This window comes from Sus scrofa, chromosome 1 (assembly GCF_000003025.6).
Source record: "Sus scrofa isolate TJ Tabasco breed Duroc chromosome 1, Sscrofa11.1, whole genome shotgun sequence".
NCBI classification, from domain to species: domain Eukaryota; kingdom Metazoa; phylum Chordata; class Mammalia; order Artiodactyla; family Suidae; genus Sus; species Sus scrofa.
The window spans coordinates 120,465,332-120,591,383 of NC_010443.5; the positions used below are offsets into that span (position 1 = coordinate 120,465,332).

The following is a 126,052-nucleotide window of genomic DNA, read 5'->3' on the forward strand; positions in this document are numbered from 1 at the left end:
GTGGGGGCAGGGGTTAGCTGAGACTTGCTAATCTCGAGTTTAATTTGCACAAATTCTACAGTTGAAACTATGGTGTACCAGGCACTGAACCTCTAAGACTTGTTCCCACAACTCAGCAAATCATCTTGGTCCCTTCCCCTATTTTGTCCATTGGTCCCCCGACAGCCAACCTTTCTACCCCAAACCACCACAGCCTGTGGAGCACTCAGTCCCAGCAAACTCTGCCTCCCCTCGACGCAGAGAGCCGTGACCGCTAGAGGGCCCCGTCAAGGAAAAAAGGGCTTCTCTCTCTTTTTCTTTTTTTTTTTTTTTTTTTTTTTTTTTTTGTCTTTTTGCCTTTTCTAGGGCCGCTCCCAAGGCATATGGAGGTTCCCAGGCTAGGGGTCCAATATGAGCTGTAGCCGCCGGCCTACACCACAGCCACAGCAACATGGGATCCCAGCCGCGTCTGCGACCTACAGTACAGCTCATGGCAACGCCGGATCCCCAACCCACTGAGTGAGGCCAGGGATCGAACCCACAACCTCATGGTTCCTAGTTGGATTCGTTAACCACTGCGCCATGACGGGAACTCCAAAAAGGGCTTTTCTTAAGGAGGGAGCTTCTCTTAACCCACACAGAAGGACCTAGCCCTTCTCTCAACATAAATGTATAACCAGCCTCTACTCCTTTGTGCAATTTAGAAAAAGGTGCCCCATCTGGATGGACACAAAACTAGGCAAGGAAACAGGGGCTGGATTTAGCTGCCACTTGGCCCCTGTACCTGTGACCCTGAGTGAAGGGGCCCCTCCCTTTGGCTTTTAACATCATTCCTCTTGGACAACCCTCTTCCCAATTGCCAAGGGACAGATTAAATTTAGAGTTGGATATCACTGGCCTGCTTTGAAAATGCTCAGAGCTTTCTATAGATTTTTAGATTTTGCCTGTCTGAGCCATTCCTGCTGCTGCATGGAGTGGAGAGCTGGGTGAGGTGATCTCCAAGGATTCCAGCATCATATTAGAGAGTCATTACTTTACAGCCAGTAGTGGTTGCAAAATTACTCCCACCAGGAAGTTCGGGTTGGCAGGGAGGCATTGTAAAACTGTTGCTACTAAAGCATAGTAAAATTCTATACTGTCCAGGGTGAATAAATAATCTGGTTGGGGATGATTTCTCTCTTTGAGCTTTGCAGGGATTATGAGTTGAATAAATCTGTGCAATCCTGGTCCAAAGAAGGGTCCTTTGCCCCATCACATCTTTCCCAGTTCTCTCCTCTTTTACTGGCAAATTTCTTGGAAGAAGAGACCACACTTGCTGCTCAACAGCTTTTCTGACTGAACCTGACTGAGGGGAAAGCAGCAATGTGTTCCTAATTGCTGAAGCTGCTGGCTTTTTCTTGTTTTTTTTAACCTATTTGTCAGTATAAAGTGTTCTAAGCTGATGGCTTCTCTTTCCTGTTTTTACACTTTCCTCCCTGGACTCCAGTTAAACGACTCTCTCCTGGTTTTTCTTCTACGGTCGTGACTTCTTTTCTGCTTCTTCATTAGTTCCTAAGCCAAAAGTGTCCCTCCGGGTTCTAGCCTGAGCTTTCTTTCCTGATCTCTATTCCTGTGTTGGAGATTTGATGTACCCTGCAGTTTCCATTATATGTGACTGAGGCCCAGATTTGTATCTTCTGGTTCTGATCTATTTCTAGATCTCCATGCCCACATTTCTGATGACTGGACTGATACCTGTCCTGCCAGCCCCTCAACATGTTCAAAGCCATCATCTTTCCCCTCTAGGGAAACACTCTGCAGTGCAAAGGACAAGGACTTTGGGATCACAACCCTTAGGTTTCAATTCTGTCCTGCCGTTTTGTGTCACCATTGAAGCAAGGTTCCATGCTCATTCTGCAACAGGTACTTGCTAAATGTTGGTCCTCTGGCCCATTTCTTATTAGCGTGACCATTTTCCCCTCTAGAGTGGGTTTGTCTCATTCCCAGATTGGTCCCGGGAAACTGCATGGGAACCTCAAGTAGACAGAAACTCTGAGGAGTTAGGAGAGTGTGGGCTCAAAGGGGCTAAGGCTGGCCAGGGAAGATAGCTTTCAAAAGATGGTTTTGCAATTGTCTAGTTGTTTAAAGTAATAATGTACTTTCCCTTACCCTATACCGCCCCCCCCCCCATGTCCACGTCAATTCTTCTAAACTATCTCTCACACTGGTCTCCTCCTTTTCACCTGGAGGGGAAGTTAATTTGTGTCCATGCGACCAGCCTTTCTGCCTTAAGGCTCTGCCCATCCAATCTACCCTGCCCACCACCACTGCCTTAAGCACAGTTCTGATCATTTAGATTCCTCGATTAAACACCTGAAGTGCTCCACCCTCTATTCCATACCTTCACTTTCTAGGTTTTAAATAATCTGCCTCCAACCTAGTTTTCTGCCAAGCTTACACTGGCACACTGGGACCAAAATGACACAGAATCTGGCATCTGGTGGGAAGGGGAGCCAGGGTTCTACCCAGTGGCAGCCAATTTAGAGCTTGAGGGCAACGCTTTTGGGTCCTGGCAATGCTCAAAATGAAATGAGGGCTTTACTTTCATCTATATTCCGGGGTCTTGTCCTCAGGGCAGGGGAGCAAACCTGTGCCCTAGCTGAGCAGGTTAGAAGTCAAGGCAGCACAAGAGGATGAGCTGGAAACCCAAAGTGTCTCAGGAAATGGAGGCAAAAATCCAGCCTCCATGTGCACAGCAAGGTGACAGAGGAGATGGAGGGAAGAGAACAGTGCTGTGATCCTGGGCTTAAGGTGGCAAGATTAATTATGGACTCTGAAAGCAGAACCTCAGTTATTTATCTTCCTGTTCCTTGGCTTGAGGTGAGAATCTTGCAAACCTTGCTTGCTTATTTGGTTTCACACATCTCACTAGCCTTACATCCTTCTGTAGATGGTGCCAGGTCCTATGAAAATCTATATCACCTGACCAGTGGAAATTCTCATAGGCCAAGAGAGAGACAGATGGGTGGTGTTTTGTCATAAACCTCCATCCTAGGTATTGAGCAGGATGTTCAGCCAGTGTGAGAAAAAACATTTTTCAGCTCTCCTGGAGATTTAGGAGTAATGAGGGACTGTTTGTCACTTGGCCAAAATGCATTCTTGTTCCACTTTAAAAAACTGAAACTCCCTCCAGTTCAGAAGCATTAAATGAATAGTCTACCACATGCTGAGAACTTAGCTGCCCACCACTGTTCTGGTCCCCTGAGTACTCCTAGCAGCTTCTATGTAAGCATTCTATGGATCCCCTTCTGGATTTGTTTTTTATTACTAATAGCTATAATTTACTGAGTGCTTACTATGTGCTAGGCACTGTTCAAGGAGTAATACATTGCCTCATTCCCAGGTGGGTTCTTGGAAACAGCAGAAATGTTCGATAAATAGAAGCTCTGAGGAGTTAGGAAAGTGTGGGTTCATGCAGGCTGGGACCAGCCAGGGATGATGGCCTTCAAAAGATAGGTTTGCAACTCACCCTCTGTTTCACACCTGCTGTCTGTTTTCTGCTCACCCAGTGGTGGGCCTGAAGGTGGGTGGTGGGGCAGGGGCATGGTGGAAGAATACAGGGCAGTTCACGCTTGCCCTCACCAGCATCTGCTGGGTTGTCTGGGAGCAGGAGCACTGTGTGGGATACTGGGGCACTGGAAGAGGGCCTCCCCCCAGCCACTCCAGCTTCCTGGTGGTTAATGATAAATCTCTTCAGTGGGGCCAGGTTTTATCCTTGATTCACTGGGAAAAGGCTTAAAATGCAAACAGTTCTAGAGAAGGTGCCAGCTTTGCCTCCCATTTATAAGAAGAGATGAATGACTCCAGAAAGTTTCCTGGTGGGGGCGAGAAGATGAGGGGTCTTGGCTATCTGAAGGGAGTGGGGAGGAAAGGGGACACAGTGGGAAGCTGAAAGCTTTGTAGCAAACCTACCATCTGAACATGGCAGAAGGTCCCAAAGCACCCACCCAGCTAAAGTTGGAGGGTGGTTTGCAGCCTTACAGGGGCAGGAACCATGAATGATACAATCAGAGTCAAGTTCATGAACCTGTTACATGAGAGCAGGACTTCTGGAATGTGAAGCCTGGGGCAAAAGTCAGGTGCAGGGACCTCTGGGAGAGCTGCTCCATGCCCAGAACTGTGCCAGGGTAGCAGTGGCCCAGAGGCCACTCATCCAGGGGCCCACTTCCCTCAAATTCATTACTTGAAAAGGAATCTTTTGGAAATGGTATAAAGTATACCAAAGCATTTGAAATGTAAGGATTTGTGAACTTAGTAAGGCACAAGGTAACTTTTATGCAAAGGAATAAAGTACAACAGAAGGTGGGACTGTCCCCGGACAATTCAGCATGTCTCATTGTTAGAGACCTGTATCCCCCACTCCTCCTTCCATGAAGAATGTAAGTAACACCAAACCCTACTTCTATAGCAATAAACCCATTTCAGAACAACCCTTCTCCACTTAGTTTACCTTCCATTTCTCTTGATTGTGCAAGATGGAAGCTGGAATCCAGGGTGTGTGTGTACTGGGGGGTGGGGTCACCACTGTACTTCAGGTCCCTTTGTTGTGTTGAAGGGTGCCGAGCTGGGAGACTGATGGTGGGGCCCTCTCACTAACTGTGGCCACTCTCACTAAGTGGAGGGCAATGGAGGTGGGGGTGTCCTATCAGAGGGGCAAAGCAGAGATCAGACCTTAGGGGAGAGAGGCTGCCGTCACCTATGAAAATAATCTGAGCTTAACTGGGAGTACACTGTTGAGCCAGGGGTTCAAATCGGGGCTTCTGTTTACAGGAAGGAGATGGGAGGGAGGGAGAGAGCAGGGAGTGGGGAATGAGAGCAGAGGAACCGGCTAGGGGGAGAAGTGAACGCTGTCTCTGTAGTGGGCCACTGGAGCACACATAGGGCGAGTGAGTAGAGGCGCAGTGCTTCCTAGACAGCTCCCCCAGAACAAGGAAACAACAGAGTCAGGTGAAGCCCATACCCAGTGGTGAAGCCTTAGGTGCAAGAGTCCAGGGTTCAGCAGGGGAATCCCAAGGAGTGTGGGATGGTGGAGAATCTGACTTGAGTAGCAACTGTGGAATGCTAAGGGTCAGCTTCAAGGCACAGGGCCCAAATTACAAGACAAGTGAGGGTGGACAGCCAGGTGATACCACATTTTGGACAGTGGGCTGAGCTGTGGCTGCCTGACTAAGAAGTCCTGTCTCAAGACATGATTGATCTGGGAACGTGGCAGGACCGAGTGCTCGCGAGTAACTTAACTGTCAGGACCTGTGGAGCAGACGGGAAGGTGGGGGCCAGGGACAAGGAGGAGTAAACAGTTTAATTTTCTCAAAATCCACTGCCCAACTACTGAGTGTTACAGGCATCAGCAGCCCAGGGATTAGAAGATGAATAAGACACGGTCCTTACTCTTGAGAGGTTTGTGAATTTTGGAAGAAGATAGGCTGGGGAAAAAACAGACTCTGGTGCCTTGAGATGATCTGTCAAATTCACGGTGCTTTAAATCACTGTGGAAAAGTAGCTCTCCATTACCTACATTTTACTCCAATAATACTCTTTGGCTTAGATATATCGAATCTAGTCATCCATGGACTGAGGCATTGAACTTTTTAACATTCCACCTCCAATTTACATCCCTTCTACTAGTTGCCGGTAAAATCAGCTGGTGATCTGGACCTGCTTTGGGCTGGACGTCCAGAAGGTGGTGCTTTTGTTTCCTTTAGCAGTTTTAGCCCTGAATCATTGATGAGACTCTGGAGGCAGTTTAATAATTACTTTGGGGGTTTTAACTGAACTATCAGAGGAGGGGGTGCCATTTGACATTAGAGTGGAGATCTGCCAGGGCAGAGTCAGGGCCCAGGTGTTTCTGCCCAGAAGAGGAGGAGGGGCCTGGGGAGCCTTCTGCAAGGGCTGCGGTGCCAAAGTCTGAGCTGCAGCTGCTTGAAAACCCGAGGAGGCTCACAACATCCTCAAGGAAGCAGCACTGTGAAAAGTTCGGGTGGGCTCGGTTTCCTGAGCTCATCAAAACAGACCTTCCTTGATTTGCATCAAGCTTAACATTGCTGCAGCCGTGCCTCTTGGAAACAATCATGCTAACCTGTGGCAGTCGTTAGCCACCTTCTCTCTTGGTTGAAAAGTCTATTTGTGTTTCCTTTCCTTAAAAGTTATATTTTCGATTATTTTGATTCGGGTTGGTCTGGGGCACTGGGAAGGTCAGGCCAGGCAAGGAAGGAAAGACTGATAACTTTTCTAGCTCATTCCAGAAAGTCACTTTTTCATTTGGAGTGGGTGTCATCTGGATGAGTTATGTGGAAGAGGAACACGTATTGGCAAAACCCTGCTCTTGTCAACCCTACCCTCTATCGATGCCGCCTCATGGATGGGATTGGGGGGCAGGAGGAATTGAAAGCTTTTCCTTCTGGAATCATCCTCAGCAAGACTGCAGCAGCACCATCTGTCCCCTCTAGAGGCCTGGGCTTCTAGAGGTGTATTCTGAATCCACCACTGCTTATCTCTCTCAAGATGTCATGGGTATAAGGTACCAATTTCTTGCTCATATGTATGCCAGTATATCTTCTGTGCATGGATTCCTGCCTTTTATTTCCTTCTAGATGATTTTCATCAGCCTTCCACTGGATGCATGCTTCATGCTTACACATTGACAAACCTGCAGGATGAAAACTGTTGGGTATCCCTGAGTGGGTAGAAGGTGATGGTGTTGAGAACACATGTGCAGCAGGAGAACACTGGGTCTTTAGAGGAGGATTCCCTTGAAGCTATTGAAGGACTGATATTCTTACACAGGGGGCTTTGAACATGCCTGGTGGTTACGACACACTTGGCTTTGAAATGCAGTGTGCAGAGCAAAATAAGAAGCACTCTTGTACCCTGCTGGTTGAAGACTGCAGTTCAGACAGGAATCAACATTCCAGGTGGGGCATGGGTAAAAAACCCAACAAAACAGGTGCCTGAAGACAGAGCAGTTTAGTGCTTTTTGACCTTTATCTTAGCCCCCCCTCATTTCGAGACATGTGCCTGCCCCAGGCTTGAGTAGTGGGCGGGTGGGAGGAGGGTGCTTACCTGCAGGCATGGAGAGGAGGGAGACAGGGATAGATGGACTCAGAGGTGGGTCAGAGAAGAGAAAGAGAAGAATGGAAATTGGTTTTGATTTATGAGAATTTTGCTGAGTTTAGTTGTACTTTGCTAAAACAACACTGTTGGCTTATAACTGTGTGGCAGTTAGTAATTATCCCTCATTTTTTTCTCCTGGGGATTAGAAGATTCTAGGGTGAGGTCACTGCAGAATTTGTTCAGTGTGGATATGAAGGTATGCACCTTGCGAGGGCACACAGCTTCGTAAGTTCAAGAGGACAGGGTTCTTGGCTTCCATTTGCTTCCACATTTCCCCACCATGGCATATTCTTCTCTTGTTTCCCATCCCTTCCCCCGGCCTGTTCTCACTCAGTACACTACTCAAAGGAATTAATACCTGAACATTGTCTGAAGCATTGACTAGAGATAAATTACCAGTTGTGAAGAGGGTCAGCTAGGACCAGGCAATCTATGAGAAGAACATCATGGTTCTTTCTCCAAGAAAAGCAGTGAAATTGGACTGTACGGTGGTATTTATTAGGTTACTCTCTTTTGTTATATTAATATTGCACAAATTGCAGTCCAAGAGCTCCCTGCCTTGAGTGTCTGCTGACAAGATGAATTGCTCTGGAGCCCCAGGGTGGCTGGTGGGCTCTTCACTGTGGTCTTCAACATGTGGGTCAGAGCAAGGTGCCTCAGAGGTCTTCCTGGAAGGGCATTGCTGTAGCTCCCCCAGGGGCAGGCTGGCTGCCAGAGTGTTGGTATGACCAGAGCACTGGGAATGTGGTGTGGGTAGAAACTGTATTTTCCATGACGGGGTGGAGAGGAGAGAAGGGGCGTTTTCACAGGAGAAAAGGGGCAGCGGGCTGTTACAGGTACATTATCTGGATAGTTGGATCATTGTTGGTGACCGGTTCAAGGGCAAATCTTTCCTGAGCACCCACGTGATGCACTGTGTCTGGCCTTGCTCTTTAGATGATTATTGGAGAACTGCTGGGTGTGCCTGTAGTGAGATGTATACCCCACAAAACTGGGATACAATCTGGATGGGGAGCAAGGTGTTTGTAGGAATTTTTGCTGAGTAAGGCTGTGATGACGTGCCCACAGGGAAGGATGACCTGTGATGTCTTAGGCCTTCATCACTGCAAGAAGGTGAGACCAGGAGAAGCTGCAATCAGGGAAGACAGCTATAACCATGAGTACTGAGGATTGCTCACTGTTGACTCAGGTTGCTGTGTCTCAAGTCTTAGCATACCAGAAGTCCCTGTGGCTTGTGACAAGATTTTTGAGTCCAGAGAGGCAATCAGCACAAGGGCAAGCTTGGTTGCAGTACCAAGACGGCCAGGATGGCAGCCATCTCTGGGAGGACAGACCCTTTGCCCCTTTACCTCACACCTTCCAAAGCTGCCTTGAAGTTCACCTTGAGGTGGTTGTGCTTTGCTGCCCTCCACTGCTCAAACCCTACTCTTAACAGCAGCCACTGGGCTGATAGCCGGAGGCCCTCCTCTGCTGCCCTCTGGTGCTCTGGCTTCTAAGAGTAGACTTCTGCCCAGCGCATGGCATCTGGCAAGGTAAAATTGCTTGGAAAAAGCAAACTTGTTTGGTACTGGTTAAGCTTTTACTAGCTGCTTTATGTTGCAGGCAGAGGTCCTTCCAGAGTGGGCCTCAAGTAGTTGAAGCACCTCCATTTGCTCTGGCAGGTCATGCTCCTCTTCTAGGCATGTGACCTCTTCTGGGAACAGTTTCCTGGAGAAATAGGAACAGAACTGCAGGCCGCTATACTAGAACTTTCCCAGGATAGGAATAGATCCTTCCTACCTCCTAGCTAAGAACATGCGTCTGTGAATCTTTTAGAAATGGCGTCTTGGGTGTTCAGCCAAGAGAGACAAGTCCTGGGGGAATTACTGGTAGCTGGGCAGTAGGCAACTGACAGATCTTTGGGTGCTTAGTCAGGAGTGGCATCAAATGACACTGCTTTTGTACCCCAAGAAAGGCCCCCAAAAACCACTTCTGCAGAGGATGCCGTGGGGCTTGATGTCTCTCAGTGTACCATCTCCTAATCTGGAAGCAAGAGCCCACTGTTCTGGGTTCCCAGCTGCTCTCCCATTTCTGAGATTGGGAGATGGAGCTTATGTGGGCTGGGCAGATTCCAGACAATGATAGGATCAGCTTGTGGTGGCTCTGTGGTCTGGGCACTCATTTGCAAGTGATCTTCTGCACTGCAAGACCCAGAATGACACCAGACCACTTTCCTTGGTGCAAAAAGTTGCATTCATGTGAAAAATTTCCTTCCAAAGCTTCAATTTGGAACACTTGTAGGCAGAACCTGCATGGGTCCAAGGCTGTTTCCTTCAGCCATGCAGTGTTGACAACTGAGTGAGTCCTGCATAGACCATAGTATTTCCATACCTCCACCCAGGCAGGTGAAAGCCTGGAACCTGCCAACCACTGGTGACTGAGTAATCTCCTGATAAGCAAGAGGTGGCCAAAAAGCAGGTATGGGGTGTTATATTCCAGAGGTAGAAGCTAAGAATCCTAAGCAAATTGCCACAAGGGTGGTTGGAGCTGAATTAGAGCCAAAGGAGTAGAGAGACCAGGATGGACAGATAAGAAGAAGGGTAGGTTTCATTTTTAGGTCGAGGTCTAAAATGCAAATATCTGTAGAGTCTGCTCCTTTGGAGGGAACCAGGCCCATCGGGTACAGGACCAAGGAATACTTCAACCCCTTCAGGCCCATCCCTTCTTTTTTGTCTCCTTTGATTTGGAATTTAACCAAAACATTTGATTGTATTCTAAATGCAAAAGCCTTGTGTGAAGTACTTGGAATTGGGGAAAGAAAAATATGAGGTGGTTTCTGCCTCAAGGAACATAATACAGTCAAGTTCATGACCTCTTCCCTCTTAGCTTCCTCTTCATTCCTCTCATTCCTTCAGCTAGCATTTTCTAAGTACCAAGCTCGTACTCAGAAATTTAAATTTCTCCTGCCCTTTTCTATTATCTCATAATTCCACTATGTCAGATCTTTTCCTTTATGCTTCCATTTCTTTCTTAAAAAAAAATAGGCAATAAATCAAAATTGGGGAGTTCCTGTCATGGCGCAGCAGAAACGAATCCAACCAGGAACCATGAGGTTGGGGGTTCAATCCCTGGCCTCACTCAGTGGGTTAAAGATCTGGTGTTGCTGTGAGCTGTGGTATAGGTCACAGACACAGCTCAGATCTGATGTTGCTGTGGCTGTGGTGTAGGCTGACAGCTGTAGTTCCAATTCGACTCCTAGACTGGGAACCTCCATATGCCATGGGTGTGGCCCTAAAAAAAGCAAAAAAGAAAGAAAGAAAAATTGGGGGGGATCAGAAAGGAGGAAGAGATTTTAAGGGAAAATATTTGCTTGGTGACAAACCTGAATTTACTCTGTGACACTCAAATGCCCTGTGTCCATCTGACTTGTAGCTTGGGTTGGGGAAGGTCAGTGTTTCATTTCCTCTTGTAATGAATTTTTGCTGAGCATTAGCCCCATGCCATTCACACAGGCTGTAATTTTTTGTAAACGATCAAGTATCTCTAAATAAGTTCAAACTGGTTGTGAGTCTCTCACCCCCCTTTGTAAACGAGTGATGAGGTGATGCTACTGTGACAGTGACCAGAGTAAAGAATGAACGAGAGCCAGATCTCTTCATTGCCTACCTGGACTTCCACCCCAGCTCCTAGACCTGGCTCACGTTCCTCCCGCACAGTGTGTGCATCACAGGATCCTTTACAAATCAAGCCAAATGCAAGCATGTTGGAGGCAAGTAAAAAAAGAAATCTCTAAGATCCTTGGTACTCTTTTTACCTCTTACCTTCATTTTTAACTCTAAGTCTTTGATCCCTTATTTGCTTGCTTGCTTCTCACCTAAGATGGGACCAAAGAGACCTGTGAAGGATGGAGGAGGTAGGGAAAGAGATGGAGGGCACAGTTGTGTTAGGGAGTTATACCGAGAAATGTGTGCCTAGCTTTATTTTGCTCCCACACATCACCTACCCTACCTGCTAAAAAGCTTGGAATGCTACCATTCCTTTGACTCTTAAGGAAATTTGAGCCATTTAAAAATATATTCCTAGAATGCAAATGTCCCTGGGAGGGGTAATACTTGGCTAACAGTTAATTTGAGGAGAGAGTCTCGATGATTAAAGTCACCACAAAGCAGGAGAGAAGGAATCCCAAGACCAAAGTTTACCTACTTAATTGTTTTTACTTCTGTCTCCTGGCTAATGCTCTATCTGAATACAGGAGAGAAGATAAAAGGCAGATTTGTATGCAAGCCTCCTCCTCCCAGCACATACACACCTGAATCTGAAGCAGTGGCAATTGTTTGTACACAGAAATATCTGATTTCCAACGTAACATTTTCTTAAGTGTAGGATTTTTCTCTTAATTTTCCTTTGGAAGAGATCAAAGTAGCTTCAAAATTCCCACTCGAGTTTGCCTGGGACAGGTGTATGTATATGTACATAAATCTCCCTTTTCAGCACTTGTCTCGGACCCCATGAGGAGTCAAAGTTTCAGAGAGCCCTGGGAGGGATCGGCGGCATTACTCCCTGTCATGGGAACGTACACACAGATCTTTTCTCCTCCTCATGGTCCTTTTTCTATTTGTGATTTGTAATTGGCTTCTCTTGGTACGTTACGATCTATTACAAAAGCCAAACCATTCAGAGGGCAGGCTGAAATGACAAAATTTAGTTATAATTTATGTTGGCCCCTGACATATATGTTTTTTTAATGATTTGGTCTCTAAGCAACTGATCTCTTAGCAACAAGAAGCACCTTTATAAAAGATGGCACACAAAGCGTGATTGCCAGAAAAGCCACCGGTTCTTAAACAGCCGCGCATCATTAGCAAAACTCACCATCTTCAAGAGTCCAAACTAGAGGTGACCAGCAGACACAGGTAACCTTGATATTTGCACATTTTCTGAAAACAACTCATGCAACTATCGAAGAGAATGAAATTCTTTGAAATATGTTCATGTTCTGAGATCTTATGACTTGATTTTTGGCTAACTTTTAATAGGATATATTCAATTAAATAACTGCATCTTGATTTTTGAAAACAATTTGGATAAGAATTTTGTGATCAGAAAATAGTTTACTTAAAATATTTCATAGATATGAGGATGGAAGGGGGGAACAATCTATCCTTTTCAAGAGTTTATTTCTATAGATTTTCATTTGAAGGGGAAAAAATCCACAGTGTGGCAAATTAAGAGGGTACAAATGTCATCCGGGTGGAGTGCACTGCTCAGGGAATATGTGTATTTTTTTTCTTAGTGTATTTTTAAGCTGCTAAAATATTTAGAGTGTAGCAAAATTATTTTACTTCCAAACCTCAGCTTTTTAATTCAGTGTCAATTCCAGTAGCAAGCGATGGTCATTTGTTGCAGATATTCATAGACTGGTTTTTCTTTTCTCTCTTTTACAGCACAAAAGCAAGCACTATTTGCTTTCATTGCCATAAGAAAAGAGTCATTCTAAAGATAAAAATAGGAGAAATTCCAGCCCTCTGTTTGCTTTTTTAAGGTACCCAACCCAGAAGTTGAAGCCGTAAATGTCTTTCTAGAAAATTAGAGCTAGAAATGAAGAACAATTGTTTTTCATATGAATCCCTTCAATTAAGACCTGTAATTATAAACTCACTTGGGGTACTCAAAGTGCACAAAAAGGAGATGTTTTACGAGAGGGAAATAAAAACCTCCTTAATTGAACTTGGAAACAACATTATATAGAGATATCACAGATCTAAGCAAACAGACTTTAGAACACTGCAGTTTCAATAAAGAAAATCTGGGATGGTGATACCTTTGTTTTTTTATATGAGTAGTGTGTGCCACTTTAGGTTGAACTCCAAGTATGCTAACATCTTAGTACCAGAAAATGGGATACTTACTCTAAATACAGAGTTGGCAATGGGTTGGGACATTTGAAATCAGACAGTCCCAGAAAATCTGGGACCTAAAAAAATGCTCCTTATAAGCACAGTATGATTACATTTGATTTAAAAAGCTGCTTATGACTTTTTTTTTAACCATTTCCAGTACTCTATTACTTTAAAAATTTTTTTGTTATTACTCAATGAATTTTATTACATTTGTAGTTGTGCAATGATCATCACAAAAAAATTTTATAGCATTTCCATCCCAAACTCTCGGTGTATCCCCCCACCCCCTAAGTTTTTTCAAAGTCTTGAATGAGTTGTATTTCTGTTACTGCTACAAATTTCAGACAGAAGGAATTAATTCCTTCTTGTGATGGCTTTGCTGGGAAGTCAGAAAATGAGTATTTGAGAATTTTAATTTGAATTGCAGAAACTTTTTTTTTTTTTACGGTAATGTACTATGAAAGCACAGAGAAACATAGCTTTGTCCTTTAGCACTAAAAATTTATTGTACTTATATGTGCAGTTGGGTCATTATTATGGAAACTTGTTTGTGGCTTTAAATTAAGGAATTTGGATAAATAACTATAATATACAACTTATGTTGGCTGTGTCTGGATGTAATTGCACTTTGATGTGTACCATAGCTTCCTAAATATTATGGGGAATTAAAGTAAGCAAAGATATGGTAACATTTATATTGCAAATGGTAGCTGAGTTTTTTTGCAGTGGTTCTTTAGGTTTTTCAAATCCAGCCACTGTGTCCTTTGAGGGTCATGCCTTATACATTTGGTCTATGCATAAGGAACAAAGAGGGCCCAGGACACTGTAGAGCTTGTCATTTTGGCTGTCTTAATGAGCCAGCTGACCAAGATGGACGGACAAACAGTTAAAAGATTTGAGACATACAATGAAATACTTGGAACAGACTGGCCACTATAAACTAAGCCAACTTATTCTGCTGTGTTTGAATTAGTTACTTCTGAAATGTACACACATATGTAAAATGGTCTCAAGATAAATCATAAACTAGGAAATTGAAATGAACTTCTCCATTAGTGAGGGCTTCCCAGGAAAAAAGGATCATTTCAGTTTCTTAAATGAGACATTTCCATCATAATCCTTATATGATTTGGTGTCTAAAAATCCTAGACAAAACCTGATGGCTCTTTTCCTTCAAACCTTAGGCTGGGATTGAGCTGCTGAGGAGGGGGCGTGAGGGGAGCATAACAGCTGGCAGACCTACCCCCAAAGAATCCTGCTTTTTGGGAGGTCCACACTGCAAACAAATCTGTTTACTCTGCACACCTTAATACTGGAATTAAAGTGTTTGGGTAGGAACCTAATCAGTAGTGACATGATTGACCTTTCGACAGAAAAAATTTAACCCTCTTAAGTCATGCTTGAGATAATTTGAGATAATTTGGTTTTGATGAGAGGGAAGCAAGCAAAAACAAACAAAAAAACCAAAACGCACACACACACACACACACACACACATACACACACACACACACACACACACACACACACACAAACAAAAAAAACAACCCAGAGCAGCCCCCAAGGTCTAGGTGCTTTACAATGTACAGCTCTGTACAATCCTCTCAACAGCAGTGCAAAGGTATCAGCACCTCCACTTTACACATGTATAAACTGGGTTTAGCAGTTGGCTAAGATGTTACCTAAGCGGTGAATGGCAAAGTTGGGGTTTATACCTATGGCCACTTTGACTCCCAGCCTACCTGCTTTCCTTGTGCCACAATGGCACAAGCAACTATTTTAAACTGATCTTCAAATAGTCCCTCTTGTCTGAGTAAAGCAAAAGCTCTGAGTCGGTGGGCTGGTGGTGAAGATGTAGGCATCTTTTCACAGAAAGAGACTCCTTAGCCCCTGGTTCTGTTGGCTGGGCAACTCAGATATCCCACATTTTCAATGGTTGTCACAGGCTATGAAATGCAGGGAGGGGGGCACTTGGCTGGCTGTGGCAGCAGCAGCCCTAGGGCATGTCGCCATTCCTTGCCATGATGCACACCCCAAGTGAAGTGGGGTAGGACTCATTGAGGTCCTCTTTCTGCAAGGATGGAGCCTGAGGCAGGGCTGCCTGAGGAGCACCCTCAGATCACAACAGTGGAAAAGAAGTAGGTCAGGTGACCTGCCATCAAGCTTAAAGTGGCTGGGAAGAGAACCCAGGTGTGGCTGGGGGCGGGGGGGTGAGATGACGCTGCCAAAAGCAGAACTTTCTTCCAGGGACATCGCTTTCAAGTTGTAAGTGGTTCTATAGCCTCTGGCTTATGTTGTGGCCCTCTCTCCAAATATCCCTGACAAAGAGATTAGTCTTAGAGAGTTAATTTAACAAAACTTTCTTGAAACAGTATTTGGGGAGGAGATCTGTAGAGGAGTTGGGACCAGGGCAGCTGTGGAACAAAGCACTTACACAGCCCCATCTCTTTTGATCCTTATGTCAATCAGCTCAGAGACCTGAAGAGACCTGCCCAAGGCCGAACAGTTCCATGCAGGTGGGACTCAAACTCAAGTCTTTTGACTGGAGACCCTGTGGCTCTTTTCCTACAACTGGGAAATATGATGGTATATGAAGGCACATACAGATTCTAAGGTGTGATATGGATCCAGAAGGGTTTGGGGTTGGAGCTGATGTGCCTTGAACTTGGCATGATCAAATGAATACCAGGGGCAGCTCTTCATCTGCTACACTTGAATCCATCCCTGGAAGTGGGACTAACACTCTGACAGGTGTAATAGGCAACCTCCCATTTCTGTGGGGGTATACCCATGGGTAAACCCTCCAACCATAAATCAGAGGGCTGGCAGGCAGCTTAGGAAATCTGAAAAGAAGGCATGGTAATAGGTTCTAATTTGTACAAAACATAGTATCTTTGTGCAAGAGTATCCAAGTAATCCGCATACCTCTGCTTTCCTAGGGTTCTTGTCTCCAACGAGATATGCCCACCCTCTTTGAGTTCCTGCCTGGTGTGTGGTGCTATGACACACATGGTCAGCGCATAGATATCACATACCTATGGTAGACAGCACAGGCCAAATCCTTCTCTCTGCAGTGTGTAGAAAGTCACCTCTCATCTGGCAGCCCTGGGTAGAAGAAGGTCACATTTCATTTCTTAAAAAGCCTATCATTCACAATTTAGGAGCTGACTTAGAGTTTGCTTAATTTATACTTCTCATTTGGGATGTAAGGGAACTGAGCTGAAGTGATTTGCCCAAGGTCTATGCAGCTAGTCAAAACAAGGGACTGAGCTCAGCTTTCTTGATTCCCAGTCCAGTGCTCTTTCCTCTGTATCATAATCATTAATCCTAAGAAGAGGGTGAGAGTACAAATTATTACCCCTATTTTACAGATAGAAAAAGTGAGGTCATAGTTCAGTTTAGGGAAAACAGATATTCCAAAAGTATGACAATTATTAAATCTATGAAAGTGATTTAACAGTCTCTCAGGATTAATAATTTTCATTCTCCCTGCTGGATACAAATATGCAGATTTCATTGTTGCAGTGAACATACTAAAGTGTCCAAAGGCTAGTCAACCGGTTCATCATATTTCTCTTCTATATGGAAAGTAAGGAAGAGGATGGAAAAACAGTCCCTGCCTTTATGAAGTCTAGTGTCCAAACCAATTACGCATTTATGGAATCCTTTAAAAAGATAAACCAGCATGTGTCTGCATGTCAGAAGTGTCACATCTAGGCCCCACACCAAAACTGTAAGCAGTAGTTGTTGTGGGATTTTCATTCTGTTGGACCCACATTTGAATGTGGTACTATCCTGGAAGAGGCTCTAACAGAAATACCCTGATGTGCAGTAGCAATTGTGGGAACTCTATGATTCTGATGACAACACTAAAAACAGGTAGGTGTGAACTCACGTGGATTGAGCTCTCTGTGCCAAGTTCTGTGCTAGGAACTTTACATAGGTTTTCTTATTTAATGTTCATAATCTATGATGTCAGTATTCAGGGTACTGTTTTCCAGATGAAGACACTGAAATTTCTGCATTTAAGGAACTTGCTGAAGAGGCAATGGTATAAAGTGGTGGTTGTTTATCCAACATATATCTATTCACTTAAATTATAAGCCTGGCACTGGACTGGATGCTAGTGATATAAAGTTAAGTAAGACATGGTTCTTGTCTTTAAGAAGCTCACAGCCTAATGATACTCATTTCCAGTTAATGTGGGAACCTCTGCTTGTCAGAGCTAGTTTAATAGCAAATAAGATGTGTGCTGAGTAAATTCTAAAAGATTTACTCTAGATCATACATTTTGGAGGTTGGAAAGGGTCAGAGAAGAAATCCTAGGACAGGAAAATCATAGGGCTAGGGTTTACAATAAGAAGGAAAGTTGAAGATAAATAGAAAGTTGGCATTCACAACATGTAGAATAAAATGGCAAAAGGCATGGAGGAGAGAATGATCAGTTCACATAAAAGGGCCAAGGTGTTCCATGCTAAGGAGTAATATAAACAATGAAGTTGGTGATACTGAACACTGGCAGAAAACCTTAAAGATCAGACAAAGGAGTTTGGATTAAGTGAAAAGAAAATGGGGAGCCAATAAAAATCCGCTGATACAGGCTCCTGGATTTTGATTATCACTAGATTGTGTACACCTGTGCCAGAGGAAAAGCATTTTTGTCCATGTGTCATTGACCCTGATTGAGGGATACTACCGACTAGAAAAACAGTCTTTTGAAACCCTCGAACTAATCAGGAGTGAAATGATGAGGTCCTGGCTTGGACAATAGCTGCAGAGGATGAAGCCTAACCAGAGACTAGTTCAGAGCAAACAACGGCCTAGGCTTGGTAATTAAATGAAATAAGGGAAGGAGGAAATAAAACCAAGAGAATGGTGATATTCCCAGAAGTAAGAGAAATTTAGGAATTAGCTACCTGGTGAACTTATTTTTCCAAAAAGATTTAGATATTGTAAATGTCCCCAAGTTGGGACATTCCTTGGAAATGTTAAACATATCCCTGAAACTACAACTCAAGACATACTGGGCATAAGAATTTGTGCTCTTCTGAGAGTAGAGAAAAGTGGGAGGTGGGAGCAACCTGAAAAACATCATTGTGATGCTAAACCATTAGAATTTCCAAGATATTTTAATAGCTTTATGGGGAAAGCAGGAGTATTCTGGAATGTTCAGGAGGGCCTGGGTACCATACCTTTAGGCAAATGGCCTACCTGATGAGAGTGATCTTGCTCCTACAAGTCACAGTGTCTCTAAGAATGAGTGTGGAAAGGGACAAAACAGATGACTTCAGTATGCAGACTGGGTGGCCCTGGATGATTGAGAAGAGGTCCCAACAAGGGATCAGGACAGAAGACTGATAAAAAGTGACCAGAGACTTTAGAAGAGAACCAGAATCAAAGTGTTCCAAGATACTCTCTGAAAAGGCAGCAAAGAAGAGAAAATTTCTTAGGCTGGCAAACAGACTGGTAAGGGAGAAATCAGTGGTACCCTCAAAAGGCAGTGTGGGTGGAACAGGAAGCTAGTCAACCAGATGGGTGGCAGGAGCCCTGGGGGTAGAATACAAGAGCACAGTCAGGCCTCCTGACCTGCAAGCCCATGTGCTAGATGGATGCAGAATTAGTCAATCCAAAGACTTAGCTGTCAGCAGAAACCCATCTTAAAATCTAGCTGTTGGCATGAGTCAGTAAGGCTGGGAAGAAAAGAGCATGAACTTTGGAGTCAGACTGATGGACCTTAATCCTTACTTGAACAGAAACCAACTCTGAGACAGTATCAAAGAGATTTAACCCCTATTTCTTCATATTTAAAATGGAACTGCTTCTACTTAATTCACAAAGGTTAGCTTTGTGGCTTTTTAAAGACTAAGGTGAGATAAAATGCCCATAAAATATTGCAGGAAAGGTGCTCAATAAATACTAATTCCCCTAGGACAGTGGGTTGTTCGTTTAGCTGTGTTACTTGGAATCTTGGAGTTCTTCAGAAATTTTCATAAGCTGTTTTTCAAGGTGTCAGGGGCAGGGAGATTCTGGGGAAACAAAGGCTGAAGCTTCAGCTACCCATATCCTACTCTTATTAGAGCCCTGGAGTCCTATGAAACCTTTTGTTTAAAAAGGTGAGGCAAGCAGAGACAAAGCTACTGGGACTAGCCGTGAATTTAGCAAGGTTTCAGGATACAAATTTTAATTGGATTCTTATACACTAGCAGCAATCAATTGGAAAATAAAAATTTTAAAACAATTCCAATACAATAGTTCCAAAAGCCATAAAATACTTACTTATAAATCCAACAAAAAATATTTAAGATCTCTATATTGGAAAGTACAGAACACTGCTGAGAGAAAATTTAAAAGACCTATACATATCAGAGATATATCAAATTTGTGATATAAGACAATATTGTTAAAGTTCAATTCTGCCTAAATTGTTGGTGTAAGTCAGTGAAATGTCAAAATTCCAGCTGTGGAATTTGATAAGCTGATTTCTAAAATTTAAATTTTTATGTAGTTCTCTGTGCTATACAGCAGAACCTCATTGCTTATCCACTCTAAATGTAATAGTTTGCATCTAACTCAACTCCCAGTCCATTTGACTCCCTTCCCCTTCCCCCTTGGCAACCACATGTCTGTTCTCTATGTCTGTGAGTCTGCTTCTGTTTTGTAGATAGGTCCACTTGTGCCATATTTTAGATTCTACATATTAGTGATATCATACAGTATTTGTTTTTTTCTGACTTACTTCACTTAGTATGAGAATCTCTAGTTGCATCCATGTTGCTAAGAATGGTGTTATTTAGTTCATTTTTTACGGCTGAGTAGTATTTATACAGAAATGTAAAAGACCTAAAATAACAAAGTATGCGCAGTTAGAGACATTTGAAAAGCAGGCAGCAAGACTGGATTTAGATTTGTGAGAGATTTATAGAGGAAATGACTGGGGAGGGTAAAAGGGGAGGGAGCAGGAATAGATAAGGAAGCAGCCAGACTCCAATCCTTGTCATCTCCTTTCTATCCATACCCATGAAAGGAGAGAGAGAAGGAAGAATTGTGTGGAAAGGGCTTCAGACTACAGTGTAGTTCTAAGAGTTTTAGTCAGGAAAGGGGAGTCCCCAAGCAAAGATTGCCTATTAGAAGAATCCTGTATTGGATGGAATCACTAGTACCTCTGCCATACTTACTTTGGAGCTACCAAGGGAAAGACAATCTTTTTGTCAACTTGGTGGCAAATCCATAGGGTGGGGCTATCAAATATGCTCCCAATAGTAGGTTCTTTTGAAAGAGATCTGAGCAACACATCTCCATGCCAAAGTAATTTTTCAACAAATTGGTGAGCTTACCCTCCAATTTGTTAACCTTACCTTTGTATTTCAGTACTTTCTGTAGTAATCAAAACTGTTTGGTATTGGTAAAAAAATAAACATACAGATGAAAAGAACAGAATAGAGAGTCGAGAAACAGTCTCACACATACAATGCCAATTTTTTTTTTTTTTTTTTTTTTTTTTTGTCTTTTTGCCTTTTCTAGGGCTGCCCCCTCAGCATATGGAGGTTCCCACGTTAGGGGTCTAATTGGAGCTGTAGCCACCAGCCTACACCAGAGCCACAGCAACGTGGGATCCGAGCTGTGTCTTCGACCTACACCACAGCTTATGGCAACGCTGGATCCTTAACCCACTGAGCAAGGCCAGGGATCGAATCCACAACCTCATGGTTCTTAGTTGGATTCATTAACCACTGTGTCATGACGGCAACTCCTATAATGCCAATTTTAAACAAAGGTACCAAGGCAATTCAATGCGGAAAGAAAAGTCTTTTCAACAAATGGTGCTAGATCAATTGGGTATGGATAGAAGGGTGGGGGTGGGAGAGGCATCAACCACTACCTCACCGCATACACAAAAATTAACTCAAAGTGAATCATATACCTAAATGCAAAACCTTAAAGCTCTTAAACTTTCAGGAAAAAACAAAAAAAATCTTTGTGACCTTGAAGTGGCAAAGCTTCATTAAAGCACACAAAAAACCCATGAACTGTAGAAGAAAAATTGATAATTGGATCTCGTTAAAAATTAAAAACTTTTGATCTTCAGTCAACATTAAGAAAATCAAACCACAGACTAGGAGAAAATATTTGGAACACATATATTAGAGAAAAAAAAAAAAAAAAAAAAAAACAAAACCTTGAATCCAGAATATATTTTTTAAAAAACTCTTAAAATTCAATAAGACAAACCAGTTTTAAAAAACAGGGGAAATATTTGACCAGACACTTCACAAAAGAAGATATATGAATGGCCAGTAAGCTCACTAAATATAGTTCAAAATTATCGTTAGGGAAATGCAAATTAAGACCTCACTCAGATTCTTCTGGAATGGCTAAAATTAAAAGATTGACACATACCAAGTGTTGGTGAGAATATGGAGCAACTGGAATTTTCATATACTTCTGGTAATTTGGAAGGTGATTTGGCAGTTTCTTAAAAAGTTAAACATATAGCTACCATACAACCATTCTAGTACTCTAGTGTCACAGTACCTTAAATAGCCAAAAAAAAAAAAAAAAAAAAAAAACAAAACAAAACCCACTGGGCAACAACAGTGTTCATTAACAATAAGTGGATAAACTGTAGTTTAACTGTACAATAGAATACTACTCAGCAATACTAAGGAGCAAACTTTTGATAAGAAAGACATGAATGAGTCTGAGGATCAATATCCTGGGTGAAAGAAGCCAGACAGCTGAGTACAGGCTGTATGATTACACTGGGACAAGATTCTAGAAAATGTAAACTAATCAATCAGTAGCAACAGGATGCAGATTAGTAGTTGTCTGGGGATGGGGTAGAAGAAGAGATGGACTGCAACATGAGGGTGATAAAAATGTTATCTAGGTATTGATGATAGTCTCATTTCACATATACAGATATATGCTTAAAATGCATAAAATTGTACACTTCAAACATTTGAGGTTTATTATATGTCAGTTATGCCTCAATAAATTGGTTTTACAGGGACAGAAGGAGGTGAGAACTGGTGTAAGTAATGCAATCCCATCTAGACAAGATATGAACAGTGTCCAAAATGTAGGGAGGAATAAGTCTGGTATATTGTTTGCTTATTTGTCTATTTAGTACCTGCCTTTCCCCTAGGCTGGGAGAGGGAGTGGAAGAAGGAGGAATGCTTAGTGCCAGCCAGCTGTCATGTTAAAGCCCCCTTGACCACTCCTGCCTGCTAGGCTGGAATCTTCACAAGGAAGACCCTCCTCTCTGACAGAGGAGCAGGCAGGCTGGCTGCCCAGGCAGTTGGCCACAGGAGTCACATAGGGCTTGGTGCTCAGAAGGGGGCTGTGCTTGCTCTTTAATGGTCTGCAATCACTATACTGAGTCAATAATTTTATCTCTGAATTTGTGTTTTGTAAGTCAAGTCCAATGGGACAGTGGATGTGCCAGAAACTTGGACCCTTGGCTCATGCAGGATCACACTTCCTGCTGCTTTGAGTTCTGGGCTGCCAGCTCCTCCTTCGTCCTGCCCAGTGGATGCTGCTAGGCACAGACATAGAGAAGGCCAGGACTACTACAAAGCCATGGGGGCTGAGTCAACAGGGTGCCCCCTTCCAGGTATCTGTGAGGATCTGCATTTGCCCCATGAATATCCCTGTGCCCAAGACAGTGCAACACCAAATGACAAATTTAAAATACCAAGGCTGGTGGAAAGATCGTGGAAGAAAGGAAACAGCTTTTTTCCACCTGCTTTTTAAAACAAGGGGCTCTGCCTTTTCAATTTTGCACTGGGTTGGGCAAATTCCATTGGCACTCACTGTGGGACTGCCTGCTCTAGATCACTGTGCTCCTCCCATAGTCCCTTCAGATATAATTGCTACCTGTATATAAGCTGGGCTGATTTTGCTCCCAAGAGCTTCCCACCACACTCAGGGGAAAGATGTGGCTCAACTCACCTCACCTAGGGGTGACAGAGATGCCTGAATTGTAATGCAAAGTCTGGAATATAGGGCAGATTTGTTCTCCAGAGCAGGAAGTATATCAGGGTAGAAGCAAGGAAAGTCCTGCTCTCGCAAGATTACTCTGGATGCAGACCTCCCTGTTCTTTTATATCCTCTCCAGTGTGGAATAAGGGTGAAAGTTCCAATTTTGAAAAAAGTAACCATGACAACAGCCAAGTCCATAGAGTAGTGAAATGCATCAAGCTCACTTTCAATACCCTCCCTTTCCTTCCAGGATGAAAGCTCCTAGTCAGACAATGATCCAGCTTCAACAAAAGAGCCAAAGGAAAGAGCAGACCCAGAAAACTTTGGTGTGTCCAGGTGTGTCAGGGATTAGTGCTATCTCTTTGATTTGTCAGTTCTTTGCTTCCAGCTTTCTCCACAAAGTCCAGGCCAGCTTTAGAAAGTTTGTTTTGAAAGGGCATGAGCAGCTATGAGCTCTTTAGGAAACATGCTCGACAAATCTGTTAAATTCATGGGTTTAAAAGTAAAAATAAACTTGAAGAGTTTAACTAAATGAGTCAGGGTGTGATCAAAATTATGGCCTAATCCTAGACTCCATGATTGGACAATGAAATGGCAGAAGTGCTTTTCCTTCTGTCCTGGGGGAAGGCCTCCCTCAGCCCTTCTCCAGGGCAGAATGAAGCAGAATGAATCTTGAAGGGCACTGTCTGGAAAGAGAGAAGGCCTGGGTTCTAACTCTGTCACTAATTAGCTGTGAGATCTTGGGTACATAGTTTAACCTCTTAGGCTGAGCCAACTTTTGCCCTGCTCTGGCAGCGGATGTGTAATTGCCTCTTAACAAGAGGAAATCATTGTGTCCGTGTTGTGACTGGTGAGAACATTATCACATACTCTTCTCTGCTTTTCTCCTAGTCTGGCAGAGAAGGGTCAGTTCTGGAAGTTTTTTGCAAGGTGAAAGATAAATCTTTCCTCCCCTCTGAGTCTGGGCAGACTTGGAGAGAAAGCAGAGAGTTATTGAAGCTTTTCCCAAGGAAAGTAACTATTTTCCCAAGTGTTGAGGGAAGGTAGATTTGCTCTGTCTCTGAGGTTATAACTACATTTATCAAGACTAGTCATACACGCTGGCCTGTAGTCACCTCACTGGGCACTGGGAATTTGAGGCTTTAGACTATAAAACCAGGCAGGCATCAATCAGAGAATAATAATCAAGAAGAATGGGGTGGGTGGGAGCACCCGCCCTGTTGAAAGGGACACCAGATTGTTGCCACAGGGAATGTGGGCCCACATTCCAGTGTGGGCATATCTGAGTTTTCCTCAAGAGAGCCTTGACATCTGGGCTTTTAAAATTTAAGAGATCTAAGACTTTAAATAATGCCAGTGAAAGCAAATTTAAAGCACAGTGCAAGACGAAACGAGATAGGTTAGCAGGCTGGGTAGGTTAATGACAGAAGCTCCAGTTCGGAGAGGGGAATAGAAGGGCAAAGCAGTGATGCCCTGCCTCCTGCAGCGAGCCCAGAGAGGAAGGAAGCAAGTCCTAGTGGCTTCTTTATTCAAGCAACTCTCCTACTGTCTTTCAACTCCACTCTTCTGTCTCTCCTCCTCTTTCCAGCCTGAGGAGACTTCATCTCCCTGTGGGAGGGGAGGTTAAAAAGCCATGCCCCTATCACCCATTCCTTTTCCCAGTTATGGCCAGTCCTGCCTATTCCTACAGGGCCTGGATTTTGAAACTCAAAAGCCAGGAAACTATTTTTTCCCTCTGCATTCTGCTTCCCTGATTGAAAAATGATCAACCAACTGAATGAACAAGAGAGGATAAAGGTAAACCAGGTAACACCGGCTAACCTGACCGCAGCCCAGGGGTTATAATGGATGGAGGATCACCACACACACACACACACACACACACACACACACACACACACACACACAATCTCAGAGGCCCTAAGCATGGGGAGAGTGTGCTTAGGAAGTTAGGACTAGTTTGGTACAGCTGGGTGAGTGTAGGGTAAATGGCAAGGAAAGGGACTGGAAAGCCCGATGAAACCCAACTTACTAGAAAACAAATCCAATTTTCTCAGATGTCTGATTAACTTATGTGTTACTTTTGTAAGGCTGGTGGCCCAATCCCATAGTATTTTGTGTAATTTATTGTCTCTGCTCTTCAAAGTGACATAAAGTGCTTGAGAAACCATGACCTGGAAACCATGCTCATCATAATTTGAGTGGCCTTTCCTCCTACAAAGTATCCAAAACTAAGTTGAACTCATTTGAGGGTATTAAGTATCCCCAGACTTCCCTGAAGGGTGTGCCCTAGGTGTCACCAAGCCATTTTCCTATTTTAGGAGCTGCTACTGCTTTCTGCCTGCCCTTCCCCCCCACATCAGTTCCCATTCCCTACTTCTCTAGGCTCTAATAAACCCTTCTTCTTCCACAATGATCCTTCTAGCTCCATCTCTTCACTAAAACTTAGGCTGACTCCTGAGAATCTTGTTTTTCTATCTTTTCAAGCAAAAGGTGTTTTTTCAGTCATACATCCCCAATTTCAGAGTTGGGAGCTGGGGTTTGTGTCTTCCAGGGTGCTGCCTCTAGACCATTACTCCCCTTTTCTTTCTAAAATACTGGAACCTCCTTGAGGTTCACACTCTCCAACCCCTTATCCTGACCCTCCTAGTCACAAAAGGTTTTAGCCTCTTTCTCCGTGTCTTCCTCTCCACTCCATCATCCTAAGAAGCTAAATGTCCTTATGGCTGATCTAAGCAACACCCTGGGTGCAGAGGTCCTTGATGATTGCACCCTCAGTGACCTTCTCCCTCCACCTCAGCATACTTTCGGGGGCACAGCTGGGACTTTGTCATCATCAGAAACTACACCTCCTCTAAAATCTCATTCTCTCACCACTGCTTCCAGTTCATTTGCTCAAGTCCCCTCACTAAAATATTCTTTAGCCTGAAGCTTAGTGGTCCTACCACTTTCTCCCTGTCCGTGAACCTCCTCCTATCTCTACAAAGTTCCATCTGTATCTAGCTTAGAGGCCGTGAGTCTTCCCACAGTGTCCTAAAAATATTACTAAATCTGTTGTGCCCCTCTTGATTGTCCTTGCCTGGCAAGGCCCCACAGACTTATCTAGGCCTGTGCCTGAGTAGATCAGTATTACTGGAAAATACGGCACAACTGGGTATTTGGGCATGGCTCTAACTTCCTGTTCTCCAACTTTAAGTCCTCAATGCTGCTCAGCAGTTTCATGATGCTTTTCTAGAAGCCTCTGCCACTTTTACAATCAAATTTCATTTCCTCTTCTCAGAGCTTTAAACTCCTTTATTCCCAGACAAGCAGCTTGGCAGAGAAAACTGATGGCTTGCATTTGCACCTGTCCTCTCCTCCCAAGTGCAGTACAATGGAGCGCATGTCCCTCTTCCAACGTAGGCCAGTCCCTACACATGTGCTCCAGATCTTGTCCCCTCCTACCTAAGCAGGGATGCTGTTCTGTTTGGTGTACCTTCTCCTTCCCAAATCTTAGCTCTTCTTCACACCTGGATTCTTCCCTTTAGCATTCAAATATATGCTAGAATCCTCCATTAGAAATAAAGCCAAGCAAACAAAACTTCTCTTCCTTCCACACATCACTCACTGCCAAGCTTCTAATTTGAGAGTTATGCATTGGCACCACCTCCGCTCTATCTCTTCTCCTTTCCATCCTGCCTTCCTACTTCACCTCCTTGCGGAAAATTCTCTTGCTGGGGCCAACGATAGCTTTTCTGCTTTATCCAATGTGAATTTTCTGCCTTCATCAGTTTTGACCTCTCAACAGCATTCAATACAGTTAACCACATATTCCTTCCTGCAACACTCTCTCCTCTTGATTTTGGTGACAAAAATACTTCTGTGGTCTTCTTCTGTTCTTGCTTAGGATCTTTTGCCTGTTCTTCCTCCTCCCAAATTCTAAATTCCGGAATTCTTTAGGGATTCTCATATCTCATTCTCCCTTGGCAATTTCACCTTTTCCCAAGGCCTTAAATCCATCTCTAGCCTGGTTTAATCTTTCCTGAATTCTTATCTTTTCTATCACAGAACTGTAATTAAGTACTTATTGGGGAAGTCTGTATATCATTTCCTCTGCTAGAACCATAAGCTCTATGAGGGTGGGCAATGTCTTCTTTATCCACCGCTCCCATAATCCACTGGGTCAGCCTACAAAAAAGTGACTGAGCTTCAGTGCAAAATTCTATTCAATGGATCCATGCTCTGCCAGCCAAAAAAGGAAGCAAACATCTGCCTTCATAGGACTGTCTAATAGCTAGAACTTGTTAACTGCAGTCTTTTCTCCTGGATTTAAGTTAAAACTGTCCTTTCTTTAGTGCAAATAAGAAACCCAGGTATTTTCTTTTGCTGAAATAGGGGAATACTGTATTAATGAAAGTAAAACTAACATTGAGGGGTGAGGGAGTCTTTTAAGTTTTTTAAGCAGAAGAGTGACATGATGAGCACATAATTTTGGAAAGCTAGATGTCAGCAGTAAGGAAGAGCTGGTGGAAGGAGAGAATAGGGGCAGGGGCATTCATTTGATTCTGTTTGAAGGGAGAGCTGATGAAAGCCCCGGCTAACACATGGCATTGAGAATAGGAAGAAAGAGGGAGAGGCGAGACTTTAGAGATAAAATGACAACTGAATATGAGGGTGGGATGGTGCGCAGTGAGAGACTGCCCAGAATCTGAAGACTCCAGCACTTTGCCCAGAAACCCCCGCAGTCAGCCCTCACAAATGTGCTGTTCTCTCTCCCTGGAAGGACCGGCCCCTGCACCTAATTTCTTAGAATCTGATTCCTCCCTTATGATGTTTATAAAGATCTTCTTGCTTACTCCAGAGAGAATGACTCTCTCCATCCTCTTTACTCCCACAGCACTTTGTTCAAATGATCAATATCATTGCCAGTTGCATACAAGATGATGCTCGTGCAGTTGACCATTATCAAGGCATTGCACCATCTGTGAGGAAATTGCTACTTCAAACAAAAAGACCAGGGGAAAAAAGTCCTAAATTGAAAGAAGCATACATACTATCTTCATATTTTTGACTTACAATTAACTGAAAACATCTTCTCATCTTTCTTTTAAACAAAGTTCTGATGGGTCATTATAATGCTTATAATAATTCTTGTATTATTTATCTGATAAGATGTATATAAGATGTATCTAATGGATGAGCCTGGCCTATTCTTTCCTGTGATTTTGGAGTAAACAATCTGTTAGTTCCAGAAGAGCTTGAGATGCCACCTCTGAACTTCTAATTGACTCTTGTATCCTGAAAACCCATGGTAAGCTCATTCCAGCTCAGCTTTGTAAGCCATTCAAGTGTGCATGCTTTAGCTTTTTGAAAGAGGCTAGACATTTAAAAGAGGCTAGTCACAATGGATGCAGATAACATAGTTTAACCCATATAGGATCTGAATAGGCTTACACAGACTTCTTCATGTTTAATGCTTTTCCTAAAAATTCCCAACATTCATCAGGGCTTCAGCAGCCCTTTAGGACCAATGCCTTCTATGAAAACACTCAATATATATCTGAATACATATCCTATGCCATCACCAAGAGCACTTGGCCATCTAATTCCAGCAGAATCCTAATGGTACTGCAAGACTTTCAGAAAGCCTGCCTCCTTGGGAGACAGCTCCAGATTCCCATCTCCCTCCTCTGACCAGAATAATCTCTTGGCTATTCCACCTTTGTAAATTTTTTTTTTTTTTTTTTTTTGTCTTTTTGCCTTTTCTAGGGCCACTCCCGCGGCATATGGAGCTTCTCAGGCTAGGGGTTGAATCGGAGCTGTAGCCACCAACCTATGCCAGAGCCACAGCAACGTGGGATCCGAGCCACATCTGCAACCTACACCACAGCTCACAGCAACGCCTGATCCTTAACCCACTGAGCGAGGCCAGGGATCGAACCTGCAACCTCATGGTTCCTAGTCGGATTCGTTAACCACTGCGCCACAGTGGGAACTCCACCACCTTTGTAAGTTGCATACTCCATTCCTATGGAGCTTATCACATAAGGCCTGGCTATTTTTACTTGTAGTCATGTCTTTTTTTCTAGCTCTATTGGCAACTTCTTAAAGGCAGAGGTAATATTCTCCTAGTGTCCTTCCTACCTGCCCCCACATCTTCCACCCACCCATACTAGAATCCTAACACCATGTTTGGCATTTATTTGAAGTTCAAGGTTCTAGAAAAGTTAATGGATGAAAGAATCATAAATGTAATTTGGGTCATTTTCCCACACAATGCCTCACCTATCTTTGCCCACATTGAAAGCCCTCAGCCTCTTCTCTGCCCACTCCGCCTGACTTCCCCTGGTTTCTCCCCATCTGTCTGGCATTTATTTCCACCTTCTCACGAGCTTTCCAATCTGCTGAAACTCTGGTACCTGTGCTATTAATCCCTCCTTTGACTCATTTTTAAAGCCATTTAGTAAGACCAATGCCAAGGCTTAGCACTGAAGAACTGTCCTACCACTCCTATTTTCTCCAGTCCTGATAACACAGTTCCCCATTCCCAACCTATGGCAATTCTACGAGACACCCTTATGAAGTCTCTCTCATCAAAGGGGCTCTTTTGACTTAGAACCACAAAAAGCTTTGTGCACATCCAATTCACTCCCTAAAATACCCCTTAACATGAGTGACGGAACAGAATGTGGTCACTCTTTGGGTTCTTGCCTTAAGCCATCTTTTCTTGTCCATAGCTAAAATTCTGGAGCACTATCCAATTTTTCCTAAACCTAAGTGTTTGCCAGAAACTGATGCTTTGTGTAAAGCATGCACTATTATTTTTCATGCAAAATTTTTTTTTTTTTTTGCTTTAGTGATTACTTGACAGATGTTTCTGGTGATAGTGATCCTAAATCCTAACTCTGACCACCATGATTCCCTAGGTGTTTTTCAATACCCAGTTTCTCTTCTAATAGTCATATCATCCTTTGAAAGGTGGGAGGGCAGGCATAATTAGCCCCATTTTACAGATGCACAATCTGGGGCTGGGAGAGAGATTTTGTGATTTTTCCTAAATTGCCATGGTTTGTAAGTGGTGGTGGTGCGTGTGGAGGTGAGGGTACTTAACCTGCAGCTTCCTAAGTCTTTCCCACTTTCTCAAGCTTTTGTCAAATTTGTCGTGAGCAGCATTCACTGCAGCTGACTTTGGTTCCTTGGATATTTAGTCATCCACTAAGCTCGCCTAGTTTTTGTTTTTTTTTTTTCCTAATTTAAACTCTACTAATTGAATAGGTCAGATTAGCATTTTGAAGGGAAAAGCACTCTTATACTCCTCTTAGTTTTTTTTACGTCTTTGTAACAACTTCAACAGGCTCTGCCTTAGAATTGCAAGTGGCCAATAGATGTGTATGGAGTACCTCCTTGTTAGCCTTTCTGCCAGACATAGGGACCTTAGGTGCGGGGTGAGAGATGGTGAGGTGTTGGGTGGGGAAGGAGTATGGGGGCAGGAGGGCCTGTGATCCAGTCTAAGCTCCACAGAAGGGGCACATTTTCCAAAGTTTATCCTCCAGAAATGGAAGCTTTTTCTAAGTCACACAAATGTGCTGCTAGACTAATAAAGGTCCAGCAGAGAAAGGGCTGAGGAAGAGAGGCAGGATCATTTACAATCTTAACTGGAAAGTTAAGCCGCATGCCACAAGCCACATGCACAAAGAAACCTGCCCCTGGGTTACACCGGGATAAAGACATGCTAGACCTGTCACCGAGCTGACTGTGGTCCTGGGCAATAAAGGAAGACAAAGGCGGGACATGTGACTGTAGGCTGGGGAGATCTGTAAAGCTTTTTAGAGAAGAGACAGTGATTTGGAAAACGTGCAATCCTAGCTAACATAAGGGAAACATTGTCCCAGCCCTACCTAGTGCCTACTTAAGGGGACTCTATTCATTTGGAAGTAGGTAGGATATAAAATGTTAAATATGCAGTACAAAGGAGAGGAGAGAGAAAAAAGCAAGGGGGAGCAGAGAGGATAAGAGCATGATTCCGAGCCACATTTCCTGGGTCTTGGTCCTGTTGTACCACTCAGTAGCTAAGTGAACTTTGGGCAAACTGCTGGTAGATTCTGGACTTCAGTATTGGTAGTACCTATCTCCCAGAGCTGGTATATAGATTAAATGAGAATATTACCTACAAAGAGCTGGGAACAGTGCCTGGCACATGGTAAGCGCTCAATAAGTGTTAGCTATTACTTTGATTACATATGCATGTGTACATTTACTGGTATGTACACATATGCACAAATAAAATGCTTCTTATGATCCATAAGTTGTATTAGGATCCATAGACTGAGAGTTATTCTAAAAGATACCAGGGAAGGTCAGAGAAAGAGTACTTGACCTTCATGTGTTGCTGCTGTTTTTACATGGTTTAGCACTTTGGAATAACACTTGGAAGAAAATATGGCAATAAAATGGTGATATTTGGGACTGATCTTATGCCCTGGGCTCAGGCACTGGAGCACGGGGTCCAAGAGGTTAAGGTCTGTTTGGATTCTTCACACCACAGCCTGGAAGCAAAGCTGCTACTGGCTACAAACTCCAGATCCAACAGTCCTTTGAACTGCACCCTTCCCAGAGTATTCTGTGCTCCAGGGCCTGGAGGTCACAGAGATCAGCGTCAATCGCTAAGGGAAATTCCCAGAGTGGCTCTGATCACTCTTACACAGTCACCACCAGCTCTGCCCTGCTCCAGACTGAAGGGAACACAGAGGCCTGCCCCAAGGTGTAGTAAGTTGGGGTCATCACCCACTTCCCCCCATGATAGAATACATACGCTTGGGAAAGTTACTTAATCTCTTCAAGCCCCATATGGATGGATATAAAAATAAAATCTTTATGGGACTGGTTGTGAGGTTTAGATATAATAAGGTAAAGTTTAGCATTCTATAAAAAGTAGCCATTATAATTATTAATAGTTACAACCACTGTAGTTCTGATGTTGTAAGCAGAGAGGAAGTGGTGGCCACTGCTGAGAGCACACTTGAGACTCCCATATATAAGGTGAACATATAAAATTTATTGATCAAACAGGGGAACTCGTAAGAGTGAAAGAAGTGCTATTAATGATGGTACTTGGACAACAAGCAAAAGTTGGGACTGTCTTAGGTAAACCAGTCCATGTCTCTACCCACCGCCTAGCTCTCATCTTCAAGGCCAAGCTATCTGACTGTATCTCTTTCTTCAAAACACATTTCTTAGTGTGATATTTTTCTCCTTGACATCTTTGTCCCTTGGAGGGCATTTATTTTACTGCTGAAGTTAGCTATCACTGATTGGAAAACAAGTATGTCTTAGCCCTTGTAGGCAGCACTATAAGGACCTAAGCTCTGAGATCCTCACATGACCAGACCCCCCTTGCACAGCTATAGAGCCTGAGGCTCAGGGAGGTTAAATAACTTGCCCAACCAAGGTTACATGTCCATTTAATGGTACTTTGGGGACTTACCACATGGGCCAAAGCTTATGACCTTTATTGAATTAGAATGTTTAAAGGTGAGTCCAGAATGATTCTGGGGGTCCTCCACTCCCACCCCTCATCTGCTGGACTTATGAAGTGGATTGCCAAGGTCTATATCTTCCTCCTGTGTATACACCAATTCCCAAACCCTCGGGTCAGGGATCTGGCCTGAATAACCAACCATTGGCTGCCCTCTCATTTTCATAGAAGTTGGATCTTTATAAGTTATTGGATCTGCTCCTGGTTTCTTTGTAAATGGAATCTTGCATAGTTTTCATAAGACCTAAAGATTAGCTAAGCTGGCAGGAGATTTTATCTTTATTCTTTTTGCATTTTGATATTCCCAGGGTGGGGTGGGGGGTGGGGAGCAGTATCTCTAGATCTGAGGCTCTTCGTTGATAAACTGTGCAGAAACCCTTCTTTTAGGAATGCCCACTTCCAACTCTTCCCTGGTGATACAGATGCACTGCCTTACCCAGTCAGCAGCTATTGGTGGAAAATATTAACCTCTGAATGCCTGGTTCCATGGGAGCAAAGCTAGGTCTCCATACAACTGAGGAATGATACTCACAATTCAGCTGAACTATTTGGACAAATTTATAATTTCTGGGGCCCTAATTTTCAGGAGGATAGTTCCCACAGTGTAAGAAAAGGACTGCTTCCTATGGCACCAGAGTGGGTGTGAAAAGAACTCTGGCAAACACATTACTCATTTGTCATTACAGAGCCTGTCACCTCCAGCGTGCTTGTCCAGAAGCAATCTCTTTACCAACATCCTGTCCTAGCAAGTGTAAATTTTTCTCTGCACCCCTTGGGGCTGATTTTGTAAGACCACTGATAACAGCTTCCATGTAGAACTTGGCATCTCTAGCAGGCAAGTCACAACATTTGCCTCTATTAAACTTGGGCCTCAAGTTTTCATCCAGGGGGTTAAGGGCTTCCAAACTTTCAGCAGAGGTACTGACCCCGTCCTGAGAAGTGGAAACATCAGAATGCCTTCCTCCCCACCCACTTGCAAGCATACAAACTGAAAATGAAATCTATTCTCAAATATCCTGTTGAGTAAAGATTCCCTTGAGTTACTTTAACTGGGTTTTTATGGAATCAGGGATTCCTTTTTGTGTCCCATCACATGAGTATCTTTAATGAGAAATGGTGGAAGTCAGTTCATGGAGCCCACCTGCACATGGGTCTAGTCTCCCCCACTTTACTCCCTTGGCGGGTCAAGAAACCATGTGAGAAATAACAGCCCAGCTCTTTCAGAGACCTTCAGGAGAAATAATGTCTGCTCCCAATAACTGGAATAATGCCTGCATAATTTGGAAAGAGGGAGATTTTCCACTTTTGGTAAGAACATTGCCTTAACCATTAAGATCTTTGTACTCACTCTCTCTCCCTGGAATAGGTCACCCCTTTGCCACTCTTTCTCCCAGTAGACACCTATTATCTTTAAGACTCAGCTTAAGGGAGTACCCATCTGTGGGTTCTGGAAGAAGTTTTCTGTTACACAGCACCACAGGACCCACCACGCACCCTTTGATAAACTTCATCTCATTGTTATACTTGAAGTCCTGCCTTCACTACTGGGTCACAAGCACTAGGGCAGGACCTGTTAGCCATGTTCCTCACGTGCCCAACACCTGGCAGAGTACCCAGCACAGAAGGCCATCAGTGAAGGGGTGGAGTATTTGGGATAATGTATCTGGTGCCCTGGTGGTGGCAGATCAAGACTTTGCAGGGACCCCTGGAATATTTACCTGAGGCTGGAGAGGCTTTCGCTCTCCCTTTCCAGAATCGCTAGGTGGCGCATTTCTGCTTTGTTCCTAAAATCCAGGAGAGGTAGAAGGACCCTCCTGCAAAATCATGTCTGCTATTTGTATTTTATCACTTTATGGTTTATACAGATATTTTATCTATGTTATCTCAAGGCAAGAAAGGTTCTTTTTTCTCCATTTTACCGGCTAGGAAACTGAAGTTGCAGAGTGGTGTAGTAACTTGACCCAAGTCACACCGAATGGGACAGAATTGTGAAGTGGAGTTTTTCGTGCTATGATACTATTACATTAATAATATAGTATCATAAAAAAACTATAAAAATGCTGATTATGTATTACTTCCAAGTTCCAGCTGGTCACAGATGATTTGAAGCCTTTTTCAAACTGTCTTTATCACTTACTAAGGATCCACCCATTGCCTCTCTGCCTCGTAGAAACTTCAATTATTTTATTGGAAATCTCATGCCTGGCCAAAATCTCCCATGTTCTCTGTTCCACCCATTCTCTGTGAAACCATTTTTATGTGTTCGCATTTCTGCTTGCTTCTGTTTCCTCCAACTGGGTCACTGACCTCCATGTCTAGCCTCTATTTGTTCTTCTGGGACTCCAGGTACATCTCTATTCATTGTTTATCTCCTGTTGCTTCCTATGTTACCAAAACCAACTCTGAACTCTTTAGCTGAGGTCAAGACAACTTCTGACATCAATGATGCTGCTTTACTGTCACAGGGTCAGGCCTTAGAGCCATGTGACTAATGAGTTAACTGCTACGTCAGACATCTCATGACCAGAAAGGCAATTCTTCTGTGAGTCTAACTGCTCATTTCAATGATATCACCAGAGCATCACTGAAGCCCCTTCTTTGCAATTGCTTTCTATATCTGTAGCACCTTATTTTTAATATCCTCAGTAAACTTCTGTTTCATGATAGTGGATGAAGTACATGCTACAGGCTTTCCTTGTTCCCTCAAATCTCTGGAATTGATAGAAAAGATATTGTTAAAATTCACAACTGAACTGAAAAACAAGAGGAGCCCTCCTTGGGCCAGAAATTTGGGAAGGTTAAAAAAACTGATGGGATCAACTTAATAAAGGAAACAAATCAAAAATACACACTGGAGAGAAGAGTATCCTTACAAAAGCAGGGAAAACCCAATAGGGTTCCACACCTGGCGACAGAGGTTAATGAGAGTAGAAGAAAATCAGGGGCAACCAGCAGACTGTGGAACTGGCCTCAGGAGTTCCTATACATCTTCTTTGCTGAAGTAGGACTCTTCCCAAAGGAGCTACTGATAATGGAGTGTTGGAGCTGGAGACGCAGAATACACCCAAGCCCAGAAGTCTCACTACTAAGGTATTCTGACTGGTATTGTGTTCCATTCCTTCCCCACTCTTCCTGAAAACAGATTACAGTCTGCAACAGAACATCCTGTTTCTGTCCATCCTTCCTGCAAAGGTAGGTAAACAGAAGCAGCCAGCTGATTAACAAGGAACTTTCAGCCACAAAAATGAGCACATGATTACGACCAACCAGACGCTTGATGAATGCCAATGCCATGGAAGGCAGTTTGTTACACAAACTGTACACAGAGTTTATAACCAAGGAAAGAGACTTAATGGTCAATCAAAACAGGGCTCTAGAACGTGCTGAATTAATAGCCTCAGCAATACCAGCAGATATTGCAGCCATAAAAAAAGTAACAGATAATGGACATCAATACTTGGATTTTTGAGATAAAAATCTGAATGAATGGACTGAAAAGCCAAAACATAATAGTTGAAGTGATAGCTGGGAGATTCAGAGAAGGAATTATCTTAGAATGTGGCACAAAATGATAAAAGATATGGGAAATATGAAAAAGCAGGTAAAAAACATGAAGTGTGGCTCTGTAAGACCCAATATTTGTCTAATCGCTGATCTACTAAGCAAAAATAGGGAGAATGGAGAGAAGGCAATATTCAAAGAAATACTAGTTAAGAATATCCCAGAATGGAAGAGGACCTCCTAAATTCCCAGCAGTATAAATAAATCATATACAGATACCTCAGTGGAGCCAATTCTTCATCCACTGAAGATAGACTTGATTTGGGAAGCAGTAAAAGGCCATTTGAAAAATGCCAAGCGTGATGGAAAAGATGATCAAACTGAGTTCCTGTTGAAAATGAGATGCCAGCTAAGTTAGATGTAAACTTAAAATATTTTTACAGGGTTCATAAATTAGTTCTGAAGTGTCTGCCTGCCTCTAATATAAGCACCCACACAGATAATTTAGCTAGCAGAATTTTCTGTTCTCTCAAAACTTGTTCTAGTTTCCTTGTATAGGGGTACACTATGTTAGCTTCTTAGCATAAGAGTATGTAAACAAATTAGAAACCAGGGAGTCCAGTAAGAGAGGAACTGCCTCTCCTGTATCCTCCCTCATCATCCCACTCCTGCTTACAGTTCCATCAGTGGATACAAATGCTTCCCAGCAGGAATCTACCTCCTTAGTTGTTATTATCCCTGAACACCTGTCTCATTCCTACCTCTAAGCATTGCCAAAACCCTCTCCTTGGCTCACCATCAAAATTCCAACCACACTTCCAGGCTCAGAACACGTTCCACCTTTCACACAAAGGTTTCTTAGGCCACATCTCTATGCTACTATCTCTTTGTGCTTGTGATGATGTCATGCTTGTTAGTTTTCTCCTCCCAGGCTGCAGGCTCCCACAGAGCAGAGGGAGGGTCACATGGGTCTTTGGTGCCCTCCACAGAACTATTCCAGGTGCCTGTTAAAATGAGAATACTCCCAGGAGAGAGAAGAAGGTGAAGGATTAGCCCCGGGAGACTAATTCTTTTGGTGAGATGATTTCCTCTGACTGGAGAGAAGGATGTGAGTGGATAGGAAATGTGGGGAAATAACACAGAAAAGGAAGTGTGGGTGAAGAGGGGCCCTGGAGCCAAGCACTGACTACTCCACAGTTGTGCTCAGGCCGCCTCAGCATCTCTCATCCATGACACTAAGGTCACAGAACCGCTGACCTCCAGACCACCAAGGGAGCTCAGAGACTACCCCATTTCCCGGCCCCTCAGAGTGCCCTAGCGAGATGCAGTGACCTGTCCCTTATGGCCTATGTTCTTGTTGGAGACGGAAGACTAGTAAACAATAACAGCGTTTATTGAACTCTTACTATGTCGTCCATACTCTGGTAAGGCCCAACATGCTCTCATGTTCTCATGGTTACCATATCAAGAAACACTCTAATGTCCCCCTTTTTCTGATGAAGTAACTGAGGCAGAGCTGTAGCAATAAATGCACACAGTGATAAGGAGTCCATCTGAACCCAGGAAAGCAAAATGGCACAGGCAGGGTGGTGGGCAGGAGCAGCTTTGAGTTTCCCCTGTCAGCCCTCTTCCCATTCTCTCAAACTGTGGTGTCTTTCCCTCAGCGTGATGTCTTATAAAATAATATTCCTTCTTGAGGCCTGCTAATTAGGCAACACCCACCCTTCCCAGGATATTCTCCTCTATCCCATGGTTGTTTATGCCTCTGGTTGAACCCTCATAATTTGACTTATATTAATAGTAATGTGGGTGACTCTGTCTCATCCAAATTAACTCCTCAAGGGCACAGGCTGAATTTTCATTGCTTTATTCTTAGAACCTAGAACACTGGCTGGAACCTTGTAGATTGGTTGAATGAATGAATCCGGTAGTCTGCACATGCACGTGCTCTCCATAACATGGGCTCCTTGTGGCAGAAGCCCAGAGATCCCATGAGCCTCGATGCCCACTGAGGCTAAGTGCAGCCATGGACAGCACCAATGTGAAGTGAGCCACGGATGAGATTTCTGGGATCAGACATGTCCCTTATTTTCCCCTTAAATATTTCTCACTGGTTCCACTGGCTGCACCATCTACCACCATATCATCAAGCCTTCACTATAGATTTGGGGTCCAGGTGAAAACTTAAATTCCCAAAGGTAATTTCATTCACTTACAACCTGGAAACCACACTCTACTACTGGTCAGTGAAGGTGGTTTTCATCTGTAAAGAGCCCCTGGGACATTGGGAACCTGATCTGGAAGGTAGATGAAGGAAACCCAGGAGTTGTGAATTTAAAGTCTGAGGATGGGCTGCAGTGAGTCAAGTACCCAGTATCATAGTCAAAGCATATTGGTTACTGAGTGTGTTTCTCCACAGATTTCATGGGATTCTCAGAATGGGTCTGGGGCACCAAAGAGGAGAAGAGCTAGAGAAGACGGCCAAACTTGGCCATTTGCACCCCAGGTTCCCTGACATCTCAGATAAGCTCAGGGTACCTGGGCCTGCAGGTGCCACTGGTCAGCCTAAGACCATGATGCAGAAGGAAAGAACCAAGAAAGGTGAAGAGGGCAATAGCATTGGGGAGGGTTGGGAAGGGACGCTAAGATAAAGGGTAAGAATGTTGGTTGTCAGATACACAGCTAGAAGAGGTCATGTGACCCAATCCCCCTGTTGTATAGATAAGGAGGTCCAGAGAGGTTAAGTAACCCCAGCATTTGGGGTCAGTCAGTGGCTCCCTTGCCAGAGATTGGCCTTGCTCTAGGCTATCTCTGTGGCCTCACAGTTTGTTCATTAAACAGCAGATAAAGTCACAAGAAAAGGCAAGTATTGCTGCCGTTATCTTGACTATTTGGGTGGTGGCTGTGGCTGGAATTTGGCATTTGGAATCAGAGATAGGATAGGGAAAACATTCCTCTGGGTAGATTGAATGCCTCATTCTTTGATGACCTCAGGACTAAGAAGCTGAACTTGCCAGCGTTCATTCATTTACTTCACCAATATTTACTGAGCACTTGCTAGGTTCAGGCACTCATGGTGGCCTCCTTGGGGGGCTCAGAGAGGAGTGAGACAGGAGGCTTTACCTTGGAGAAACTTGCACTATGGTAATGATAAAGAGTATCACAGTGCAGAGGCAGCTGGAGCTTCCTGTGAAGGAGGTGGGTTTGTTGCTGCCCTTAGAAGGACTTATCACATACAGGCCGGTGAGCCAAAGCAAGGCTACGTGGTAAATCTTGGACACCAAGGCTCAGGTAGGGTTGTGAATCTTGCCACAAGAAAAGAGGTTCAGCAGCCTCTCTGGCTAGAGGCACCAGAGATGCCCTAAGTAGCTGCATGTGGGAGCCTTTCACTGTTGCTCCAGCAGCCATGGAGTCACACAGCTTCAGGTGCCAGTACCAGAGGTCTCTGGCTCAGAGGTTTCACTTTCCCCATCACTTTGGTGTCCTGGGGTAGAAAGGATTCACTTTCTCAACCAGAGCCCAGGAAGGCTTGGGAAAGTGGACAAGGTCACGGGGCTGGTTAGCCAAGGAGCTGAGACTTGAACTCAGGCCCTGACCCCAAATCCGTCTGCCTTTTTTCACCTCAGATTAAGAGCCAACATTGGGCTGAAATACCCCACTCCCAATACTCTCTGAGGCCAGACAACATGTTAGACCTTGAACAACTGACTTGAAAAGTGATGTGGTGTGAGACCTCTTAGAGAAATGACTGCTGCTGTGGGAACAATCCACAGCCTGGCCCTTTCTGCCTCTCCATGAGCCAGGATCAGCCTGTTTGTGAGAAAAAGTAGGGTTTGGGGGTCAGGCAGCCCCTAAATGATAGGCTCCAGGCGCCCCGTGGTGGGCCTCAGATTTCTCAATATACTTTCTCTTGTCTCATGGCCTGAAAAGGCCACGATCTAGAAGGCTTTCCACGTGGCCACTGCTGACTATACTTTAAAACAAAGTCTTCTGAGAGAGGATCTCAGGTACAGCCCACTGGGAAGACAATGGATTAGGTATCTGAGGGACAAAGAGGTCACCCTTGGTTGAAGACAAAAGCTGAGGTAAAAGGGCCTGCTGGCAGCTGGCTGGTGAGCTACTGCGAAGAAAGGAGTGTTTCTACAAGCATGCGTTGAAGTCATGGAACCTCAAAGATGAGTAAGAAAGCCCCAGCCCTGCCTGCTGCCCAGGAACTTTGGGTCTGTGAAACGTGGACTTTGGCAGCCTGTGCAATTGCCAAGAGAGGAAAACCTGCCTTTCACGCACTGTCTACAGTCTTCTCTGCGTGTTTGGATTGCTAGTGACTGAGGTCCCCCAGTGGCACCCTAAAGAGGAGTCCAGGCCAAGCAATGTTGTTCCCTCCAGGTTTCCCTCATTTGTTTCTACACTTTCTCCTGTTCCAGAACAAATTTCCAGAGACTTGTGTGGAAACGTGCTGGGAAAAATGACTAAACCACCAGTGGCATGACTCCAGCTCCAGGGCATGGAAATTAGATTGTAGAATGTGCACATGGTAAAACTTTCCCACTTTTAAGTGACCACTGATACAAGTGACCTTACTTCCCTGGTCTTATGTAGTTGGTTCAGTTTTCAAGGGAGAGAAATGTACTATTGGACAATCTCAAGAGTTTTTTTTCCCAGCTCTAATACCCTGTGTTTCCTCGATGGAGAAGTTCATGGGCAGTCCTGCCTATTGACCTAGATCATGTCCTGGCTTCACCTTCCTGAGAACTTTCCCTATGCCTCTTGTGTCTGAATGTAGCATTTGCTCGGGGTACCTAATAAATGTTTAATGAAAGCCTCCACAACTCTGGAGTTACAGAGTGATTTGCTGTCAAAAGCAAGAAAATCTCAGGACCCATGTCAAAGGGAAAGGAGGATGAGTATTAACACCAGGTAAGAGAATGCTCAAGGAAGGGGAGGAGGAAGCAGACCTCTCCAGGGAGACTTGTGGGGCAGAACCAGCCGAGCTGGGGTGACACGGGAGGGAGCAGAGACAGACATGAGAACTCCCAGGTAGGATATCAGTGGTTCAGTGTGGAGTCATAGAGTGGGTAAAGAGAGTCAAGAAATAAGACTGGAAACAGATAAACTTGGAAGTCTTGCAAGTAACTGGGAGCAAAAACATTTTTAAACGGGATAGACATAATGAAAACGGAGTTGGAAAACAATAACAAGAGGAACTGAAAGGGAAGGTCTGAGAGGAAGGACCTCAGAGGGGTTACAATGGGGAATAAAATCTGGACAGAGGTGAAAACAGTGCAACCTCAGGCAACAGGTTTGTAGTGAGCATATGCAAAGGCCTGGACACTGTTCCAGGAGTGGGATATAGTTGTGAAGGAGATAGACCCAGATCCCCAGGCTTGGGGAACTCATCTTCTAGGAGGGAAAAGTGGGGGAGGGAGATGACTTTGAAGAGTTAATACCCTATTTTATTCAGTAAGGGATTTGAGGAAACTTCTATACATCCAGCTCTGAAGGATAAATGCAAATGCTTTGATCTATTGTCCTTATCATCCCTAAAAGGATGTTAGGATCGTCCAGTAGTACATTTCTCTCCATTGAAAACTGAACCAACCCCATGAAATGAAGCAATGAATTGTGTAGGGCTGATCTTAAAAAGTCACTGATAGTCATCTTATAAGGCCTGACACCAGAGCATTACCAGGTGGAGGCAGCTGCAGAAAGGGTTCACTCACCAGATCCTGGTGTGCAGCTCCTTGAAGGTTGCAGCACTTGATTCAGACACTTGGCAAAGGGAGAAAATGGGCTGGGGCCTGGATTGGGCCCATGGAGAGATGTTTTGTTTGGCATCACACCAGATACTTTGAGAGGAGTTCTGGGCTCTATTGTCTCCCTATCTCCACAATTGTGTCATTTATGTAGCCCTCGAAGGCATTAAATCTTGGGAATGCCAAGAATGGAATGAGGGTCTCCTAGAAATCCTCAACTTCTAGAGATTTTTCTCAACAGAGGCTTTTGAAAACTACTGGATATTTAGAGATTTTGAGGTAATTTTTGGCATAAGTCTAAAAGGCAGATATGAACTTGCCTTCAAGTGACCACTGAGAATATGCTTTGATCATTAACAGAGCAGAAGGTAGGGTTAAGGTCCTTTGCAAAAATTAAGATAGGAGCCTGGAGGTAAAGGAAATTCAGAGAAGTATGCTTGTGTAAAGGGACAAGATAATTTTAGGGAATGTCCCTAGAAATTTGTGATGACATGTTTAGGCTGGAATGGTGGCAAATATAGGTAGGAAAGTAAAGGGAGGGAATAAGGTAAAAAAACAGATTTCGAAGTTGAATGACTGGGAAATGATATATGAGAAGGCTGGAGTGGCAGGAGGAGGTTGGGGGAAGTCAGTGGATTTGGTTTTAGACCTACATGTGGAGTGATGGTGAGACATCTAAGTGCTGATGTTCACTAGGCACTTTAGGCTTCAGACAGGGTCAAGAAGGGAATTAGGGGTAGGGGCACTGACACAGCAGCAAGAGCTGAAGCCAGGAAAATAAATGGCTTCTCAAAAGAAGTATGGAAAAGAGGCCTAATCTCTTAGGCTAGGAAATGCTCAGGGTTCAGGGACCACAGGAGAACTAGTAATAAGTAGAGAGGAATAAGAAGGAGCAATGGAAGAAAAGGAAAAAACCTGTCACAACAGCCATAAGCAAACAGATACAGGAAGAAGAAATGGCCAAGTGGATCCAAAGCCACAGAGTGAGGTCAGAAAAAAGATGGAGGGGAAAAGGCACGGATTACAGGGTAGGAAGGTCATATGTAATCTCTGAGGGACTGGTATCATGAGTGCAGTGAAAGCAGATGCCAGGAATTTTAAAGGAAATGGGTATAAAGGAAATGCTACCAGTAGGCATGGATTATTTGGAAGAAAAAGAAGCTAACCTGCAAAGAGAGGAAGAGGCCAGAGATATAGAAGGAAAAGTAAGAGAGGCCTGTTATGTGAAAGGAAGCAGGCATGTAGTGAGTGAGAAGAAGCAGAAAAGGTAGTTTGTGTTAAAAGAATGGACTTTCAGCTCCCACTGATTGGTGCTTGCCTCACGCTGGTGCTCTGACATGTGGAGGCTCAGTTTCCTCATCTGTAAAATGGAGGTAGACTGAGCTTATTCCAGAAGGTCGTGGTGATGATTCACATAGAGCACTTGGTGAAACAGTCCAGATGAGAGTGAAACTGGTGCTGCAGCTGTCAGGTCCTGTACACACTCTTCAAGGGACTATTGACACTACATTCAAGTTGTTTGTTCCTCTTGTAAAACAGCAATAACAATAGTTATCATCTTTCTAAAATTTCTTTTTGTAGATTCATGCCTTTTGGAGATTCTTCAGCTACCACCATCCTGTCTCCATTATTATAGCATCTCAGTCATGCCTCCTTGTTTACCAAAGAGGCTGGCATGTAGACACTATCAGCCTCTTCTGGTTTCCTGCTAGCCCTTGGGCCAGTCCTCCTTTGTTTTCATTGTAAACTCATCTTCTTCTTAAAAGATTTATCCTCCTTTATTCTGCCATCAAATTTTGGTGGTCCTTAAGACACCCTTCTCAGTCTCTATAGTCTCTGTAGCTCATACGTCAGCTCAGACCTCTCCCCAGAGTTACAGACTGTGTATCAATGCTTGGATTTTCCAACAATCTCACAAACTCAAACTTTCTAAAATCTGAAAGAACTCTTCACACCTCAAACTGGTCCTAGCTCACAGAATGGCACATCACTGCTCTAGGTACATAGTCTGGAAACTTAGGAGACGTACTTAAAACTTCTCTCTCTTCTTGTATCATTGGATTTAAATCATGATACTCATACCAATTTAACCAACAAATATCTCATGAACCTGTCCACTTGTCTCTATTTCAACCTCCCAAGACCAGAGTTACCTCCCTCTCTTACCTGAAACACTATGGAAACCTCCCATCTGTTCTCTTCACCCACTCTGACACCTCTCCCCACATCATATTCTTTCCACTGCAGCCAGAGTGATTTAGATTTTTAAAACACAGATATGACTTTGTTGATCCCTTGCTTAAGGCATTTCAGTGGCTCCTCGTTTTCCTTAAGGCAAAACTCTAACCTTTTTAATGCACCTACAGCCCTTTGCACAGGTATCCCCTACTGCCATCTCCAGCCCCAGTGCACCCCCCATTGCCTCCCCACCCCCCTGCTCTCTGGGTCCCAGGTCACCAGCCTTGTTCCTGTTCCATTCTGATCCTTCTTTCTGCTTTGCCTCACACTCAACCTCCCCCTGCTCCCATCTCCTGCAGGCCACCAGTCTCATTCAACAGCCTTCCCTGAGACAGGACACTCTGTAGCCACAGGTCTCCCTGCCCCCCAACTGGATGTTCTCATTCACTTGTAACTCCTTCCCAAGACCCTGTCTGTCAACCCTTGCACAAGCCCCAACAGGCAGCCCCCTATCTGTAGGGACACAAATCAGAAGGTATAGCAGGGAGGAGCAAGGTGGCTGGGTTACGTTTTTCTGGGAGTCGGGGTATGAAAGAGAGATGGACTGGGTATATGAGAATGAGAAGGAGAGCAGGCTTGGCACCCCGTTCTCAGACCATGGGTGGCTGGGTCTTCTCACTGCTGGACAGGCCAACCCATGCTGCAAGGTGGGGTTTGGCAGGGTCTAGCCAAGCTGGGCAGCACTTCTGCAAAGCTAGAGCCTGCCTCCCAACCCTGGAAGAACGTGAGGGCTGTACCAGCACATCTGGAAGCTCCCTCTGGTACTGTGAGGCCCAGAGTACATCCTGACCCCAAAGCACTGGGATACTCAGGCTGTGCTGTGTCCCCATTGGCCTTTGCCCTGGCTCAGACCAGGTACTCCGGAAGAGCATTCCCTTACCCTGAGGTTATGGGACATTTAGGTATTAGGCTGCCTGTGGCTCCACCCAGCACAGGAGCATAGGGTTCATCAGGAGGCCGAAGCCCCTGCTTGGTGCCAGGCCCAGTGTGTGTTGCCCCACTCTGCAAACAAATGCTTTGAGACCAAGTTTTTGAGGTGGATTTTGAAGGCCCATGGCACTTTAGGGCCACAAGTGTGTATGTGTACAGTTAAAGGTGAGGGGATGGTACTCCTGGCACAGAGGACATATAAGTAACCCCTATGAAGTTCTAAGACCTTCCTACATTCCTGAACCACAACTCAAAGGCCTATGTTCAGGGAGTTCCTTTTGTGGCTCAACGGTTAACAAAACTGATTAGGATCCATGAGGATGTGGGTTCTATCCCTGGCCTCACTCAGTGGGCTAAGGATCCAGCATTGCCGTGAGCTGTGGTGTAGGTCATAGATGCAACACGTATCCCACGTTGCTGTGGCTGTGGTATAGGCCCACAGTCATAGCTCCACTTTGACTCTTAACCTGGGAATTTCCATATGCTGTGGGTTTTTTTGTTTTGTTTTGTTTTTAAAAAGCGCGGGGAGGTGGGGGGGCTATGTTCAACCTGCCTGAAGAGGAAAACCAATGTGTGAGGAGAAGAAAATCTTTAGGGATTTTTCTAGCTGTGGCATTCAGAGATCTGATAAGCTTACTCCTTTAAAGAGGGTCACTCTGAATAGCCTGGGTATGAATATGAATGATTGAAAGATCCCTGAATATAGAGACCAAATGAATCCCATAATAGGAAGCAAATGGCATGATTCAGAGCATGGCTTTGGAGACAGACTATGTGAACTCCAGTGCCAGCTCTACAACAGATAAGCTGGGTGCTTGAAGGCAAAATATTTACCCACACTTCAGTTTCCTCATTTGTAAAGTGGGTACCATCATATTTAACTCACAGGGTTGTTGTGAGGATGAATTGCTTAATATTTGTAAGGTGCTGGGAACAATGTCTAACACACATCAAGTGTTAAAAAAATTCTCATCCTTTGAGTCTTTAAACAGTGCTCTCTGGGGTGTCTTATGACATACTTTTGAGGCAGATGAGGAACCAGGCTTCTTTGCCCACCAAACCTTTAGACATACAACAGTGCTAATTTTGCACAATAGTGCAGGACAGTAAAAATGACCATGCAAACTGAAAATGACGCAAGGTAAGGTAATCTTAAAAATCAAGAGAAAATAACACAATTTACTGCGACCTTTAGAAATTTTGTTGAAATATTAAAAACTCTCTTACTATAGGTTTTTAAGTGTATGTGGAAATGAAAAAAAAAAACCAACATTTTAATACACTGTAATTGAAAACATTAGAAACAGTTCAATTCTTCTTACTAAAGTATAATTGATTTACAGTGTGCCAATTTCTGCTGTATAGCAAAGTGACCCAGTCATTCATATATATATATGAATATACATATTCATATATGAATACATATATATTCCCTTTCTTATATTATCTTCCCTCATGGTCTATCCCAAGAGACTGGTATAGTTCCCTGCACCATATAGTAGGACCTCATTGCTTATCCATTCTAAGTTTAATAGTTTGCATCTACTAACCCCAAATTCCCAGTCTATCCCACTCCCCCACCCTTTCCCCTTGGCAACCACAAGTCTGTTCTCTGTTTGTGAGTCTGTTTTGTAAATAGGTTCATTTGTACCATATTTTAGAGTCTACATATTAGTGATATCATATGGTATTTCTCTATTTTCTGACTTCACTTAGTAAGAGAATCTCTAGTTGCATCCATGTTGTTGCCAGTGGCATTATTTAATTTCTCTTTATGTCTGAGTAATATTCCATTGTATTTATGTACCATATCTTCTTAATCTGCTCATCTGCTGATGGAAATTTAGGCTGTTTCCATGTCTTAGCTATTGTGAATAGTGCTGCTGTGAATATATACGTGCATGTATATTTTTGAATTGTAATTTTGTCTGGATATATACCCAGGAGTGGGACTGCTGGATCATATGGTAGTTTATATTCAGTTTTCTGAGATGCCTCCATACTGTTTTCCATAGTGGTTATACCAATTTACCTTCCTACCAACAGATTAGGAGGGTTCCCTGTTCTCTACATCCTCTCCAGCATTTGTTATTTGTAGACTTATTAATGATAGCCATTCTGACTGGTATGAGGTGGTACCTCACTGCAGCTTTGATTTGCATTTTTCTAATAATTAGTGATGTTGATCATTTTTTTCATGTGCATACTGCCCATCTGTACCTCTTTTTTTTTGAAAAATGTCTATGTCTTCTGTCCACTTTTCAGTTGGGTCATTTGGTTTTTTGTTGTTGAGTTGCAGGAGTTGTTTGTATATTTTGATGACTAAATCCTTACTGGTTGCATCATTTGCAACTATTTTCTCCTATTCCAGAAAATAGGTTGAATTTATTGCTTATGGCTTCCTTTGCTGGACAAAAGCTTATAAGTTTGATTAGTCCTATTGGTTTATTTTTGTTTTTATTTCTATTGCTTTGGGAGACCTAGGAAAACATTTGAATGGTTTATGTCAGAGAATGTTTTCCCTACGTTCTCTTCTAGGAGTTTTATGGTGTCTTATGTTTAAGCCTTCAAGGCTTTTTTTTTTTTTTGGTCTTTTTAGGGCCACCCCCACAGCATATGGAGGTTCCCAGCCTACATACCACAGCTCATGGCAACACCAGATCCTTAACCCACTGAGCGAGGCCAGGAATCGAACCTGCCTCCTCATTGATACTAGTCAGGTTCATTACTGCTGAACCACAACAGGAATTCTCTTTAGGTCATTTTGAGTTTATTTTTGTGCATGGTGTGTGGGTGTGTTCTAGTTTCACTGATTTACATGCAGCTGTCCAGTTTTCCCAGCACCACTTGAAGAGACTGTCTTTGTCCCATTTTATATTCTTGCCTCCTTTGCCAAAGATTAACTGACAGAGGTGTCTGGGTTTATTTCTGGGCTCTCTATTGACAGTAGGTGTCTGGGTTTATTTCTGGTCTGCATGTCTGTTTTTGTACCAGTACCACACTCTCTTGATTACTGTAGATTTGTAATATTATCTGAAGTCTGAGAGAGTTATGCCTCCTGCCTTTTTTGTTTTCCCCTGAGTATTGCTTTGGCAATTCTGGGTCTTTTATGGTTCCATATAAATTTTTAGATGTTTTGTTGTAGTTCTGTGAAAAATGTCATGAGTAATTTGATAGGGATCACAATAAATCTGCAGATTGCTTTGGGTAGTATGGCTTTTTTTTTTTTTTTAAAAGAGAGCTTTTCTCCCACTCTTTTTTTGTTGTTGTTGTTGTTTGCTTTTTAGGGTCACACCCTCAGCATATGGAAGTCCCCAGGCTGGGGGTCGAATTGGAACTACAGCTGCCGGCCTATACCACAGCCACAGCAACTCAGGATACAAGTTGCATCTGCCACCTACACCATAGCTCACGGCAGTGCCAGATCCCCAACCCACTGAGTGAGGCCAGGGATTGAACCCACATCCTTGTGGATGCTAGTTGGATTCATTTCCACTGTGCCACAATGGGAATTCCTAGTATACCCATTTTAACAATATTGAGGGAGTTTCCGTCGTGGCTCAGTGGTTAATGAATTTGACTAGGAACCATGAGGTTTCGTGTTCCATCCCTGGCCTTGCTCAATGGGTTAATGATCTGGCATTGCTGTGAGCTGTACTGTAGGTTGCAGACTCAGCTCAGATCCCACGTTGCTGTGGCTCTGGTGTAGGCTGGTGGCTACATCTCTGGTTAGACCCCTAGCCTGGGAATGTTCATATGCCGCAGGTTCAGCCCTAGAAAAAGGCAAAAAGACAAAAAGGAACAAAAAACAAACAAAAAACAATATTGATTCTTCCAAGAACATGGGATTTTTTTTGACTAATCATTAACTTTTATTTTTTTTAATTACTCAAATGAATTTATCACATCTGCAGTTGTATAATGATCATAACAACTGATTTCACAAGATTTCCACCCCACAACCCAAGCACATCCCCCCACCTCCCAAACTGTCTCCTCCACGGAGACCATAAGTTTTTCAATGCCTGTGAGTCAGCATCTGTTCTGCAAAGAAGTTCACTCTGTCTTTTGTTCAGATTCCACATGTCAGCGAAAGCATTTGATGTTGGTGTCTCACAACCAATCATTTGATGTTGGCTGACTTCACTTAGCATGATAATTTCTAGGTCCATCCATGTTGCTAAAAATGCCAGTATTTTGTTCTTTTTAATGACTGAGTAATATTCCATTGTGTATATGTACCACCTCTTCTTGAACCATTCCTCTGCAGATGGACATTTAGGTTGTTTCCATGTCTTGGCTATTGAAAATAGTGCTGCAATGAACATTGGAATATATGTGTCTTTGCGAGTCATGGTTTTCTCTGGATAGTTGCCCAGGAGTGGGATTGCTGGATCAAATGGTAGTTCTATGTTTAGTTTTACGAGGAATCTCCATGCTGTTTTCCACAGTGGTTGCACAAATTTATATTCCCACCAACAGTGTACTAGGGTTCCTTTTTCTCCATACCCTTTCCAGCACTTATTGTCTGTAGACTTTTTGATGATGGCCATTCTGGCTGGTGGTACCTCATAGTGGTTTTGATTTGCATTTCCCTAATAATGAGTGATGTTGCACATCTTTTCATGTGTGTTTTGGCCATCTGTATGTCTTCTTTGGAGAACTGTCTGTTTAGATCTTCTGCCCATTTTTAGATGGGGTTGTTTGTTTTTTTGGTATGGAGCTGCAGAGGTATTTATAAGTTTTGGAGATTAATCCCTTGTCAGTTGCTTCACTTGCAAAGATTTTCTCCCATTCTGTGGGTTGTCTTTTCATTTTGTTTATGGTTTCCTTTGCTGTGCAGAAACTTTTAAGTTTGATTAAGTCTCATTTGTTAAGAGCATGGGATGTTTTTCCATTTCTTTGAATCCTCTTTAATTTCCTTGATTAATGTTATAGTTCTCAGCATATAAGTCTTTCACATCCTTGGTCATGTTTATTCTTAGGTATTTAATTCTGGGGGGGGGCAATTCTAAAAGGTACTTTTTAATATTCCTTTTCTAATATTTCATCGTTAGCAGACAGCAATGCAACAATTTCTGAATGTCAATCTTGTATCCTACTTTGCTGAATTTGTTGATCAATCTGACTTGTTTTTGTGTGGAATCCTTAGAGTTTTCTTTTGTGTGTGTGTGTCTGGCTATTTTAAGACAACACCTATAGCATATGGAGGTTCCCAGGCCAGGGGTCAAATCAGAGCTGTAGCCACTGGCCTGCACCACAGCCACAGCAACACAGGATCTGAGCTGTGTCTGTGACCTATACTATAGCTCATGGCAATGCCAGATCCTTAACCCACTGAGCAAGGCCATCAAACCCACATCCTCATGGATCCTAGTCAGTTTTGTTAATTGATGAACCATGAAGGGAACTCCAGGGTTTTCTACATATAGTATCCTGTCATCTGCATATGGTGACAATTTTACCTCTTCTCTTCCAATTTGTATACCTTTATTTCTTTGATTTCTGTGGCTAGGACTTCCAATAACATGTTGAATAAAAGTGGCAAGAGTGGGCATCCTTGTCTTGTTCCAGATTTTAGTGGGAGAGCTTTCAGCTTTTTGCCATTGACTATTGTATTGTCTGTGTGTTTGTCATAAATGGCTTTTATTATGTTATGTTCCCTTTATATCTACCTTGGTAAGAGTTTTTATCACAAAGTAATGGATGTTGGATTTGTCAAATGCTTTTTTGGCATCTACTGAGATGATCATGTGGTTTTGGACTTTTCTTTTGTTAATGTGGAATATGATATTTATTGATTTGCTTATGTTGAACCATCCTTGTGAACTTGGGGTGAATTGCACTTAGTCATCATATATGGTCTTTTTTATGTGTTGTTGGATTTAGTTGGTTAAAATTTTGTTGAGAATTTTTGTGTCTATATTCATCAAAGATATTGGCCTATAAGTTTATTTTTTTGGAAGTATCTTTGTCTGATTTTGGTATTGGAGTGATTGTGGCTTCACAGAATGTCTTTGGGAGTGTTCCTTCTTCAATCATTTGGAAAGGCTTGAGAAGGATGGATATAAGTTCTTCTTTGAATATTTGGTAGAATTCTCCAGTGAAGCCACCTAGTCCTGGACTTTTATTTGTAGGGAGTGTTTTTATTACATGTTCAATTTAATTTCTAGTGATCTGTCTAAATTATCTATTTCTTCTTGATTTATATTTGGTGGGCTGTATGTTTCTAGAAAGCTGCCTATTTCTTTGAGGTTGTCAAATTTGTTGACATGCAATTGTTCACAGTATTCTTTTATGGTTTTGTGTCCATTGAGATTTCTCCTTTTTCATTTCTCATTTTGTCTATTGGGTTCTCTCTCTCTTCTTGATTAATCTGGACAGAGGTTCGTCAATTTTGTTTACTCTTTCAAAGAAGCTGCTCTTGCTTTTATTGGACTTTATTATTTTTTTTTTTGAATCTCTGTTTTTTTTGATTTCCTCTCTTCCCCTTATGATTTCCTTGCTAACTTTAGGTTTTGTTTGTTCTTCTTTTTGTAATTATTTTCAGTGGAAGGTTAAGTTGTTGATTTGAGATTTTTCTTTTTTCTTTTTTTTTCTTTTTGTCTTTTGTCTTTTTAGGGCCGTACCCATGCCATATGGGGTTCCCAGGCTAGGAGTCCAATTGGAGCTGTAGCCGCTGGCCCATACCACAGCCACAGCAACTTGGGATCTGAGCCACATCTGCAACCTATATCACAGCTCACAGCAATGCTGGATCCTTAACCCACTGAGCAAGGCCAAGGACTGAACCCTTGTCCTCATGGATACTAGTTGGGTATGTTAACCACTGAGCCATGGTGGGAAGTTCCTGAGGTTTTTTTCTTTCTTTCTTTCTTTTCTTTTCTTTTCTTTTCTTCTTTCTTTTCTTTTCTTTCTTTCTTTCTTTCTCTTTCTTTCTTTCTTTCTTTCTTTCTTTCTTTCTTTCTTTCTTTCTTTCTTTCAACATTTGGCTATTTAACTTTTATTTCCTGGTGCTTTCTATAATTGACTAAATAGTTAGTCCAGTGGGGGTATTCATGAAAAAAGTTACCATGTCCTTTTGCTTTGGTGTCAGTGAAGGACATATTTTAAAAAATTTTAATGATTTTTATTTTTTCCATTATATTTGGTTTACAGTGTTCTGTCAATTTCTACTGTACAGCACAGTGACACAGTCACACATGCACACACACACACATATATATACACATTCTTTTTCTCACATTATCCTCCATCATGTGACTAGATATAGTTCCCTGTGCAATATAGCAGGATCTCATGAGATTTTCCTTTTTTAAGGAAGGTCTATATCATTATGAACCTCCCTCTAAGAATCACTTCTGTGGCATCCCATCAATTTTGTATGGTTGTGTTTTCATCATCCTTTATCTCAAGGTATTTTTTTAATTTCCTTTTTGATATTCTCGTTGACCCACTGGTTTTTTAGTAGCATGTTGTTTAGCCTACATGTAGTCTGTTTCTTCTTCTCATTTCTTTTCCTGTGGTTAATTTCTAGTTTCATGCCATTGTGGTCAGAGAAGATGCTTGAAATAATTTTTTTTTTTTTCCTCCATAGGCTGTATCGGCAGCATATGGAATTTCCCAGGCTAGGGGTCAAATTGGAGCTACAGGTGGTGGCCTATATCACAGCCACAGCAACATGGGATCCAAGTTGCATCTGCAACCTACATCACAGCTCACAGCAATGCCGGATCTCCAACCTACTAAGCAAGGCCAGGGATTGAATATGCATCCTCATGTACACTAGCCAGATTTGTTTCTGCTATGCCACAACAGGAACTTCTGAAATAATTTCTATACTCTTAAATTAGTTGAGGTTAGTTTTGCCCCTGGATGTGATCAATCCTAGACTGCACTTGAAAAGAATGTATATTCTGTTTTTTTCTTGGATGTAATTAAGTTTAAGTTTTACTGTTCTATTGTGTCACTTAGGATCTCTGTTGTCTTATTGACCTTCTGTCTAGAGGATCAATTCTTAGTTTTTTCTTTATCAAAAAAACTTGTTCTTACTGTCGTCTTCTCTTTTTATAACTTCCAACATTGAGGGAACATCTTTTATGTGCCTTAGTGAATTGTTATATTCCTTTATAAACTTGCATAAGCTTCTAACATTTTATACTTTGTACTTTCATTATTCTCTCTGAAAATCTCCCTAAGACCTTCCTGAATGTGAAGTTTTGCCCATATCACTTCCTCTGGGACATCTTCCCTTCTTTTGTCACAACTATTTTCTTCACTTACATGTTTTTGATTGAGTGTCTTTTGGGACATTGTTTTATTTTTATTTATTTATTTATTTATTTTTAAATTTAATTTTATTTGTACATAGTTGATTAACAATGCTTTATTAGTTTTAGGTGTACAGCAAAGTGAATCAGTCATACATATAAATGTATCCATTCTTTTTTCCCATATAACACTGATTTCAGGTTTTATCAATATAAACAGAAACCTTGAGGGTCCTGGCTGTCAGAAAGTCACAAGGAGTTTACTCAGAATTATGTACAATCCCACTCCTGATATTAAAAACTCTAAAAACTCAATCTGTTCAAAGAAGCTACTCATTAATGATCCAGCCGATAAGTGACACATTGCTGACTTTTCAATCTTAATTTATACATATTAAAAAAAGAAAGAATCTCCCAACATATGTGCAGGCAGTTTTATTGTCTTGCACTTAACTGTTAATGATTATTTAAAAGGGAGAATAATAGGAAGAATCAATATAATGAATCAAGCAACTGAATGAATTCAACTATGTCATGAAATTTCTGTACTTGCCAGGAATGGGTCTTTGGCTGGATATTTAAGGTCTCATATAGATCAGGGGATAAAATATATTATTCAGAAATCTGATGAAAGCCGTGGTTTCTTTCCTGCATAAAACTGCAGCTGAACAGATACAACATTTTATACAGCATTTTAGGGACTTCACAGAGCTCTTAAAATCCAATTAGAGGTCCTGATTAAGTATTTAGAACTTTATTACTACGTATAACCCAGTCAAAGTCTGTTTCAGAGACATTAGAAGTCCTGAGAAGTTAAATCAATTTCTGAGGGAAGGTAATCCTTGGGGTGGCCATCTGGCACCAGGAACTGAATGGAATGGTTGCTCATTACTTGCTATATGAGCTTATTCAATCTAGGTCTCTTCTTCAACAAACCACCATCCCTGAAACCCTCTCCTAAATGTATAGGTAGTGTAAAACCTATTGAAAAGAAAGACTCAACATTACATTGGTGAACAATACAGCAGAGGGGAGCAGCCAAGATAGAGTAGGGAGACCCTGAGCTCGCTTTGTCCTATGGGTGTTTCAAGATTCCAATTATTTACAGAGCAACTATCCATGAAAGTGATCTGAAGGCTGGTAGAAAAGATCACTACAACTAAAGATACAATGGAGGAACCATAATAGGAGGGGCATATATGCAGTAGAGTCAAGACCCATACTACCAGATAGGTGACCCACCAACCAGGAGGAGGACTATAATTGCAGAGGTGCCCCCCAATAAACAAAGGGTCCAGATCCCACACTGGATTCCCTACCCTTGGGATCCTACACTAGGAAGACAAACTTCCAGAATATTTAGCTTTGAAGGCTAGTATACCTGCTTTCAGGAGACCCAGAGAACTGTGGGAAAGAGAAATTCCACTACTAAATTCCACTCAATTATACACTTTGAGACCCAGGGTAGAAACAGTAATTTGAAAAAAGCTTGGGTCAGATTCACTGGCTAATCTTAGAGAGCCTCCTCAGGAGGCAATTGTCCTCTAGGTAGGGACACAGCCCCATCTACCAGCAGGCCAGCTATCCTAGGAACCTCTGAGCCTCAACCACCCTGGGACCTAGCCCTGCCCACCAATTGGCCAACACTAGCTCTGGACCTAACTTCATTTATCAGCGAGGCACCAGCACTGACGTCCCTTAGGCCCTGGCCCTAACTTCACTCATCAGCGAGGCACCAGCACTGACATCCCTTAGGCCCTGGCCCTGCCCACCTAGGCCAATATCAACTCTGGGATCCAAGATCCCTGCAGCCAAAGACCCCAGGGCCCCTCTCTGCTCACTAGTGGGCCAATACTAGCCCCGCGATGCCCTGGGTCATGGCACCAACCAACAACAAACTGACAGCAGCTCTAGAACTTCCAGGCCCCACAGTCAGATACTTTGGAACCCAATTCTGCCCATCACTGAGCTGGCCTCACCTACCAGTGGGTGGACACCAGCCCTAGGACCCTCTGGGATATGGATTTACCCATCAGTGGATGGACATAGCCCAGGGACCACCAAGGCCCTTCAGCCAGCTGTGTCAAGATCCAATGTACTCATGAGCAGGCCAATACCAGTTATGGGATCCCTGGGCCTGTAGCCAGAGAATTTAGGACCTGGCCCCACCCATCAGTGGGCCAGCAGTATCACAAGGATCTGGCCGCAGTAGTGGGTGGGCACAGTCCTAGAAAACCTTGTGCCTTGTGCCTGAGCCCTGCCCACCAGCAGACAAGACAACAGTCCCAGGACCATAGCAGCCCCTAAGCCAGCCCTGAGAAGACCCAGGCTACCCATCAACAGGCCAACACCACAAGGGGATGCCCTGGGCTCTGGCCCTGGCCAATGGCAGGCCTACACCACCTCTACTAAAACTCGGGCTCCTCAACCAGCCATGTCAGTGTTCAGCTATAAAATATATCAAAAACAATAAGGGGGGGGGAGAAACTGCAGAGTTAAAATACATTCAAATTTTAAAAATCAGCAATTTAAAATAACAATATATATGTGTGTGTGTGTGTGTGTGTGTGTGTGTGTGTATTCCAAACTTTTCAGAGGAAGGAACACTGACAAACTCCTTCTACAAGGCCCACATCACTCTGATACCAAAACCAGATAACACACCAAAAAGAATATTACAGGCCAATATCACTGATGAACATAGATACAAAAATCCTTAACAAAATATTAGCAAGCCAAATTCAACAATGCATTAAAAGGATCATACATCATGATCAAGTAGAATTTATTCTAGGGATGCAAAGATTGGTTCCATGTTTGCAAATAAATCCATGTGATATACCACATTACCAAACTGAAGAACAACAATCATATGATCATCTCAGTAAGATGCATAAAGTATTTTGACAAAATTCAGGATCTTTTTATGATAAAAACTTTCAGCAGAATGATATTAGAGGGAACATAACAACAAAATAAAGGCCATATATGATAAGCCTTCAGCTAACATCATACTCAGTGTTGAAAAGCTAAAATATTCTACAAGATCAGGAACAAGACAAGGATACCAGCTTTTATTCAACATAGTATTGGAATTCCTAGCCATAGCTATCAGAGAAGAAAAAGAAATAAAAGGAATGCACATTAGAATGGAAGAAATATAAAACTGTCATTATTTGCTGTTGAAATGACACTATACATAGAAAATTCTAAAGACACCACCAAAAAAACTATTAGAGCTCATCAGTTAATTCAATAAAGTTATAGGAGACAAAATTATATACAGAAATCTGTTGCATTTCCATATACTAAAATAACAGAAAGAGAAATTTAAAAAACAATCCCACTTGCAATCAAATCAAAAAGAATAGAATACCTGGGAATAAATCTAAGGAGGTAAAAGACCCACACTCAAAAACTAGTAGACACTGATGAAAGAAATTGAAGCTGATACAAACAGATGTAAAGATATATTCTACTCATGAATTGGGAGAATTAGTATTGTTAAAATGATCATACTACTCAAGGCAATCTACAGATTCAATGCAACCCCTATCAAAGTGCCAATAACATTCTTTAAAGAACCAGAGCAAGTAATTCTAAAATTTGTATAGGAACAAAAAAGACACTGAATAACTAAGAATATCATAAGAAAGAAGAACAAAACAGGAGGTATCAAACTCCCTGATTTGAAACTATACTACAAAACTGTAGTCATCAAAATAGTATTGTACTGGCACAAAAGCAGACATATAGATCAATGAACAGAATGGAAAGTGCAGAAACAGACTCACACTCATATGGGCAAGAAATCTACAAAAAAGGAAGCAAGAATAATGGGGGAAAGATGGCCTCTTGATAAATGGTGTTGAGAAAACTGGACAGCTGAAAGCAAAATAATTAAACTGGACTATTTTCTTACACTATATACAAAAACAAATTCAAAATGGATTAAAGATTTAAAACACCTAAAACTATAAAACTTTGAGAAGAAAACATAGACAATATGCTCTTTGACATCAGTGTTAGCAGTATTTTTTGGGATATATCTCTTCAGGCAAGGAAAACAAAAGCAAGCATTAAAAAAAAATGGGACTATAACCAAAACAAACAAAAAAACAAACAAAACTTGCACAGAGAATAAAACTATCAACAAAGCAAAATGACCACCTACTGAATGGGAGAAAATATTTCCAAATTATATATTCAGTTAGGGGTTAATATCCACAATTAAAAGAAAATTCATCCAATTCAACATCAAAAAGACAGCCAAATTAAAAAATGGGCAGAGGACCTGAATGGACACTCTCCCAAAGAAGGCATACAGACAGACAAGAGGCACTTGAAAAGATGTTCAACATCACAAATCGTCAGGCAAAGGCAAATCAAAGCCACAATGAGATAATACCTCATATCAATCAGAATGGCTATTATCAAAAGAGAACAAATAACAATTGCTGGTGAGGATGTGAAGAAAAGGGAACCCCTGTGCACTGTTCGTGGTCATGTATAGTGCAGCCACTATGGAGAATAACATGGAGGATCCTCAAAAAATCATAACTAGAACTACCTATGATTGAGCAATTCCACCTCTGGGTATTCATGGAAAAAAATTAAAACACGAATTCAAAAAGATATATGCACCCCTATGTTTACTGTGAATTATTTACAATAGTCAAGATATGGAAGCAAACTAAGGGCTCATCAACAAATGAATGGATAAAGAAGATGCAGTATATACGTATATGTAATGGAATATTACTTAGTGATAAAAAAAGAAATATTACCAGAGTTCCCATTGTGGTGCAGTGGAAATGAATCTGACTAGGAACCATGAGGCTGCCAGTTTGATCCCTGGCCTTGCTCAGTGGGTTAAGGATCCAGTGTTGCTGTGAGCTGTGGTATAGGTTGTAGACACAGCTCAGATCCAATGCTGCTGTGACTGTGGTGTAGGCCAGCAGCTGTAGTTCTGATTGCCTAAAAAAGAAAAAAAAAGAAAAAATATTGCCATTTGTGGCAACATGGATGGACCTAGAAGGTATTATGCTAAATGAAATGTCTGACAGAGAAAGACAAATGATGTATGATTTCACTTACATGTAAAACCTAAAAACCAAAACAAATGAACAAACATAAGTAAACAGAGAGTCACAGATGCAGACAATGAACAGGTGATTGCCAGAAGGGAGGGGTCTGGGCAGAGGGAAGAATTTGGTGAAGGAGATTAAGAGGTACAAACTTTCAGTTACATAATACAAGTCATGGGTATGAAATGTAGTAAAGTGCAGGGAATATAGTCAATACTTACATAATAGATGACAGCTAGTTTTATCATGGTGATCATTTCTAAATGTATAAAAATACTGAATCACTATGCTGTCTAGACACTAACATAGTGTTGTAGGTCAATTACGCTTTAAACACAAAGAAACAGACTCATAGATCAGATTTATGGCTACCAGAGGTAGTGGGGTTGGGAGAGGGTGAATTAGATGAAGGTCGTCAACAGGTACAAACTTCTAGCTATAAGATGAATAAGGACTGGGGATGTGATGTACAATATGATAAAGATTGTTAACACTGTCATGTGTTATATGTGGAATTTGTTAAGAGAGTAAATCCTAAGAGTTCTCATCAAAAGGGAAATTTTTCCCCTATTTCTTTAGTGTTGTATCTGTAGGAGATGATGGATATTCACTAAACTTATTGTGGTAATTATTTCAGAATTATGTAAGTCAAATCATCATGCTATACACCTTAAACTTCTATATAGCTATGTGTTAATTACATCTCAGTAAAGTAGAAAAAAATGGTCTCTGAGAGAAAAAGGAAAAAAATAAACACAGGACAAAACCAGCAAATCAAAGTGAAAATTGTCCTTCAAAGGAGATTAGCTGCTGGGGGGAGCTTGGTTGCTGGTGACAACTGAACCTACTTTTGGTGGCATCAACTATGTCTGTCCTCTCTTTTCTTCCTGCCCCCATTACTTCTCTTTCTCCTTGTCTTTTATGTTTCCTCTCCTATTTTTTCTTCTGTCATAGGCTCGCATACACTACTTCCCTAGCATATGGTTCAAGAGATTTTAAACCTCATCACAGGAAATAGGATAAGATTGTCCTGAGTGAGTCACATTGAATTCAATAGACAACCTCATGGGAGCTCTGAAATACCTCAATGATGGCCATGAAACATCTTCTTACTACAGAAGCTTACCTTTTGGGGGGAGGTAATTTTGAGCAGGGAAGGGAGTTGGGGATTGTTGTTGTTGTTTTTAATTGGCTTCAAGGGGAAAAGATTGCCTAAAAAAATTCTGCTGATGAAGTCATTTAATGGCTCCATCTCTGGATTGAGTTTCATTTTCATGTATTTTGGTAAGAAATTTGGCCCTCAATTGGGAATTCAGTCATTCTACCCACTCAAGGGCAAGATGATAAGTTCTATCAGACCAAGCGTCTAAACGAACCTGAGACTCTGCCAAGGTCAGAAATGCTGCATTTCAAGCCAGAGATTTCTCTTGGGCTTACTTGTTTTGACTTGTAACTACAAATATGTCTTGTCTAAGTGTCCAATCACATTGTAAAACAAAATGCCCATCTCTAGAGTACCAGCATCATCTGAGGCAACAGGAGTCCTAAATGTATATTTTGGGGCATTGTCTAACTTTTCTGCCCCTCTGATTTCCACAGGATTTTATATTGCTTCCCCTGAGATCAAGCAAAGCAAGATGGTTTTGGAAATGCTGAACCCAATGAACATCAGCAGCATGGTGTCTGAAGCTGTCCTTTTTGGCAGCATTGCAATCCTGCTGCTCATTGGCTTACTTCTCTGGGTTTGGAATTATGAGGACACATCCTCAATACCAGGTAAGTCAGCCATTTATTTCTATATCTAAGGAGATTGTTTTCTTGGGCTTTTGATCCATAAGGGTAAAGGAAATTCGTCAAAAGGAAAAAGAGCAAATCTGGGGAGATGGTTAAAGGGCACGGCATATTAGAAAATGAAGACTCAGGCAAACAATTTTAGCCAACTGTCAGCACATGTCTAATGAAAACATTAAAACTATCCTAAATAATCCCTGCCAGCCTATACTATGCTTTGGTAAAATAGACTTGGCATATGTATCCTTTAAAGTAAGTTTAAGATGCAGTATAGCAAGGTAAAATTCCAGGTTTGTTTACATTTGTTTTTTGTTTTGTTGATTCGATTTTCTCTGAAGGGGAAAATGTTGCTGGAAATCCTTCTGCCCCTTTTCTATCTCCCTTCCACTTTGCTTTATCCATGTACTCTGGACTCTTCCTTTCTTGAACTTATTCCTTCTCCCAACACACTCTTCATTTTTCTTTTATATTGGGCATGATGGTGATATTGGTTCCACCATAAGGGGTGGATGGGTCTTGGACAGTGGAAGAAGAATTGGGACCACTATGGTTCCCTTGAAAATTTGAAAAAATCTTCGATGAGCTCTTTAGGTCAAGCAAAAGTAGTATATAATTACCCAGATAATTGCAGTAGAAACAGTTCCCTTGGAAATCTGAAAAAAATCTTCAACAAGCGCTGTAGATCAAGCAAAAGTACTATATAATTACCCAGATAATTCCAGTAGAAACTCCACCATGACACAGTATCAGATTAACTCAGAATTCTCTGAAATATCAGACTGCTTTTTAGTCTTGAGGGAAAATCCCTCATGGCAGGCATCTGTCCCCAGTCCCATAAGATATCCGGTAAGGCTCTAGTTCAAGAGCCAAGCCATCACACGCTTCCAAGTGTGGTGGGCCTCGCACAGAGTGATGAAGAGTGGGAGTGTGGGGCTGCTGCAGAGCGCCCTGGGTCTGGGTTCTTTATCACTTTCCACAGAACGGCCTGCCTCTCTGTCTGATTCAGCCTGGTATTTGAGGTTACTTTTTCAAGCCCAGTGTAAAGGAATGTTTAGTAGTTTTGATCTCTACTCCCTGATGGGGGGAGTTGGAAGAAAGCCTGTTCCATGGTCTGTAACTGAACCCCTTCCCCTTCCTCACTAGATTTCTCCTCCTCCGGTGGGTACCCAAGTCAGGATCCATGAATGATGAAGGGCAGAGGGAGGCTAGATATTTATGTTGCAGGTGGAGGGAGAACTCCCCTGGACCTTTGTAGGGCGGGGTGGGTGGGGACAAGCATAGGAAATGGAATCCTTGCAGCTTTGGCAGCTCACTCTGTCCACCCCACCCTGGGCTGGAACATCAGACCATGACAGGTAGAGGACCATGACAGGTAGAGGACTCACAGGTGATTCTCAGCCCTATCTGAAGAGGTGCCACCATGTGGATTTTTTTTTTTTTTTTGTCTTTTCTCAGGCCGCTCCCGCAGCATATGGAGGTTCCCAGGCTAGGGGTCTAATTGGAGCTGTAGCCACCAGCCTACGCCAGAGCCACAGCAACATGGGACCCGAGCACATCTGCAACCTACACCACAGCTCATGGCAATGCTGGATCCTTAACCCACTGAGCAAGGCCAGGGATCGAACCCACAACCCCATGGTTCCTAGTCGGATTCATTAACCACTGAGCCATGAAGGGAACTCCCATGTGGATTTCTTTTAGAAAAAATCTCCCCAGATGATTTTCCTGAGCAGTCAGGGTTGAGCACCAGGCAATGGAGCCTAGCCCCTTTGTTTGACGGAAGGGGAAACTGAGCCCCAGAGACAGGATCTGCCTTGACAGGCAAACCATTGAGACAAGTATGAGAAACTGTGGCATTCAAACTTGTCTTTTCACAGGTGTGGGGATCAAGCCTAGAAAAGGGAAAAGGCTTTCCAGCACCTCAGCTGGAAGGAAAGTAGGAATAGGGGACCAGGGGGCCCACCAGGAAGTCCTGCATCTCAGGTGGACAACCACTGTGCTACCAGGAGCTTCTAGTTCCATGCTTTCCCTGAGAAAATGTGAGGTCTGGTCAGAGCCCTCCAGTGGCCCAGGCTGAGATGCCATGACTCCTGGTTGGGGAAGGGCAGGTAAGGACACTGGCCTTGCAGGGTGGTTCTTGCTGACCAGTACTTCTGAGCACCTTTGACCAGATCCCACCTTTGACCTCCGGGCTCTCTGGGTTCTTGGTTTTATAGGTGTGGGGAATATCAGGGTCAGTGAAAGCCAAAGCATTAAGAAGGCTCAATGAGCCAAAGCTCTCAAGCAACTTACAATTTTCAAAGCAGTTTCATGCTCATTTTCTCTTGTGAACCTCATGGCACTCTGTTGAGGTGGGCGTGGTGATGCCTATTTTGCAGATGAAGACTTCGAGACTTAAAGCGGGTAAGTGTCCACAGCTAGTAAGGGATGAGACTGAGACCCAGATCTCAGCTTTGTCAACCTCCATTTACTTAAAAGGGCCTGCATATCAGTGCTGGGGGGAGTGGGGGGCAGGAATATGCAAAGATGACACACACAGGCAGAGGACTTAGTGCCAGGGAGGGCCATGAGGGCTGGGGGAGGAAGGAGTCACTTCTATGTGAGGGCTTTGTAAACTTCAATTTGGGGAAACTGGCCCAGTTCACTGATCTCTGCCCAGGACTCACAGTTACCTGACACCTGGCAGTTCTCCCTTCCCCAAGGACACAGGAACCTTGCACACAGATCCTCTCCTCAAAGCCTCCCTCTGCCCTGGGCACCACATTAGTTATAGACATGGCAATACAGTCTCATTGTCTGTAAACAATCTGTTTGACCAAAAAAAAAAAAAGCACGGATAAGCAGATCATCACAGTCTAGGACAAGAAGTGGGATGTTAGAAACTCCTCCTGTGCCTTTTAATCATACCCTCTCTCGCCCCCAGAAGTAGAGAATCTTCTATTTTTGTGACAATCGCTCCCCTGCTATTTTATAAAATTTTCACCTATTTTCATATTGCAAACAATATACTTTAAGTTTGCCTGGTTTTACAGGTTTTAAAAACGGAATCCTACATTGCTTATTCTTTTGTCTTGCTTTGTAGTTCATTTTTATGCCTGTAAGATTCATCTAGGTTGTAGCATGCAGCTGCAGTTCATCTGATACGAAGTTACAGAAACACCTCATGGTTAATCCACCCATTCTATTCCAGACATTAGGGGACAATTGGGATATCTCTAGTTTGGGGCTATTGTGAGCAGTGCTGCTATGAACATTCATGTGCACAGGTTTCTCCAGGGTTTACACCGAGCATGGAATGAAACAGCTTCTTGATTAGGACAGGGGGCAAGAGGTCTCAGGTGCCAGCCTGATGGAGGCTGTCTCTGCACAAAAATGCAGGGAAGCATTTCCTGCTCCTCTTTGGGTGTGAAGAGACTCCCACAGTCTTTGAATGTATAGATCGGCATTCCCAAATCTGAGAGCAGAGAGCCGTTTAATGAGGATACGACCAGAGCTTCCCTAATATCCTACCAAAACTTCTCCCCTTCTAGACAGAGCATTATTCTTTCCAACTTTACGCTACAAGATACGCACGCAAAGGAAAGGATCACATTGTGGGATAATTATTTGATTTTGTGGGGTTTTTTCACATTTTTTTCCTGCCCAGCACCTGATGGGACTGAATTATACTTATCATACCCTTTCGGGTCCTTAATTTGGAGCTAGTGCCTGTAAGTAGCAGTGTCTCAGTGTTTGCTGGCTGAATTAAGCTGGCATAAGAGGGATCAAAAATTCTGCTTCTCTTACGGTTAGAACACTCAGGTTCTCAACCTTAGCAGAATTCATCACAATCTCTCTTTTTCAGGAGCTATGGCTCTTCACTGTCATATGTTAAATTTGAATGGTGGTTGCCAAATAGTAAGACTTTCTACATGGCACGAAATATTTAGTTAAAACATGAAAAGTAAAGCTGTTACTTGTATGTCTTTGTTCCTCATGGGCCTTGCATATTCGTTGAGTAAGTTTATTCCCTAAAAGACAGATGTTTGACTTCACAGGGACTAAGTGTAGGAGATATTTTATCTTTTCCATGTTTATCAATGTAAATACACCTAAAATATTCTAAATCATGATGACATTTAAAACTTCATCATTTACACATCTAATCACTTAAAAAATCATCCAGGAAACATTTATAGAGGATTTATAATGTTTCAAGCTAAAATATTTAGCAAAATATTATGTTATTACGCATATTTCATCTGACGAGAGGTCAGCATATCTGGTGAAATTTTAAGAAAATATGTATATAATCAAATCAGCTTGTTTAACTTAATTCTTTTTGAGAGCTCAATGAAATTATTTTAATGTTAAGTCATCTAGTTATAATATAGTGTTATTAGAACAATCCTAAGATTAAGAACCCTTAACTCAAAAGAACCCAAATCCTTGTATTGGTTCTATAGACATTAACAATGAAGTATAAAGACGAAAAAAAAAAAAAAAAAAAACCTGATCATCTTGTCCAGATTAATCCCGCCACTGCAAAATTAAGGAGTAACCTGGTTTGCCAGATTTGGAACTAAACTTTCAATTTAGATGATTCATGCAAAAACTCAGATTATCTAAATTATTACAGCACTGTACTGTCTCAGCCAACTGTGTGAGTTTTGGCTCACATTTCTGTCACGATCTACATCAGCAAGGGTGTCAGGGCCACTGCTCTTCATTAGTCTCAGACTCTGGGCTGGACACTGATCAGCCAGTGCCTCCTTCCTCAATGCTTAACTTTCTTTGATTCTAACGAGATTTAGTTTAAGATTCTCTTCTTAAACTGAATCATTTTTGAATGGAAAAAAAAAAAAAGGAATGGATGCCCTTTGTTGGACACTGTCTTTGCAGACCATGTTTCTCACAGCTAAAAAGACAACACCAAAACCACAAACGAATTCAAACCCACCCCATGCATTAGCTTGCACTTTCAAACGCAATGTTTTCAGACAAAACTAGGGAGCCAGACAGATCTGTCAGCTCATCACTTGTCCTGGTTTTCATCCTTGTTACCAGAAGACCTGATTGACTTGCATTTGAAAATTATGGACACCATTTACATGGCAAGGATAGAGTAGACCCTACTCCAGTTCATTGTGACTGAAATGATTGAGACCATATGGAACTGCTGTGGTGTAGACTCTGAAGTACTCGTTACTCATGGAGCTGTGAAGAGCCCCATGTTAACTTGTGTGGTTCTTTTAATCACTGTGAATGTGTGTGATTCACCTATATACATCAGAAGATATAAGTGGACAATCAGATTTTAAAAAAATAAGAACAGCAATAACTTAAAGCAATTGCTTTTCTTGATGTTGCTGAAATACTGACTGTGATCTAATGACTTCCCTAGGTCCTGGCTATTTTCTGGGAATTGGGCCCCTCATTTCCCACTTCAGGTTCCTCTGGATGGGGATTGGCAGTGCCTGCAACTACTACAACAAAATGTATGGAGAATTCATGAGGGTCTGGATAGGTGGAGAGGAAACACTCATTATTAGCAAGTAAGTCTGTTAATAATTGGAGACACGTTTTTAAAATCAAGGCTGGGAAATTGCCTAATAAAAAACAAACTTATTTTGATAGCTTGCCATCTTTGTTTCCAAAGCTATGTGTTTACTACTTGAATAAAGATGAGTGATTCCCAGGTAAAAAACTAAGACAAATAGAAGAACTGGGTTTTGCTTGAAGCCATAGGTACATATAAAGAACTCTGCAAAGACGAGAAATCATTCAAGATCTCACTGAGCAGTGAATGTGGAAACTTAGAATACGGATGATTTGGTTTTGACAAAATGTACTTGAAGGACAGGTATCATCTTTTATGTTTCCCGAAAATTTTGGTCTTAGCGGTATACGTAAGCATTGAAACAAGCAAACAAAACAAAAACAAACACCTGAGGAAAAAAATTCTGACTCAGTTGGCTGATATTTTTCTAATGACAGGCTACTGAGAAACTCGAGGAGGGTAGGCAGTGGAAGAAGGTGCCACTCATATGCTGCTGTCCTACTGGTGACTGTGTGCCCATGTCCTTGCTGAGGGACTTTAGGTAAACCAGGAACAATACTGCCCATTAAAAGAAAAGGTATTCTCCTGCCACCCTTACACTTACATTTTCTGGATAACTTTGGCAAACTGAATTCACTCCGGGGTTCACCAAATAGTCATTGACTGTGAATAACTAACTTTGTGAAATACTAGTTTTCTTACTGAATGACCATAGAAAATGGGGAGTTTAAAAGGGCTCATATATCATAGACGTTCAGCTATCTTTACCAGACTTTTAGCAAAGTTATGTGCCGAAGTGTCTCATTAACATGTTTTTATATGTATAATCCCTGACAAGGATTTACCTACAAACTACCTATAAACTAAGAAAGGTAGGGATATACTACTGATTTTAGAATTTTTTTTTCTTCCGATAACACAGACCATTGCCCAGAAGTAAGTGAAGCATTTGGAAACTACCTAGTAGTTTTTCAGGCCATGATAATATACGTCGTTTCTGAAAAAAACATGGTGAACCCAAAGCCCAATTCTTTGAATGAAATCCATGAAAGGATGGAGCAGGGCAGGACAATGTGTTATCCTTCCAAATGTTTCTATCCATCCAAGTATGTTATTTTTGAACCGAACTCACACTTCAGCTTTTGCCTGGGTTCTTCGCTATTTCTTTCAGTTTGGTATTGTAAAATTTGAAGAGTAGCTAAGACAGACCATGTTTCTACAACTAAGCAGAAATAGCTCCAGTGGAAGTGCCATGTCACTGGCATTCATAGTAAAACGCGCCAGTACAGGGCTTCTCAGAGTGTGGTCCCCTGACCAGCCGCATCCACATACCTGGGACCTTGTGAGAAACGCCCTTCCTCAGGTCGCACTCTGACCCCCTAAAGAAGAAGTTCTGGCCCAGAGATCTGTCTCCACGAGCCCTCCAGGTGATTGCGGCTCACTCCACTTTGAGATTCTCTGCTCTAATGAGGAGACCAGAGTTACTCTTGGTCTACTGAGCTCGGCTCAGCCAAATTTAAGTGCATTTGATACATTCTTATTTTCAATATCAATACGTCACTCACTTTTTTTTTTTTTTTTTTTGGTCTTTGTTTTTTCTAGGGCTGCACCCACGGCATATGGAGGTTCCTAGGCTAGGGGTCCAATCGGAGCTGTAGCCGCTGGCCTACTCCAGAGCCACAGCAGCTCGGGATCCGAGCCGTGCCTGCAACCTACACCATAGCTCATGACAACACCGGATCCTTAACCCACTGAGCGAGGCCAGGGATCAAACCCGCAACTGCAACCTCATGGTTCCTAGTCAGATTCATTAACCACTGAGCCACGACAGGAACTACTTCCCTCACTTTTACAACTGCCTAGACTCTTAAAATGTCGTGGAACCAATGATAACTGGGCTTGGGGAGTGAGACCTGCTCTTTCATCACCAGCACAGCTAGTTGCCCTCCAGACCCTCAGGTCAGGGTCTGCCTCCTCTGTCACCTCCTTCCCTCAGACACAGGTGAAGGGGACCAACAGGATATTTATCCAAAAGATTAATGCCTGAAGCTCAGGATCTAGAGCAGTGCTTTTCACCCTGGCTGCACATTAAAGTCACCCAGGGAGCTGTTCAAAATTCCCCTGCCCAGGCCACACCCCACCTTTTAAAAGGTCATGGCGGAACCCAGGAATTAGCCGTGTTTAGAGCCCCCCAGGTGAATCCCACATGCTGAGGAGCTTGAGGGAGGAGAGAAGGGAAGAAGCTTCCAGGGCAGGGGGCCTTTCCCAGGGGTTGGGGAAAACAGCTGAGCAGGTTGGGGTGGTTTTGTCTTATTTTCATACCCTAAATCCAGCTCAGGTGGTAGGAGCACAAGCCTAGACCTGGAGGGAAGAATGAAGCACGTGACAAAGGACCAGAGGACAGAACAGAAACTGCTATTAGATACCAGATACTTAGATCACCAGATAAATTCCCAGGAACCCCAAAGGCAATTCCTGAAGTAGGGTCCGCATTACAGCGCAGGTGGCATCTGGCCACACTGCTACTGTAGTCAGGAGAGCAACCTTAGCGACCCTGACAGAGTCCGGCACTGATTCACACTGAGGACGTGGACAACAACCCACTGTGCCCTCTCCCAGCTCCCCCAGCTCTTCCCTGCCCTGTCCTCCCAGCTGGCTTTCTCTGGTTGGAGTCTCTGTGTTCCCTTTAATTGCCTCTGAGCTGCTCACTTTTGTTGTTAAGGGCTGCACTCCCCCAGGCATAGGAGGTGTTTGTCCCCATCTCCTTCCCCTGCCTGCTCTTCAGTCCTTCCAGAACTACCCGTACCTCTTGAGAAGACCCCACTGGACCCCAGAGAGCTCTTTCTTTTTCTTTGAATACTTTGCCAGGTTGTTTCTCTTTTGAAAAGTTTGGCATCGGTAGCCATTACAACTGCACTGAGATTATGGCCCAACTTTTCAAATCAGCTTAGTCCTGGAGGGGTGGAGGCTGCAGAACTTCAGCAGGGAGGTCAGGCAGGAGGGCTGCTGGGACTCTGCCTGAGCAACTGGGGGCTTTGGAGGAAGGTCCGCCTGTCATCTGTAGATGAAGTTGGCATGATCCCCCAGGGAGGGATGCTCCAAAGTAATGAGGGTCTATAGACGTTATGCATGACACTATAGGTCATGTGTATACCGTAGTGTTTGGCATGACTATCAAGAAAAGAATGTGGGTAGCATCCATGAAGGGGAATTAGCACTTAACACACTAATTAGGGTCATATTGGTGCACCTGTTAGCAGTTTACCTACAAATAAGGGATATAGTATTTGTACATGTTTTAATCAGGTATAAATTTATAGGAAACTCATTCATTTATTTTTGAAGCATGTATTAATTAAGAATTGACTATCTACTGAGTACCGGATGATCCTAACCTACATAGTCAGTCATTATTGGCTCTTCATTCCATAAGTAAGCAAATACTTACTGACAACTTACGTACACCAGGTATCATAACAACTCAATCCTAAATCCCTACCCTTATAGAGAAATACATTGTTACAGTGTTAACATACCAACAATAAAAGTGTAAAACATATGGTATCGGTAGAGAGAACAACAGTCTTGGTTTACTTGGGACTAGAGGGTTTCCCACATTGTGGATTTTTACATTAAACCTGAGACAGTCCCAGGCAAACTAGGGTGGTTGTCCACACTATTATCAGGTAAATATGTGCTGTGCACAGAAGAGGAGATGGGTGGAGCAACTTTAGGATAGGGAGAAACCAGGATCTCATGTCAGATATTTTGACTTGACTTGCGTACTACCACTGAATGGGATGTGGAGAAGGAAGGTCTGACCCTTCAGAACTTCCACTACAGTCAGAAACTAGCACAGGAGGCTGAGAAGGATGCTCATGCAGAAAAGGGAAAACCAGGAGAGTGTGGTGGTCTGAAAGCCAGGGAGGAATGCATGTCAGGGAGGATGGAACTGTCAACCACCCAGATAGTGCCACCTGCTGGACAGAGATGTGAACACTGCATTTAGCAGTGTCAGTGGAGTGGTGGGAGCAAAGTCTGACCACTGCAGAGAAAAAGGGAGAAGAATCAGAGGCAACAGGTATAGACAACTCTTCCAGGGAGTTTGCTATAAAGGATGCAGAGAAATGGAACAGAGCTGAAAGGGATGTTTGGTCCAAGGAGTTTTGTTTTTTAAGTTAGGAGATATTACAACATGTGTGATGGGAAATGATGAATTACAGATGAAAACGGTTGATGCAGGAGAAAGAAGTGGTAAGCCAGGTGAGATGTGCAGGGGCCCAGGTGACAAGTGGAGTTGGCCTTGAATAGGGACAGAGAAGTTCATCCACAGGAGCGGGGGGGTTGGAGGTTGAAAGATGGGCACAGATCCTGGTGGTTGGACTTGCAGAGGTTCTAGTTGCTTTTGTTTTCTCAGTAAAGCAGGAAAAAAAAGTTTTCGGTTGAGATTAAAGGTGAGGAATTGGAACAGTGGCAGAGAGAATAGGCAGGATATAACAGTACCCAGAAAAGTGAGAGTGAGTAGGCTCAAGAAATGCTGAAGAATTGCCAGCTACAATGAGAGCCCACGTAATTTAACTGAGACCTGCCAGTGAGTGTATGTGTGTGTGTGTGTGTGTGTGTGAGAGAGAGAGAGAGTGTGTGTGTGTGTGTGTATACGTGTGCATGTATGGATTTTTGCCCTTCCCCATTCAGCTACCAGGTGCAAAGACAGAGTAAGAGTTAGACTGAGCAACGGTTGAGGTTTTACCAGCCAACTAGGACTAAGTAAGGGAGTTGAAGATACACTGAAGGGAGTGATTTTAATGTTTCACAATAAAATATCTTGCCAGCTTTCTAGTAAGAAAAGATCAAATGAACAAGAAAGTTAGAAGAGGAGTCATCCCAATTTTGCTCTCATGAACTTGACCTTCTGAAAAGACCAGGTCAGGTGTCTTATAGCATGTCCCACATTCCAAATTTCTCGCATTGTCTCATTACAGTGTCTTTGAACATACTCTTCTATTCCCAGTATTGCTTATACACTGAACAACAGGTTTGATTCCATTCATTTTAACATTATGTCATTTTAACATTATGTAATAATACTTTCCTCCTAGATGTAGGACCTTCATATTCCATCACAGCAGGAGACCAGGAAAGGCAGTCCCACATTAGTGATGATAAATTTGATCAGGTTAGGTTGTTTACAGTCAGAACTCTGTTACCAAGTTTCTTACTCTCTTTCGGTGACCCCAGTATAGAAGCTGGTTAAGAGAGGACACTAGAGGGCAATGGACAGGGAAAAGTGGTAGGACCAATGGAGTATAAATCACAGGCACAGGATAAGTCTACACAAAGCAAGTGTTTTTAAATGTTTGGTACCAATTACTCCATTGATTCTCTCCCCCATATTTCTAGTATTCATCACTCTTGAACCTGACCTCAGGTGTGGAGTTCTTTAAACTCAGAATGGGAGGATGGCATCTTACTAACCACCTAAGAACTTATTTCCTGACTCCTTTTCATTCTGAAGAGACAAGAACTTTGATATGTGTGGAGATATCTTTTTTTTTTTTTTTCTTTTTTTAGGCATATAGAAGTTCCCAGGCTAGGGGTCAAATCGGAGCCATAGCTGCCAGCCTACACCACAGCCACAGCAATGCCAGATCTGAGCCTCGTCTGCGACCGACACCGCAGCTCATGGCAATACCAGATCCTTAACCCACCAAGCGAGGCCAGGGCTGAACCCACATCCTCATGGATTCTAGTCAGGTTTATAACCTGCTGAGCCACAGTGGGAACTTCAATGTGGAGATATCTTTTTTTTTTTTTTTGTCTTTTTGCCTTTTCTTAGCCCGCTCCCGCGGCATATGGAGGTTCCCAGGCTAGGGGTTGAATCGGAGCTGTAGCCACCGGCCTACGCCAGAGCCACAGCAATGCAGAATCCGAGCCACATCTGCAACCTACACCACAGCTCACGGCAACGCCGGATCGTTAACCCACTGAGCAAGGGCAGGGATCGAACCCGCAACCTCATGGTGCCTAGTCGGATTCGTTAACCACTGCGCCATGACGGGAACTCCCTGGAGATATCTTTTGACTTGAGTCACATTTAAGAAGAATACTGTTGCCAGGGACCAGACACTGTTCTTTCTGAGTTTAGGGACTTACTTGGTCTCTCCTCAATGGTGCAAAATCCTCTCCCAGTCAGTCAATCAGTATAACTTCTCTCTCACCTGGTGCTATAGGCCCACCTTGCTGTGGGAAGGAGGTCTCTGCTGCTCTGCGTATCAGGAGAGCTCTGGGCTGGTGTCCCTGGTTCTTCAGCAACCTTCCCTTCTTCACATTCCTGTTTACTTTGGTTAGATACAGCCAGTCTACTTTTGATAAATAATGTCATTTTAAACTGCTTGTCCTCAGTCACATTTTGCTTGCTGTGTGTATCACTTCAGTCTTGGCTACTTTGTGTTTTGCCAAGGCAGAGCCCTTGATTCAGCATAACTGGGATGTTGGTGCCCCCTAACGGACACATTGGTTTTAAGTGTTAGCTCTTTTTTTAATGAATATAGTTGATTTACAGTGTTGGGTCAATTTTTGCTGAACAGCACAATGACCAAGTCATACACACACACACACACACACACACACACACACACACACACACACATTCTTTTTCTCATACTATCTTCCATCATGTTCTACCCCAAGAGATTGGAGATGATTCCCTGTGCTGTACAGTAGGACCCCATTGCTTATCCACTCTAAATGTAACAGTTTGCATCCACCAACCCAAAATTCTACGTCCATCCCACTTCTTCCCCCCGGCAACCATCATTAGCTCTTTATCAACTAACATTTAATTGGGTTGTAGTTTGACTTTAAGTTTTTAAATTTAAAGGAATTCTTCAAAAAAATGGACAGGCCAATATGTTTCATGAAATATGAAAAACTTCTAAAATTCAGAACAGAAAATAGTATTCTGTTTGTCCTCTATCCACTTAAATTGGTAGATATTAGTTTCTGAATAAGTAGTATACATTTACTTTCTGCTTTGATTCCAGAGTAAGGTGTGGGATGGTAATAGTTATGAAGTCTACTAATAAGAATTTCAGTCAATTCTATATGATGTTTCCATAAAGGACAAAATTTTTATATTTGTCAGCCAAATTAATTCCCAGGAATATAGAAAGAAACATCCGGATTTTTGTTCTTTTTTTTTTTTTTTTAAACAGTTGCTAGGAAGAGGAAAACTTGTCCAAAACTCAGGATCATTTGATAAGTATTGTCGAGAATCAAATCAAGAGTATATTTCACCTAGTAGAGAGTACTTTGATTTGAAAATAAGATTTTTCTTCCTGAAACAGATATCAAGTAAATAATTCATTCTTATGATAATTCTATTTTCATTTCTCAGCACTGAAATGGGGCTTTCTTTCAAACTTTAAATAGGACTTTGGAATTCATCACAAATGTGAGGGTTTGGCTAATTCTTAGCCCAGAGCCTAATCTACGCAGCCAGAGCTGAACTCCTTGGCTCACTGTCTTATAGGAATGTATTCTCACAGGCAATGCTGAACAACCTCCTTAAGGCAAAGTCATCCTTTTAGGAGCCAACTGTCAACTTGGAGAGAAAATCAAGTGAGAAGATCGTCACTCTAGGCCAGTGTAGGAATCAGTCATATAGACTGTACTAGCCACTTCCCATCTTGAGGGTTATGTGTTCAGAAAGCCCCCTTAGTAGGAGAATTTGCAAATGAGAAATAAAAGTTCAGTGGAGAGAGGGGAAGAAGAACCAACACTGCAGTGAACACCTGTTCACTTGTGTTGAACTTGAAATTTTAAAACAATATTAAGTTCGTCAAAATAAGAAAAAGTAACATCTAAAATAAAGTTAAAACCAGAAATATGTTACGCATCTTGAATTGCACAATGAGCACTGTGCAATTCTTTCCATCTTCTACCCCCTGCACCACAGAAAATGTCCAGCTTCTTTCTCCTTTGCAGAATCAAAGACATATTTATTAAAAAAGTTTTTTTTTTTTTCTCTTTTTGGCTTTTTAGGGCTGCACCCACGGCATGCGGAGGTTCCCAGGCTAGGGGTCCAATCAGAGCTGTAGCCACCGGCCTACACCAGAGCCACAGCAACATGGGATCCAAGTGGCATCTGCGGGCTACACCACAGCTCACAGCAATGCTGGATCCATAACCCACTAATCAAGGCCAGGGATCAAACCCACATACTCGGAGTTGCTAGTTGTGTTCATTAACCACTGAGCCACAGCGGGAACTCCAGTATTTATTAAACTATTTTCCTTTCCTGCAAGAATGAGCATGTTGTCTTCCTATTCCTCTGCTCAAATGTTTGGTCCCTTTGGATTGTCATGATCTGTGTCTCTGAACTCCACTCTGGTCTTGGAGACATGGCATAATCAACAAGCCTCAGGTGGGAAGGTTCTAGAATACCTATTTTAACTTCCCTAGCAGACCTGACTGGCTTGGCTCTCGAGCCCCAAGTCAAGGCTTATATCACTTCAGCCATGCCTATGGCAGCTCCTCACCAGACCACACAGGATGGGCAACTTTTATCCACGTTCTGGGGCCTGCCCTGTTCACGTGGCCGGAACACAGACTCATGAGAGGTCACCCTGCGGTGGCTTTCTCCAGTCCCACAGATGCACTGCAGAAAACCTCTATTCCTCCTCTGCCAACCCCTCGGCCCCTCTTTTTATTCCCAAACTCTGCTTCCTTTTGCTGATTATCGCCAAGAAAAATGGCTCTCAATTTGAATATACTCGAGTGGAAATTCTTGGGAGTTGCAGATACACATACGGGAGGAAGTCACTCTGCCATGCCTATGTGTCTTCAAGGGGAATTGGCACTTGGCCATATGGAGCCCATAGAAATCTGTGACATAAACGCTGTGATCTGAAGAGCCTGTTATCCTGCCCCACAGAGGAGGTCTGGTAACGTGCTTGGAACAGCTTTGTTAGCACAGGAAGGGGGAAGAGGACACATGAGACCTTGTCTGTGCCTGAGCAAAAACTCTGTGGTCCTACTGTCTACTCAGCAGCACAGGGACAGGTCAGGGCTCCATGTCCCAGACCTGACGTTGCCAGGTTATGGATAAAAAGCCTGCGCCTCAGAGGGAGGTGTCAGAGACGTGACCCTTCTTCCCTCCCTCACTCACCATAACCGGACAACACTGTGGGTAAGGAATTCGAGGTGACCTCCTCCTTCTGCCCTCGTCTGTCTGCCTTGTTTCCTCGCTGCACTGACTTTCCTCTGTATCATTTACATAATCTGGTTTGACTTCTGCAAGTGGGGTTTGTGACAATCTCCCTCTGCAGTATAAATATTGGCACTTATGAAAACAATGGACCTACAAACACCACACATCCTGCTTATTATCTTCTCTATGTTCTGATAAACCCCAGCCCATATGTGTTCACGTGCCCCCTCCCCCCCCCTTTCTGACTCCCACACAGAGTTAACCACATGGCTTTTTTTTTTTTTTTTGTCTTTTTTGTTGTTGTTGTTGCTATTTCTTGGGCCGCTCCCGCGGCATATGGAGGTTCCCAGGCTAGGGGTTGAATCGGAGCTGTAGCCACCAGCCTATGCCAGAGCCATAGCAACACGGGATCCGAGCCGCGTCTGCAACCTACACCACAGCTCACGGCAACGCCGGATCGTTAACCCACTGAGCAAGTGCAGGGGTCGAACCCGCAACCTCATGGTTCCTAGTCGGATTCGTTAACCACTGCGCCACGACGGGAACTCCCTCATGGCTTATTAACTCAGGACATTCTGGACATTCTGAAAGCAAGTCCTAGAGGGGGAGATGGGTGGGGAGAGGCTGTCTCCTCTTTCCTAGCTGCTCTCAAGGCCCATCCCAGCCCTTAAAAGCTGGGCCTGGGGGTGGGGAGAGAGGGCACAGCAGTGGAAGAGGAACAGAGGAGTTCAAGGAAGCCTGGGTTTTGCCAGACTCCCAGGGTTGCCAAGTCAAGGCCTATCGAAAGGCTCTGCACATCCTATGTCCTTGGAGAATTCTGTGAACCTGCAGACTCTGATGAATCATGTTGGATGCAGAGCCCAAGGGAGCCACTGCTGCCATCACAGAGACCCTTCCAGGCCCAGCCTTGCCACCAAGCCCAGGGCCACAGGTGTCCAGGAGATGTCCTTCAGTCCCTGAATGGTACCCCACTCGAGGGGCCAGGGCCAATTAGAGACTCGGGGGCATGGAAGGTGCAGGGTAGAACTGCTGCTTCCAAGTAAAGAGGTAAGACTTCGGTTAACCAGCATCTTCCAATTCTGAGGGTGATGTGCAGGGAGGCACTATCTGGAGCAGGGCTGCTTGGGGAATAGAGGCTCTTAGAACTAAGATGGTGTGGAGGGTTCAGTTTTGTGAAACCTTGCAGCTCTGACCACCTTGGTAGGTAACGTATTAGAGACTTGGAATTACAGAAGAGGAAGCAACAAAATGTGTGTTTGTGTGTATGTGTTTCTGTGTGTGTGTGTGTGTCCGTGTCTGTGTGTGTTGTACAATAAGGGATGATAAGCCAGAGAGCTAGTAAGTAGAAATATTTGAACCAGTAAGGAGTTCTTGTGCTAACGCAAGTGCTTATTTAATCTGTAAACTAGAAATTAGGCGGTGTATTTGGATCAAGATGCAGTTGCTATGAGAGCCACTTGATAGTCATACTCATCACGTTGATTTCTCCTGACCTTTAACAATTAACCCAAAGGTGTGCTTTCTCTGAAGGTCTTCAAGTATGTTCCACATAATGAAGCACAATCATTACACGTGCCGATTTGGCAGCAAACTTGGGTTGGAATGCATTGGCATGCATGAAAAAGGCATCATGTTTAACAATAATCCAGCCCTCTGGAAAGCTGTTCGACCTTTCTTTACAAAAGGTATTCAGTAGCTGGGTGGATTCTGTTCTTTTGCCTGTGAATATGACTACTTTGAAACAGTTTTTAAATTCTGCTACTTCTTGGTGTGAAATAGAAAGAGTTAACATTCATTATCCATATACGATATAATAGGCAGTATTTCAAGCATTTGATACCTTAATCTCACAGCAAACCCATATGGTAGATAGTCATAACACCTATGTTTTACAAATGACAAAACTGAGGCATAAACAGATAAGTAACTTGCCCAAGTTTCTACAATAGTAAATGACAGCAGAGTAGACAACCCCAGATCATACACATTTTGCTGCCACAAATCTGTTCTTGCTGCACAATTACATGAATGTAAAGAATTGGCACCCTATATACTTGATGTCACTTCAGTTAAGAATTTAGCATATCAGCAATATGGTTGATTTAACATAGCCAGTATGTTTGATGAATCTTTGGCTGACATTTGAGATGTTTTAGCAGAAAACAATTTGCAAATAAGTTAAATTAGAGCATTTTATTACCGAGAAGAGCTGTATCTTGTCCCACCTCTGAGCTTTATACCTATCGAAATACATTTGTAGTGAGCTTGTGATTTTCCCCCAGGCAACATAGCAAGGAATGGATGAGTAAAGACAAGACCCCAAGCACCTTATATAGTGACTTCCCCCTTTCCTATATGCTGCTGGAATTGAATATGGTCATGCCCTGAATCTGGTGCCAGATGGGTTGCTGGTCTGCCCACAAGCCACAGACAGTCTCCCTCCAGCCAGCCTCTATACTGAACCTAGATGCTGCTGTGTGGCTGATGAGAAGGGAACACCTATGCCTGTCCCAGCCAAGAGGTGAGGCCCCTCCACAGAGCTGCCCATCACCAGGACTCAGCACAACTCTATCACAGCTTCCTCTGTCCTAGTTTCCTACTGCTGTCTCACAAACTGACACAGACTTAGGAACCTCAAACCACACATTGAGGATCTTATACGCTTGTGGGTCAAAAGTCTGACATGCGTCTCAAGGGGCCAAAATCAAGGCACTGGCAATGCTGTGTTCCTTTCTGGAGGCTCTAGGGGAGAAGGTGTTTCCTTGCTTTTTCCAGCTTCTACAGGCCACCCACACCTTGGCCTGTGGCCCTTTCAATGATACTGCATTCTGCACATATGTTTAAGATGTGGCTTCAAGCTCTTGGACATAGAGACAAATCATACATCAGCTGGTAAGCAAAGCCAACCCTTCCATGCAAAGGGCTGAGTCATCAGGAGACATCTGTCCCAGTTGTGGATGTAATAGTTACCCAGGAAACAGCATCCTGGCCTTTCCTATATGCCAAGTTCCTCCTAGAGTCTCAAAGTATGCTACCAACCCAACCTCTGTTTTACACATGTATGGAAATGGTTAGAGTCTAGGACCACTCACCACACCTCCTTTCTTATTGGCAAAGTCTTCTTTCAGGCCTGCCACAGTACAGCTGATCTGTGTTGTTTAAAGACTCTTGACTTTAGATAATTGGAGTTAAAGAAGGGCTCTGACTTTAGCAGCAAGTCTGAATGAGAAAGACCTAAAAAAGAGATTACTCCTTTTAAAAGCTTGAAGAAACTTAGAACAAGGAAAGAAAGGACTTAAAGAGAGTTAAACTCTCATGTCAGACCACATACCAGAGGGACCCATTGCTGCTCAATGGTCAATATTCAAGCAAAAGGAGAGCTCAGAGCCAGTTCACTCTACCTAGTTTCAGTCATTATTCATCTATTCATTCACTCTTTCATTCATTCCTCTATTTAACAAATATATATCAAAGACCACCATGTACTATGGATTTGAAACACAAAGCTAATAGGTTATCACAGCCCTAACGAGTTCACAGTTCTGTGAGAAAGACTGCTGAGCCAACAACAGCAAAAAAATGTTTCACTATTATAACATTAAGTACAATAAACCTAGAAGTAGTTTGAAGAGAAAAGGAAATTAAGAGAAGGGTATGTCTGGTAATTTTTAAGATTATCATTTCATACATATGATGTACAATTAAACAGAAAACACTCTGGATCAGGAAAGAAAGATCTAGTTGAACAGTTCTGTAGCAACATTCTGCTACCCACTGCAACATTGAATAAATTTCACCCTGGCCAAATCCAGTCCTTCTTTAGAGTGAAATGTAAACAAATCAATGTTTCATGATTTATGGCCACAAGTACTAAATGTCTCATTTGTACTCTCACAAATGATTTGTCACAGCAAGAATAAAATTTAATGTTGAATAGCTCATTTTTAAATATTTATTTATTCATTCATTTTTAATCATAAAGGTGATACCTGCTAATAGAAAATTAGATTATAAAAATAAAGTATATGAACATTTCTACTCATGTGTTGAATCAAAGTGTGTGGCCAATTAAGCTCCAAACAGAAAGAGCCAAAGTCCTCTGATGGTGCTTGTGTGCCCTGGAGCTGGAGGAAGCTCACTCTCTGATTGATGTGCACCCTTCAGCTCTGTCCGGCCCTGGCCTGGTGCGCATGGTGACCATCTGTGCCGATTCCATCACCAAGCACCTGGACAAGCTGGAGGAGGTCCGCAATGACTTGGGCTACGTGGACGTGTTGACCCTCATGCGGCGCATCATGCTGGACACCTCTAACAACCTCTTCCTGGGGATCCCACTGGACGGTATGGAAACTTTCATCTCCTGACTTGACGTTCTGCCCTTCCTTGAGCAGGACACAAGAAGGGTAATGGACTCAAGTAAAGATAGGCTCTTTTGCACACTGCTCTTCTTTAAACATTTCTAAGGAGCCCTAAAATGTCTTCCTAAAATGTCTTCCAGGTAGGTCTGCCTTGTTCACGAACAGGATCTTGTATATCCATTGCAGGGGCCCTCTTCTATTTCTTGTGTTTCTCCTTATTGCTCTAGCAAATAGGATACTGTCCACAGTGGAAACCTAACAAATGTGATCATTGTATTTGTTCATAAATACATCCTACCACCAAACCTATATATTTAATCATTTCCAATCCTTATTTTAGGCATTATCTATGCCTATCTAAACATACACATACAATATATTATACATACAATAACACTCCTCTCTCTCAAACCCACATAAGTATGAAAACTTTGATTCTGTAATATCATTGGGAGCTGATGCTGCAGAAATGATGCTGATAACTACCACGGATTTAGTATCTATTCTGTGCCAAGCACTTTATTTATTTGTTTATTTATTTGCCTTTTTTTGCCTTTTCTAGGGCCACTACCCACAGCATATGGAGGTTCCCAGGCTAGGGGTCCAATCGGAGCTGTAGCCACCGGCCTACGCCAGAGCCGCAGCAACGCGGGATCCGAGCCACGTCTGCAACCTACACCATAGCTCATGACAACGCCGGATCCTTAACCCACTGAGCATGGCCAGGGATCAAACTCGCAACCTCATGGTTCCTAGTTGGATTCGTTAACTACTGCGCCATCAAAGGAACTCCTGTGCCAAGCACTTTAGAAAGTTGTTTCCTACAGTTTGTCACATAGCATTTATAACAACCCTGGCAAGACATCCCATTCAAAAAGCTGCTTTCCTCACTATTTTACAGCACTAAGTATTAAAACACATACATGCAACTCTACCATCTACAAAGAAGAAACATTAATCAGGGGAGTTCGTTCCATCTGGCTGTTATCAGCCTAATGTAATTTCTCCTCACTTGATTTCTAGCAGTGTCCATCCATTCATACATTCATTCAGCTGATATGTATCCATTGCCTACTATATGCCTATTTATGCCCATTTTGGGGGATGGAGCAGTGGACAAGACAAAGTACTTGCCTTCAAAAAGTAGGGAGACAGACAGGAAACTAGTAATATATTAGGCAATAATAAGTGTCTGGGATAAAAAAAAAACACACCACCACAGAGAAAAGAGCCAGAAAGTGAAGGGGGGGGGTCAGTGGGAGGCCAAGGCTGTTGTGGAGAGGGTGGTCAGGAAGGCCTCTGTGGAGAGGACATCTGAACATAGCCCCAAACAAACAAGCCACGAGCCAGATGCAGTCCTGCGGGAAGAACACCACAGGCATGAGAACAACGCATGGGTTTCACACTTGCCCAAACCACCTGAGCTAGCACGCCTGCTCCCTGTTTGACCCCATTTGGTCAAGCAGACAAGCGGGAAGCCCTCCTTCCTCTTCTCCACTCTCCCTGCCTCATCCCCCTGCTCCTTCGTGATTCCTTACAAGAGTCATAGCACCCGCATCTGATTGACATTAGGAGGGGAGCCCCATTCACTCTGAGCACTTCAGTCACTGCCTCTTGCCTGATCCCCTTCGGACAGGCACTCCCAAAGTCCTGACTGCCTGCTCGACACACATCGCTCCTGAGGTTTACAGGCTTATAAGCCCCTGCTCCTTGGTTCCCCGCTAGCCTTGACTCCTAGGAGGGATCCAGGGACTTCGACAGCTGTTAACTCACAGATGCAGCCTGTGGTGCTAAGGACCTGCACGACCCACATGCAGTTATGTGTATTCTCCTTCTGCTCACCAGGCACTTGCTGAACTCTCAGTTTGCCTCAGGGACCCAGGGCGACTATGATGAAAGGACTGGACTCTGGGGTCAGAAAGAACTGGGCTCCAGCCTAGGGCCTGCCTGGCACCCTGGCTGGTTGGGGTTGGGTGAGCTTCTTCATCTCTATCAAGTTCAGGTTCTGCATCTGCGCAATGGTGACACTCACTCCCACAGAAAGACTGTAAACATTAAATGAATCTCTTGTGACAAGCACCTTGCCCTGTGCCTGGTATTTAGCATATTGAAAATGAATGTCTATTCCCTTCCCTTCTGTAGAAATTCAAAAAAATCAGGGGTTTTCTTTTCTCTAGTATTCAATTTAATTCATGAACATCCATTAAAAACTGACTGTGCACAGGATTCAGGATAAGGCACTGAAGAATTGAAGATTAATTCCACATTCTGGACATAAATATAAACAGGAGAATAGTGAGGCTTTTTGCCTTTCGACATAAATATAAACAGGAGAATAGTGAGGCTTTTTGCCTTTCCATGTGCTAGAACTGAGACCATAACAGCCATAGTTATTAGTACCTTCTGCCCCATGAACAGGACAATATGAAGGAGTTGGAGGCTCAGCCAATGGGAAACATGTTAGATTCTAGGCTGTGTTTTTAACACAAACTTGAAAACTGGCAAATCTCCGGTTAACTTGGCCAATTTAGATTCAAGCAGAATAAATTAGTACTGGTTTGTTTAGTGGCATCACATGGCTGAAACACCCATTAAAGCTGGAACCTTACCCTGCTTAGAATCCCAGGTGGTAGGAGAATTTACAGGGGATCTTTTCTGATCAATGTATCCTTTTTGGGCTCAACTGCTCTGCTCTGTTTGTTTGTTTTTTATAGAAAGTGCCCTCGTGCATAAAGTCCAGGGTTATTTTGATGCATGGCAAGCTCTCCTTCTCAAACCAGACATCTTCTTTAAGATTTCTTGGCTGTACAGAAAGTATGAAAAGTCTGTGTAAGTAACACATTTTAGAAAATATATTGGTGAGACTGGATTGATTTGCACTATGTCTTAGATATTGTTGGCTTTTCCAACAAGGTTTCTCCTTCTCAGAACCACAAAGGAGCTGTTGATTAAGTTGCAGAGGAAACACTTTTTTTTTCTTTTTTCTTTTTAGGGCCCCACCCAGGGCATATGGAGGTTCCCAGGCTGGGGGTGGAACTGGAGCTACAGTGGCAGGCCTACACCACAGCCACGGCAATGCAGGATCCAAGTGGAGTCTATGACCTACACCAAAGCTCATGGCAACCCTGGGTTCCCAACCCACTGAGCAAGGCCAGGGATCAAACCCACATCTTCATGGATACTAGTCAGATTCGTTTCTGCTGCACCACAGTGGGAATTCCCTGATGAAACACTTCTTACAGTAGTTTGGGTGCATGTGCCCAGACCACAGAGTAAAGCAAGTCCTTGGCCTGGGGCAGCTTTTCACTAGGAGGCTGAGATTTCCACTTCTAGAACTAGGACAGCATTTTATATTTTGTGTTGAAAAGAAGAATTGGCTGAGCCTGTCATTACTATTTGTCAAAGTTCCCTTTGGATGTCCGCAAAAATGGAAACATAAAATCATTTTATTGTGTTGCTTCTAATGGATTTAACTTAATTCAACTTGGATAAATTGACAGTAGTCACAAAATAATTTTTCATAATGAAATTCAATAAAAGGTGTTATTTTTTTCTTTTTAGTTATGTATCTGTATCTTACATCTAAAATCCTTATTAAATGACTTTGCTTTGGTCTCAGACTATTCCAACCAAAGCCTGAATGAGTGTCTAGCGGCCTATAGGCTAACCAGTGGGTGTTTAGTGTGTACATAGCCAGCCACTTCACATGCCACCTCTAACCACCAGTGGAAAGTCCAGGGCATCTAGAGGTAGTCATACCTGGTTTGCATCCTGTCTCTACCACTTAGTAACCAACTGGCCTTGGGATGTTATTTGAAGTAAAGTATAACCTACCTTCCAGGGTGGAGATATGGGTTAATGAGATCCCATATGTAGAGCAATTAGCACAGAGCATGACATGTAGCAGGCACTAAATATGATAGTTTTCTCCATGTCTTTGTTAATATCTTCCCCAGATGTCAGTGACTATCTTAAATTCTCCATTTGTAAAACTCCAAACTTGTTTGAAGATCGAACTTCATTCTGTTTGCATGTTTCAAAACTCAGTATATTCATCTCCAGGGAGGAAGTCAACTGATGTTGCTTTTTCTAGTCTCAAGTCATTGATGAGTATCAGGTGGATGATTTGGACACTTGGTTCCCTAAACATTTCTCTTTGTTTCTACCAGAGCTTATCATGACTTGAATCAATAAGATAAAGGATTTGTCTCTTCACTGCAGTCAGATTTTTGTGGTAATCTGAAGAGTCTTATGGTCAGCAGCTAAACTTCATCATTAGTTTAGCTGTGTTATGGTCAGCAGGTCCACAGAAATTTGCTGCATGAGACTGCATAGCAACTTCTCTTTGGTTTCCTTAAATCAGCACAGCAAGATTCCCTCTGTATACAACATTGTCAATGGTTAGTGCACCAAGTAATATCTCCTAGGACCTAGAGTAGTAAAGAGTCAGAGAAGTTTTTTAGTCTCCTTCCTCTCATACCCTTGCAATTGGCTAATATTGCTTTTTTATTAAGGTATGGATGACATGTAACATTACGTTCATTTCAGCTGTACAATATATGATTCTATATTTGTATATATTGCAAAACAATCATCATAATAAGTCTAGTTAACATTTGTTACCACACACAGTTAAAAATGTTCCCTTGTGATGAGAACTTTTAATATTTCTTTTAGCAACAAATATGCAATGTAGTATTATCAACAAATCACCATACTGTATATTACATCCACATGACTTACTATTATAAATTGGAAGTTCGTACCTTTTGATGATCTCCTCCACCCGTTTTGCCCACCCCCCACCCCCATATCTTGGTAAACAACAATCCATTCCATGTATTTGTGAACTCACATATTTTTTTCTTTTTTGGCCACACCTATGGCATATGGAAGTTCCCAGGCCGGGGACTGACTCTGAGCAGCAGCTACAATGATGCCAGATCCTTAACCCACTGCGCTGGGCCAGGGATCAAACTTGTACTGCCTCAGAGACAATATTGGATCCTTAACCTGCTGCACCATAGAGGAACTCCTGAGCTTACATTTTTTTTTTTTAAGATTCCACATATAAGTGAGATCATATAATACTTGTCCTTCTCTATCACACCAACACTTTAAAAAATGTTGGATTTAGCCTTTTGGTTCCAGTTTTTACCACTTAACTAGAGGTTACAGCCTTGATTTTGCTACCAGTGTGTGGTTACCTTAGCTAACTCTGGTTCCTTAGCATGAATTGTAATATATGTATAATTTAAAGATATTTGAGGAAAATTAAGTGTAAATTCAGTTATCCAAGAGGACTAATGGCTTCAAAAAAAAAAGGCCATTTTATGTCAACCAATGGCAAATGAGTTCATATTTTTAGATGTTTGAACTGAGTGCAAATAGATGATATTTTCATTTCCAGCAAGGATTTGAAAGACGCCATGGAAATTCTAGTAGAAGAAAAAAGACACAGGATTTCAACAGCAGAGAAACTGGAAGACTCTATGGATTTCACCACTCAGTTGATTTTTGCTGAGGTACGGACCTGGACTATCCATAATTCCCACGCAACATATGTGTATGACTGCTTGTCTTTGGGTGTCAAAAAATTTCCTGTTAATTCTGTCATGTTTCTGCTTTTAAGCATTTTCTCTAGTATTTCTCCCATCCAAGTACTAACCAGGCCTGACCCTGCTTAGCTTCCAAGATTAGACAAGATTGGGTGCATTCTGGGTGATGTGGCTACAGACTGCTCTAGTGTTTATAATGCCTCACTCAATAGCCCAATATTAGACACCCTGGTAGAAGCTCTTTAACACTGAAACTGCCCTGAGTCTGCATAATACAAAATATGAAAACCAGAGAGTCCAACACACTAAATACATAAACGGCTAAATGAGTCAAGTTTCAGCTGAAGATTGTCACAAAAAATGTCCATCATCAATCCTAGGGACACATAATTTCTGTGACTTCATTTTGTTGAAGTTTTTAATCCTTGAGTCCCACCTCCCCTCCTGTTCTGGAATTTTAATTCACTTTTCCAATATCTCTTCCCCTCTTTCAATTGTTCAGAAACGTGGCGAATTAACAAAGGAGAATGTGAACCAGTGCGTACTGGAAATGATGATTGCAGCGCCAGACACCATGTCTATCACTGTGTTCTTCATGCTGTTTCTCATTGCAAATCACCCCCAGGTTGAAGAGGAACTAATGAAGGAAATCTACACTGTTGTTGGTAAGAATTTATCAAACAAGTAATAGAGCTTAGAAAATAATTTCTTCTGAATATCAGCTTCTGTGTCCTAAAAATCCTATGTCAAAATCTTCATTACAATCCACCCAGAGAACAATAAAACAGGTTGTTGTATCAAAATTTCATTATGCCAGACAGGCTAAAAAGATAATTCTTTCTGGGTTTTTCTAAAATAAATAATACATATTTACTGGGAAAAAAATGCAAATAATAGAAAGATGTATAAAGCAGAAAGTCATACCCCCGATCCATCACACTCTCCTTCCCAGCCTCATCCCATTCCCCAGGGGGAATCACCATTAATACTCTGCCATGTATTTAAGACCTTTAACATGTATATATGGTTTTATTTGTGTGTGTTTTAAAAACATGGGATCTTTCACAAGACTTTGCTACTTGATCAGTGACAAAAGGTTTTGAGGGTCCACCCAGGGAAATGTTTATCCTTTACTGCAGGGTTTCTGGGTTTCAAGCCGCCCATTCTAAGTGAACTTCCAGCTGGCAGCAGAGGGAGGGAAAGAGGGTGAGAGCAAAGGCAGGGGAGCAGGGTTTCCCTCTCCCACCACCCAGTCCAGGGGTGCTAGCCCCTGCTCAGCTCTTCCCAGCTCCTCCTCTTCCCTGCTCTGCCTCTGCTTCAGCATCATTCTGCCCTCTGCTTCTGAGATCTCCACCCTTCCAGGGACACACTGCCACATTCCAAAGTCAGAACTGCCTCCTGGGAGTAAACAGAATGCCTTATTTGCACTGTGCTTCACATAAGTCATCTTTTTAGGGTCACATTTCAGACACCTGTGAAGAGATATCGGTAATGATACAGACTTTCATTTCTTGACTTTACAGAATCCCTGTGAAACAACCTATTTTGCTGTAGAAAGGCACCATCTTTTAAAAACCATTTGAGTGCTGCTTGAAAAAGTCAACAATAAGGGAAAATTTCATTTAAGGGTTAAATATGTGAAAGAAGGGGTATGGAGACAATGGCTGCAGGAGGAAAACTGCCTGTGAAGGTAGATAGCAAGGAGCCAGAACATCCAGGTTCCAAATTCCAGAATGTTTTCCCAAGTACCCTTATCATTATTTTGCTGTGCTTTTCTCAAGGTACTTATTTTTATTACCACACAAACAAATATATGTGGTTTTATTTGTGTGTGCTTCAAAACCATGGGATCATGCACAATGTATCACTCACTACCTTATCAGTGACAAAAGTATTTTGCATGTCCATACAGGGAAATGACTATTATTTACGACAGTGTTTCTGGGTTTCAAGCAGCTGCCAAGACTGCACAGGAAGTTTTCTGTTCTGGGGCAGGGCACTGCAGTGCATAAGCCAGTGCCATCCCTGAACTCCTGGGGCTCTCAGGCTGGTGGGAGAAAGAGACCTCAACAAACAAGCTCAGTACAGTGAGAGAGAGCCACTGAATGATGGGGTTCAGGAAAAAGCTGGAGTGGTGGTAGGGGAGCTATTTTTGAGACCATAAGATTTTAATACAATTTCCTTGAGAGATCGAAAGTACTTGTGCCCATGATGTCCCCTTGACACTTCAACAGGCCTCTCCAAAGATAAAACTGGGACAACCACTAGTACATGCGTACCTGTTCCCTCTAGATCCACATGCCTGGTAATTCCTTCCTGGGGAATGCCTTTGGTTACCTTTTCTGTCACCCTCCCCCCACCTCCCCACCCCAGATAAACTTACCCACTAGACTCTTAAGTGCACAGAGAGCAGTATGTAAAGGGCTGGGTTCTAAGAGTTGTGGCCAAGTGGGACCTCTCCTGAAGAGCATAGTTGTACAGGACGCAGAGCTGCCTCAGGACCCTGGGCTGGTTTGGATTCTGCAAAGGGGTTGCCCATTTGAGGATGCCCTGAAGCTTTGTCAATTCTGAGAGTAATCCAAGCCTCTGACCAGTATCCCTGGGAGTGTCAGTCAATCCCCAGCTCACTCTAAACTGATCTGAGGTACCTGTTTTGTTGTGGTGGAGAGAGGGGTTCTTGCCATTCCACCACATCAGGCTGTTCTTGATGAGATGGGGAGGAGGGACCATCAGTGATAATTTCTTTCTTCTTGGTTTTTTTTGTTTGTTTGTTTGTTTTTGTTTTTTGTTTGTTTTTATTTTTTTGTTTTTTTTGTATTTTTAGGGCCTCACTTGTAGCATATGGATGTTCCCAGGCTGGGAGTCAAATCGGAGCATTAGCCACTGGCCACAGCTACAGCAACTCAGGAACCAAGCTGCTCCACAGCTCACAGCAACGCCAGATCCTTAACCCACTGAGCAAGGCCAGGGATCGAACCTGGGTCCTCATGGATACTAGTCAGATTCACTTCCACTGAGACATGAGGGGAACTCCCATCAGGGATATTTTCTGACAGATGACTACACAGGCTACCAGAAGAGAAGGATTCTTTGAACTTGGTTAAACTCACCATCTCACCCTGACTAAAGAAGGAATGAATGTCTTCTAGAATGTAGAGCAGGGGACAAAACTCAAGCAGCACAGAGGCCAGGCAGATCAATGTGTGAAGCAGGTTGGGATGCTGCAGAGATGTCCCTCTAAAGGGCTCATCAGCCACTCAACTTCAGTCCACTGTTGCCACGTGGGGATGTGGGTCCAATGCTACCTGGTTTTTTATTTTTCTAGAAATTTAGACTTTTCCATAAAAACCCCTAGTCTTAATATAATTGACTTCAAATCTGAATATTTATAAGACACTCTGTGCATTGAACATAGCATATTTGGCCCAGGTTACTGGTTAACATGAGAATTATACAAATAAGTTTTTTTTCAACCATGAGAAAACTGTTCTGTGGAAAGTATAGGAATTATAATGCTCATCACATATTGAAATTAATATGATGCTTCTTTGTCTTTTTATCTGCTCTGACAGGTGAAAGAGACATAAGGAATGATGACATGCAAAAACTCAAAGTGGTGGAAAACTTTATTTATGAGAGCATGAGGTACCAGCCTGTCGTGGACTTCGTCATGCGAAAAGCCTTAGAGGATGATGTCATCGATGGCTACCCGGTGAAAAAGGGAACCAACATTATCCTGAATATTGGAAGAATGCATAGACTCGAGTTTTTCCCCAAGCCCAATGAATTTACTCTTGAGAACTTTGCCAAGAATGTAAGAGCCCTTCCTTAAAACCATGTGCCACTCTTGAAAATGTCAACTGTTAGATCCTTTCTGTTTCTGTGTCTGCCCCATGCACATTTCATTCTGTTTACTCCTTCCCTTCCCACCTCACCAGGAGAACACAGATCCCCTAGACTGGAACGTGGCCACCATGGCTGTCCTCAAGCCAAGGAGGCTGGATCCCCAGCTCTGGGAAATGTCCTCATGGAGACCACACAATAGGTCAAAATGTGAAAAATCCAGGCCCTTAATTTGTCTAAAATGAGGCAAATTTTGTTTAACCAACCAACCAACCCCCTTTTTCCATTTCAACTTAGGAGTCTGTCACATGCAGATTCACTTGCAGCATCATCTAGGCCAAGGAAATCCACTTCTGCTTCAGACAGAAATCAAATGAGGCAAAAAGCTTTGGTTGTTGACGTCTGCCTTTGGTTCCCCAAGTGGCCCCACAAGCACTGAGCCTCAGTCTAACAGGACTCGGTTACTGGAAGAGGCTCAGCTTATTCTTTTTCTTAACTGAACTGTACTGGAGATTGTCTCCATTATGTCAAATTTTAAACAATGATCTTTTTCACCTGAATTATCTGGATGATACTCTCTGTGCCCTCTTTTTCCATCTGCATATGGGGAAGAGACATGATCTGAATTAAACCAACCCTCTAATACATTCTTTTTCTTTATAAGAAACCCATGCCATGTTTGCAATTAGTCAAAAAGCCTTGCTGAGAATCTATTAAGTGCCAGGTACTATGTAAGTCCAAATGGGGACAAGACAGGCAGGGGTGCCCAATTAAATATTTGTTTAAATAAAAATACTTAGATGCTGGGCACTAAAAGGCAAGGAATCCACACTTTTGCCTAAATCTGTCCTTATCAGCATGTTATATGGCCTGGTAAAAAACAATCTTTGCCTCTGTGACTGGCAGAAGAGTAGTAAAGCCATGGCCATCCCACAGAGCTAGCTGAGTACTTTACATGCAAACAAAACTGGAGACTGTTCAAGATTGGGTATGTATTACAAGGGGTGAATGAAATTGGATGGAGAAAGAGACTTATCTGAGTTACAGTCATTTCTCTCTGTGAAAGGAATTATGGCTGAGATCCTGAAACCAAGCATTCTGACTAATTGTTTTCAGGGTGAGTCAAACACCCTTTACTACTCTTGATAATTGTCTGACTATTTTTCTAGGTTCCTTATAGGTACTTCCAGCCATTTGGCTTTGGGCCCCGGGCCTGTGCGGGAAAGTATATCGCCATGGTCATGATGAAGGTCATCTTGGTCACACTTCTGAGACGCTTCCAAGTGCAAACACAGCAAGGCCAGTGTGTTGAAAAGATGCAGAAGAAAAATGACTTATCCCTACACCCACATGAGACCAGCGGCCTGCTGGAAATGATTTTCATCCCAAGAAATTCAGACAAGTGCCTCGAGCACTAAAGAAAGTTGGTCAGTCCCTGTCCATCCACATGGAAGCCACCTGTCTTTGCCAGATAGTCCTTCTCATATGAACATTCTATGATCTGTAGCATTTTATAGGCTTACCTCCTAAAGGTTGTCAGCAAATCAAGTGACATTGGTTGTCTGAGCTTATTCACACCAGAAATCAGACTGCCAAAGAAAATATAGAGACCAAGATTTTTTGTGGGAATTGGTCAGTGAGGAAACTCCAGCCCTAAGGGCCCAATTCCACAAAACGTGCTTTGAGAAAAAAAGGCTATCAGCAAAGCTTACACCCAGCTCTCCATGGGATCTCCACTGCCCTGCCCTGAGATGGGAGCTTTTTAATGTCTGAGGCAGAGGCTCTGAAATGGATTACAAAGGATAGGGCAACATCTGGGAAACCGGGAGTAAATACATCTGCTAATGTGGTTTTGATTTGGTTTTTGGTAGGACTGGGGACTGCAACATCCATATCCTTCCTTGGAGAAATGTTAATCAGCATTTGATTTTTCCCATGAACTACATTCAGTTAATTCTTGTTTATCCACATGTGATTTGTCTGTGGCAGTCTATCCTGTGGAAGTCTGTCCTTTCCTAATCTCTCAATTTATGCCTCAGCCACTTAACTCTGATACAATAGATGTAGATTCAGGTATTACAAGGTAACTTAGTAATAACCTGAGTAAAATAAAATTAGGACTATGTATCTGCTGTGGAAAAAAAATTGCACAATGTATTTAAAATTCAATTAAAATTCCTTTTTTCATGTCTGCAATTGTTGCTTTGTTCCAGGAGTGCCCTAACCAAGAGAATACTTCAGGTAAAAGCATTTATGAACTTATACCACAGCTCCAATGATTTAGAGGAAGGGAATCTCAGAATCTTTATCTAATTCTACAACCCAGTGGTCTCAAACTTCTAAGGAGTGCTCCACATACACCATTATCCTTCTCCCTCAACACTCCCCCCTTCACTTTCCATGACCCCAAGAACAACAGATCAGTAGAGAACACAGTCAGGGTGGACCCTTGCAATCACTTTTTATCCTAACTCAGATTTAGCAGTTACCTGAGAGATTTAACAATTATCCAGTTTATTGATTCACTATATACAGCTTTGGAAAAATGTACACCTTGGAATTAGATCTCTAAGGCGAATCAAACAGATGAGTTTATTTTCCAAATACTATTTTCCTTGTGTTATCTCAATATCTCCATAAGAATGTATCTGCTAAAGCCCATTTAAAAACTAAAAAAACTGGAGTTCCCATTGTGGCACAGCAGAAATGAATATGACTAGGAACTATGAGGTTGCAGGTTCGATCCCTGGCCTCGCTCAGTGGGTTAAGGATCCGGTGTTGCCATGAGCTGTGGTGTGGGTCGCAGATGTGGCCTGGATCCCTTGTTGCTGTGGCTGTAGTGTAGGCTGGCAGCTGTAGCTCTGATTTGACTCCTAGCTGGGGAACATCTGTATGCCACAGATGCGACCCTAAGAAAACAAACAAAAAACTAAAAAACGACTTATTTACAAACATGTAAATGTTTGCTGTTGAGTCAACCTGAATATTCTCATCCTGTTGCTTGGCAAGAGGGCAACAGCTCAGTGTAAAATGACAGTGTAAGCTCCTGAGAGTAGGAGCTCTTTTCTCTCTTTTGAAATCCACACTTGTCTCCCATTCTTACTCCCCATATTTACTTTCAAGATCACTATTGAATTGACGCTCTTGCTCAGAGAGTCTTGTTGACCAATAAACAAAGTAAAGGGAAGGCAGGTATCCTAAGAACTCAAGGATGGGTATCAGTAAAGAAGCAAATACTCAAAATTGGAATTATCTGGGTAATTTATAGGACCTTAAACATATGAGGAAATATATCTGTGTATCTAGATATGTCTGCAGTCAGGTCTAGTCAAGCCAAATAATAATCAATATTCCCCCCAAAAAGGCCATGATTTTATTTTATTATATTGTATTTTATTTTTTGACTTTTTAGGGCTGCAACCACAGCATATGGAAGTTCCCAGGCTAGGGGTCGAATCAGAGCTGCAGCACTGGCCTACATCACAGCCACAGCAACTCTATTCAAAGTAAGGAGTTGAATAGAATTTGCAGTACTTTCAGTTGGACTTGGCTCAAAAAGCAAAGTCAAAAGTTGAACCCTCCAAGGCTCAACTTACACAAGACGTCGCTCATTCTCTTAGTGCAACTTTTAGCAGGTGTTGGCTTACGTCTAGGGAACCACTGCTATGTCCTGTTTCACCAGGTCAACAAGACAAAAGGAATGCATTTGGGTAAGGCAACTTGGTCATCAGGCCCAGCCCATTAGGTATATGTGGCTTTTTCTCATCTATCAAGAAAAATTTCAAAGTAAAAGACAAATGAAAATCATGATAAGAATATAATCATAAGAATTACAACAAGAATAACCTTGAATTTACTCTAATTGTAACCAAAATGCAAATGTTTCACAAACTTTACTAGTTTAATTCATTAATAAAACATTTCTTGCAATGTAGTCCTTAAGTTATGAGACAGGTGAGTTGAGACTGTGGCCAGGTGATTTTTAAAGTTCCTTTGAGCTCAAAGACTCTCAAATTGGGGCACGGCATTTTCTTAAGTGTATGCTCTAGTCAAGCTGTTTAAACTTTCCATACCTCAGTTTTCTCATCAATCCAATGTGCATGATAATTACCTCATAAGGTTGCTGTGAAGATTACAAGGGATAATTTTTGAGAGGCTCTCAGCACCATGTCTGGTATAAGGAACCTCTCAATAAGCCTTGGGTCTAGCAGTGATGATGCTCCAAAATTAGGCTGATCATGACACTCTGAAACCCCTTTCCATGCAGTGGAGGGGGCAGAAGATGTGCCAGATGCTGCAACATCCGTGACCTCATTTGAAGCTTCAAGGCAAGTCCCACATTAGTATGATTGCCCCAGGAAGCCCCATATTGTATTGATGACAAGACAGAGGCCCAGGAATTTGGGGGGACTTGCCCTCAAGGCGTCAGCCACTAGAGAAACAGGATTTAGTCCATTCCTCATCCCAAAGCCTTGGCCCCTCCATCATGCAACCTCTCTGTATGTAGCAGGACTCACTGCTGGAAGGCTGAGCAGTCTAGTCCCACGTTCCCAGCTCTCCTCCATGTGATGTGTGGGGTAAACCCCTTTCACTGCTTGCTCATTCCCGCCTCATTACCTGAGGAATCAGTCAGGAAATACCTTAGTTTCTCCATCCATAAAATCTGCATGAATCTACCTGCCTTACTCACTTCCCAGGTATGTTTGGAGGCTCTTTCTCAGGAGAAGTAGTGCATGGGCAAGTCCTTCACTTGGCATAGATGGTACTATTAATGTGTGGAGTCCATCAGCTGCTTCGACAGGAAATCATCAGATTCCATTAAGCTATTTATTACCTAATCACTAGGGACATACCTAGTTTTGCACAATTTCAGTTCACTTCTGATATGGTACTGCATTTAAAAAAACACAAAGTGAAGGGGGAAAAAAAAGACTGATTTACTATAAACACACAGAAGGCAAACCAGACCTCACGATGGCCATAAAATCCTCCCCATTTTGGCCAAATTGACAAATGCTAAGAAGCCCGTTAGGATGGACAGCTGGTAGGCAATTTCTTTTTTGGCATGGATGTCAGATATGGATGAAATGGTCAGCCCCTCATCTCGTGATTTCCAAATAAGCAGGTGTTTGGCTGGAGGAGACCCAGCCAGACACAGGCACTGACACTTCCTCCTCTAGCCTAGTTCATCTTGGATGGATGAGGAGCTGAGAGTCCTTCATAGGGAACTATATATTGTGAGGTGTGTTCCTTCTTTCAGATCAAGAAAACAGTAGTAACTGTACGTACTATAAGTACTTTCTTATTGTATTAATCCATTTACGAAGTCATTTCATTTAATTCTCCCAACAACACTGTGCTACAGGCATTATCCTCATTTTACAGACAAATTCTACCTTTCCATCTATTTGTTTTCCTTTGCTACCAGCTTGGAAGAGTTTCCCTCTCCTACCCACAGAAAACTCCTACACACATGGTGTCTCAGGTGCTGTATTCAAAACCTGCCTTCACATTTTTTTTAATCTGCTTAATACATCTACCTAAGTTATGAAGCATAGCTAAGACTCAAAAATGTCTTCCTCCCTCCCAACGTAAGTTCTTGTTTTTCTAAGAAATTGCTCGAAGGAATTATAGGCAGTGGTGTCTAGGTTGTAAGAGTTCACCAACCAGAATGTCTAGAGGAGTGAGGCAGGTAGTCAGATGACCAGGCCAGCTGTAAGTAGAGATTACAGGAGAAAGGAGCACATCTCACCTAAAAGCCTCCAAGTTCAATGTTTGAAAACACAGTGCCAGTCAAACCAAATTCATCCATGAGCTGGATTGGGCTCACTAGTACCTCCCTTCACAGAAGAAATTAATACTTTCTTTGGCCACCAACACCTTCCCTCCAGCAAGCTTACCACCTTCCCCACATGCAGCTTCCTAGTGATCTAGAAACAACCAAAAAACAGGCAAAGAGCAATAAACTGTCACTTTGGAGAAATCCCTGCCCATGAGTATGCAGTCAAGAGGGACACTTCTTTGTGTGTTGTACTTGGGGCAAATGTGAAGAGGAACAAATTGAGATAAATGGTTAATGTGCCATAATAATAGCTCCCTATCATCAAGTGCTTACCATGCACCATGAGGTTTATTGTCTCTAACCTTAATCCCTTTCATATCCATCATTTCATTTGCACCCCTATGCACACCCTCACCCAAACACTCAGTGAAGAAGACAGAGAAATTTACATTTCACTGATAAGGGAACTGAACCACAAGGAGGTGGCTTGGTTTGTGTCACATAGCCAGTGCCACACCTAGGATCCCCTCAAGCACCAGCTCCAAGTCTAGGAGCCATTTGATTTTATATGGCCAAACTTCCCTTCATGGGTGTACATATTCTGAAGACTATTTTGGTGTCTTCTCACTAATATAAACCTCAGTAGACCCTTCTGTAAATATAGGTTACACTCTGATAATCTAGACTCTAAAACTGAATTACATTTGCAAAAAAAAAAAAAAAAAATGCTTTTTTTTTCCAATTGAGGTTATATTCACAAGTTCCAAAGATTTGGATGCAGATACTTTGAGGGCCATTTTTCAACTCAATACACCCCCTAGGACAAGACTGGAAGTTCTCACTTTCTAGAGAACTATTTCCTATACTTCAACATCTGAGTCACCTTGGAATTTTGTTACAACATGCCCTCACTGACTGTCACTGACAGGGGGTGTGAGATTTTGCATCTCTAACAGGCTTCCAGGTCATGCTGATGCAGACCTCGGTGGCCCAAGGTGAATAAAGAATGTAACAGCAAGGTCCACAGGGTGGCCACAACAGCACCTGGGAGCCTGTTGGGATGGAGACTCAGCCCAACCCAGACCTGCTGAGCCCCAATCTGCATCACAACATGATCCCCAAGCACTTTGGTTGCAAGCTAAAGTTCCATAAGCACTCATCAGATGAGGTTTTTACATTTCTACTTCACATAATCTGCACCTCAGCTTGTACAGCCTTCATCCCTGTTTGGTCAGGTCTTCAGTTCCCTGCATGACGATAACGCCCCTGGGACCCTGAGGGGAAGGCCTGGAAGGGAATGCACCCCATCCTGACTTGTACTCAATTCTGTTGCACAAACTACCCACCTGAAGCCCCAAGCCAAGAGCCACTTGCCCCAAGGCTGCAGACAACCTTGATTCTAAAGAGGCATAGACTTCTGACACTCACGAAAGCTACCAAAGGGCATCTTGTCCTGCTCAGAGAAAGCACTACAAAACTCCCCTGGGAAGCCTGGATGGCCTTCCTGATAGAGGGATCAATTACATGTGCTTCCTCTATCTTCTGGTACTCACAGCCAACCCTTGCCAGGAGTCAAGCTATATGAGTACGCCCCTTCACACCTCCCAATGAATTAAGGAAAAGGACCCACAATAAAAATCTTCTTTTAGGCATCTGCCATCATCACTCCTGTGGCTTTTGTTCAGGGAGTTTTCCTTGAAAGAGAGCCTGCTCCCCTCACTACAAGCTTGCTCCCTCCAGAGAACATGCAGTCAGGCAAAGGTTGAATTAGTTGAACCTACAAGTCAAATCCTAGCTCTGCTGTTTACCACCTGACAAACTGACCCATTTGTAAAAGCAGATATAGCATATACCCCCAGGATCCTTTGATTAGCCAGATACTGAGTATGAACCACAAAAGGAAGGGGCAGCAAAGGGACTCAGAGAGTGTCTCTGTCTTGTATTTGTTTTCCATTGGTCTTCTCTTCCCATGGTCCCTAGGAAAAATGGATGGGCCAGCTCCATCTTCCCTTTTTCTTCCTCTCTCTTCATGGCTCAGGGATCTTTCCAGTAATTCATTTTGAAGAAAAGATGGGTCCTAATCTTGTCTTAGGAAATGTATCTATACTCATAGCCACATCAAAATGAAACTGTCAACTAAAAAGACGCCAAACCTCTGAAACCAATTTTATAGATGTCCAGAACTGAATTAAGTTCTTCCTAATATTTTAGTAACTACTATCTTGCAACAAAAATAATTTGTTCTTGCCCTATTGCTCATTTCTTTTCCTGCGAAACATATTTAAAAACATGCTATGCAGCCAGGCCCTGTTCTAAGCATGTGTTCCCTTGAAGATTGACAGAATAACTCAAAATCTGGAAAAGGTTCTAGACAGAAGGAACAGCAGGTAAGAAGGCCTTGGGTGGATCAAACTTGGAGTATCTGGGGCCTCAGGTGGTGTCATCATCCATGGAGAGTGTGAAACCAGGTGAAACTGATGATGTAGGCAGCTCTATGGACTGAACTGTGTTCCTCCAAAATTTATGTGTTGAGCCCTAAACACCAACGTTACCACATTTGGAGAAAGGATCTTTACAGAGGTATAAACAAAGTGAGGTTATAACTGTCCTTACGAAGAAGAGACACCAGAGAGCTCATTCCACCACATGCCATTCCACAGTGGGAAGGCAGTCTTCTGCAAGCCAGGAAGGGGTTCCTCAACAAGAAATGAATTGGCCAGACCTTGATCTGGAACTTCTAGCCTCCACCATCATAAGAAAATTAATTTCTGTTTTTTGAGCTACACAGTGTGTAGTATTTTGTTATGGCAAATTGAGCTAAGACAGCAGACAATGCTGGGCCACAAGAACCACAGTAAAACCTGGGTGTTAACCAGCTTATTTCAGTCTACAAAAGTTAACTGTTCAGGCTTCAAGTATTTTATGAGCTGATAAACATCAAGTTAGTAGCTTGATGTTGGCTATAGTGGGGGTATTTATATTATGGAAATTAGCAAATGCTACAAATCAAGGTCCTTGTCTTTCCTCCCAGAAGCCCCTTCCAAGAGAGCCAGTTGTCAAATACTGACTAGCACACTAATGAAGTATGTGCAATTTAAGTGAAATCAGAAATCACTGTCAGCTTTAAGCAGAAAGATGAGTTGATCTCACTTACATTTTGAAATAATCACTTTGGCTGCTCTGTGGAGAACAGTTCTGGGGGGAAAAGAGTGGAAGCCAAGGACCCAGAAATTCCACTCCTGGGTGTGTATCCAAAAAACCCAAACCACTATATCAAAGACACATGCATCCCATTGTTAACAGTAGCACTATGTACAATAGCCAAGATATGGAGGCAATCTAAGTATCCATCAAAAATGAATGGATAAAGAAGATGTGGGGTGTGTGTGTGCATATATACACACAATGGACTACTACTCAATCATAAAAAGAATGAAAATTTCCATGTGCAGCAACATGGATAGACTTGGAGGGCATTATGCTAAGTAAAATAAGCCAGAAAAAGATAAGTATTATATGATATCATTTATATGGGATCTAAAAAACTAAAGAAAAAAAGAATAAATGTGCCTGTAACCCCCCCCCCAAAGAAATACATCAAACTAGTGAAAATAACAAAAAAGAAATTGGAATTCCCATTGTGGCACAGTGGAAACAAATCCAACTAGTATGCATGAGGATGCAGGTTAAATCCCAGACCTTGCTCAGTGGGTTGGGGATGTGACATTGCTGTGAGCTATGGTGTAGCTCACAGACATGGCTTGAATCCTAAATTGCTGTAGCTGTGGTGTAGGCCAGCAGCTGTAGCTCCAATTCAACCCCTAGCCTGGGAACTTCCATATGCCACAGGTGCAGCCCTAAAAAGCAAATAAAAACAGAAAAAGTAAAAGAAAAAAAAAAAGAAATAGATTTCCAGATATAGAGAACAAACTATTGGTTACCAGTGGGAGGGGTGAGGGCAAGGGGAGGTATAAACTATTGGGTGTAAGAGAGGCTCAAAGATGTGTTGTACAACACAGGGAATATAACCAGTATTTTGTAATAATTGCAAGTGGAAAGTATCATTTAAAAATTTTTAAAAATGAAAAAAAGAGTGGAAGCCAGGAGACCCAATAAGAGAGGCTTTAATCCAAATCTTCTGACCTCGAGTCCAGTGCTCATTTTACTGTTACAACTAAGGACCATACTCTTTTATTCCCTCCCAGAGCCTAAAACCTTGCCCCTTTAATCTTTTGATTCACTGCCTAATTTCCTAAACCTTCCGTGAGCAACTGGCTCCCTTCTTCACAAAATTTACCATTGGGCATTATCAAGATGGCAGAAGGAGAGGAGGATATGGAGCTCACCCCCACCTCCCTACACACAAACACATCAAAAATACACCTACATGTGGAACAACTCTCATGGACAACAACTATAAACTGGAAGAACTCCCATACAACAATAGTTGTTAGAAAGATCTCCATGGAACTGAGTAGGATGGGGAAAAAAAGACATCAAATTGAGATCTGCTCTCCTGGGAGGGATCTGTAAGGAACAGATAGTTCACACAGATGAACCCACACCTAGGGGAGTGAGCTGGTCAAGTCACAATCTGGGCATCCCAGTCCTGGAATCCTGCATGGAGGAGACAAGCCCCCTTGCCTGCTGGGAAATCCACTGAGACAAAACCAAGAAATGGAAAAGCCTAGACTCCAGTCATAAGGAGTGTGCATGTGCTGGCTTACTAACAATCAGGGCAGAGAGTCTTGCACTGGTGGCTGCAACCTTGTTGCACTTCCCAAACTGAAGAGGCAAAAACCCATTGGTCACTCCACGCCATAACAGGATGTAAGACTGAGGCAAAAGTTAGGTCCAGCTATGCAGAGACATCCTGGAGGGCCTGGCATGTGATCTGTATATTTGAGTATGCAGTGGACAACACTGGCATGCATGGAGCAGCATGAGAATGCACAGTGGCTAAGTGCCAAATCTCTAGCAGACAGGACTTGGGCAGGAATATGAAGTGGCTGTTTCCCAGCCAGAGCACCTGGTTCCATATACTCCATGCAGCAGCTTACCAATAGATCTGGACCAGACAGGTCCTGGAAGAAGTTGGGAACTGAAGCAGCCTAGATGCCTGGAGGCAGCAGAGCCACCTCAATTCCTATAGCCACAATGTCCCAAACCCTAGCCCCAACTATACCACACCACAACCTTGCACTAGATCTGGGATAAACACAATAGAGAAAGGGGTATTACCTTGGGATGCTTCTGGCAGGAAATGCAAAATCCTTCACAAGTGGTGCATCAGTCTTCCGTGACCACTTGGGCCTTAATTGCTTCAGCAATCACCTACTTTGGGCAGGGCAATAGAAATCACACACTCGAGGGCAACGAAAATTGATCAAACTTAACCTTAACCACTCCTATTACAACAATTGGTAAGCAGAACTCATCCTTGACAGGGCAACGAAAGCCACAGAGCAAAGAACACATATCTGCCTCACATCTATCACAGCCTCTGGAACTACAACACCAACCACACCCACTATCAAGTTGACCAGCACACTCTGATGAAAGATGTGGCTGGCATCTATATCAAAAACAGCCTTCACACCAAAAATAATGGATTCACACAGTCTACACAGAATGCTCCTACATAAAAACACCACTTCAAGACCATAGTAGATAACTGTTTCTCCTAAGTTCATAGAGACAGAGAAAGTTAAGTAAAGTGAAAAGGCAGAGGAACTGCTCTCAACTAAAAGAGCAAAGAAACAGACCTCTCCAGACTACTAGACCCTGAAATCAAAAAGAAGGTAATGAAATTGCTTAAAGGAATTAAGAAAGATTATCAATAGAAATGCAGATCATTGTAACAAGGAACTAGAAATTATAAAGATGAATCAATCAAAATTAGACAACACAATTGCCAAGACAAAAATCAATCTATAAGCAATGATTAGAAGACTAAATTATACAAAAAAATAAATGAGTGATCTGGAAGACAGAATAATAGAAGTCACACAATCTGAACAGCATACAGAAAGATAAAGAGTTCCTGTTGTGGCTCAGAAGTTAATGAACCCAACCAGCATCCATGAGGACACTGGTTCACTCCCTGGCCTTGCTCAGTAGGTTAAGGATCTGGCATTGCCATGAGCTATGATGTAGGTCACAGATGTGGCTAGGATCCCATGTTGCTATGTCTGTGGAATATCTGGCAGCTACAGCTCCGACTGGACCCCTAGCCTGGGAACCTCCATATGCCACAGGTGCAGCCCTAAAAAAAAGACAAAAAAAAAAAAAGAGAGAGAGAGAGAGAGAGAAAGAAAGATAAAAGAAAATGAAAGCAATATATGAGATGTATGGGATAATGTAAAGCCAATCCACACATAATAGGGGTTCCAGAAGTAGAAGAGAGAAAAAGGGATCAAAAATGCACTTGAAGAAATTATAGGCAAAAGTTTCCCAAGTCTAAAGAATAGATACTCAGGTATAGGAAACAGAGAGGGTCCCAAACAAGATAGTCTTAAGACATATAATTAAAATGGCCCACACCAAGACATATAATTAAAATGGCAAAAGTTAAAGAGAAGATTCTAAAGGCAGCAAGAGAAAAACAAAGTCAGCTACAGGGGAACCTCCAAAAAGGTATCAGATGACTTCTTTGCAGAAACTCTGCAGACCAGAAGGGAATGGCATGATATATGCAAAAGTCCTAAAAAGGAAAAAACCTGCAGCCTAGGATACTCTACCCTGTAAGAACATAATTTAGAACAGAAGGAGAGATAGAGAATTTCTTGGGTAAGCAAACACTAAAAAGATTCAGCAGTAGTAAATATATCCTAAAAGAAATTATTGAACGGTGTTCTCTAAATAGAAAAGCAAGAAACTATAGGAAAGGAATCTATGGGAATGGTGGATATATAAAAAGATCGAAAATCACTTACATAAGCAAATACATAGACTAAAAATAATTTTAAAAATTGTAAATGCAATTATAACTACATTTAACAGTAAAAGGATAACATAAATATGTAAAATAGGACATTAATATCACAAAATGTAGGAGGGGGGATAAAAATGTAGATCCTATAGAATGTATTTGAACTTGAATGATTGTCAATTTAAAGCAAGTTATGGGTCAACATACTTCAGCCCCATGATAACCACAAACCAAAACATACAATAGCCTTACGAAAATAAAAAAGACAGGAACTCAGGCATATTACAAAAGAAAATCATCAAACCACAAAAGAAAAAACAAAAAGAAGAAATGAAAAAAGAAGAACTATAAAATTAACTGGAAAACAAGGCTAAAATGGTAATAATTACATACCTATCAATAATTACCTTAAAGGTCAATAGACTAAATGTTCCAATCAAAAGACACAGAGTGGCAAATTGGATTAAAAAGAAAAAACCAAGAAGCTATAAAGTTCTGTATACAATAGACTCACTTCAGAGAGAAAGAAACACAAAAACTGAAAGTGAGAGGGTGAAAAAAGATATTTCATGTCAATGGAAATGACAAGAAAGCAGGGGACACAATACTCACATGAGAAAAAAATACACTTTAAAACAAAGTCCATAAAGAAAGACAAAGAAGGGTATTATGTTATTTAAAGAGAACAATACAAGTAGAGAATATTATACTTGTTAACATATATGCATTGAATATAGCAGCACCTAAATATATCAAACACATACTAACATACATAAAGGGAGAAAGTGACAGGACTACAATAATAGGAGATTCTGACACCCACTGACTTCAATGGACAGATCATACAGACAGAAAATCTGTAAGGCAACAAAGGTCCAAATAACGCAATAGGTTAGTTGGCCTTAATTGATATCTATAGGACACTTTGGTCCAAAAATGAATACATATTTTTTAAGTACACATTGAACATTTTCTAGAAGAGACAACATACTAGGTCACAAAAGATCCTCAACACATTTAACAGGATAGAAATTAGTTCAAAAATCTTTTTCTGACCACAATGGTCTGAAACTAGAAATCAAATGTAAAAAGAAAAATCAGGAAAAGAATGAACACAAGAAAAATAAATAACATACTACTAAAAAACCAGTGGGTCAATGATGAAATCAAAGAAGAAATCAGAAAATACCTTGAGACAAATGAAAATGAAAATAGAACCTTACAAAATCTATGGGAGGCAGCAAAAGCAGTTCCAAGAGGAAAGTTGATAGTGATACAGGCCTTCCTCAAGAAACAAGATAAATCTTGAAAAAAAAAAAACAAACTTAACTACCACTTAAAAGAATTAGAAAAAGAAGGAGGTCCTGTCATGGCATAGCAGAAACGAACCTGACTAGCAACCACGAGATTGCAGGTTTGATCCCTGGCCTTGCTCAGTGGGTTAAGGATCTGGTGTTGCCATGAGCTGTGGTGTAGGTTGCAAACACGACTCAGATCTGGAGTTTCTGTGGCTCTGGCGTAGGCTGGCAGCAACAGCTCCAATTAGACCCATGGCCTGGAAAGCTCCATATGCTGCAGTGCAGCTCTAAAAAGACAAAAGACAAAAGACCAAAAAAAAAAAAAAAAAAAAAAACAGAAGAATTAACAAACCCAAAGTCAGTATAAAGAGAATTAATAAAGATTGGCTAGGAAATAAATAAAATAGAGATCAAACATAATAAAAAAACAATACAAATAGATTTTTTTAAAAGCTAAATAAAACTGACAAACCTCTAGTGAGGCTCACCAAGAAAAGAGAGATCACAAATAGAAAAAATAAAAATAAAAAAACTGGAAAATGAAAGAGGAGAGATAAAAACTGATACCACAGAAATACAAAAAAATAAAAGAATATTATGAACAGTTATATGACAATAAATTGGACAACCTAGAAGAAATGGACAAGTTTTAAAAACACGGCCTGCCAAAAGTGAGTCAAGAAAAACAGATAATTTGATCATCCAATCACTAGAAGCAAAACAAAATCTGTTAAAAAAAAGTCCCTGCAAATAAAAGTCCAGGACCAGATGACTTCACTGGGGAAATATATAAACATAGAAAGAAGAACTTATACTAATTTTTATCAAAATATTTCAAAAGATTGAAGATGAGGGAACATGCTTTAAATCATCTATGATGCCAGTATCACCACCAGTTTTGTTACCAAAACTGGACAAAAAGACTACAGAAGAAAAAGAAAACTATGGGCCAATATCTTTGATGAATATAGATGCAAAAATCCTCAATAAAACACCAAAAGGATAGTAAACCATGATAAAGTTCAGTTCATTCCAGGGTCACAAGAACAGTTCAACATATGCAAATCAATTGATATGATACACCACATTAACAAAAGAAAAGACAAAAGCCACATGATCATCTCAATATATGCAGAAAAAGCACTTCACAAAATTCAATACCCATTCTTGATTAAAACTCTCACCAAAGTGGGTATAGAGGGAATATGTCTCAACATAATAAAAGCCATTTAGGAAAAACCCATGGGCAACATAATACTCAACAGTGAAAACATGAAAGCATTCCTACTAAATTTAGAAACAAGGCAAGGATGCCCACTCACTGCACTTCTATTTAACATAGTATTAGAAGTCCTATCCACCACAATTAGAAAAGAAAAAGAAATAAAAGTATACAAATAAGAAGGGAAGAAGTAAAATTGTTACTATTTGCAGATGATATGATACTCAATAGAGAAAACCCTGAAGCCTCCACACACACACAAAAAAACTATTAGAATAAATGAATTCAGAAAAGTAGCAGGATACAAGACTAGTACACAGAAATCTGTTCCACTTTTTTACACTAATGATGAACTATCACAAAGAGAAAGTTTAAAAATTCTATTTAAAAGCATGTCAAATCAGCTTAATGAAGGAGATGAAAGATGTGTACACTGGAAACATTAAAACATTCATAAAAGAAAGTGAAGACAATTCAAATAAATGGAACAATATCCCATGTTCTTAGATTAGAAGAATTAATATTGTTAAAATGGCCAGGCTATCCAAAGCAAACTGACCCCAATCAAAACACCCATGACATTTTTCACAGAACTAGAAAAAATAATCCTAAAATATATGTGGAACAACAAAAGGCCCAGAATTGCCAAAGCAATCCTGAGGAAAAAGAATGAAGCTAGAGACATAACCCCTCCAGACTTCAGATTATACCACATTACCTACAGTAATCAAAATACTGTGATACTGGCACAATCAGTGGGACATCCACACATCAATAGAACAGAGAGAGAGACCAGAAATAAATTTACAGACCTATGGCCAATTAATCTATGACAAAGGAGGCAAGAACACAAAATGGAGAAAAGACAGTCTCATCAAAAAGTACTATTCACAGGGACTTCCTGTTGTGCTGCAGTGGAAATGAATCTGACTAGTATCCATGAGGATGTGGGTTCAACACTTGGCCTCACTCAGTGGGTCAGGGATCCAGCGTTGCCATGAGCTGTGGTCTAGGTTACAGATGTGGCTTGGATCCCACGTTGCTACAGCTGTGGTGTAGGATAGCAACTGTAGCTCCAATTCGAGCCCTTGCCTGGGAAATTCCATATGCCAAAGGTGTGGCCCTAAAAAGCAAAAAAAAAAAGTACTATTGATATAGCTGGACGCCTACATGTAAATCAATGAAATTAGAACATTCCATCACACCATACAAAAAATAAACTCTAAATGGTTTAAAGACCTAAATATAAGACATGACAGCATAAAACATCTAGAAGAGAACATAGGCAAAATATTCTCTGACATAAATCATAGCCATATTTTCTTAGATCAGTCTATCCAGGGCAAAAGAAATAAAAGCTAAAATAAACAAATAGGACCTAATCAAATTAAAAAGATTTTGTATAGCAAAGAAAACTATCAACAAAATGAAAATTCAACCAATAGAATGGAAGAAAATATCTGCATGATGCAAATGAAAAGGGATTAATATCTAAAATATGTAAACAGCTCATACAACTCCATGTTGAAAAAACAAACAACCAAATCAAAAAATGGGCAGAGGATCTAAATAGACATTTTCCAAAGAAAATATACAGATGGCCAACAGGCCTGTGAAAACATACTTAACATCACAAATTATCAGAGAAATGCAAGTCAAAAATACAGTGAGGTCTCATCTTGACTGCTCAGAATGGCTGTAATAAAAAAAAAATTTACAAAGAAGTGCTGGAGAGGGTATGGAGAAAAGGCAACTCTCCCACACTGTTGGTGGGAAGGTAAATTGGTAAAACCACTGTGGAGGACAATACAGAGTTTCCTCATAAAACTAAAAACAGAGCTACTATATGATTCAGTAATTCCATTCCTTGGGCATACATCTGAAAAAAAATGAAAACTCTAATTTGAAAAGATGCATGTATCCCAAAGTTCACAGCAATATATTTACAACAGTCAAGACATGAAAACAAACAAGTACTCATCAACGCATGATAGGCTTAGGAAAATGTGGTATATATACACAGTGGAATATTAGCCATAAAAATAATGAAATACTCCCATTTGCAACAATATGGATAGATCTACATAATATAATACTTAGTGAAGTTGGAGAAAGACAAATACTATATATCACCTACATGTGGATCTAAAAAAAAATTAATACAATGAATGTATATACAAAAAAAGAAACAGACTCACAGACTTTGTAAAGAAACTTATGGTTACCAAAGGGAAGAAGGAGGCAAGGAGGGACAATTTAGGAGTATGGGAATAACAAACATAAGCTATTACATGTAAATAAACAAAAAAGATTTACTGTATAGCACAAGGAATTATATTCAATACTTTGTAATAACCTTTTCAGGCAATGACTTACATTTTTGGCTACATGCCAGGAAGAGGAATCATTGAATCATAATAGTAATTCTATTATTAATTTTTGGAGGGACATCCCTACTTTCTTCCATACCGGCTGCATCATTCTACATTCCCACTAACAGTGCACAAGTTTCCAGTTTCTGCTCGTACTCATCAACACTTAAGACTCCATATATGGAGATGGGATTAAGATGGCAGAAGAGAAGGACTGGAGCTCAACTTCTCTCCTAAAATCAACAAAATTCACAACTAAAGCCTGAGCAATCTTCAACCAAATGGACTGGACACCTTAAAAAAAGATATCCTACTCCAGAAGACAAAGAGGAGGCCACAGCAAGAGGTAGGAGGGGTGATTATGTGATATAAACAACCCCATACCTCCTGGGTGGGAAGCCCCACAGACTGGAAAGTAACTGGTTCACAGAGACTCACCTACAGGAGTGAGAGTTCTGAGCCCCACATCAGACTCCCACATGTGGGGGTCTGGCACTGGGAGAAAGCGCCCCTGGAGCATCTGGCATTGAAGGCCAGTGAGGTTTGTGCACAGGAGCTCCATGGGACTGGGGGAAACAAAGACCCCATTCTTAAAAGGTGCACACAGACTTTCATGTGCACTGGGTTCCAGGGCAAAGCAGAGTCTCCATAGGACTCTGGGTCAAACCTAACTGCAGTTCCTGGAGGACCTCCCGGGAAAACGGGTGAATGTGGCTTGTTGTGAGGGAAGAACATTGAAAGCAAAGCTCTCGGGAATATTCAGCAGTGTGCCTTTCTCTGGAGGTGGCCATTTTGGGAATATCTGGCCCCACCCATCACTGCTGTGAACCCCCAGGCCAAACAACAATCCAGGTGGGATCACAGCCCCGCCCCTCAGTAATCAGGCTGCCTAAAGACTCCTCAGGCACACAGCCACCTCTAATCCCATCCAGAGACTAAGCCCCACCCCCCAGAGGGATAAGAATTAGCTCCACCTACCACTGGGCAGGCATCAGTCCCTCTCATCAGGAAGCCTACAGCAAGCCACCCATACCAACTTCAGCCACAAGGGGGGCAGACATCAGAAGTAAGAGAGGCTACAACTCTCTTATCTGTAAAAAGGTCACCACACCAAAAACCTATAAAAATGAAAAGACAGGGAACTATAACTCAGATGAGGGAGAAAGGAAAAACCTCAGAAAAACAGCTAAGTAATAAGGAGATTCTTGGCCTCCAGGAAAAAGACTTTAGACTGTTGATGCTGAAGATGGTGCAAGACATTGGAAATAAACTGGAGGCAAAGATGGATAACTTACAGGAAACCCTGACCAAAGAGACACAAGATATAAAACTTAAACAAGAAGAGATGCAACATACAATAACTGAAAGAAAAAATTCACTAGAAGCAGCTAACAGCAGAATACAGGAGGCAGAAGAACAAATAAGCAAGGTGGGGGACAGATTAGTAGAAATTACGGATGTGGAACAGAAAAGAGAAAAAAGATTGAAAAGAAATGAAGAGAATCTCAGAGAATTCTGGGACAATGTTAAACACACCAACATCCGTATTATAGGGGTGCCAGAAGGAGAACAGAAAGAGAAGGGGACAGGAAAAATATTCCAAGAGATAACAGCCAAAAACTTCCCTAACATGGGAAAGGAACCACTTCCTCAAATCCAGGAAGCACAACGAGTACCATATAAAAAAAACCCAAGGAGGAATATACCGAGACACATATTAATCAAACTGACCCAAATGAAAGACAAAGAAAAAATCTTGAAAGCAGCTAGGGAAAAGAAACAAATAACATACAAGGGAACCCTGATAAGGTTATTGGAAGATTTTTCAGCAGAAACTCTGCAGGCCAGAAGGGAGTGGCATAATATACTTAAGATGAAAGGAAAAAACCTCCAACAAAGATTACATTATCCAGCAAGGCTGTCATTCAGATTGGAAGGAGAAATCAAAAGCTTCACAGATAAGCAAAAGCTGAGAGAATTCAGCAACACTAAACCAGCCTTACAACAAGTACTAAAGGAACTTTTCTGGGCAGAAAAGAAAAGACAGCAACAGGAAACAAAAATACCACAAATGACAAGGCTCACCAGTAAAGGTATATATACAGTAAAGACACAAAATCATCCATGCACGGTTATGCCACCAAAATCAGAACTCATGAGAAGAGGTGGGTACAAATGCAGGACACTGGAGGTGAACTTGCAATTAAGAGAACAACAACTTAATCTCACATACATATAGACTCAAATCTAAACTTCCGAATAACTGCAAGCCAAAAACCTACAATTGATACACAAACAAATAAGAAAAACCAACTCAAATACAACACTAAAGAGAGTCATCAAAGCAGGAGAGGCGAGAACAAGAGAAGAGGGGAAGAAAAAAGAGCAACAAAACCAAATCCAAAGCAATTAATAAAATGGCAATAAGAACATACATATCAATAATTACCGTAAATGCTAATGGACGAAACGCCCCAACCAAAAGGCATAGACTGGCTAAATGGATACGAAAACAAGATCCATATATATGCTGTCTTCAGGAGTCCCACTTCACTTCTAGGGACACATACAAATTGAATGTGAGAGGATGGAAGAATATATTTCATGCAAACGGGGATCGAAAGAAAGCTGGAGTAGCAATACTCCTATCAGACAAAGTAGACTTTAAAATGAAGAACATTTTAAGGGACAAGGAAGGTCACTACAGAATGATCAAAGGATCAATCCGAGAAGAAGATTGAACAATTTTAAATATGTGCACACCCAACATAGATTCACCACAATACATAAGGCAACTGCTAACAACCTTAAAAGGACAAATCGACAATAACACAATCATAGTGGGGGACGTTAGCACCCCACTTACAGCAATGGACAGATCATCCAGACAGAAAATCGATAAGGAAACACAGGCCCTGAATGAAGCATTAAACCAGATGGACTTAATAGGTATTTGTAGGACATTCCATCCAAAAGCAACAGAATCCACATTCTTCTCAAGTGCACATGGAACATTCTCTAAGATTGATCACATCCTGGGCTACAAATCCAACCTTGGTAACTTTAAGAAAATTGAAATCATATCAAGCATCTTTTCCGACCATAATGTTATACGACTGGAAGTCAACAATAAGAAAAAACTGCCAAAAACACAAACACGTGGAGACTCAACAACATGGTACTAAACAACCAGTGGATCACTGAAGAAATCAAAGAGGAAATTAAAAATTACCTAGAAGCAAACAACAGCAAAGATACAACACTCCAAAACCTATGGGATGCAGCAAAAGCCGTTCTAAGAGGAAAGTTTATAGCAATACAAGCCCACCTCAGGAAACAAGAGAAAGCTGAAATAAACAAGCTCACTTTACATCTAAAGCAGCTCAGAGAGAAGAACAGACAAGACCTAAAGTTAGTAGAAGGAGAGAAATCATAAAGATGAGAGCAGAAATCAATGAAATAGAAACGAAGAAAACCCTAGAAAAGATCAATGAAACGAAAAGCTGGTTCTTTGAAAAGAGCAACAAAATTGAACCCTTAGACAGACTTATCAAGCAAAAAAGAGAGAGGACTCAAATCAATACAACTAGAAGTGAAAAAGGAGAAGTGACAATAACATCACAGAAATACAAAGGATCATAAGAGACTACTACATGCAACTATATGCCCATAAAATGGAAAACCTAGAAGAAATGGACAAAGTCTTAGAAAAGTACAATCTTCCAAGACTAAACCAAGATGAAATAGAAAAGATGAATGGACTAATCACAAGAACTGAAGTGGAAACTGTGATTAAAAAACTCCCAACACACAAAAGTCCAGGACCAGATGGCTTCACAGGAGAATTCTATCAAACATTTAGGGAAGAGCTAACACCTCTCCTTCTGAAACTATTTCAAAAAATTGCAGAGGAATACTCCCAAATTCATTTTATGAGGCCACCATCACCCTGATACCAAAACCAGACAAAGATACCACAAAAAAAGAAAACTACAGGCCAATATCCCCGATAAACATCAATGCACAAATCCTCAACAAAATACTAGTAAACTGCATCCAACAATACATGAAAAGAATTGTACATCATGATCAAGTGGGATTTATCCCAGGGATGCAAGGGTTCTTCAGTATCCACAAATCAGTGTGATACACCACATCAACAAACTGAAGCATAAAAAGCATATGATCCTCTCAATAGATGCAGAAAAAGCCTGTGACACAATCCAACACCCATTTCTGACAAAAATCCTTCAGAAAGTGGGCATAGAGGGAACCTACCTCAACATAATAAAGGCCATATATAAAAAACCCACAGCTAACATCATTCTCAATGGCAAAAAGCTGAAAGAATTCCCACTGAGATCAGGAACAAGACAAGGATGTCTGCTCTCACCACTACTCTTCAACATAGTTTTGGAAGCCACAGCAATCAGTGAAGTAAAAGAGATAAAAGGCATCCAAATTGGAAAGGAAGAAGTAAGACTATCACTATTTGCAGATGACATGATACTATACCTAGAGACTCCTAAAGACTCTACCAGAAAACTGTGAGAGCTCATCAATGAGGTTAGTGAAGTCGCAGGATACAAAATTAATACACAGAAATTGACGACATTTCTAGTCACTAACAATGAAAGATCAGAAAGAGAAATTAGGGAAGCAATCCCGTTTACCATCGCTTCCCTTTATTCAAAAAGAATAAAATACCTAGGAGTAAACCTAACTAAAGAGACAAAAGACCTGTACTCTGAAAACTATAAGACACTGATGAAGAAATAAAGACAATACAAATAGGTAGAAAGACATACCATGCTCTTGGATTGGAAGAGTCAGTATTATCAAAATGATTATACTACCTAAGGAAATCTACAGATTCCAAGCAATCCCTATCAAATTACCACGGACATTTTTCACAGAACTTGAACAGAATATTTTAAAGTTTGTTTGGAAGCATGAAAGACCCAGAATAGCCAAAGACGTCCTGAGAAAGAAAAATGGAGCTGGAGGAATCAGGCTCCCAGACTTCCGACTATACTACAAAGCAACAATCATCAAAAGCATATGGTACTGGCACAAAGACAGAAGTATAGATCACTAGAATAGGATAGAAAGCCCAGAATTAAACCCACGCACCTACAGTCAACTAATCTCTTGACAGAGGAGGCAAGAATATACGATGGAGACAGCTTATTCTATAAGTGGTGCTGGGAGAACAGGACAGTCACATGGAAAAGAGTGAAATTAGAATACTTCCTAACACAATACACAAAAATAAACTCAAAATGGATTAAAGACTTAGATATAAGACCAGACACTATAAAACTCTTAAAGGAAAACTTAGTGACATAAACGAGTGCAACATCTTCTCAGATCCACCTCTTAGACTAATGACAGTGAAAACAAAACATAAACAAAGGGGACCTAATCAAACTTCAAAGTTTCTGCACAGCAAAGGAAACCCAAAACAAAACGAAAAGACAACCCACAGAATGGGGGAAAATCTTTGCAAATGAAGTGACAGACAAGGGATTAATCTCCAAAATTGATAAACACCTTCTGCAGCTCCATACCAAAAAAAAAAAAAAAAAAAAAAACAAACAACCCCATCAAAAAATGGGCAGAAGATCTAAACAGACAATTCTCCAAAGAATACATACAGATGGCCAAAACACACATGAAAAGATGTGCAACATCACTCGTTATTAGAGAAGTGCAAATCAAAACTACAATTGAGGTACCACTGTACACCAGCCAGAATGGCCATTATCCAAAAGCCTACAAACAATAAGTGCTGGAGAGGCTGTGGAGAGAAAGGAATCCTAGTACACTGTTGGTGGGATTGTAAACTGGTGCAACCACTGTGGAGAACAGTATGGAGATTCCTCAGAAAACTCAAAATAGAACTCCCGTTTGACCCAGCAGTCCCAGTGCTGGGCATCTATCCAGAGAAAACCATGACTCGCAAAGACACATGTGCAGCACTATTTTCAATAGCCAAGACATGGAAACAACCTAAATGTCCATTGAGAGAGGAGTGGATCAAGAAGAGGTGGTACATATACACAATGGAATATTACTCAGCCATTAAAAGGAGTGAAATACCAGCATTTTTAGCAACATGGATGGACCTGGGAATTATCATGCTAAGTGAAGTCAGCCATATAATGAGACACCAACATCAAATGCTTTCACTGACATGTGGAATCTGAACAAAGACAGACTGAACTTCTTTGCAGAACAGAAGCTGACTCACAGGCATTGAAAAACTTATGGTCTCTGGAGGAGACAGTTTGGGGGTTGGGGGGAATGTGCTTGGGTTGTGGGATGGAAATCCTATTAAATTGGATTGTGATGACCATTATACAACTACAGATGTGATAAATTCATTGAGTAATGAAAAAAAAGAATAAATAAATTTTAAAAAAGCATTAAAAGAAAATAACAAAAAAATAAAAAAATAAAAACAAATAAATAAATAAAAAGATACATAGCAGCATTACTTACATTAGCCAAAATATGGAAGCAATCCAAGTGTCCATCAATGGATGAATGGATAAAGACATGGCAAATATATATGTATAATTCAGCCATAAAAAAAGATGAAATTCTACTCTTTGCAGCAACATGGATGGACATAGCGAATATTATGCTTAGTGAAATGTTAGAGGAAGAGAAGTACCCTCTGATATGACTTATTTTTGGAATCTAAAAACACAAATGAATGTATATAGCAAAACAGAAACAGACTCACAGATGTAGAAAACAAACTAGTGGTTACTGGTGGGGAGTAGCAAGGGGAGAGGGGCAAGATTGTGGTATAGGATTAAGAGATACAACCTATTTTATATAAAATAGATAAGCAACTGGAATATATTGTATAGCATAGAGAATTAACAGTAAATATTTTGTAGTAACTTTTAATAGTGTGTAATCTATAAAAATACTGGATCACTATGCTGTATACTCGAAACTAATATAATAAATCAACTATACTTGAAAACAAAAACAAAAACAAAGGATTCCATATACATGACAAGGATTAATTTATAAATCAAGCACAGTAAAAGTTTAACAATAATAACATAGTATAGTAAAATATAACAACTATATTTTAATAAGTTATGTAAATGTAATCTTTCTGAAAATATCTTGTACTATTTTAATTCCTTTTCCATCTTAACAAGCACTTACCACACACTGTGACTGAAGTTTTTGCATTTTGAGACAGCAAAACTAGCACAAATTTCTTTTCCCTTTTTCACAATTTGAGATAGAAGAGTCTTATCATATACCTTACCAATCTCATCATACTTTTCTTCTTTCCTTATTCAGTTGAAAACTTTCACCTTTTCTCATGAAGAAAACACTTTATAGCTTCTCTTTGGCATATACAAATTGCTAGCATTGCTACTCTTGCATTTAGGGCCATTATTAATTAAAATAATGGTGACTTTAATACAGGTACCATGATAACAAGACAGTGGGTTGGAAAGTGAGGTGTCTATGAAATGATTAATGGACAGGATATACTAGACAAAGAGGGTGATTCATGTCCTGGGCAGAACTGAGCCAGGAAATGCAAGATCTTACCACAAGATCAGAATGACATTCAGCTGAAAACTCAGGAATTGTTTGCTTCTGAAATATTCCATTTAAGATTTTTTGCTTTCTGGTTGACAGCAGGAATCTGAAACTATAGAAAGCAAAACTTCTGATGAGAGGAGGATGTTGTACCTTGTAATTTTATTGTAATAATCTTAAGCAGTGTTTAAATTTTATTGGTGGTTGGAGTCTTTGCTTACATTAGATGGGCCATAGCACTAGTAGTTCAAAGTGTGCCATGAACATAGAAAGTTGGAGGTTTTTTCTGATATCATAAAATGTTCAAATTTAAGTAGGAAAACAATACTTCTGGTGATGCTGAGAAACTGAATACCATTTATTCTTTGAGTGCCATGGACATTGACATAAACATTTTTATTGGAACAGTCTTTTGGTAAAAATGATGTTGAAAAATAAAGTGCTATGAATTTTCCTCTTTTAATTCATTGAGAAACACCTTTAGAAGTACAATTTCTCTTGCAATTTTAATTATGAATACTAGTTTCATCTCCAGAGAATCCAGAAGTAAAAATTTACAAATTGGAGTTCATGATGAGATAAACAGATATGGAGAGTCAGCTTTTAGAAATTTTACAGCAAAGTTACATGGCCACATTATTTAAATACATTATCAGAGGATTTGTCTCAGTAATAAGAGACAGATTTGAATATTTTTCATTCTCTAATATTTATTTTTGGTGTATTTTTATTTACCCATGTATTTATAATTTACAATGTTTTAAAAAAATGTTTAGGTATAGTTGATTTACAATGTTGTGCCAGTTTCTGCTTTCAAGTGACCCAGCCATATATATATATATGTATATATATATATATATACATATATATATATACACATATATATACACATATATATATACATATATATACACATATATATATACACATATATATACACACACACATATATACACATACATACACACACTTTATTTTACTCATATTCTCTTCCTTCATATTCTATCTGGATATAGTCCTCTGTGCTACAGAGTACAGACCTCATTGCTTATCCATGCTAAAGGTAAATAGTTTTGCATCCACTAACCCCAACTTCCCAGTCCATCCCTCTCCCTTGCTCTTCCCCCTTGGCAGCACAACCTGTTCTCCTTATCTATGGATCTGTTTTTGTTTTTAGATAGGTTCATTGGTGCCATATTTTAGATTCCACATACAAGTGATATCACATGGTATTTGCCTTTCGCCTTCTGACTTACTTCACTTAGTATGAAAATCTCTAGTTGCATCCATGTTGCTGTAAATGGCACTATTTTGTTCTTTTTATGGCTGAGTAGTATTCCATTGTATACATGTATTACATATTCGTAAGCAATTTATCTGTTGATAGACATTTAGGTTGTTTACAAGTCTTGGCTATTGTGAATAGTGCTGCAATGAACAATGAAGTGAACATATCCCTTTGAATTGTAGTTTTGTCTGGACCATGCTCAGGATTGGGATTGCTAGATCATATAGTACTTCCATTTTTAATTTTCTGAAGAATCTCCTTACTGTTTTCCATCATCATTGCACTAACTTGCATTTCTACCAGCAGTGTAGGAGGGTTCCCTTTCCTCTACACCCTCTTCAGCATTTGTTATTTGTAGGATTTTTAGTGATGGCCAATGTGATTGGTGTGAGGTGGTACCTCATTGTTGTTTTGATTTGCATTTCCCTAATAGTGGTGTTGAGCATCTTTTCATGTGCATATCAGCCATCTGTATGTATTTGGAGAAATGTCTATTTAGGTATTCTGCCCATTTTTCAATTGGTTTGTGTTTTTTGTTCTTGATGAGTTGTATGAGCTATTTGTCTATTACTGCTTATTAATAACAAACTGAGAAGTAGTAGCTGTTCAGTGGTGAGTCCAGGCAGCCACCACCCTATAAAGAAGCCCAAGAAGATCTGAGGCTCCCAGTGACAAACAAAATCAAGTCTGTGATGTTTGTGAGTAAAGGAGCCTTCAGATGATCCCAGCCTTTAGACTTCAAGTTTTCAGCTAGAAACCCAACATCATAGAGCAGCCATTCCTGATGTTCCTTGTTGAAATTCCTAAACCCCATAATCCATGAACATAATAAATGGTCATTTAATAGTGTTAGGTTTGGGGGTAATTTGATGTAACCCTAGTAACTGGAACAGGTTATTTCTCTCAAATTTCTCCACCATAAAGCTGTCATTTTCTCCTTTGTAAGCAAATAATATGTAAGGTATGCTTTGAGACTATATAAATATTCTGCTCATCATTAAACTCTTACCCTTATCAAACTAGTTTAGTGTCCATTGGTGATTTTCAAATTGCATCATTCCTTCTATATTTATTAGCTAGCATTTTTCCATAAGGAAAAGCTTTATCCATTCCTCTACTCATGTATGTATGTATGCATGTATGTATGTATTTATAAGAGTGTGCTTTCATGGATTCTTATTGTATTCAGTGAAATAGAATGAGTTTTTATTATTGATGCTCAAATTGTTGGAGATTTGGCTGGTGACCTTTGAGCTGATCCTAGGTCCTTTTCCCAAGTACTCATTGAACTTCTCCTTAGTTTCTGCTACATAAAAAGATGTTCCAGGCTCATCTCATGCTTCTCAATACTCCAATTCTGAAATGCAAGACATTTCTTCAAGGAGCCCTGGTTCATTTTAGTGACGAATGGTATTGAGAAACCAAGACATAAATGTTATATGTGCTCATTGCTATTGGGGTGTCATTGCTTCTAAGTACCCTCAGTGAAAAATACATTTATTTATGTGTTTATCTATTAAAAAGCCTAAGTTCATAGTGATACCTTCAATTTCAACTCATAATCAGAGAACATTCTATTCCATAACCTTTCCATATTTGTGGCTCTTTTCTCTGATAGTGAGAAATCTTTCCCCAAATACCCTTAAAATATTTACTCATTTGCTCAAGCTTAGGATATACACAGAAAGCAATTTCCAAATTACTAACCCATGAACTAGTTGGAGTTCAGCACTTGCTTTCAGTTATTTTTTAGGTAAAGTTTATGTAGGGTGAAATGCACATATCATAAGTATACAGTCTGATTTATTTTGGCAAATGAACATATGCACACTCCCACTGAGGCACAGAACATTTTCATCACCCCAGAATGTCCTCTTATGCCCCTCCTTAGTCAAATTCCCAGAGTTAACATTTTTTTCTAATTTTTTTTCACTATAGGTAGTTCTTTCTTTTGTGAAACTTCAATAAGTAGATTCAAATATTGTCTACTCATTTGTGACTGGCTTCTTTCTCTCAGCATAATGTCTATGAAATCATCTATCCTCTCAGTAGGTTGTTTCTGTTCATTGCTGAGTAGTTCATTGCTGAGTGGTATCCATCATTTATCCATTTTTCTGAGGATATAAATTTGGGTTGTGTTCTTTTTGGGCCATTATGAATAAAGCTGCTATGAATATTCTTACATAAGTCTTTTTGTAGATATTCATTTTTATTGCTATTCAGTAAACACTTAGGTGCAGAGGTGCACTAGGTACAAGCTTGACTGTATAAGAAAAAAAAACAAAAAAACCTTTCCCTTTACTGTGCAGCAGAAGTGGCACCACATTGTAAATCAATTATACTTTAATTTAAAAATGGCACAAAATGAGTTTTCATTGTGGCTCAGTGGTAACGAACATAACTAGTATCCATGAAGACAAGGGGTCAATCCCTGGTCCTGCTCAGTGAGTTAAGGATCTGGAGTTGCTGTGAGCTGCAGTGTAGGTCACAGATGTGGCTTGGACCTCACGTTGCTGTGGCTGTGGTGTAGGCTGGTAGCTTCAGCTCCGATTCAACCCTAATCTGGGAACTTTCATATGTCGTGGGTGCAGCCCTAAAAAGACAAAAAAAAATGGCACACACACAAAAAGAAAATAACCTTTCCAAAGCTGTAACATTGTACAGTCCCACCAGCAACTTATAAGGGTTTCAGTTGCTTCACATCTTCATCAACATTTGATATTTTCAATCCTTTTAATTTTAGCTATTCTAGTAGTTTTGACTTTATTTTTTTCTTTGGCAATGACAGTGAGTTGTCTTCACTGAATTTTTAGGCATCAGCATTCCAAGGTTTGGGTTTTGGCTCAGCTCCCATTCTCTCTCTTCCTTTGAATTTAGTTCAGAGTGTGGGAATAGTTGTATGGTTCTTAATATTTTGCAAGCTTGAAGCAATGAATTGAAAAGTTCGAAGATGCTCCTTACATTCCTAATCCAGATTTACATAAACATTGGTTAATGAGGCAAAAGTGTTGTAATTAATCATGTGCATATACTTTAAGTGGGTTTGTTCTGCTTTGTAAAGCTGATATATTTATAAGAAAATAAGTATCTGGCATTACATTCTTACAATTAGAGTTTTTATGAAAATTACATAAGTGGAAAAATGAATTATTATAAAAATTTTAATAGCTTTTTTTATTTTTAGAAAGAAATGCAAATATTCAAGGCTAGCATCAACATATTTCCAGACTGTTAACTGTACTGGGTGTTTTTATAATACTTTCCTTCGTGCATATTTTCAGTATAGCTATCACATTCCCATATGGTATTATCTACACTTTATAGGTGGGAGAAATGATGGCTCCGAGAGGTGAAGCAACTTGCTTAAGGTCTCACAGTTGGTAGCAGATCAGAATTAAAACAAAGGAGGCTGTGTTATGGCCCAGGCTAATTCCACTAGAAGCTGCTGGGACCCCTAGTGAAGCCAATGTGTTCTTTGGCCCCCAAAGCATCTTGTTCCTTTGTTTCAAACACCAACACAGAACAGCTCAGAGGCCAGATCCAGCCAGGGTCAAGGAATGTCTAAATTTGGATGACAACTGGAGTGGTGAACCCAGAGTTTTCAGGAAGGGGCAGATGTCTCTGCTAGCTTCCCCTAGCAAGGGATATGTCTTCAGCTGAGCATCGATGGGGAGTGGCATTGTGTGTGGCTTTTGTTTTGTTTTGTTTTGTTTTTTTGCTTTTTAGGGCCATACTTACAGCATATGGGGGTTCCCAGGCTAGGGGTCTAATTGGAGCTACAGCTGCCGGCCTATGCCACAACCACAGCAATGCCAGATCCGAGCCATGTCTGTGACCTCCACCATAGATCACAGAAATGCCAGATCCTTAACCCACTGAGCAAGGCCAAGGATCAAACCCACAACCTCATGGTTCCTAGCTGGATTCGTTTCCACTGCCCCATGATGGAACTCCAGGAGTGGCATTGTGAACTTTGGCCCTCCTTGCAGGAACAGCTGCATGATAAGAGTTTAAGGGGGCCTTGTTTTATCCCAAGATTCAAGGATCTCTGCCAGGACGGCCAGAGATCTGGGGTGGAATGTCCACATGGGCTGAGTCTGCCCTCTGCTCCTGGAGGCAGTGTCAATCAATAACTTCTTCACTTTTATACCCCTGCATCTCTAATTGGAGAATTTCAGTAATTTCAAAACAGTTTCCATCCATATATATTTATATGCCCTTCATCTGGGTCCACATTTCAGGGCCAACCAACACCCTTACCCAACTTTTTCTTCTTGGTGAAAAGGAGTTTGGGCATAATAGCTCAGGATATAGCCTCCAGTTCGAAGCTACAATTTTCATTCCAAAGGAAAGCCTCAACCTAAACAATGATATGTCTAAAAGTATACATGTCCAGTGTAGATGTTTCTCAGACTGCGAATAAGCATGTGACTAGAACTATAGCACCAGAGACAAAATAATTTATGAGGACAACATCTAGAAAGTATTTCAAAGAGATGTGGCTATAGTCTGAATGTTATGTCATTTAAAAAAAAGACACTTTTATAGAATAGAAACATTTATGGTTGAGTCTAAATATAGGCTACTTGGGTGTCCATTAAAATATTGTGTTTGTTTATTTAAATATAAGACACCATGACTCTTCTAGAAGAGAACATAGGCAAAACATTCTCTGACATAAATGGTATCAATGTTTTCTAAGGTCAGTATCCCAAAGCAAATGACATAAAAGAGAAAATAAACAAATGGAACCTAATCAAATATATCCAGTCTACTGGGATAAACTATAATGGAAAGGAATATTAAAAAAAGAATGTATGTATTTGTATAACTAAGTCACTTTGCTGTACAACAGAAATTATACAACTTTGTAAATCAACTATATCTTAATTAAATACATAAAATTGTATAAATACTCTGTATCTGAATCATGACTTTGCCACTAATTTTAGTAGCTACTGATGACTGCTACCTGCAACAATATTATTGAAAACTCTATTTTTAAATACCAGTTAACTCACAGAAATCTACATTTCTTCAAGAAGTCCAAAATCCAAACAGTGTAACCCTTAGAGGCATAAAATCCATTTGTTTGGCCCATAGGCCTTCATCTTTGATAAAGCCCCTTGTTTTTCTATGTTGACAATCTCTGTTAATCTAAAATGCTACAAAAAAAGATATTTCATTATACTTTTAATTGCATTTCTGTTATTACACACTGAAGTTGAACATTTTTTCATATTTGAATAATTTTTATTTCCTTTTTTGATAATTATTTGTTGTTATTATCATTTGTCCATTTCATGTTTACTTATAGAAGTTTAGTATATGAAAAAATAACTTTGGAATAAATAAATATATCATGGAAGACAGCCCTTTATCAATTATACAAGTTGAAAGCATTTTTCCCCAGTCTTGTATTTACCCTTTCTCTTAATTTTGTTTGCACATTCTTTTTATACAAAAGTTTTTGTTGTTTCCCTGTAGTAGAATTTACCAATTTGTGTTTCTGTGTATATGTGTGTGGTTTATTAAAAGACCTCTCCACATTCTGCAATTATCTGGCATATTTTCACATACTACTTTCATTATTTCATTCTTTATGTGTGTTTTTTTGAGGGGGCCTACTGGAATTTAATTTGGTATTATAAGTGAGTTAGAGAACTTTTTTTATTAAATGATCTAGTTGTCTGAACACCATTAAATGAATATTTGACCTTTTGCCTAACTGATCCAACTTTCATCATGTAATAATTCCCATATTCATTTGCCTTATTTCTAGTCTGTATTAATGATCTAGTCATGCAATTGTACTATGTTGTTTTAAATATTGTAAATTTATATTGTAATATCTGGTATGACCATTATCTCTTTATTACACTTTTCAGTTTTTCTCTCCAAAAAAGTGTTTCTTTTTCATGTGATCTTAAACTCAGTTTCCATGCATAAAATTTGAGTTTTCTCACAAATGCAGTGTATTTCTGGATTAGTTAAGGGAGATGTTTCCACATTCAAGTCTTCTCAAGTATACAGAAGCTCAAATATAGCAGAGCTTCTGTTGCACAAGTCTTTTGTATCCTCCTTTTTTTGTTTGGCTTATTATAACATTTTAAATATGTTTTTGATATATATGCATATATTTATACAATTGCAAATATGAGGGTATTTTATCTGCTTTGTCACTGTTACAAAAGAATTCTTTTCTCCCATATGTTAGGGTTTCTGCTTATATATAATTAAATATTTATAAGAAGTTAAAAAGTTCTTAAGTTCCCTGTTTATATCACTTAATAGAAAGAAGAGGATTTTATTTCTCCTTATATCAATCACCAACACACAATAGTAGAAAATGAATCTAGATCAATGTACAAAAGCAGAAGGCTATTTTATATCCTCTTATCCAATCTTAAACAACCCCATGTGGGAGATTTTGTGATAATTCTCATTTTACAGGTGAGAAAGCTGAGATCAGCAAGATGTGATGGTTCACTCAAGCTCCACACAATCAATGCTTTGATTCAGACAGTTTAAACAGCATTCTTTGCCCATCTCAAATGGTTAATCAAGTAACCCCCACCACAAGGCTCTGTCCCTGTTTTATGTGAAAACCTCTGTAGGAAGAAAAAGAATGCAGTTTCTTTCAAGCCTCGGAAAAGGCAGAAATTTCAGAAAATTCTAGGACAGAATCTGAGACAGACAGACAAAACTCAGGAAAAGAGCTTTCCTGAAGTTACGACTTCCTCAGGAAACGTTAGGCAGGATAATGCCTGGTTAGAAGAAAAATAGTTGTTAGTTTTGTTTATATGTTTATTCGGAATGGTTTTTCCACTCCTTATATACATCTTTGGTAAAAATTTCCCCTTTTTATTTAATGAAATTTTGTGTGGTTTGTTATAAAGAGGAATCTATTTTTATAGAGCTGGAATATGGTTTTTTTTTTTTTTTTTTTTTTTTTTTTACCAAAAACGTGCTCTGCAGGGATGCAGGTGAGTCTCCGTCGCCACCTAGTGAACATGTCTAAAGGGGAAATAGCAGAGAAGCCTCCAAGAGAGGCCACTGAGAGGAACTATGGCAGGAAATGAGCAAGTGTCATTTCTGAATAGAAGCGCATGGTATTGGAAAGATCCTGAAAATTGCTTCCAGTATTTATGGTATGAAGCTTCAGAAATAGCTTAATCTTATCTATGTGCCATACTCCTCTTCTCGCCAATATTATTTTCACTTATTTTTCCCTTAACCGGAGTGCTGCTTTGTTGACTTAAATATTCATATTCAGTGTACGGATCATGTGGGCTGATCATACTCTACATCCAAATCTGACTCGATTCTTCTGGCTTCAAATCTAACTTCACCTGTGATATGTGCCCTCCTTTCTCCAGCTACAACAGCCTGTCTGCCAAATCTATCATTTATCCTTTCAAAATATTTTAAAATTAACTTTTTTCTTTCTACAGTCAGATTCCAATATTGGCCTTTATCCCTGAATTCTGGATTCTCTGATTTATTCAACACATTTTGACTGGGCACTGACTGCTGGTATATCCAGCTATGTGGCACTGGGCACAGGATAGACACATAAGGGCAGCACCACTGTGGACATGGGAAATAACATACTGATAGAAGGCTTCAGGTGAAGCTGGGAATGAGGAGCTTCTCTGCTGGGCTTCTTGAAATGAATTCCTCTTTCTATTTTCAATTCAGCAGGCCTTTTTTGCAGTCTGGGTGCTCCCTTCAGGCCTGACTCAGAAGCTCTCAAAGTTCCCTCTTTCATCCACTCAGCTCATCTACTGAGTCTGTATGGCTCTGTGCTCAGAGATACAGATGGGGTGAGACCCAGTCCCTGGCCTTAAGGAGCTCAGCAGGAGGAGACAGACCAACAGACCCACAAGTGCTGGAAGGGCAACCCGAGACAGGGATAACGGTGCTCTAGGGGCCCAGAGAGGGTCAAAGAAATTCTGCTGGGCAGTGGAAAGAGCTGCCCTGGGGAGATTTCAGGAGAAGGTGACCTTCACACTGGACCCTGAAAGATGAGTAAAAGTTTATCAGCTGGTCATGGAGGATGACTAGGCACAGAGCATCCCAGGCAAAGGGAACAGCAGGTGGAAAGACACACAAGAGTGAACGGAAGATGCAGGGTCAGGGACAGCAGTCCCTCTACATGGTGGGAGAGGAGGTGCATGGCTAGTGTGGCAGTGATCCAGGTTCAGATCGCATCGCTAGATTGAGGCCATATGTTCCCTTCACCATGTGGATTTATCATCCCTGAGGATGCCTGAGGCAATAAGAACTAACAATGAGGCCAGAGATGAATGAAATCCCATGTGGCCACTTCTGACTCTCATTTCATCTGTTGCTGCACTGAGGATACATGGAGCCCAACAGCCACTGTGAGTCAGGCTCTGGGAACCAGGCTCATATTTACAAATCTCATGTGGACTGATGTGGCTTAAGTTGTAGGACTGAGGCATTGATTACTCAGGCTGGAAGAGAGTTGGTATCTGATGGCTCAGATGAGATTTCCTCTAGACTTGCTCTCATTTAAGTAGCTGCATCATCCAAAGTTATGACCTCTTCCCATAGATAACCCACACGCATGGATAGATGCAGGAACAAAGCGTGGGTCCCTGCCTTGATGCAGAACAGCTCTCAGTGGACTGGCTGACCTCTGTCATATCTGCATGGCACTTCAACTCCCTCTTCCTAATCCTGCTTTCTTCCCACTCCACCATAAGTATTCATCCCAAGAACAGTCCCCAATGCACACAGATCTCTGTCCCAGAGTCGGCTTTCTGGAAAAGCAGTAGATACCCCAGGCAGCCCGATTCCCACTCAGAAAAGACCTTATGGTATTGACACAGTTTCAAAAAGATTAAATCAATCTGAAGGAAGCTGGTCAGCCATGGAAACACCATAGAGATTGTTACTGACATTGTTTCACCCAATCTCTGTGCTGAAAGAAGGCTTGTCAGGGCCTCACAAGCTCTGTTCCACCTGGAAGAACACTTCCCTCCTGGGGAGATGGACGAATAGGGCTGTTGGAATCTTACACCACTAAATGAAATCCACATCCTGTAACTAAATCCTCTCTCCCCTTGCTCATGCTCATCGAGACACACTGTGATTCTCATTTGCCTTTCCAGGTACCTGCAGACACAGAGTACCTGAATAAATAGTCCATCTTGCCATTACAATTTCTTGTTTTCAATCAGCACATTGACATTTAGGCTTGGAGGGCATCTCTGCAAACTCCATCAGCCTGAACAAACTGATTAGTCCTGAGACAGTGGGAAGACATACGTGCAAGCCCACAAGGCAGAGTCAAAACTTGGATTCTAGTCAATCCACCACAGCAATGCCCTTCTGAGGTCTCTTGGTGGACAGACAGCTTTTTTTCTGAAGAAAGTCAGCCTAGACTTTCAAATGTCTATGAACTTAATTAAGATGGAATCTAGAAACAACTGTGCTTCTCCCAGTACAGCCTTTTCTCAGAACAAACTCACCAGGAAACATACCTCTTTTCCCTCTGATGTCAAGGGAAAGGTGTCGAGAGGTTGAAGTGCTTTTTCACAAAGGAAACTAAAGGAATTGAGAACTGCCTCTGGAGTGAACCATGACCAAGGCCCTCTTGTGAGGAGATACTGTTGCTACATTAGAGTAAGACTTCTATAAAGAATCTCTTTGGAATAAAAGAGATGGCTCTTCTGGTAACTATATTACATTAAAGCCTCAACAGTAAATTGATGTTCATGAAATACAAATTCACATTTTAATTCAAGAACAGGAAAATTTTAACATAAAGAGTTTTTTTGAGAGTTCCTGTCATGGCACAGTAGAAATGAATTCAATTATTATCCCTAAGGATGTAGGTTCAATCCCTGGCCTTGCTCAGCAGGTCGGGGATCCGGCATTGCCATGAATTGTGGTGTAGGTCGCAGATGCGGCTCAGATCCTGCATTGCTGTGGCTGTGTCTGGGAACTGTAGCTTGGATTTGACCCCTAGCCTGGGAACTTTCATATGTCACAGGTGTGGCCCTAAAAAGCAAAAAAAAAAAAAAAAAGAAAAAGAAAAAAGAAAGAAAGTTTTCTCTGCCATTTGGCCCCCTTTGTCCTCTCTAGTATGCATTGTGCATCTGCATTATACATTAGCCAGGCCTCCCCAGGGGCAGAAATACCTGTTTAACCATAAAAATAAAAAATTTTCCTTCTGACGCCAGAAGGAAACTCCTTAGAAGATAACATTTCTTTCTCAATCCTGTCAGGTGTAAGAATGATCCACTGCTCACCTTCTACCTACAGGTATCTTGGTGAATTTTATATGCAATAACGATATATTATTTCCCTTAAAGATAGCAGTTGGTGATAACAATGGTCAGATGACCTGGGAAGATAATGGTACCTAAAGGTAGTTCTTAGCCTAAATACTTATGCATTACTTGATTAATGTCATTAGACATATATCTTATATTCAGCCTCATTTAGAAGATTGCTGTGTCTTGCATTACCAAATATGTGACTGAGTCTCAGATGATATTAATGATGAGGAGACTTGAAACTACTAATCAAATAAGATCAATGATCTTAATAATGTAATGTGGGAAGCAGCAGCAAGAGGGAACCATTTCCTGGACCATTAGAAACCAGTATGACAGATAGTCCAGAGGCTTTGGGCTACTGTTAACAGGGCCCAGTAGAATAATAAGCGACCTATACAAAATTCTTACCTGACGTGGGAATGAACATTCCTAGCACCTCAGGACAAATTGGTCACAAAATGACTCCCAAATCTTGGTTGAAATTAAGACCTAAATAAAGGGAACGGACTGTAAAATAAAAGAATGTTCCTCACCATCCAGTTCAACAAGAATCGAGTCACTAACCACTGCAATCACAGACATACAATACAGCCTGAAAGGAATTCAGAGTAGGATAAGGATGAGGCAGTCTTGCTAAGGGAAAATTAGCAGAACAGGCCTTTGTATAGATATTTCTAAAAGAAA

The 126,052-nt window shown here is 41.6% G+C and overlaps 1 protein-coding gene across 2 annotated transcripts; it reads left to right on the top strand.

Annotated features, from left to right (window-relative positions):
• CYP19A3 (cytochrome P450 19A3) lies at window positions 11,559–90,772 on the top strand. 2 transcript variants are annotated; one of them, XM_021083473.1, is made up of 10 exons: window positions 11,559–12,020; window positions 59,881–60,057; window positions 65,456–65,606; window positions 76,353–76,507; window positions 78,987–79,163; window positions 81,895–82,009; window positions 84,591–84,705; window positions 85,241–85,403; window positions 88,311–88,552; window positions 89,751–90,772. In XM_021083473.1, exons 2-10 carry the CDS (start codon window positions 59,919–59,921, stop codon window positions 89,997–89,999), a joined length of 1,506 nt encoding a protein of 501 aa, XP_020939132.1. In that variant the 5' UTR covers window positions 11,559–12,020; window positions 59,881–59,918; the 3' UTR covers window positions 90,000–90,772.

Coding starts and splice junctions, on each gene's coding strand:
- CYP19A3 (XM_021083473.1), top strand. CDS start 59,919: ATGGTTTTGGAAATGCTGAACCCAATGAACATCAGCAGCATGGTGTCT. Junction 65,607..76,352: donor GAAACACTCATTATTAGCAA/GTAAGTCTGTTA, acceptor CTTTCTCTGAAG/GTCTTCAAGTATGTTCCACA. Junction 84,706..85,240: donor CTCAGTTGATTTTTGCTGAG/GTACGGACCTGG, acceptor TCAATTGTTCAG/AAACGTGGCGAATTAACAAA.